The sequence below is a fragment of the Harpia harpyja genome, chromosome 4 (assembly GCF_026419915.1).
Source record: "Harpia harpyja isolate bHarHar1 chromosome 4, bHarHar1 primary haplotype, whole genome shotgun sequence".
NCBI classification, from domain to species: Eukaryota; Metazoa; Chordata; class Aves; order Accipitriformes; family Accipitridae; genus Harpia; species Harpia harpyja.
In genome coordinates this window covers 63,445,145-63,589,323 of record NC_068943.1, presented here as the reverse complement: position 1 = coordinate 63,589,323, position 144,179 = coordinate 63,445,145, and the positions used below count along the sequence as shown (strand labels likewise).

Sequence of the window (144,179 nt, the reverse complement as noted above, 5' to 3'; positions counted from 1 at the left end):
TCTCTCAGATTTGTTCTTCCATAAAGAGTTATAGAAATACAAACTAGAAACAAAGACTCCTAAGGAGAAAAAAGGATTTGTTTTTGAAAGCTCTTAGCTCGTAGGAAAGATAAATGAACTAGTGTATTAAGCAGTGGCTGGCTGCTAGATATGCAGATAATCTGACAGGAAACATTTGCAGTTCAGATCTGCCTAACCATATTCCAGTGAAAAGGACAGTACAAGCCTGGGGACTATGACAGACTGAGTACTGACAACAGAGAGAGCACACTCAGTGTGACTGAGAACACTGAGAACTACGGACTAGGAAAATCTGCACACCTTAATGTTGTGTTTAATGGAGAGCAACCTGCTGTCTGATCACTGATTTGGGGAAAGCCTGCAACTTCTTCAGGAAAAGAAGAGTACTGGTGTAAGGCCAGACACACTGCTTCCACTGATATTAATGGCAAGACATTTCATTATTACAGTAAGAAAAGGATCAGGCCCTTAGGTGAAGGCATGAAAATGTATCCACATATTAATGAACCAGCATCAGCAGGAGACAAAGCATGTTGTGTGAAAACAGCTAATTGTAAATGCAAGTCCAAAAGAGATTCTGCATTTATGTTTGCAAAAAGACAGGCAAGACATGAAAAACAAGCCTTTTAGCCAAGAAAAATGGATATTAATTCAGTTCCCCAGCTAGGACACCTGTGCAAACAATACCATCCCCAGGAAGTTAAAACAGAGAACTCCATAGCTAATAGGGTAATGTTGATTAACACCTGACCACTTCACAGGGAGAGAAGAATAGATTTGGCAGATTTGCAAAATGAAAGTATGTCACCTAAAAAGCCATTTCACACTCAATGATTCTACAAGAACATTCTAGATTTGAATAGCTTTCCTCAGCCAAAAGTGGAATATGTGACTATTTTTGTGAGGTTAGAAAAAAAAGTTTTGATTTGGTAAATCTAAATATTCCATGAATGTAATTTTTAAACAAACTTTGCTTCTAACCATTTAAAAACACCAATTATTTTTGCTGTAAACCAAGCTAATTTTTTAACTAGAAAAATATTTTTATGCAAGTGGGTATTTTAGTAGTTTAAAAACATTCTCCAAATGTTTTTCAAAAGTAGAAATTTAATTGAATCATCTGATGCTCGTGAGTAATTTCAATATCAACTTTTTTTAAATGTTCGGTAAAAGACTTCTTATTAGATCAACTCTGCTCCAAAAAATTCTAGGACAAGAAGTTTTGACAAAGTTCTGAGAAAATCAGTTACAGCGCCTGGAGACCTTGGTGCAGCAGATTACACCACGCCAAGATCTTGCAGGTGGTATTTGGCTCTTCTTTGGAAGACTAAATTTGGAAGTGGCCCTTAGAAACATGTAGGAAAGTGAGACAATCTCCTTTTTTTTCCTCTCTCTTGTTTCTCTCTCTCTCTCTCTTTTTTTTTTTTTTTTAGGGCAGCAAGTTTCCTTGCCCAGGAGCTTTTAGTCTACAGAAAACATGCTTCATTTGTGTTTGCATTCAGCTCTGGCGGTTCCACTTTGGGAGGGAAATGAACACCATGTGTTGATCACTGATACTAAAAAAAAAAAAAAAAATCCAGGATCTAAAAAAATAGCTGAGAGGCCTTTTCTTATCCTATTGCTAGGAAGACTAGAGATTTGTAGGACCAGAATAGTTTCTATTTTATATTAAGGCCTGTAACTAGATTGACAGGAGTTAAAGTAATCAGAATCCTTTAGATGTTTTTAGTATCACGCACATATATCACACACCTAGCCTCAGACTGACCTCAGTTTAAGGTTAACTTGAAGTTTATTACAAGTTAATTTAAAAGAAAAAGAAAACCAACCCCCAAACTATTAGGTAACTGCCAACAGCTGAGCAGGGCAGCAGGCTGTCATGCAGGCTGGGGCTTTTCTGAGCCTCTGACAGCCAGCTCAAGCCATTTCTCAGCTGCTCAAAGCAGCCTATTTACAGTCCAGCAAAACATAAACCATTTTTATTTACAGCTTGACAGTATCATCCAGACCAGCAGCTAATTGAGACTGTACTATTTTCATGCTTGATCTTTGCTGAGCTATAAATGATGAGCCCCCAAAAAGTATTTTCCCCTCATACACTTATACAGTGCACTTTATACTTGCACTCCTCAAATTTCCAAGCAGTCACCGAACAGTGCCAAAAGCTCATTAAAGATTATGGACAACTGAATCATCATGAAATGATTTTGAGTGGCCTAGGAAAGCATTTTATATAAGAGACTTTGTGGATTGAGGGGGAAGAATGTAAGCAAGGCCTTTTAGCGCAGGTTTGGAACTAGGTGTAGGACATTAGGATTAAAGCTTGGAAACTGTTCGTTTCGATTTGTTCCAATCCCAGCTTTGCTGGGTGAGTCAGAGAAATGCTGGCAAACAGCTGTGTGAGAGACTACCCTCACAGGAGATAAGGAAACACCACAAGATACACTGAATACTTCTAGCAACTTGGTTTCATCACTGCTTAAAAAGAAATTGCAGTGCAGGAGCCTACCCCAGCTTTTACATGTGCTGACTTCTTGCAGGACTCTGCTGTTGCAGAGTAGGATAGAAGAGAGAATTTATATAAGGCTGTGGATATGGAGATTGAGAAATTTGAATTTGGGCTGCAGGAGAAAGGAAAGAAAAATAGGAGTGAGGAATTATTGTGCTAGAAAGATTGCGATGTAGAGCCACATAAGGTTGCCAGTGGAAGATAAAAATACAAAACATGATTAAAGTAAAATAGGCACAGAAGGATCCCACTATATAAATTTGCTTCATATAGGGAGAGTTTTGGGGGCAAGAATCGTGCTTCTTTACCATTTCATATCTACATGAGTGCATAAAACTCTTGTTCTATTTACATATTTATTATTCATGTTGTTAAGGATCAACCAGGAACGGGGATCTACTGTCCTAGGCACTGTGTGGATGAAGAGGAGGAGACAGTCCGCACCCTGAATTGCTTACAGTCAAAACAGGCAAGACAGCCAAAAACTAGGGAAAGGAGATAAAACACAGAAATCCACAGTAGCAAACACTATGGTACTTTCACAGCCCTGGTTTCACTGGGAGCAGGGACAGGAATGTGATAAGTGAAATGGAAAGACAAAGCAAAGGAGGGAGAGAGAGAAGGAGGTCAGGGAGGAGGGAGGAGAGTGGAATCATCAGGAGCAAGTCCAGGGGAGACAGGCGATGAAGAGCCTTGGACGAGGCGGGCATCATAGCAAACATCTGCTTGGCACCAGCTAGTCAAAACTGTTGAAAAATATTGTCAGTGTCCATGAGGCTCATCTCACATTTTCTGTGGCTATGGGCACAAATGCCCAATTATGCCCCCAAAGGCCACACATTTGGAAAGACAAGAGGTCTCAGTCCTACAGACAGATATGATTTTTCACTTACATGTTTCTAAATATGGAAAGAATTTGAAACATTTTTGTCTGTGTATCTTATTCTCCAAAAAAAGGGGGTTGGAGCAGGCAAAATTGCATGGAAATCCCTAGTAAATTCATGAAATTGTTTCAGCTAGGGAAAAAAATAAAGGAATGTGCTTATTTAAGTGCAAATATTTTACTTTGACATTTTTAAACAAAAAATTACCTGGATTTATTTTTTAAATTAATTAGATTAAACTGTACCTTCATTTCATCGGGCCTCAAATGAATTTTTTAAATATTGACTAACCCTGAAAAGTCATTATACAGTGTCCTGGATGCAATATGAGCCTAATGCTATTTGCCAGCAAATGGAGGAATGCAATGAAAAGTTTGCGGTTGTGCTAAGCATAGCAGTCAGGATTTATCTTTAGTGTTACCTTTTAACATGTATTTTACATAATACATTGCTCTTCTGTTTTTTTTTTTTTAAAGTGATCTAGACAAATGTACACATGATCAGTTGATCCAGAAAATTCTCCTTGTTCATCACCAGCTATACTTACTTACCCGGCCTTCAAAACACATACTTAACTTACTTTCAGCTTTTCAGACACTGGACCTTTTCCCTCAAACACTGGAGGAAACAGAACTGACTACCTGTTGTTCTGCAGGTTGGCTGGTTCAAGGTGAGAGGAAAGGGAGCTCTGGAGTTGGGCTCTTTCTGTGGAAATTATCTTTCCAGAAATAGTTTTGCATAAAAAATGAAGGGTTCCTATGAAGCATCTCAGCAGTCCTCTGTTTCCATGGTTTCACACAAGCAAAGGGGCAGCCTTTAAGGAGCCATTTCCAGATTTCGTTTAAGTTTAACAGTCAAAGAAATACCCTAATTTGCACCCAAGAATGAAGTTGAAACAGAGCGTAGCACAGACCATATCCTTCAAGAAAGCCCGGTCAGCAAGCCAGCAACAGCATGCCACCCCAGCCGTAAGTAATCCTAAGCCATAGCCAAAATATGCAGGGCCTAAACTGTACTCTGCACTTGGCACAGCAAATAGGCAATCTAATGGGCAAAGAATTTACAATCTAAATTTAGACGTGCTGCTACAATGAGGACAACCAACATGGTCATTATGGACTAAGGGAGTATGAGAACCACAGCCTTCACCTCAAAAGGTAACTGCTTGGGTCTGGTGCAAGTAATGTTTTGTTGATGCTTCTATTAATTTTAAAGATATCATTGAATAAAATTGGGCATCATCACAATAGAAGCAAGCTTTAGTGGGCGTTGGAAAGAGAGGGGGACAATACCTCTGTGAGTAAGACTTCAAGAGCCCTTCCACTACAAACAGGTTAGGGACGGGAGGAAGAAGTCACTCATGCTCGGATCAAGGATGCAGTCATTGTGACATAGCTGTGAACAAGCATAAGAGGCACTTAGAGTTGCAGTCTAGAGAGTTACAGAAAGTCCTTCAAGCCAGTACAAGGAGTCTGAACGTGATATGTAGGTCGTTAGGAAGCCAATGAAAGATTTAAAGGGAAGAGAGGCTTGGATGAAAAACACCCTTTTTTTTGGCAAACCGAGAAGGAACAATGAAGAAGACCATAGGGGAAACCACTGCAGTAATCAGCCAACCACCGGTGCATTCCTGCACTGTATCCAGCATGGGTTCCTTGCACAGTCTAATCAGGAAGGCTCCATGGCAAACATCCCTTTCCAAACATGGACCTGGGGCAGGAACTTGGCTCTTGCTGTGCTTGCCACACAGAGACAGCAAACAGAACAAAAAAAAAAGTCATTTTGCCTTGCTGCGAGAATTTTAACAGATTTTGCTGATTTTCTTTGCATTGGAGGAGTCCAACAAAGTGACAAAAAGAGAATATCTGATGCTACTCAAGCTCCAAACACACTTCCCTCATGACTTTTCATAGTTGCTGCTTGAGGTGTATATATAACTTTCTTACTTATCAGATGTATGCACACACTTCTGCCCACTCACTTTCAAAATACAGAAGTATTTAGATCAGTGTAAAGATGCAGGTGAAGGTGAAAAATGGTTGGAGAAAATGAACAAATTTTGTACAGATTCATTCGTTATGATTCTGTTCATGTTTTGCAGCTTCAGAAGCTCAACTTACATAAAAATGTTAGTTTAGCTATTTCACAGCAGGCTAGTGTTCAAAATGGCAGCTGAGAATAAAATAAATTATTAAAATTAAAATTATGGGAAACATAAGTCCAACATACAAACCAAATACACACTGCCAAATACATACCACCCACTGGCAGAAATAATTTTTTTTAAGATAGGTCTTCTATCATATAACATGCAGAGTTCCATTGAAATGAAAAAAAAAAAAAAGAAGAAAAAAACCTAAACAAACCATGGATTACATCCTCAGGTAGTGCACAGTGATGTAGCTGTACTTATCTTTCTATCATACACAGTGAGGAAAGGAGTGTCTAATTATTCCAAAAAGAAAACTAGTTTTCTGGCAAGAGAACAGTGAATTACACTCACAAAAATATTTGGTGGGGTTTACACATGCTCATAAATGTTTAAGGTTCACCATGAAGAGTAAGCAACTGAGAAGTCTTTTCCAAGTGAACAAGCGTCTTCTGCTTTTTCATTTGCCAGTCCTCAAAAGATATCTACAAATGCTGTCATCTGCATCCAATTCAGTTGTTTTAACTCACCTCGGAGTTAATGGTGAGGAACAGGCAGTTCCAGAACCTCATTCCCCTCATCCATACGTAGAGGCCTGATGCATTGTGACCTCAAGAGCAGTAAAGGAAAGGGCTCCTTGCTTGCTGCTGACTGAAAAGGCGAGGACAGGGAGACTAGCTAAGAGACAAGAGAGAAGATAATAGTTAAGACATAGATATTTAAATCGTAGGGACAAGACAGAGGCACAGTGTCTTAAAAAAACAATTTTCTTCCATGTTTCAGAAGCAGAAATATTTTGTCCCTGACACCATGTTGCTATTCTTTTTTTTTTTTCCTGTTGTAACTCCACAGCATTAAGAATTAGACTTTTTCCTTTTTTTCAGGGACAACAACTTCTAGGATTTCAAAATGGACATGAAAAGGTATCCAAAAGGAAAAAATCTGGTATAAACAGGTGTTCTAATGATATAATTGGGCTCAGCAGAGGAATAACATAATCCGAAGAACATCTAATGACAATCAAATCCATATCTGCAGCATTTATTTTATTCATATATCTGCTAGGCAGAGAAGAAAACACAACTGGTGCAGAATCTGAGCCCCATGAAAAACAAAAGGATTTTTTTCCATAGCCTATTGTGAAAATTGGATGAGATTCTTGGTGCTCATAACAAAAACATCCAGTTTATTAGAATATCAGCTAGCAAAAAAAAGAAACACGATGGGAACATATGTACATTTGGTAAAACTGAAAGACCTTTTCCCTTTGGTTTCAGCCTCAGGGTCTTCCTTTTAAATAATGTTACCTACAAGCAATTATAATTCTCCAGGCAACTACCATGTTGCAAGCATTGGCCACTAAATAAAAGTCTCAAAGGACAGAAGAGGGGGAAAAGCAGATAACCTGAGTAAATGACAAAGCTCTGTTCATTTATCAGGAATCAGAGGAAACATTTCTTTCAGCTTGTACATGTTGGACTTTGTGCATACTTACCAACTATCTTAATGCAGTTATTATATACAAGGTCATGACAGTATTAAATATGAAGGGCTATGGTACCACACCCAGATGATATCTCTGGCATGTAAAAGTCTGAAAATAATCTGCTGCTTATCAGAGCTTTGAGCCAGGCTGGACACTGATCTGAAGGAAGGGGTGGGGAGCTGCAGGACTTGTCCTGTGACCCCGTGAAAGCCCCGTTTGCCACCCCAGGCAGTGCCACTTGCAAGGGACCTACAAATTCTGATGTCTCTAAACCTTCCTGGTAAATCTATGCGTTTTGTCATTCTAGGCAGGATAGAAAATGAAGCTCCAAGCTGCTTTTCTCAAACCTGAGCTTTGTCACCCTGTGACAACCAGAATTTTGGTAAAACTCACAGTTTGCAGCCAAATAGGTTGTGCAGTATCATGGCAATGTGCATTTTTCCAGGTTATCTCAGCAAAGTATAGGATGCACTTCTTTAAAGATTGGAAATGATGGGGATGAACATACAAAATCTTTAAATCTGGAACTGCATCACCGGGATGCACTGAAGTACAGCCTAATAATCTGCAAGCAGGGTTGTTACAGTGTGGTGGGGATGTGAAATATTCTAAACATTAATGAATGTAGTAATATTCCTGTAAAGCTCTCATTTTGTGTGTGAATTTCAAGATTTTGGAAGGGAGTGTTCTACTCTATGGTTGCAGGCCTTTCCAAAAGGACATCTGCTTCCAGTTATTCAAACACAGTCTCTGCTTCCAACCTGAGTATTATAGTTTGATAGAGAGAGAGAACATGTATGGGAAGAGCAGGTGCTTAGATCACCATTCTTAACTGAATCACTTTCAGGATATGGTTCAGAATTTCATTTCAGTTCAGACTGAATCAGGATTAATTTTGTATAGTGTTTTATATGGTTTTGTGGTACTTGTATGGATCATTCATTCTTATTTCTGGTCTGATAAGACAAGTAGTCTTATGAGATCTTGTGTTCAGATTAACCAGCTGAAGTCATGTACCTTTCATGGTTTGAATAATACCTGTCACTAAAGACACAGGGACAAGTTCTTAGTGTCTTGATGACTTATATTGCTGCACACCATTGTCTTGGCACGTTGAAATCTACAGCACACAAAATGCGAAGGTTCTGTCTTTCACATACTGATTATTCCTTTAAAACTCTGCAAGATAACCAAGGAAGTGTGAGAGGTCATAAGGCTACCTTCTCATCACATGGTACGAATTACTTCTTTTGTTTGTTCCTTTGTTTCCCTGAATAGTCTATCCCTGGAGCAATACCTCTGTAAATAAACACTTGATGGAAAAGTGAGAATTGTTTGAGACAGTTCCAGAAATTTTCACATATCCTGCAGATTTTCCCTGCTCAGAAGACACAAATCTGCTGTTCTACATCATGTCAGGTTTGCAGCAGGTTTGAAAGGCCATCTGTAGCAAATGTACTGTCTTTTTTCATGCACTTTCCTTTCCAGTGCTCTAAGAGGAGATATTAAATGCTTTGTGGGAATTTTCCTGAATTCCTAATACTCACACCCTTCATGATTTTTCCAGATTAAATAAATTATTAAATGACTAGTGCTCATTTTTACTATATGACTGGATTTCTCAAGCATTTGCAGAGGTGTATGTGCTCATCTCTCTCAATACACCTCTCTAATCAGGAATCACTGAAGCCATTTGAAGGCACGCCTGTGAAACACCATGTTGTGTTGAGCAAATACTCTGTTTGAAAACACATCTTCTGAGTTCATGCTGTAGCCCAGATCCTCAAGTGCATGGATGTGCCCAACTTCACGAAACTGAGGATTAGAGTCTAGCTGTTTAACCTGGCAGGCATTTCTAACCATAAGCCAGCAGACGGAGGATGAGTTTCTTTTCCACTTTTAGAAATAAGCATTTGAGCTGAGGAGAGAAGCACACTGAAAGTTACCAAGACATTCCTCTGCACACGTTAAGGATTTATCTCTCTCTTATAGAGAGCCTAATGCATTTCACTATGTTCTCAGCAAAGCACAGTCTTTGTTCTGGCCTTGTGCACTTTGGGAGCCCATGGCTTCATTTTTTCAAGCCCAGTGATCTGTCTGTATTTCCACCTGAGGCTTCTGATGTGCTTCTGATAAGCTACAATTACAGGTGAACAGGTAAAACAAGAATTCAAGGGCATTGCTGAAATGCTGGGCTCAGCATCCCTTACTCCTCCCCTTATATCACCACCTTTGTTTTTCTATGTTAAGAACATAATAGCAGCTGAGAAAAAAATTTCATAGACCCATGCCATTCTCTGTCTACTTATCTGGAACTCATCAGAGAATCTGACTACTTTCCATTTGCATGAGGGAAAAAAAAGAGTAATATTAAAGTCCACTGAGAAATGTGAGTTAGACAGTAGTAAGATGTATTCAGATAGTACAGTAATGATAGGGATGGATAGATGCATGGATGTATGGAATTGACTTCTGCATAGAGTTTAGTTTCCAAAATGAAACTTTATTTTTCACTCCCCTCCCATAAATTTACCCTGAAGAGTGGAAATGGATACATTTTCCTGAGATAATGTATTATAGAAAGGCCATAGGTTTCATGGTCATTTAAGCCATAAATGCACCAGAAAGATGCAATCCTGTCCACCCTCACATTCAATTTCTTGTTACCACTTTCTTTCCCTTCTACTGCATCTGCACCTGTGCAGCATGCACTAAACCAGGTCCCATGGATGTTATGGACTAAAACTAACTCACGGAAAAAGAAAGGGTGGCAATCTCTCCCTCCTCACTCCATCCTCCCAATCTTATTATGCATAGATCCATAGTGATTTTGGTAGCACAGAAAGAGAGGTAGTAGTGGGCAATCAAAAGGCAGAGAAGGATAAACAGGGGAGAATGATTCTTCAAGCTGTCTGCCTACATATCTACCTATGGCAGTACCCAGGGAGGGTCCAGGCACAACCCCCACACTGGGGGGACCTCTTTTCCTGCTCTGCCAGACCTCTGCAATTCTGTTTCTTACAAAGCTAAAATACTGCTTAGTTTCTTCATGTAGCTGTGTGTATATGTCTATGTGTGGAAACGCATGTGTGTAGGTGACCCGTTATTTCAATAAAAAGGTAAACATTTGTGACCCCTACCTGGTAAGAAGTTCATTCCAGTATCTCAGCAGGGTTGTTTGAGAGATTAACTAGTCATTGCTGGCATATAAGGGGCATTGCTAACCGCTTTGAAAGTCGTTGCTTTCCTCAGGAAAGCTGGGGTTGTGATACCAGATGGTACAGTGATGCAGATCTATAACACAAACATGAGGGCTCTTGCCCTTTTCTGCCACCAGCCCCTCCCTGCTTTGCACACATATTCCCTGTCATACCATGCAGCAGTCTTGTGACTGCACAGCCTTTCTTCTCCCCCACATCCACACTGAGGTTTCACCCAGCTCTGTAATCTCCATCTCTAACAGTTCTCAAAAGGTGAAAAAAATGCAAGTTCAGCTACAATGGTAGTCCCAAACCAGCTCACTTATAAACTAACATAAAATGGGAGCCCTGCAGAGCTCTAGTCCATTCTGTCTCATGAATCCCAAAGGAAGAGTCATGACGGGCACCATCTAGGTTCATTTCATTGTCACCTTTGGAGCATTTTCATTCAAGCCTGGAGTTTAGCTGATTTCCGATAACTCCAGCCACAGTCGATGGGCAGGCAGTTCCCTCCAGGGGAAGATACCAACATCACTGTGAAGGCCTACCTTACGTGTACTACTCCCCAAAGGCTGAAAGCAAAGTATACCTGCATTCAAACAGCAGGGCTGGAAAAGCTCAGATGATGCTGGCTGATTGCTTTCAGCTAAGTGATCCCAAGCAGGGTGTCCTGACCTTCTAAGTCACCAAAGAAAACCAGAAAGAGCCTATTTTAACAGCCCATGTATCTGCTTGGCATTTGAAGTAATGAGAACTCCGAAATGTATTCCTGCTACAGGTAGGAATTAGCAAGAGATCACGTGTGCCAAAAAATATTCATTCAGTGATATAAAATTCATGCAACATTCTTGTTGCTACCCTGCTGGATAGGCTGATACACTATGTGAATAGGCAGGCACCTTGAAAGAGCAGACATTGTTGTTCATATACATACATGTGTGTATGTACATCTATCTAAACTTTATATTTACTGCAAACAGAGCTCAACAAATCATTTGCACTAAGTGCTTTTCAATGAGTATTATTCTTATCTTCTGTTCACTGCTTACCCATTAATGCTTTTGCCTTATGTTTCCCAGATTCTTCAGTGTTTGGACAAATGATGTCTAGTCAACACTTAAATTGTGCTACTTCCTTGGAGCTGCTTGGACAAGCCACCCGTTCATCCTCTGAACCAAACAAGAAGGAGCCAGGCAAATCACCAGGACTCCAGACAGTAAGGTTGTCTGCAGAAGGAGACATTTCTTCAACAGCGAAAGCAGAGAGCAGTAGTAAACTGATGCTCAGCTGAAGGCGTCTTCCTATTCAACCCCCTACTTACTTGCATTCTCAAATCCAGAATCAGACAGGGAAGATATCCTCTACCTTGAGACATGAGGAATCAGCCAAATAGTGGCTCTCATTTCTTGTTGCCAGGTGGGCTGGGGGAAAACTGTGTAAGTGTAAGAAGCTGACCATTGTAAGAAAGAGGAAATGCTGTCTATTCATTTCAAAAAATCAAACAATGACTACTGAAGAAAAAATTTGTATTGTTTCCTCAGGTCTGTTTTCAAGTGCAGTTTCATTGATGGACTCGGTTACAGCATAAGCCACTCCCTGTACCCTTAAACAGCTTTTAGGTCATTGCCTCATCTGAAGTGCAAGAGCTTCTTGAAGCAGTTTCCACAGCAATCTCATTCTCCGATCACCATGTCAGCTACATTTACAGAACTCAAGTGGCTGTAGAAACTGCCCGCATGTACAGTTGGATCCTGCATGATAATCCATGCTACTGAGATGACCTAAGTCAGCCTGCAATCTGTGCAGAATCTCACCTTGCAAAGAACAGAAAGAAAAATTGACAGTGTTTATGGTAAGACAAATAACCCCTAGATGTTGCTCTACACCTGCCACTGCTAGCCAGGGAGTTTTTCATACAGTCCTCAGTTTACTTCCCCACAGCCAGCTCTGCAGCTTGCCCCATGTGCAGTGCCACAGACTTCCACCAAACTTTAGAGCACCTCTCTCCCAACCCCAGCTGTGGTCCACAGTCTACCTTTGACGAGTCCACCACCTACATCTGATGAGTCCACCGACTTTCCAAACAGCCCTACAATCCACTTTGTCCCAGTCCCATGAACAACCCTACAGCTCAACTCTCCCAACCCTGGAATGCATCCTTAGCATATTTCCCCTTCAATGCAGGCACGACTCTCTACAAAGCTCTCCACCCTATCTCCCCAAGTCCTACCTCCAGCAAGTCCACTTGCCAGTCATACCATTGCCAGAGCAACAGCTAGGTGCCAGGATCTTGGGAGTTGTGTATTGCTGGCACTTTTTTGAAGTCCATGATTCCTAGGTGCTTGGTTTGTGTGTGTTGCCAATTGGATGAGCCTCCAGTGAGTGCTCTGGGGCTGCTTGAACAAAGCATTTAAAGGCTTGCCTAAGTTCAGGAGCAGAAGTGATGGCGTTAAAGGCAACAGAACTATTCACACACTCATAAATAAACATTTGCACCACTGCTTTGCCAGACTGGGGCTGATTTCATTTGAAAATCAGCCTTACAGATGAAGCCCTTAGTGTCTGAACCTTTCTCCTGCTGTTTTTAATAGAAAATGTCCTCATTTAAAAACAGGTCTTTCCCATGCACACCACAGGGAAAAGTAATTATATGTGATAGAAGTCATGACTTCTAAGAGGAGATATAAGGTATCGGATTCCTTGCCTTCTTTATAGACTTATGCTTAGATCATTGCTGGTTTAATTAACTCTTAAATTTTAATTATCCTGTAGACTATAGATCTGAATAAATGATCTGATGAACAAAACCTAGCTTTTAGGTCAGCATAGCAAAATTATTTTTAACGTAAGAGGGAAAAATTGCTCAATTAAACTACATGTTCTCAAATCTCCCTAGTCTGCTTTGACCGTCTGATTTCATTAAAAGCCAGAGCAGCTCCCAGTGAAACAAGTCACATGCTCAGGGTGAAAGGAGATGCATGACTCTCTTGAGCCTTCCTACAGTACCTGTATTGTCACAATCGGTCCCTATATAATCATGCTGCTAACTGTCAGGTCTCACGTGCTGAACATGAGACTGGGAAAGTTGACATTCATTGCTTTGCCTTTTCTCCCCTTTCCCCTCCCTTCCCTTCTCCCAAATGCCCTGTGTCACAAACACCTGCAGAGCAACACCCTGCTGCTGCGATAGCACCCACCGGGTGCAGCTGGTCAGTGGGTCACAGATCAGGTTGACCAGCTGCCTACAGTGTGGGGAGCTGAGATGTATAGGAGAGGCCTTGGCAGCTGGGGATTTGCCATCTGAGAGACCATGTGTCCCTGGGACTTTGCAGGAGGTGGCACCTGCCAGCCACCGCCTGTGCCTAATGTGACATGTCTTCACCATCCTGGGGCGATCCATGGGGCCGGCTGCTTTCCCCTTCAGGGTGCTTGAGGATGGAGCAGTCTTGGGCTTCTTGGGGCAGTGATATTGCCCTGATTCCCCTTTCATATGAGTGTCATCCCACTGGCCAGCAAAGCATAAAACCAATAGAAGCAAGCTGCAGTCAAAGCTATTGTCTTTTCCTGTGCCATATAGATTTATCCTGTCTGTATTCATTCCTATGCAGAATGAACTAAATAGAAACAAATGAACCCCATGTACTAAATGTGCCTAGGAATTTAGCAACCCAGCTTGTGCTTCCAGTGAGATTCAGTGGTACTAAAATTGTAAGCATTTTGACATACCTGCCTTAAGACCCTACAGAAAAAGCTGAAACCGAAACTAAAAAAAACTTTAAAAAGAAGAGGAACTATTTTTAAAAGTGTGTTTTCTTAAATGGGTCTCTAGAGCTATCTGAGAGACAATAGCCTATGTTCAGCTGAGATGTGAGTGGCAGCGGCACTGGCCTGTTGAGGTGGCGGAGGCGAGAGGCATGAGGCTACGTTTAGTGCTGATACACTCACTGGGAAAGATAAACAGGTGCAAGTGGGTTTAAAGTAGAAAACTAGTGTGACTTCCTTCAAATTTGGTATGCAGGGGGTGTACAAACCAGGCAGCTTGTGCATTCAGGGGCAGAGAGGTCAAGGAAAAAGAGTTTGGCAGGACAGAGAAACAGCCTGCTGCACACACTTGAGTCTTCTGTTTGCCTTGCCCAACATCCCTGATCGCAGCTTCACATATTAACCATACACAACGGTATGGTGCTATGTAGTGTAAGGCCTGGCCAAGGGTTGTGGCTGTCATGCCTATCCAGAGCAGCCATGCCTGTGTAGGTGACCTACGCGCAGGACAGCATTTCCTGACATGATGCTGACAGCTGGGCAATTTTATACAAGTCACCTGTTTCCAGTAGTGTTGTTGCCCTTGGTCAAGTCGTGATAAGCTCGCCGGGAACTGGGAGTGCTCAGTACTAATGCAAATCTGTCCACTTTTGTATGAATGTAAATGTCTGCCTCAGAAAAGAAACTCTGCTCAGAGACATCCATAAGATGCAGCTGCTGGTTCCATAAATCATTTTGCTGGGAAGATGCAGTCAACCTAATAGAAGATGCAAATTAGGGCTGGGATCCCTCTTGCAGCTTTGCAAACTGGTGCTGCACACCTCTGCATCTGAGATAGTCCTTCAGACTCGCCTTGTCCATAAGGGAGAGGAATGAGTGTTCCTGGGACGTGACTCCCCTTGGCCCCAAGCAGATGTCTGCAATGGGGCGAGGAGGTGCCAGCAGTCACTCAGCTGTCCCCGTCCCATCCCTGCAGAGACCCTGGCAAAGTGGCAGGGGCATGCGAGCTCAGCCCCTTGACTAACGCTCGCCGTTATCTCGCACTGGATTGCAGCAGCAGCGCTTTTATCCGATTGCAGAGGCCAGGTTGTTAAGATGACGACCGGCTCCGAAGCTGGCTCATCAGGGCAGTAGTCAGCCACCTCCCCTCTCCCCCACCACCATCACCCACCACTGGCAGCCCCCATGCTCCCCCCTGTCCTCACCGTGGGGATGCTGAGGGAAGCAGGTGCCCCTTACCAGGGCAGCTTGCACTCACGCTGCGCCGCGCAGGCCTTGGCAGCCATGGCATGGGCCGTGGCACAAGCTGCAGCCCTGCGGGGTGTAGGTGGTTTGGGCAGGCCGTGGTGGGAGCCGGGCCCTCTGGCAGAGGTGTGGGGCCAGCCTGGGAGGAGGCCTTCCCCGCTGGGGCAGCGAGGAGGGGGGTCATTGCTGAAGGGGGTTGGAAAAACCACATGGAGCGGGCCAGACCTGCTGCTGGCCTTCCCCCCGGCATGCCGGTGTGGAATGTAGCCGTGCGGCCTCACTGAGCGCCTGGCAGTGTCTCCCAGGCCCTCCAAAGCTCTGCAGAGGAGGAGGCAGCCCTGATGGGCCTTGAGCCGCTGCTCACTCCCCTCACCCAAACACTTCTTTTTGATAGCTGATGTAGTTGAATTCTAGCTAAAATCACTGTGACCAGAGGCAGGGATAAACCCACGGGCTAGCTATCAAGTGATTAAGACCAGAAAACAATGCCGGGCCTGTAGCACTTCAGGACAAGTCAACAAGGAGCTCTTTGTACTCTGCCAGGCAGCACCGTCAGCAACCCCGCCGCGCCACGGCCACACCGCCGTGTGCTGCGCTCTCCGAAAAGCAAACCTCTGCCCGGGGATCGCGGCTTTGGGTTTTATTAGAGCATGCTGATATTTCTGTGGGGGCTTCTCTTCCCTCCCCCCTCCCACATCTTCACGTCCATCCCTCCCTGCTGCACCGCACCCAGGCGGCACAGCAGCCCCAGTAGCCCCACCTGTCAGCCCCGGCAGCTACTAATTTACCTCCCAGGCTGCCCGCAGCCTGTCAGCAGCACGGCTCCTCACTTTTGATAAGTTCCAGCTTTTCAGCATTGCAACATGAGTCTACCGGAGAGGCTCGTGATCAGTAAAAGGGGCAGCTTTTATTGCAGTTGTTTGTCCTTTACTCATAAAAAGATGGCCTTCTCATCTTTTTGCTTTGCTGCTTGTCAAGTTGCTGGTCAAGGAGCGAAGGAAATGCCTGCTTAGACGTCAGGGAAGGTGACATGGCTGTCAAACACTCAAGCAATTCAACGTCACAGGGAGCCACAGGCTGGCTGCAAAGACAGAGGGAAGTGCAGATACATTGTGCCAAAAGTAATATTCCAGCCGTTCAGAGCGAGATGTTAAATTGATTTAAATTAAATTTGAGTTAGTCGCTGGGGAACTGCTGTGCTACCGTGTACACTCACCTTTCTTCATGCTGGATCCCAGTCCTCATCTATTGCTGCAGCACTGAGGATGTCTGCTGGGGTCAGGGATTTCCCAGACAGGAATACAGCATCGCGAAGCATCTGTGCAGAGTCTGATCCATCTGCTATGTTTGCGTACTTGCTCTATGTACTTGCTCTACTGTGAGTCAGACTTAAACAGTAAATCCAACATGCCAGCATATGTATGACTACTGTGCATGCAGAGATTATCTGTGCTGCATGTGTGGACTTGCAGTGATATAATCATCTGTATGAAAACATACAGATGTTCTTGACCAATATCCAGATATGTAGATTATAATCACATAGCTCAGGAAGTGTGAAGGGACCCAGAGGAGAGAATATGAGAAAACTGTATTCGGTTTAAGGCTCCTTTTCCCTGCCTTAACAGTGTAGAAGGCCATTAGCGTAAATGCAAATAGGGCCTGCAGAAATTTCCTCAGCAGAAGTCTAATAGCACACTGCAATCAGACACACAGCTACTCCTGAGCAAACGCTTCATGCCTTAGCTGACATGTGGCACCGAGCTAACGTAAGTTATGCAATTACCCACCAAATGGTTATCACTGAACCGATAGCTTTACAGTAGTAGCTTTCATGGCTAATAACTGAAAATAGAATCAGACATCATGAGCTGTGTAACTGTACACTGTTTAAAATTAATTTCTATTACATGGTAGGATGGGTTATATTTATACCACAGAAGCAGATACCAAACATAATTTTTGCAAAAATAAAATTACTATAATTATTTTGATTGTGTTGCCTAGAAAATGAGATTTTTAATTTTTGTAAGATGTCAAGAGTTTTTGAAATACATAAGGGCACAGAAAAAGTGGATAAAAAGAACAAATGTGCCTTTTTTAATGAATGCGCATTGGCCATCATGAATGAATAAGCTCAGTAATAAGATTCTCACCCCAGAATGTTGGACACAAAAGTTAATTATCACTTTGTAACCTCTTAAATATGTCTGTAATATTCAGACAGTCAGGATATAGCGATCTCTATGTATGATAGCACACTGCAGATGTTCCTCTCCCATGCTTCTCCACATGCTGATCAAATGACGCTTGCTGTCCTGGAACTATATTTCATCCACATGTTCCCTCCATCCTCACCCACTCTTCCCAAGAACAACAACAGAGAGCTCTGCATGGATATATTAACAGTGAGAAAGTGATGACTGGTTACATGAGTCTGGACTTGCTCAGGCTCACAGCTGGCCAAACAAACCTCCCTGCATGCTGTAGCCCGCTCTTCTATTGATGAATCACAAGCAGCAACTGAAGCATTTAAAAGCAATAAACTAGTTTCTACTAGCCTGCGTTTCAACCTGCTATTTTAAGGGGGATATGTTGGAGTGGGTAAAGTAGCTTGAGCCCTTCTCCTTTCATTAGCTCTGGCTGGTATCAGGTGGTTTGTTCATGGCTGCAGGGCTGACAAGCTTTCCCATTTTTATCAGGACTGCACCCTGCATACATTTTCCTCTTCAGTAGTCACAGAACTTGTTGGCTGATTTGAACCAAATTTGACAACCCTCAAATATATTGTTCCTGCAAAGTTTCTGCAAGGGTCACAAGAACAGGCAGCTGCTGGAGGGGTTTATAAGTGAGGCTCAGACCTTCAGAAACTATGGATATTATCTGCAAAAAGAAAGAGAAAGTCAGAGAAAAGCAATGAGTACAAAACATGAAGTTGGATTTCTCACAGGGCTGTGTCTCTTGGCTGATTTAACAGACCAATATTAAGATTTTCTGTCCCCCCTCCAGGTTCCCCTGCACTTTTTCACCCTCCAACTTCCCTCCAGAATAATGTTCTGGCAGTAAAAACCTTTGAGGATTCTATTCTTAACTCATATTTGATTCAAATCAACGAATAAGTTCAAAAGCTAAGGGGAAACAGAGCTACAATATACAGACAGTTCACTTAAGTGTGTTTCCATTTAAAAAAAGGCTAAAAATGTGAATGAAAGCAGCATGCCAATGTCTTGTTTTACACCAAAGATTTTTTTTTTTCTTCTGCTCACAGAATAACTTCATTTGTGACAAAAGGTTTTGTAAAAACCTAGGTATTTCTCATGGGCAGTTTACAGAAGTGACCATATACTGAAAATAGTTTTAGGTTTCTTCTTCTGGCGTAGCCCTTGTCTGTTTCTCTCTTACCTGGCTGAAAATTTCAGAAATCTTTAAGCTTCAGGTTCACAGAAGGACTACCATGCACAAGCTCACAGTTATTTGCTCGTCCTGGGATAGTCTCCTCATACAGTGCAGGGGAGCACTGCCTGCCACAGATTGGAAAAAAATGAGAGGGAAGCCAAGCTGATGGGGCACTCTGACAACGGGGCTAAAACTCCTGTATTCCACTTCTCCTTGCAGGGAGGTATCTGAGTACTTTCACTTAGTATTCCCAGGCCTTAATTTACATTAGAAAGGATACGTCAGTGCTCCTCCTTCAAATACACTGAATGGTCATTACACTTTTCTTCAAAACCATGACTGATGTTGGTGTTTACCTGCTTGGAAAATGTCCTTTTAACTGGAGTGCTCAAGGGAGTGCCAGAAGCAAAGATTTCTTCCCCTGGAAATCTAGGGTTTAAATTCCCCCAGGCAGAGAAAGGACAATTAAACCTGTGTCAACTGACCATAACTTGGCTAGGCATTTTCACCCTTTACCAGGTACATAAAGACCTTCTTCTTCTCTGGCTGTGTTTTAGAAGCAACTGTCATTGCATTTTGAATGCAGTGTGCTCAGTTTGGGATGTTCTCAGAACACCTACTAGATTAAGTTATTAAGGGGAGATGAGCAGAAAGAGTTCCAGTTTATTGATCCTGATGGGGAACAGAAATGAGACAGGCTTCAAGCTGCTCATCGCTGCCAGCCTGGGGGACTTGCATGAGGAGTTTGGGCATTGTCAGGATGGGCCAGTGGCTAAGAAAGACTTTCTGGGACTTTGTTTTAAATGTTTAACTTGGGTAGTGATGTCCTTTTATTGGTCTGAGAGAATTATTTGAATTCCTGCATGTCCTAAAGACTACAGTTATACTAAGGGTTTCAGCTCTTCGGAGAAAAAGATCTGTACCAGGTGCAAAGAAGAGACAACCAAGTATCCGCACCCTGAAGGCCCCTGGGACAATGAGGAATTCCAGCCTGCAAACTGCACTCCTTGCTGAAGATAAAGGAAAAAACTCTCAAGATTCCCGCCTGCCTGTCTTTTGGAGTAAAATGCTTTTCCTACTCCAAATCTGGCCATTGTCATGACCCTGAGGATCAGAAGAAGATATGCAAAGCAGCAAACTGAGACTATGTAGTGCCTTCTGTCAGTGGTCTAAGCGCACCACTATCCCCTTTCCAAATGGTGACCAAGGTCTGATACTTCAGAAAGTGGTAGGTGGTTAGGGAAGTAATCAAAATATATCTTGGAGGCAGAGAGAAGGAATTCTTTCATAGCCTGAAGGCAATCATGTGAGGTCCTCACCACTGATTGCAGGCTGTGATTTAGAGTTTCTCCCACCAAAAGACATTTATCAGTGATTGGATCTTGTCACGCCTTTGCCAGTAAAAGTTTAAAAGCTCTCTACTCTCAGATATCCATCCCGTGTGCTAACACTTCTACAAAACACCCAAATCACCTCAGGCTTCTTTTTTTTCAGTAAACTGAATAAATTGTGTTCCCTATGTCTCCCCTCCTACAGTCTGCTTGGCAGCCCACAAGCCAGCTTTGTGGTTCCCCTTTGAAACCTCTGCAGTATTTCCTCAGCCTCCCTTAACCAGCACGGACCAGAAATGCAAGCCAGCTTCTAGCAGTGGCTAACTAATGCCATACGCTCACATCTTTATTTCTGCTTTCTAAATAACTACTAAACACTTTTGACAGAGTGCTTAAAGCACTTATTAAAGGTAGCAGCAATAGTGTTCCTGAAGGTGAACCTCCACTGCACTCAGTTACTCACCTGGGATTCAGGAGGTGCCAGGGTTCAAATGCTGCATTTGGCACAGGCCTCTTGGGCAATCTTAAGAAATGAATTTGACCTTTCTGTGTTGCCATCACTCTTACCTCATCCCCATTTCTGTAGGACATGTACAATACTTGTACTGCTCTGTTTCCACCTGGTTTATCTGCAGGCACATCTGCACAGACAGTAGCTCTGCCCGCACTCTGAGTCAGCCAAGTGAAAGCCTTCTCCAGGCTGGAAGCTGTTTAGACATGCTACTGAAGGCTGTGCCCATGCTAATTTTTCCTGCTTCCTCACGGAATAAAAAGGCATGTCGAGGAGTTGAATTTACTGTTGTGGATCTCCTCAAGTGTAAAAATCACTAGTGCTTTCCAGTACATTGGGAGTCGCAGAGCCCTGGTACTGAAGCAGTCTGGTCTAACATTTCTCTTGTCCAGCATCTGATTCCCCCCTGCTTGGGCTCAGCCTGCTTTCCTCCCTCAGCCTCCTGGGTGGCCACATGAAGGTTGCGTTACTGCAGACATATCGGGATCTCAAAACCAAACAGGCTAGCAGAGGCAGTCCCTCCCCTGTCACTAAACCTACGCTGGGAGACAAAGCATTTCATTTCCCCAGGAGATGGGAACATGCTGTCCCCGTGTCACCGCAACGGAATGCTGTCGTGACACAGCAGCATCGTCCTTTCTGATGACTGGAAGATTCCTCGAACGATGCAGCTGCTGGGTCCGGTATTCCCTGTGCCCTGAGAGCTCTCCTGAAAGTCACAGCTAATGCAAAACACCAAACCTTTCATACACTGTCCCTCACCCTGCAGTTGCAAGCTTTTACCTTGCAGTGAGTTTAGGATGAAGTACTGTATATAGTCAGCCTATAAAATTACAATTAATTACATGATCCACTAGCAGTGTTGTGGATTTATTATAGCTGGGTAATAAAATTATTATCTGTAGGTGGAAAGTGCTAAAAGCAATCAGCCTTGTTCCTAAAGCCTTGTCCTTACAAATAATAAATAATAACAGTGTGAACTACAAGCCTCCTTCTCCCCCCATCACCACTAGTGGTGGAACAATGCTAAATTTACGTCTTTAACTTTACTAGTGTTAAAATGATAACTAAGCTTCCTGACTCACCTGATTTAAAATAGCCATAGGAGATTCATGATACTCTTTCAAAGTGTGGGTATATCCAGGCGCTTTTATTGCACAGAAGCAGAAGTCATGTAATGCTTCCTATGACTTGCTGTGACTTCCCTGCACTCTCCCTGTGTGGCCTTCTGAGCCTGTGATAGCATTACAGCAGGGTTATGTCCCTACAGCAGAGGGGATGATAATTAAAATGGTAAACTGGCGAAGGAACATGTAAACTAGTAAAATTCTAGGGAGAAGATTTTGGTATTGTTCCTCAAGCATGGCCTAAACTCATTTATTCCTTCATTTATCAATTTAGTAATTTATTTGTAAGGTTTAAGCCTGGGATTTTCTTGTTTAATTCATCTGAGCAATCAGCCACCAAACAGTCTCTATGATGCTTGTTGTTGTAAATGTACATCTAGACATAATTTAGATTAATTCACCATAACGATGCTGTCAGTTTGAATATATTACAATGCAAGTGCATAATGTGCAGTTGAAATGCAAACTCCCAAACAAGCTTTGCTCTGACCTTCCTGGTGTGTCTTAATATACTGTAATTATTCTCGTAGGAAAAGAAACAGGGAGCATGTTCTTCCCTCAGTTAGAAGGGCAAGCATTTACAGAGTTATGTGGAGTTTAATGAACTCAGACCATACATATTCAGGGGCTGATCCTACAGTGTTGCATGGCTTCCCCTTTGATAACCACCGATTGTCTTTGATTCTTATTTTCAAAAGGGTTACTGAGAAAAAGCAGTGAACCTCTTTTTGCTACTCATCTCCAATAGGTGCTCAAGACAAGTCATCTTGTTGTGCAGGTGTGACATCTGAGACAGCTGGGCTTCCTATCCCAATCTTCAGTAGTTTTTTCACCACTTAAAACTCATCCCTGGGTGCTTGGCTTGAAAACAGCATGCAGGGAGTGATTGCTTTAGAAAGCATCCTATCACGGTATGTTTAAACGTAACTGAACATTTCTGAGGTCCTTTTCCATGACACTTACAGAAAAGTCTCCATGTAGGGTCTAACACTCATTACTGAGATGGTCTGAATGTGTGTCTCTGAACTTCTTACTCCTGCTATTATTTAACAAAAATAAGATCACATAAGGGCAGCGAGTTATTTTACATCAACTTGAATGACAGCCAGGCCAGGCCAGGCCCTGTGTCTGAGAAAATTATAATGTATAAAGTATTTTAGGGTACATTTTAATGATTCTTTGACACTTTTGTCAAGCTTGTTGTTACAGAATGTGAGAAAGTATTATAGCTTATTATGTATGGGCAGTTCCCATATAAAGACAATTTCATTGCCATACAGCTAGAGACTGTATTCAACCCGCCACATGTGCAAGACACATTTATGACTGAGCAGAAGAGACAATTAAAGCCCTTTGTAGTAAGGGAGAATGGGAGTTTCTAGAAGTTGCTGCCCCGGGCAATTGGCCACATGGCAAACCATGGCCACAGCCAAGGCACATGTTCTGGGAGGTCTCCCTGCACCTCTTGAAAGCTGTAGCACCAAAGACTGCAAAAGAAGAAAACAGATGGTAAGAAAAGCGTAGTCACCTTCATCTGGGGTGGAAAGTCAGAGCTTCTTATGGCAAGAACTCTGGAAAAGCAATCCCAGAAATGGAGGGCAGGGGGAGGGCTGGCTGTTCTTTGCTCCTACTGTACTTAAGGGGATAAGCTCCATATACGTTCTCTAACAATGACTGGGATTGCAAAGAAGGGAAATGTCTGTTTTATATAGTCATTTTATACCCATAGCTAAAACAAGTCTGCCTGAATGTTAGCTAGTTTATAGAATCATAGAATTATTTAGTTGTATCAGGCTAATTGGCTGATATGCGTGCGTAGATGTGCATATATGTATTTGTGTATGTATCTACACTGACTCTGCTCTATAGTATGTTTTGATTCTCTGGGGTCTCCCAGGAGATGTTCAGTTCCCTCTGCTGCCACCTTGGTTAGCAGAAGATGTGGCTGCTTGGCATGTCCCAGAACCATGTTCATCCCAACTTACACCTTAGGAACTGATAATTTGAAAATGTGATACAAGCAGTGATGAACTGAAGCTCCCAGCCCCCTCTTGTCCATACTGCATGTCCTGTCCTAGAGTAAAAATAAGTTTTAATATCAGCTACCCACTCAGGAGATGGACAAATTTTACAATTCAAGAGCAAACGAATCTGAGGCACATAAAAAGTTAGATGGCAAGCTCCAGACCACGCAGGATCTCTGTGCTAGATATAGACAAAGAATCTAGGGCATAGGAATCTGGTCTTATGCTTTGGCCAACATCCTTCAATGCCCTTTTAACATCCTCCTCGAAAGCATATGGTTCAAAAGGTGTGAAGGTAAAGACAGAACAAGTCTAACCTGCCCCAGGAGGCCTTCTCTTGGAAAGAGCAAAGAAAGAACTCTGTTCCAAATTCATTCTGATGGCATGAATTCACTACTGGCTTTGCAGGTATGAATCTAAATAAGCAGTGCATGCCAACCCTGCAGTACTGCAAACAGACTTCTCACATGCCTGCCTACATAAAACCCTGCAGGTAAAAGAGTTACTTTACCCAGAACATTTTGTAAACCATTAATCTAACTTATCCTTGCATGAAAGGTTAGTCTTACAAATGCTCTTCCCCTTACCTTTCCAACAATGAACAAATCACCCTATTAACTAGCTGCTTTTGGGTACTTGAAAAACGTAGTCTCCTTCTAATTTTGGTTGAACTTCTCAAAAATGCTGCCTAGTTTTTGTACAGTTGTCTTCAACTTTTTAGTCCAAGTATTCTAGTAATTGTGGAACAACACTATAACATGAGTGCATTAGAAATTCTACAGGAAATCAAAGAGCTATATTATTATGCATTATATTAAACATAAGGTGCAAGCTTGATCTAATCAGATTACCACAAAGCCATTTGGTTATAAATTCTTTGCTCTGGTTTTTTGAGACATAGAGCACTATCACAGTCTAAATCCTTTGGCTGTCAGTGCCTAAATCCTGTGGAATACTTCTGAGCAGTCTAAATCCCATAGATAATTTCTGAGTGATTATTTCAGGTAAATACTTTTTAGCACAAAATGTCATAAAATCCTTCTTTGGTTCAAAATGACAAATAGGGAACTTATTGGGGATGCTTACTAACAGGAGGAGGTGCAGGGGTCCATGAGGTCCAGGGAGTAAGCTGTAATCAGCTAATGTATTTTGTAAATGTGCAACCCTCTCTTATCAAATTCGTGTTTGTAGAGAAAGAAAAGAGATGGGAAAAAATGCATTAAAATTAAAACTGTTTTGGGGGTTTTTTTAGTCATCTCTTCTTTTTAAGTTCTCAAACACCTGCCAAGCAGTACCAAAAGTAAAATTTTCACACAATTTCTTTTCTAGACATTTCCTTCGCTAGGCAAATTTTACAATCAAATGAAATAAGGCTTGCTTACAAACTCTGGTCCTTCTTATAGCTATGCAATTACCGAACATTAAGCTCAAAGATATTTGCAAGAACAACAGTCCTTGCCCAGTTTTCCACGGCTCTTTCTACCGCTCTCTCCTCTCACAAGACACTTGACAGAATAATTACCAACCATGACAATATATCAGATTGATACTCAGTCATCATTTTACGTCTCTCGGCATGCTGGCTCAATAGAAAATGCACTGGCAAGCAGCAGTGGCAACACTCTGCGTGCCGGGGAGCTCCCATAGACAGAGTTTGTCCCAGGACATTCAAAGGGTTAAAAACCACACGGTAAGCTCTCCATACTATCACAGGCAGTTAATCTTATTTAAAGGAACACATTTTGCCTGTAGACATCATAGCCTCGGGGTGTGACTGACTGGGAGAGGGCTGTGCAGAACAGAACAGGAGTGGCTGGAGGGGCTTTGCTAGTGCAGGGCACAAGGGAAATGCCTGGGAGAGAGCTGCCTGCTGCCTCCCCAGGCAGGGACACAGCCCACAGGTGACCTCCTTATCCAGGTAAGGAAAGGAGCACCTGACTCTGTCCCCACACACCTCACTGCTCCCCCCTACCCCTGCACAATGTAAATGAAGCCATTCCCCTAAGTGGATTGCCGGGAGAGCAGCTGTCAAAATGCCCACGGGCTTCAGTGATAACAGGATTTCACTAGTATTTCTCGAAGAAGAGAGATGTAGTCTGTCACAGGGAACTGACTGTTGATGCCTCCTGGGAATGTTTTAGAGCCCCCACACACCCTGCAACCTTCCTTCTGCTGGTACAAGAACCATGTACACTACAGTGCCTGCAAAATCAACCCGAGTGTTACAGAGAGATTTCATTCTCTAGAAGGTGATTATGAAGTACTCGCTAATTATAGGAATTGCATTAAAGTGTTCCCAAAGAATGTATCAGCACAAGGGCAGAGCAAGCTATTCCCAAGAAGAAACATACTAGGCTACCGGGCTTTTCTTTTTTCTGCTTGCTGACCATCCTCCAGCAATATGGATTTACTTTAAAATTATTTATCTGAATGCATTTGAATTGATTATTGTCAGTATACTTCTATCACAGGGAATTATGGTGCATAATTGTAACTCAAGCTGTGCTGCCTGGTTGGAAGCGGTCAGACAAGATGCAGATTTTATTCCCTGAGTGAAGAATGCAAGTATTTCCATAGCAAAGCATTCATGTTTAAAGTAAAGTCTCTGTGACTGTGGGTGTTTATAATTCCAAATTCCTTTAGAACAAATATTTGTGTCTATAAAATTCATTTGCAAAAGATTTGACAGGATGTGTGTGGAAAATAAAGGTCAAAACCATAAAAGTGTTCTGAAAAGAATAAAAGTAAAGTCCTTGAATTATGGTCTGGGAGTGTTGGTGTGCGTGTATTATAGGTATGGGCCATTTTGAAAAAATAACTGTACCTGTGTGGATGTCAATGTGCAGTTCAGAAAATACATGCATTTTAGGTTGCTACTTCCATAGCCCATAGAGAGAGAGAGTGTGTGTGCGCACATGCACGCGTGCTTACAGGAGAGGGAGAGGGAAAATGAGGGGGACAGTGGGAGGAAGATAGGTACAGAGCCAGAATCCTTTTTTTCTCCCATCAAGGTGATTATAGTGTCCTTAGAAATGAGAGGGCTCTACTAAAGATTTTCACTTCAAAGAAAAGTTCTCAGTGAAAGCTCATCCTCTCCTTCTCTCATTAGCACGCAGAGAAGTCTTTAATATAATTGATAATCTAGCATAGAAAAGCAGAGGAGTGTATTTCCCTCCCAAGTCAGGCAAAACATTTCACAGGCATGTGACTGACTGAAGTTAAAGAAGAAAAAGAAGCAGCAAGGCTTTTAGAGGACTATGAACACAGACGTGCAAATTTTAATGCAACTCAGAGATACTGCTGACTATTTGGGGGTAACCTTTAGTGTAAGAATCCTGTGGTAGTTTCATTTCTGGCGTCAGTGTTCTGTTTTCTCTACCCAATGTTTTTTGGTTGGCTTTTTTTCTTAAATCTGCATTTTAATTCCCCAAATAGACTCACTCTGTGTGTGAGAGAGAAAAATCTCTTTTACCTGCCTGTGTCTAGATGTTGACAATGGCTCCATGCGCTCCATCATGCCCCACATACTCCCAGGCATCTGCTGAACATGCCTGCAGCATTGGCACGCTGTCCACAGTTGCAGGTGTGCACCAAGGCAGATCTCACTGCTGCCCGCTGCTTATGCATGTGATCTGGGTTGAATCCATCCTGCACCCTCAGTATGTAGTGAGGAAGATGCACATCTGAGCAACTGAAGAGAAACACGAAAAACACTGAGCTCCCCAACCCAGCTTATAAAATCACATCCAGCAGCTTTCACTTCTACAGACCTTATGAATGATTGAGACTTATTCCAAATTAAATGAATCCATGTTGAATAAATATTATCATGATTTTAATTATCCTACTCATTTAGGGCCAAGTCATAACCTAAGAGGTTCACTTTGTTCAATACATCAGAGCCTAGGCAATTTCCATAGCCTTTTGAATCATAGAATAATAGAATAATTTGGGCTGGAAGGGACTTTTAAAGGTCATCTAGTCCAACCCCCCTGCAATGAGCAGGGACATCTTCAACTAGATCAGGTTGCTCAAAGCCCCGTCCAACCTGACCTTCGATGTTTCCAGAGATGGGGCATCTACCACCTCTCTGGGCAACCTGTTCCAGTGTTCCACCACCCTCATTGTAAAAAATTTCTCCCTTATATTTAGTCTATATCTACCCTCTTTTAGTTTAAAACCATTACCCCTTGTCCTATCGCAACAGGCCCTATTAAAAACATCTGTACCCATCTTTCTTATAAGCCCCTTTTCAGTACTGAAAAGCCACAATAAGGTGTCCCTGGAGCCTTCTCTACTCCAGGCTGAATAACCCCAACTCTCTCAGCCTTTCCTCATAGGAGAGGATAACCATCCCTCCGACCGTTTTTGTGGCCCTCCTCTGGACCTGCTCCAACAGGTCCACATCTTTCCTGTGCTGAGGGCCCCAGAGCTGAATGCGGTACTGCAGGTGGGGTCTCACCAGAGTGGAGTAGAGGGGCAGAATCACCTCCCTTGACCTGCTGGCCATGCTGCTTTTGATTCAGCCCAGTATATGGTTGGCTTTCTGGGCTGCAAGCGCACATAGTTGTCTCATGTCCAGCTTTTCATCCACCAGTACCCCTAAGTCCTTCTCAGCAGGGCTGCTCTCAACCCCTTCATCCCCCAACCTGTATTGATAGCAGGGGTTGCCCCAACCCAGGTGCAGGACCCTGCACTTGGCCTTGTTGAACCTCATGAAGTTCACACGGGCCCACTTCTTGACCACTTCTCAAGAATCTTACCTAAGAGATTCCACTGTCAAGTTTTATTAATTTCCCCAGTTGCACTTGCTTTTTTCCTTTTAATATGCTGTGTAAATGGATTTTGTGGCAGCTTCCTTTCCAGCACTGAATATTTTACAATCCTTGGATTTAATTAGATGCATTTCCATGTTATTAGAAGCTACTATTTGTGACAACAAAAATAAAGACTAAAGGAAAAAAAAACCCCACAATATTCTATTTTCTTCTCCCCCTTCAAGGAAGACTCAGCTAGCACAAAGGGAAGTTGCAGGTCCTTTAATGCCACAGCCAAAAGCACAAATCAGACACTGATGCTGACATAATGAGTAATTCTATAGGCTTGGGAAACTATCATTCAGCTAGTTTGCATTACAAAAGAGTCAAAGTTATTTAATGGACAGATATGGGTTGAGAGGTGCTAGGTCTAAGGCACTACTAATCTGTGTCAAATATGAAATCAGCTGCCTGATATTAGATGCCAAGTCTCCTGGCATAAAGCTGTGTCAATATGGAAAGATACTTTTCCCTGTTTTTCAATATCATCCCTGTGATTGCCAAAATATATATGAACTTTAGAAACATTATGTGCGGGAACAAAATGAGGAAGGATGGTCTGATTTACTGCCTGTAGTAAGCTAGCAGATGTATGGAATGAATTTTTATGAAATGTAACAAGAAAATATATGACATAATTTTTACAAAGCCATGTGTCTTGTATACATGCTGTCACTCTTAATCTACACTGCCCCACCTTTTGCAGCACTTTTGTCAATCGCTTATATCTGGTTTAGTCCAAACGCAAAGCTATAAAGACTAGCCAAAGCAAAAAAAACCCCTGTGAATTGGGCACACTAACTGTTACTTAAGAAGACCTTTACTGCATTTGTTTTTCAGTTTGTATGACTGTACAACTTCATGTTGTAAATCCATAAACAACATTTTCTTTCAGTTCACTGTGGTACATGAGAACTCCTCAGTGTGAGTCATGCCAGGAGTCAGCTTGTCCATAGGCATACTGTTGAGGATTCTACCACTTAAATCTATGACTCACTATTAGCAGTTATCTCAGCATGTTTACAGTATATTAATTTAGAAATTCTGATTTAGACTGGAAGAGGGAAATGATACCTCCATCCATTCACCAGTCCTTTATTGTGATAAATTATAGACAGTTACCAAAATATTCCTTAAAGACTGATGAAATAAATGAAATAAAATTAAAATAACAAAATGTAAATCATCTGAATTCTTCTGAAGTCATACAGAACTCACAGGAAACTATACACCTATTTCATTTCCAGCCTGCAAAATTGAATAGCGGGGCTGGCAGAATAAAAAAGGATTATTTTGAAAAACATACCATGTCAAAGGTAGTTTCATTTGGAATGAGTGAATTTCTGCAAGACTGTAATGTCTTCTTTCACTTGTTACCTTTTGGTAGCTTTTCCAAAAACAGGAGAGAATTTTAAAGGTATGCTGTAGAAAGGCAAAAAGAAAATGCAATAAAAGAAGTGAAATACAAACAAGCTTTTTTTTTCCTGTATTTTTTTACTTCACCCAGTGGTAAAGAAAGATAACATAAAATGGAGGAGGAGAAGTATTAAGTCCTTTCCTGCCAAAATAATTCGATACAGCATAAGCACTAAAATGAGAATTTTTTTCATTTGCAACCAAAGACCCGCACCGAAAACGTAACCCTACCCCAAAACTTTCAAAAGCCCAAGGAGATCAAAGACAGAGAGGCCACTGCGAGAGTGTAGGACTTTCTGCTGGCTGGAGTGGCACCTGGGTTGCAGGGTGATCCCACTCCCTGCTCCTTCCTATGTCTGCATCCTGCTTCACTTGCAGAAGCGCTATCACCTCGATCAGTGCTTGCTGGACAATGGTATGGGGAGGGGATCCTGGAGTTCAGGTGATGGTTGGCATCAGGTTGGCAAGCACCATGGAGGCAGCAAGCAGCTGAGCACATCTGCACTTCATTTTGTCTCTGCCGCTCACAGAGTAGTCACTCTGACTAAGCTCACTTATTCGCTCTTATAAATGTGACCTTCTCAGGGTTCGGCTCATAATTGCTTGCATTGAATTTCCATAAAGCTGGGCAATGATCAAGACTTCATTTTTCATGTAGCTCCAGGGGGAGTGTCTAAAATTGACATTGAAGCTAAGTACACTAGATTAAAAGAAACAGCTGTATGTAATAAGTCCCGAGTCACATTGTTGTAACATCAGAAGAACATTCTGAAAACAAGAAATATTTCCTGAACTCTGTAGAGGTTTGTGGCTCAATATTTATCATCACTAGGTGGAATTTTCATGCGTAATGACAGGAAGCAGCCAAACTTCAGCATATTTCACCCAATCACATATAGAATTTGGATTCTATTAAACATAACACAGCATAACTTAATGTCTGTTCTGGATGAAGCCTGAGCAGTTGCTGATATTTTCTGCTATTGCTTTTGTGATCCTTATGGCTCCTGCTTGCCCTGATGTCTGGATCTGTATCAGGCAGCAAACTCCTTTTTCATTACGAGGTTGATCTGGCCTTCTGCGATACAAATTCTGGATACATGGTCCTGAGGTTGGTGTGATAAGGTTTAACCTTTAAACACTGAGCACCATCTAATGCTAGATGGTTATCTAGCATTAACCTGATATATACCAAACCTTCTTAACCCTTGACCTTGTATCTCAGAGGAGACAGTACTGAGCAAAGGCCAGATCAATCCATAACAAAATTCAGGGCTAGGAGGTGGATAGCAACTTTCAGTCAGAACCCTCTTTGCCTGGATATCTTTCAGATGGACACTCTTGGGTACTGATGTGTTGATGTGCACACTAAGCCTCTAACAGCTCCTGTTCAGCTACAGGCTTGAAATCATTTTCTTATGTTTAACATAACCTCAAAGCCACAGCAAAACTTGTGTAAAAGAGGTATCTGTGTTGATTGCAGCTTGCGTGTAAGGGTACAAAATCACACCTCCTGTAATAGCAAGCTGGCTGGCTGGATGTGAGCCTCTGTACTACTTACAGTAATGCCACAAAGCTGAAGACATCTGCCTTTGGATTTAGTTGTTAATGTGTTGCTGCTGTCTGAGCTGCTAAATTATTGTCATCTTTAACTCTGTCATGAAGATGCCACTGTAGCTGCACATTCTCCTTACTTGCAGTTTCATCCCATTAAGATAAATGTCAATGTATTTTGATTTTATTTTTTGCCTGATTTCCTAGCTGGTGGGACAGGGAATATTAAAAACAGCAGTTGTGGAGATGTGGAAACTGGATGCTTGTAATCTGAAGGTGGCTGTTGTGGTGCCTCTTTCTAGGAAAGAGTATACTGAAAGTGTGTCTTTTTAGATAAAGCCATTCCTTTTCTGAGAAATTGAGTTGAGAATACATTGCGTTAGGAATTCATGTGGTATTCAGGACAGTTCAGGGTCCCTTTACAGGCCATCAGAAAAATGTCCAAGATGATGAACTGCATAGTTGGTCTTCTAATGACAGATTAGGAAACTATTTCATTTCCTTCTTGCATATACTACACAATCTATTGATTGTAGTTGAGTTATTTCTTATGTATGTCTCAGGTGAAGCAAGATTGGGACTTACTGGGTTTCAGTTTATCCTGAATGCTGGCAGCCAGAGTCTGAGCACTTGCATTAACTCAGACATGAACATCCCCCACAACTACGCATCATCCTGTGTCCTCCCTGCCCTGTACTTGTCCATCTGGACTCAGAAGAGATGGAGGTCACCGGTTACTGATTTTGCTAATAATTCTCATCAGCTGTTACAGTGCCAGAAGAGCGTTTCTCTCCCTCAGGAGTGACTTGCAGGAAGATTTGGAACGTTATTTAGTGGGTGGGAGTATTTTAGCCTAAATTCTGTGTAGCCCCAATTCAAGCCTGCCCAGATCCTGCAGAAAAGTCAATCAGATTTGAATATTTTCAGATTAAGTCAGAGGTTTCCAATATGGGTGATAGAAACAGAGACCTTGGTCAAAGTCAGAGTTAGGTTAATTCAGCTAAGCGTAGCCATCGGTAGGATGTGTCAGCAAGTGACAAGGTGACCCTTATTGGTTCTCAGGGGGGTGAAAGACTGATGATCAGAAGCCTTTGTTCCATTCCTTGTTAGACATCTCAGAGGGCCAGAGTTTGCCCTAAAAGCACTATCATGCAGCATTGTGTCCTCTCAACAGTCCTGTTGAACATGCATATGAGTCTTGCTCCATTAATAAGTGATAGATATGTATCAGGTATGTCAACGATTCCTGGCTCCGCATGTTCATCTTCTCTGACCAATGCCACAGCCAAAATGAATGACATGGTGCCTGCAGAGATTTAGCGTCTGCCCTGCGAGCAGTAGCTGGCTGAGTCCCCCTCTAGATAAAGCATGAGTAACATTACAGGGTTGGTGGGACAACTGTCAGTAGTTCCAGGGTGTTGCTGGTCCAGAGACACCAGCCATTTGCATTTAGTGTCTGGTTCTCTTATACTTATGAGGACCTTTGCAGCTGCTGCTGGTGAAGGGGGTGCAAGCCCTCCTTGCAGTCACTTTGGATGGGTCTACATGGCATACAGGGAGATTGCTTTGTCTGCGCTTTGAAAAAAACAAACATGGAGCAGCCATGGACTCATGGAGCCAAGATGTTGCACCAGATAACAGTGCCAGTCCAGACCCTCCAGGCATCTGCCAGCCAGTAACCCTGAACGTGGTTGTGTCTTGCCTCAACACACAGCATAGGTGTTGCCTAACTCACCAAAAGTCTTAGTCACTTTGGGAACAGGCTGCTCTCATACTCATGACAAAAACCTGTCGTCTAATTCTCTGCGAAATTGAAGCTGATACAGCAGATAGCTGCCTCTGACTCAAGTCTTAGTACATTGAACTAATGCTTTGATGCTTAGGTTTGGTTGATGATAAGACACTGTGTGAAGGTTAAAGTTTTGCTTTTATTGTGTAGTCCCCGCACTCATTTCAGAGCTGTTACTGGAGAGGCAGTTTCTCTTTGGCCATGATGACACCGTAGTCTTAACTAAAGACATCCAAGTAAGCCGTGAGTAGTTGAGAAGCTACCTGCATGGATATTATTTTGAAAACTGTTTGAATGTGCCCAAGCCGAGATTTGCTGTCCTGCTAAACATGATACGAATTTTAACATTCCTCTTAGCACATGGGAGAGCAGAGGTCAAAAAGTAGTATATTAAATGCTTTTATGTAGGAAACTCTGTCAATTATTTGTGGTTCCAAATTAATTTATTTAACATCAAAGGAACTGCGTATAAAAAAGTCATGGAACCAGCAATGGAACTGTATAACAGAAAATAAAAGGATTTGCACATGAAATACACACTGATGGATCAACTGTCTATCACTGGATGATAGAGAAAGCCTAACATCACGCAATAGCTATTTATATAATGTAATAAGGTCTAGGGGAAAAGAGTGCAAAATGTTAAACATTTAAAACTTATATCTGTCTGAAAAGACACGCTGAAAAAAATATGCCCCCAAATAAAGAATTCAGAAGTTTGGATAGGTTTCACAATGCTGACATTGTCTCATGACTCCTAACTAAAACCAATGGTACAGTATGCTGAGACAATCAAATGCTGGCATGTGTGGAAGAACTGAATGCAAAGCAGGTTTCTGATCTGTAGGAATTTTTGAGATTTCAAAGCTCACTCAGAACAAAGAGAAAAAAAAAGAAATTCTGTAGGGTGTCATAATAATAGAAAAGATTCTTTTAATCAAAACATTATTTTTTTTTCTGATAACTGATTTTTATTTTATAAACATTTTTTATGATATATTAATGAAAACTGCTGAAGAAAAAAGGAGTTTTATGGCAGAAAAGAAGACTTTTGCTTTAAAGAACTAAAAACAGGTTTTTTGACAATTTGGAATGTAAATTCTCCTGAGACTTACTAAAACCAACCATATTCTGTGAATAGCTTCAGTTTTGACATATGGAACTTCGTAATGAAAAGTGCTTTTTACTGGAAATGCTTTAATTAGTTTTACTTTTCTTTCCTTTCATGGCAGTCTCTGGCTTATGACATTCTAACATAATAAGAATTCTCTTTAGATTCCTAAAGCATTACCTGAATCATTTTCCATATGTTAACTTGGTTTATGATAGATTACAATCAAATTTGCTAATTATATTTTTCCAGCATCATCAGTCTCTGTATGTTTGATCAAGAATGCAATTTGACATAATCAATTATGGGCTGTACCTCAGCACTAATGTTAGTTGTCAATGGATATTTTTGACATTATCTGAACTAAGACATTTATTATAACTGATCAAAGGAGTTTTTTAGCCTACCTGGAACTCCATGACATACTGAGAAATGCAGATGTATTTACCATAAATTCAACCTCTATTAATGCAAAATTATTGAAATTTCAAGGAGATAAATATAAGATTGCTGAAAAACTTTCAGAGAAAAACACAAATCACAAGAAAAAATTTGAAGACAGATTTTTTGATGGTGCCAGAATCCCATCATTGAGATTTTCAGAGTATTGCAAGTAAGTCCTATGTAGGGATTAACAGACTTTTAGAAGTACCAGTTTCTCCAGTTGAGAACACTGAGATCCTCTAAAATAGTGACACATCTTGTTCAGTGTTGAGCTCAAATAGATAGAAGAAGTGAATGCCTTTGTCACATGGACAAGTTATAACATGAGCAGTGAAACATGTCATTAGTATTTATATAATGTAAGCATAGGAAAACTTCTAAATAATCCAGGTTAAAATTGTTCCACTTTTCAATGTTAATACGGTAGTTTTTCCATCCAGAGTTGTATGACACATAAAAATTAATTAGTAATGTCAGCTAAATGCTAAAGCATATTACTGCTGATGCCTACAACTGTTAGTCAGAAAAATGCAAATCTTATTGTGGAAGAGTTCTTAATATGAAAAGGCTGAAGTCATCTGGCAAAACAGCTTCATTTGTGGTGTTAATTTTCTCACATCTTGGAAATCTGTTTCATTTTCACAAAAGGATGCCCAGAAAATGGCCCAACACATTTTCCTCACACTTTCAGACTACAGAGAGTTGATCTTGAGGAAATTGAGTGCTTCTTACTCCAGTGATGTGAATATTCCCTTCTCGGTTCAATCCTGGTATCAGTGACAAGGAAACAACACCCTTGGTCTCAGCTGCAACTCTCCCTGCTTTGGGCCACAATTACACGGTGTTGTCAGTCACTTCATGCCTGTACCTATTGACATTAGTTACAAATACTTCTTCCTTCACTGTACTGTGTGTAACTACCCTAGGGTTTCTATGGAACTTAGAGGTGTAGAGTTGCTCCCGTCCTACGCCACCCGCTAGCTACAGTATTCCTTTGTAATAGGAGAGGACATTGGAAAAGTTGTCAAGGATGCACAGCTGATGAACTTCAGGTTATTATTATTATGTGTTATTCTATAAAGCTCTCAGGCTTGTAGACATTGGACATACATAAAAATCCAAGAAAATGAGATCCCTGCTACAAACAGTTCGGAGTCCTAAACTGCTGTCTCACCAGTGCAAACATGTAGGAGAAATACCAACAACTGTAACATTTAAAGTTATACCAATAACCACCTTGGTGGTGATCTTCATGGATGAGCGTGAAGCAAAACATGTTACAGGAGGGAGAAGGTCATGAGGAATGTGATTTATGCATTTAATTACCTTAGGAACAAGTTCATGAAGGTCTTTCCAATGATGGTTTTTTATTCCTGATGTCCAGTGCAGACATGTTCATACTTTGTAGGCAATTACTAGATAGATAAACTCTGGTAGGATGTGGCAGAAGCACCTTCTGCAAGGGAACAGTGGCTTTCTGTAAGAGGAAAAGCATTAGAGGACATGTCAAGTGCAGGAGTCTGCTGAGCAAAGTAAAAAGCATGCGTTGGTATTTATTTCCCCTGAGATTCTGCACAGAACAGTCAGGACTTACCAGGCTATCCAAAACATTGCACTTCTGTTTGCTTTTCCACCTAAAGCAGAGAGTTTCCATTGCGTTTGTCTGGATTTTGAGAATCAGGCAATATGAATCACAATTCTGGGAAAGGCTAAAGAAATGTCATTGCACGATGCTAGTCAAGGAATATAAAGACTACTGCAGACACGGACACAGTCTGAAAACACAGCAGAAGCCTCTGAAAATGGAGTCATTTTTCTGCCAGAACAATTATGGTGTAATCAAAGTTTCATTATAAATGAAACTGCAATTCCCACATTGCACATATGAAACAATTAGTGACTTTAATTTGCTTTGCTATAAATGGAGGTTTGCTATAGCTGAGTTTACTGTGAAAATAGAGTCAGGTAATTCAGTCATAACATTTCCTGAATGTTTTCAAATTGTCTGTACACAAGTATTTTCTGATACAAGCCTCTTTTGTCTTTAAATCACCAAAAGCATAGAATTCTGGAGAGGCAATTTATCCCCCTTTCTCGCTGAGACTATATGTCAAATGTTCATGTGGACCCCATTGCTGCCCAGCCCGGGTCTTCAAAGCAGACAAAGACTGGTTGGCAGACCTGGAGATATAATGCAAAAATCAGCAAGCATTGCCACTAAGTTTGCCCTTTTGCAGGGCTAGATGATGATTTGAATTATCAGAGTGTGCGTGTCAGTGTTACACTGTGCCTTGGAGAAATACCACTTGCAAACACTCCTACACAGACAGCTGATACCTTGGGTCTGACTGCAATGGGAATCAGCGAAGCTACAAGTTTGGGAGAGAAGTGATGGAGGCTGGGTGGATCTTGGCTCTGTCTCCCCTACACGGCAGCCACTGTAACTGAACCTCATGTGGGTTGTTGCAATTTTTAGATGTTATGAGCCCATATTAACCTATTTCTCCATGTCCCCTTCCCCAACCAACTGAAGGAGCGAATGAGTAATTGTGACTCATCTGATACTTCTGAGGGATCAGGTTTCTTGGGAATATTTCTAACTTGGTGTTGGTCCCATCAGAGTCTTTTTCTCACCTTTGTGCCAAAGAGCCATAAGCAAGTCCATTTTAGACAGACTACATGCTATCGGCTACATGCCATTGACTTTGTACCTTTGGGGTATTATTTGTCTTGTTTCTACATGGCAAGGCAGACTGAAACAAAGGAATTTCAGGTCCCAAATTAAATGCAGTTATTTACTTGACTGGAGTAGCTGGAAAACTTCCATTCTAGTTAATTGCTTTTTTAAATAAACTGGAGAAAGTTTGCTACAGTACAGGGAGCATGGAGGCACTGACCTAGAATACACCATGAAGAAGAATCAAGAGGGAGATGTCAAGAGGTACTGCCCCAAGGGCCGGCTGACTAGGGAGAAGGGGCAGCAGGAGCTGAGTGTGGCAGTCACTGCGTTTCATTAGGGCAATCCAGTACGGTTCGTGCCTCATGGCTCTTTGGTATGAGTGATAAAGGCAATGGAGCCGAAACAACACCCTGGGAAGTGAGCAGATGATAATACTAGCTGATCTGCAGACAAAAAAATCCCCCCAAAAGTGAAGGACAATGGGAGCTCACACCTAACTGCTGTGACAATCAGTAGAATTTTTTTGGCCTAGAGGGATGGTTGCTATAATTCGTTTCTCCACCTGCTAGTCAGAGTGAGCAGATTTCCACAGCATGAGAACTCAAGCATGCATGCTGAGCCTGCTGAGGAAAATGAACAGCATCTCCACATAGGACCTGTGTATACCTGTCCATAAAGCTGCCCTTGACAGCACTGGCAAATGTCCTAGAGAATTGTATGTCCTAGCTGTGATTTTTTTTTTTTTAACAAAATGCACACATTTAAATAAATGTGCAGTAAAAAGCTTAGACTACCAAACCCATGCAAAATGACAGTGTCCTCCACAGAGCATGCTTATTGTCAATGTCATCTAAAACCAGTAATGATTCCGTGCTCGAGGTACCAGTGGTGGAAATGGGGACCAAGTCTTCTGCTGCAACTAGGTATTATTAATGATTTCAGTCCTGTCCTCTCAAATAAACAGGACAGCTGCGAACCCTCCCCCACTCCCAGAACACCATGGATCTGTTTAAATCTGTCCCAGCTTGGACCTTTATCAATGTCTGTCTGCTCAGGAGCTGTATGGTTCCTAAACCCCCATCCCTGCAAATGTTATGACATGGCCCTATCCTGGTGGATAGCAGGGGAAGTAGGTGTGAGTGAAATATAGTCATGATAAGACCTTTATTTCAATATTAATTCTTTTTTATTTATCATTTGCAAAGGTATTTTGTAGGGGTTTCACTTCCCTGCAGGTGTCCTTCTACCTGACAAGCTCTGTCTGTTGGCTGGGGTCGCGCACCCAGCAGCGCTTTGCTAGCAGCTGGGAAAATCCCACTGATGCTGAGCCATGCCACACAAGCGCTGTGCAGAGCCAGGCGCCTGCGCCGGCCCGTGCGCTGCGGGGGAACGGGGGAGAGCTGCAGAGAGAGCGGGCACAGAGAGCTCATTCAGCCCCGGCGCTGACTCTGAAGGCGCTGCTGGGGCTGGAGGGAGGTTTCGCTTTGTGAATGGATTCAAGGAATGAAAAAAGAAGCCAGGGAAAATTTTTGACTCGATAAGGTTTCCATAAAATTCAATTTTTTTCCCCTAATGTTTTTTTGGCTCCCTATCTCTAAAAACCTTACAGATCTATCAAGATACAGTTAGGAAATCTAATTAAGTGCCTGCGGTAATAATGATGACCTTCGTCTAGCCTGTTTTTTTCTAGATTGGACTTTTCTGCATAAAACAGGCTTCTGGCACAAACAAAGCATCTCTGTCTATTCCAGTGAAATTTTGCTTGCTTTAGAACCAGATCTCCTCTTTCTCTCTCCTTTGTGAACGTCAGTTTTATTTTATTTCATCGTTTCATGTATCATTTTATTTTCATCCCTCCTGTAAGTAATACTCGAGGAAATAAGATACCTAAAATAATCAAAAAGCAAAAGTCAAGCATGCAAAAATTAAAACCAGCTACCCACTTAGGCTCTTCAACTAAAATGACTGATCTTGATCATGGAAATTTTCACAGTTTGAATTCTGCTCAGGTCAGCAGCAAGCAAAGCTCATTATTTTCTGGTGATTGTTTTGTGGCCTATAGGATATAGATGGATGTTTTCTTCCTGTGGAATAGGTTTTATATCTCCAGCTCTCTGTAGGTTAGGAATGGGAACTACATGCAGCTGCACAGAAGGAGATTTCAGCTCACCTATGAAATATGGAACAATTGCTTCCAGGCCTGGAAGGATTTCAGACTATCAGACCTTTAAATTGCTTCTGATATTGTGTATGAATAAAAACTGTGTATGAATAAAAGCCATTTTAAGAAGTTTGAACTGCTGGAGAGCAGCTAGGTCTCCTTTTCTAGTCAGCAAGCACAGGTTGCAAAAGGCTGGCATAGTCAATTGGGCCAGGCGAAGGAAGGGCTGGCATGCTCTGGTGGAGGCCAGCCCAGTGCCCCTGGCTGTGCCATATTTTTGGGCAGCACTCTTCAGAAGGATCTTCTTTCTTCACCTCTCACAGCTGAGGAATTCCCCCTACCCTCTTCTTTCCGCCTTCCTACAATAATGTGGGTGTTATGTTACTGCAGGAAAGTACCATAACTTTCCTAGGGTCCCATCATGTTTTAGTTTTGCCCTAAATAAAAAAAGTTTGACAATCACAAGTCTTTGTCAGCACTGTGAAGAACCCCTCAAAATAATTCTCAAAGGAGAGGGCTGAAATACCAAGAGTAGACGCAGTACTAGTTTTGAGCAAGCTTCCAAAGTGCTAATCATGCTTTTCTTTCTTCACAACAGCTTTATTTATGTTAGTCTTTTATTGCTAGGCATTATATCACCAGCTTTAATTCCTGGTATGTGAACATGGTGATTGTATGTTGGAGCTGTTACTGTGTCACTCCCCCATTCCTCACAGGGACTGGGAGGGCAACGAGCAAGCACAGATGAAGAACTGCAGGAAAACCTGGCCAACAAGCAGCACCATGCAGTCCGTATTGTCGTGAGTTGCATATGGGCAGGAGCAGGGGTGGCAATGGAGCACAGTGGCAAACAAATAGGAGCTGGGGGACAAGTGCTGCTTGTAGTGATACAAGATGCAGAAGACATGAGAGCTGGCATAAGAGGGGTGTCCACACAATGGGGTTACAAGGTAGGTGCTTGCAAGGCTGGTAGCTAGAGGATCAACCAAGGAAGTGTCAAGAACTGCCCTAAGGCAGGGCAGAGATGAAAGCTCTATGAAGATTCAACTAGTCTCATTTCTGGAGATAGAATAAGGACTGGAAGGCTCAAATGCTCATTCTTCTCTCTTCAGTTTTCATTCTTACTCTCAGAGCTGTTCTTGTGGTACTCTGTGAAATGAGTTGTGTCCTTCATTGTTGGATACCAGGGTAAAATATCAGAGCCATAGTTGCTGGAAGCTATCCACCTTTCCCTGCCCACAAAGGAAGGGAGGGGACGAGCACTCACTGACTGAGCAGCCACATAAGAACCCGTAACTGGCAAGATACTAGAAGTGATCTGCAACATGTGGTTTTGGCCCATGCCGGAGATGTAGGCAACTTTGAAAGCACAGCAAAGGGAACCGCACAAAGGCCTATGATACTAAACCCTGAGATTTCACATTGAACATTCTTCTTAGGCAGGGGGAGAAGAAGAAGATTTAGGCTGTTAAGGCTACAGCTCATCAAACTCATCAGTATAATTTACTTGTTCCCTGATATACTCTAGACTGATTTACTACCAGTTGCGTGTTACATTGCACTCGTAAGTGGTTAAAGGCAAGGCCAATTATTGGGATGCTGTGTTTGTAAAAGGCACGACAGAATGAGAGTTCTGGTCCATGCTTAGTCCCCTCTACATACTATGTTAATCTAAGTTTATACTACTCCTTCAAGAAGATCTGCAATGAAAATACCTCCATGGTCTCCTATGGGGCTGCCTCACAGGGATTCAAATACTACTGTGTGTTTTGTAGCTCTCTGAAATTTTGCAGCTAGAATATCTGTGCATTTCTTTCCTGACTGCTGTAATAAAAAACTTATTTTATCATTGGGTGAGTATATGACAGTTTAATGGAAACAGCTAAAGGCTGTTAAAGCATGAAGTACCTGTAGGACTTGTTTAAAGTGCTTGGTACATCTGGCAGGCCACCAAGTTGATGAAAGCCCTTGGTGTTTCATGACAGTCACAATAAAGCACCACTGAGAGGGTTGGCTTGGCTCAAGTTCTTATTTTCCTACTCAATTTTTATGCCTTTTGATTGCAGTTAAATGCAATGAACATGGAGTTTTATGCTTATTTCAGGTTTAATTATGAAGCCATGCTTTTGGCACCATAATAAAGTGGAACACTTTTTCTTAGGAAAATCTCTCTGGCTTTAAATCTTTGTCTACTGGTGTAAAAACAGTTATGTGGTGTTCCCCTTTTTGCTCCTCTTTAAGACTTTTGATCTCCTGTGCTAGATATAAACTCTGCAGCCGTTGAGTCACACTTCTGATATCTGTGGTAAAAAAGTTTGCAAATAAAATCCTTTGAGGCAACAGAGCCAACAGGATTTCAGCTGAGAGGGATTCTTGTCAAAATATGGATATCCTGGAGAGGCCAGGAGGGCTCTACATGATGCAAGGATAGTGTCCTAGCTCATTGCTTTCGCAGTAACACACCTGCCTCAAAAAACAACTCCTACAGTACTTTAAAACTGTCAGGCTACTTTAAAAACAGTTGAAGTTTTTTCTCTCTGATAGAAATATGCTTAACTTAAGTGCATAGTTTGTCCAGCTGAAAAGAGGCCAACGCCCAAATAAAATAAATGGCAAAAACCGTCCGGAGGCCAAGGCCCAGGCACCAGGACCCATGAGATATATTCACAGGGGCAGCCACCACCACCAGCAGCACGCAGGGTGCCAGGTTTAGAAAGCTGGAAGGAGAATGGTGTTTCAGCCAGCAGTCTGGAAATCTTATGGAGGAGGTAGAGGCAACACAAATGCTTTTGTGAAAGAGAAGATAGTGCTGAACCCTCAGGAAAAAATCTGAGACTGAGAGACAGTTCAAAGCTGTGGCTGAATAGATCAAAGATCTCAAAAATAAACGTACGTGCACAGCAAGCTGCCTAGTTTGCCTGAGTGAAAGCCATTTTTCAACAATAGTTTCCTTGCGTATCATATTAGCTGACAAATCACATGGTGCTCAGAATCGAGTACTGGGAGATGCCACCAGTAAAAACTGGACATTGACTATTATCTACTTCTCTATCTGTAAGCACCAGAATATAGGTCTGACAGCTCTAAAGTGCAGGAGAGGATTAATGAGAGATTTTTCACAAATGGCTAGAGACTGAGGGATGGGCTCAGGATGGAGGAGGGTTGTTCATTTCAGGGAGGCCTGGCTGAGGCATTTTGAGAATTCCAGTTTTTCTGAAAATCCCTTCAATGTGCCTCTAGCTGGGCACCCTGAATCACTGGTCAGTTTTCAGTGGCTGGGCTGAATTGCTCTTTGGTGAAATCCATTAGCCTCAGACAGAGGAGCAGAGCAGAAATTTCCCTCTCCTTGCTCCAGTGACAATTAATTATAGAAAGTGGAACGATTCTGATGAGATACTAGCTCTTCAGCCCACTGCTTCAGACAGTCCTGTAAGAACACCCAAACTCAAAATTATGTCTTTTGTGCTGCTTGGACCTTGAATTTGTAGCTTCCTGAGGGAGTATTCTGATTTCTGCCCTGGGATGGGGCTGTATCTTCCCCCTGCAGTATTGACCAGAATTTTCATCCTGGGCCCAAGAAATACTTCTCTATCAAAATGTTATTGTAATCACTGCAACTGCTACAATTAAAGACAAAGGAGAAAGACAGGAAAAGGATGGGACAGGACAGGACAGGACAGGAAAGGAAAGGGCAAAGGAGGTTTTGAATGAATGACATGACACTTACTAAGAGAATTGTTTCCTTAAGAAATTCCAAGTCTAATATGAGTGCAGCCAAATTAAATTGCTTACAAACAGTTAATAAGGGCTAGAGGTACAAAGTGGGGAAATACATGTTACTGACTGGAAAAAAGGTGATAGCTTACAAGCGCCTTGACATGGGGTCTCAGTGAGGTGCATGGGTCAAAAGACCAGTGGGATTCTTTGGGTAACAGCCATAGTGGTAGGTGTAAGTTCATAGTTTCACCTCTACATGCAATAAGAAGAAACCTGTGCTGGGGTAGGGTATACAGGGTAGGTGCTCTTATTTTTCAAGGATCTTCATAAAAGGGGATGAAAGGAACAGGGAAGAGTGACAGAATTTCTTCAAGGACTAGTAAAAATGGCTTCCACTGAAAAATGTGAAATGCTCAGTCTATTTACCTAACCATAGAGATGCTTGAGAAGTAACTGATGTACAGTAGACCAGTATCCTCAAATGTACTTTGTACTACAGGGCTGACCACTCTCATAGAGAAAGGCTGGACAGGAAGCTATGGCTAGAACCAGAAGCCAGATCAATATTAGAAATAAGGTCCTTTCTTGAAACTGAGGTTTATTAACCTGGGACATAGGATGAGTGAAGTGATGAAGTCTCTATTTTATTTTCCAGACCTTGCTGGAAAATATAGCTTAATTAAAAGATATTTTACAGTTTAGTTAAAAACATGTTATTGGATTCACTGGACTTGGTGAAATTTAACTCAATTAAATTTAATAAAAATGAGGTTAAACAATGTGTCCTTTCAAGATCACTTTCAGCCCTGTTTTTCTGTAATGAAATAGCCCTTCTGGTTTTAAAAGCTATATATCTATGTTTCTACAGAAATATCTGAACAAATTTGTCTGTGGCTGCTTGCTTTACATTTATCTGCATCACATGTGGTAAATGTACTTTATTAGGAACTGCTGGTTTCCTTTAAGCTCATTGAACTTCACGACGAAGCTCCAGTGCTTCTGTCTACATGTCCTGTCACATAACCCAGTGTTGCATTGATCATCAGATGGCTTTTTTCCAAAGTACCACTGTCTAAATCACTGCAAGGAGAGCAACATAAGAAAAACATTTTTTTAATTGACCTGTGCCTCTTTTCTTTTTACTCAAAGGTTGTCCATGTATAAAACGAGAGCTATCCCTGTCACTCTCCCAAGGGAAACATATTGCCTTTCAGCACTTCTTTCCTTGAGTCTTCCTCCTATCCTTTGTATGGTTATTTGTGTTTGGCTGCTCTGCCTGTGCATCTCTCTCTCTCTCTCTGTGTGTGCTGTTGCCGAACTGCAGCTCCCACTGGAATTTGCACAATCAAAACCAGCTCTCATCTCAAACAGCAGTGACTCACACCACCTGAAGAAGAAGAATAGCAAATTGAGCACAGTAGCCTCACTGCTTATATAGCGTGAGGTACCAGTAGCACCCACAGGATGGAAGGACCTGGGTTTATGTGAGACCCACTTAGCCTGAGAACTGCTGCCTGTGATCTGAAAGCTGTCACAGGGTTTTACAGGAGTGTGTGTATTTAGGGGATGTTTTTAAGAAGCTAATAGTGTGCTGCCTCTGAAAGCTGGGAAAGGCTGCTGCTTGCTGCTGCTGCTGCAGTAGCTGGTGCAGCAGGATGAATGTGTAAAGGACAGCTGCCTGAGCCATGCCAGTGAGTCTCCCGTCCTGCTCTGTCTTCATTTACTGAAGGGATACAGAAGAAAACAGATGCACTAAGCAAGTGCCACACTGGATCTATCACTGTGTACCCTTCACTGTGGAAAATGGTCAACAAAGACATGAATGGATTTCCAGTCAAGAAGTGCTCAGCTTTTCAGTTTTTTAAAAAGAGGGTAAGATTTTCCTTTAATTCTTTCTTTTCACTTTCTTTTTTTGTTGTTGCTGTATTTGTTAATGTGCTAGAGCAGACAGAAAGTCACGGAAGAAGGAAGGTGTTTTAATACCAGTCTCCTACTGTAACAAGCCCGTGGCACGGGCAGTTCTATCGAACACCAAGGGTAATAGCACCGTAGGTGAAGGGGAGCTGGGGAGGGGGGACGACGATGGGGGGACTGGAAGGCATTACATCAGCAGTCTTTGCTGTGGAATGTATATCTCAATCACAGCTGACCACAGGGCTTGACGCAATACAACCAGCAATTCAGACTGGGATAATACACTCCAAAGCAGAGTGCAGGGTTGTTGCAGCTTGTCTCTGACTCCCTCCTCCACATCCACCTAGGGGTATGACTCCCTCCACACCTTTCATTCACTTGCCTGAAGTGCGGCATTAGCCACCTCCATTCATCATCTCAATAGGGGAAAAAAAGAGAACAAAGAGGCGTTTGTGAGCTCAGCAAAATATTTCACAGCTTGTAATTTGCCTGTAATCACAATTAATGCAGGAGAAAAGAATAAGACTGAGGTACACCTGGGTTTGGTTTTCTTTTACATTCTTTAACTTAGGCAGATATGTCAGGTTTCAGAAAAGATCTGCTATGTATTATATTTGACTGCTGATTTCCTTAAGTAAGTAAGTGTAACACTCTACCTCATCACTTTAGTTAAGTCCTTTCTGTTTCTTTGACTCTTTTATAGTGACAGTGTGGCACACTCTGGGTTTGACTTGAGCAACAAAGTCACTTCCATGTGGCTAAAAGGACAGGTATTCTGAGTATGTCTGAGTAGACCCAGATGGGAGAAGCAAAGCATCAGAAAGAGATTGGTAGCAGGGACTCCCCTATGGAAAGGATTTCCTGAATGATTAAAACGACAACCCTCTCTTTAAACAGACTGGAGTAAGAGCAGATAAGCTGCTCCATTCACTCGTTAGTTCATTCATTCATTCATCCCCATTCATTCTCTCTCTTCATTATGCCAAGAATATGGTCAGTCCATTTAACCTTTCAGGCAAAGACAATGAAGTCTACACCAGCTACTAATTTGAAAGCCAAGGTCAAACTCTTTTGGGCACTGAGATGCCAGATCTAAGGGCAGACCTGGAAAATACTAACAGCGTCACTTGGAGGAAAAAAGTGCAGTGTTTGCTGACATTTGTTGTTTCTAAGGTGGTTTGTGGAAGCCGCAGATAGATAGCCCAAACACCATGTAAACTCAGCCCATAAAAATGGTTCTCATCCCAAGCTGCTTCTCATTTAAGTATATTGCTATTGGCACATATATGTTTGATATTCAGCTCACCAGAAAGGTTTATCTGTTTTTCAAAAGTGCTTGAAGGTTTTAATATAAATGTATTCTTAAAGAGGAAACAAAATAGCTTGCAGTTCCTGTATGAGGTTAATTATTGGCAATTGTCTTCTATCTCTGTTTAGAGCTAAGGCAAGTTATCACTGGAAGCCTCTACATCATTCTGTTCTAGAAGCAGGGAAAATTGAGTTTTTTTCAGAGCTATACTGATGATCAATGAATTTGTCATTGGAAAAGATTATCAATTGTAGTCATATTTGAAGAAACTGGCATAGTGATACAGTCCTGGACAGTGGATCAGGACAAATAGCCATTTTTCGTTTCTGAGGGTTTTCATTTTATCAGATTTTGCCTTTTTGCTATTGTGATGAAGATAGATGAAATCAGTAAAACCAATTTAGAGACACAAAGGAAGGAAATTCCCTCCTTATACATTTCTGCCAATAGATATATACGTTCATTGACGTTTCTTTTATCCCCATTATCTTCCTCTGAGAAAATCTTCTGCATTCAAACATTAACCACACTGTTCCTATGTCAGTGCTTGAAACATGTACAAACAAGAAAAGCTACATGTTCATAATGTGTTGCTGGCTCCCAGCAATATATCTTGCCTTTGTTGGACTGGTGACGTGCTGCATTTAACTGCTGGGATGATGGGGAAAGATGGTTAAAGACAGTCAATTTGGTTCCCTACCAATGCTCCGGACACTCTGGCTGAACAACCACCAAAATCCTGTGTGTACAGAAGCATAGCTGCTATATTTCTTGATTTGAGTCTAGCGTATGATGTTGTTTGGCAGTTTGCATCACCACAGCACCAGCACACCATAACGAGCACCAGCAACCTACTGGATGCATCCTACATTCATAGTGAGAGGCAGGTCTTCTCTGCAGAGCCTAGCAGACCTGGCTACAGGGTGAGGTATTGCTATCCCCACTTTACTGACAGGTGACTGACACCCAGAGAAGGAGCTTTGTTGTCTGGGTACCGCTCCCAGATTCCCAACAGGGTCTATGATGAAAAAAGGGATGGGACTCCGATCTCTCCAGTTTAAAATCAATGTGTCTGTCTCCTCCAAAAGCTCACATTTCTAGCACAGGTGCTTTTCAAGTCTAATTCTAAAAAATCCATATCAGTCTAGATTAGAACACCCCAAATTTCAGGAAACACTACTATTTTTTCAACTCAGTTGTTAGATTTTTTTGGAAGAAAGTACCAGATGTACCTTCATTGTTTTCATTTTCCATTGAGCCTTATGTTTTCATTAAATTGCAATCCTCTTTGTTGCTCTGGCCAAGAGTGCAGAAAGGACTGGTAGAGCTCTGTGGATTTAAGCTGGGCTGAAAGTGCATTCAAACATTGACTTGAATTTGAGGACCAGGTTTTTTTTAAGCCTGGCTTATTCTCTGATGACAAAGCACTGACCCTCTGGGAAGCTGCCTGCTGTGTCAGATGATTCAGGGTATGGGCTAATCATGTCCGGAGGTCAGAGAACAGGAAGGAAAGGCTGAAACTAAAAGGCAGCACACTTAATTGAAATAAAAGGGAAAATAGAAACTATTGGTTTTGCAGAATACCCTGTAGCACTCACTGCTGGCAGGGTTGGAACAAACAGATAGGGACTCCATCCGCTTAAAACCTGCGCGGTTTGGAAGAAAACCAAATTATTTACAATGCCTGTCTTTTTTCATTGCAAGAGGTGTAACAGGATCAGGATGATATTTTAATAATTAAATATTGTTTTTTAATTAATGATGACACAAATCTAAAAAGAGAAGGGGACAGAAGAAGATGGGACATATATGGGCACAAGGAGGGAATCTGAAGTTACTCCAATGAAGATAAATTATAAAAACCATTGTTCACATAATCTTAGGTCATGGTGTAAAAGGATCACCTTCTGACAAAGCTGGGAGATTAAAAGACATTATCATCTCATAGCACATAATTACTTTAATTTTTGTTACCATCCCTTTCCCTGTCCACTGATGTTGTATATTGGATACCTATATAAATAGCCCATTGACTTGTTTTGGCTACAAATGGCTGGGAAATCTCTCTTTTTCGTATACTAGCAGCATTTTGACTTTCCCAAAGTTCAGTTAAAAGGTTTTGTTAATTAGCAGAAGTCACATCCCTCTGTTGTGGGGGGCTCACAGGTCTCATCCTTCAGAGCTGTGCAGGATTACCCACAGAACTGGACCATACCGATTTAAAAGATCACTGAATGTGGTAAACCAGCAAATATGCTATTGCTGTTCAGCCAACAGGATAACTCAGGGCAGAGGGGCCTTTCATTGCCGCCTACTGCCATCCCTGCCAGTTGGTTTTGGGAAGTGGGCGTTTGTGGTATTTGCACTGCCGCCTTCTGCTGCATTTGCCTCCCTTATAAAGACTTTTGGATAACATTTTGCAATATATGACCTCACTCATCTTGAAATAACATACCATGTCATATAACACAACCAACATGGTTAAAGCAGGATGAATGATGAACTGCCTGTGCCACTTAAACACTGGCTGATGATATAGTAACCTCAGTGAACATGGAAATTCATTATCCTCTTAGGTCTGGACCAAGACCAAACACAAAATTATTCAGAATGTGAAGAAGATAAATGACTGATAAATGGGAAAAGAAATAGCTGTCTCCCATAAAAGAAAAAAAAAGAAACAGGGCATGTCTTAGAGAGGAAGTTTATTGCAGGGATTAAGGATTTGCTAGTCTGAAACCTGATAAGGGAAAGAATATCCATAATCCTTTTTCACTGAGAAAATTTACATTAATTAGCAATTTAGGTCAAGCTAAAGTGAATGCGTAAGAAGGAAGAGAACATCCCTATCTTTATTTATATGCAGTTTTTCCAAATATGCAGTTTGTGGAAACCATGACCTTCCCCTTTCTAGGTTGATATTTTATGGCACTACACACCAGCAGCTTTCTCCATATACAAACTGAAGAGGCTAACTCATAAACATCATCATGCATGAAGATGACAGCTGAGCCAGCATTAGAGCTCAAGGCAATGAGTGGGTGAGGGAAGTGCAGAATTACCTGAATACCATTTTTAGGATTACAGTAATTTAGTGGTACAGAAAGCCCTTGAAATCAGTATTTCCAGCTGACTTCCTACAGATTATGTTCCCTCTGGTAGATTGTGCTGCTGGGGGGCTGCTCTCTGCTCTGCCACTTTTACAGATCTAGAAGTCCATTTCAGGACTGGAGTTACCTTTTTTTAGGGTAATCAGGAGCTTACCTAGAAGAAAATAATTGAGAGCCGAAGCTGACTGTACCTTAGGAAAATGCCAGCTTTATATGGGATGACTGCTGCTTTTCTTAGCTGCTTGGACCAATGTCACAAAAGTACATAAATTTTAAAGTTGATTTCCAGAGACAGGGATCCTGGCTGACTACAAGCGAGACAGAGTTCTGCCACAGTAGAGACTTCTTTCCCATCCCACTTCTTCTGTGTGGAGAGGTGCTAATCATCCGTGGCTCTTCTTGGCATCAGCCAAAGCTGTAAGCACTCAACCTTGCCCAGCACAATCCCAAATGCCTTTATCAGACTTTAACTTGAGTTTTGCAGACCACAACTGCCACAGGGCTTTAATGTAACTAAGATGAAGGTGGCCCTATATCTCAGTCAGGCTTCAAACATGCTACAGACATTCATTGAACTGACCAATAATTTTCTCACCTTCTGTCTATCAATCTCTTTCTGAAAAAGCCTATTAATTAAACACAAGGGACAAAATATGAGAGGTGATGAGAAAGCATCTAAGGCCCACGTACTGGTTTTGCATAAAGAATTTTGTTTTCCTCTGTCTTCCCATTCAGCCAAGATATGCTTTGGGTTGGGATCACTGCTAGTATTTTGCTCCTCAGCTACCACATAGAAAAAAATTCATGGGCTAAAACTGGTAATGCCTAGACAAGAAAACAACGCCGAGTCCCTTGTTCAAACCTAAAACATGAGAGTGTTGTTAAAACTTAAGTATAAAAGCTTGGAATAAAAGGAATAAAAAAAGAAAAGAAATAAGAAAGGATGGAGGAATGACAGCAGAATGAGAGAATAGGAAAGAAAGAAAAAAGAACAAGAGAGAGGAAAGTCGTCTTATTCCTTTCTCCATTCTCTAACCTCTTTCTTCCTCTTTCATTAACATGTAAGACTAGAAGGCACATCCAGACTCTTTAAGCTTGATCTCTTTTCCTAAATATGCCTCATAATTCCTACCACAAATTTGTGAAGCTGCTGCTTGAAATTGCACAGGTCTCTTTCGCTTTTGGGAAAACCACGCTGCTTGAAAATTTAGAAATCCTCCTCTTGTTTTCAGTGCAATTTTACACCTGACCAATTTATTCCCATTTGCTCTTGTACCAACATAAAGCAACAACTTAAATAGCTCTTGCCCTCCCCTCATATGTATAACCACTGGCGTATTTATTGAGAGCAGTCATTTCTTCTCTCAGCTATATTTGGCTAGGCTAAATAAGACAACTTCTTTTAGACTCTTCTTTTAGGACAGACTTTCCTTTCCCCAATAACACTAGCAGACAAAGGCAGCTGTCACATTTGCTAGCCTGGAGATCTCTTTGGGGTTGCCAAAGCATCCATATATTCCTCTTTCTCTGTTCTTTCTCATGGAGTCCACTTCACAATTCTAACCTCCATCCCACTCCTCCCACTCTGGTCCTCTTTTGCTGAGCAGGTCTCCTGTGCGTCACTGGCAAATATTATGAGCACAAGCTTAGGTTCTGTATCAAACCCAACTCTAGTACTAACTTTCCTCTTGTCAATACACTTTTAGCTAGTTCCTTTCTCTCATAATTATTTTTGTAAGAGTACTCTTATTTTCCATTTTAACTAATTAATTCCCATGTGTTATCGCCATCTTACTGGGTTACTGAAGACCATATGAATTAGATTATCCACATTTGCCTCATCAAAGGAAGACACCAGGCAAGTTTGGCATACTGGTAAATGCATGTTGCATGTTATCTATCTCATTTTCTATTGAACCCTTTAAAATTTACTCTCTCTTCAGATGTGGTAAGTTTTGTTTCTGTACACATAGTCCCATAAGGCTTTTTCTCCCATGCTGTACATCACTCTCCTCCTGGAAAACGCAGACCACAGAATTCATCTTAAGATTTACCTTTTATCTCAGCTCAATCCTTCTGAGAAACAGACTTCTTTTTTCCTCTTTTTTTTAATTTCAGAATCTGACTGGATCTTTCGAGACCCACTTACAGCTGTTCTACCACTTTCAGGTCCTTGTTATCCACCATCACTAATGAAATAGCAAAGGGGGGGAGGTTCTTTTGAGAGCCTGCTCTGGCTCATTCCTTTCAAGATCAGATTAGATATTGCTTGAGCCTGAATAGTGCTTCCATCTTTCTTCATTACATGCCTTCAGAGTTGAGCATGGCTTCTGTTTGGGGAAGGGCCATCCATGAGATCTCTGAGTCTTCTGCCAAGTGAATATCAACACTGTTTTAAAGGCCACAGAGTCTGGAGTTAAATTCCTAGAGCAATCCTACCCCAAACACAATGTTGTCACTGCTATCATAACTCAGCTCAGCAGCCTCAGTATCATTTACCCTCAGTCTGAACATCCAAATTGTCTGAAAAACATCGTGATGCAAGAAACTGCCAAGAAGAAGAGCAGCACAAAGGATTTTGGACACCCTTGGCTATGTGGCGAGAGGTGATGCAAACTGAGATACTGAGAAAGCAGACAGCTGTGTCTGCTGAAAAATCAATGTGATTCCTCCGCCAAATGGCGAGAATGATAAATATGATCTGCAGGGGCTGGGAAGGACTAAGAATTTGGAGCAACTCAGTGTATATGTCACCCTATCTACTAATTAAAGACATGGTTTTGATGAGGGTTACAAGCTCAGGGGAGGTCAAGGGTTGTGTCCATGGAGAAAGGAATCAGAGAATTGAAAGCAAGGGGAAAGCTTATATCCTTCTAGCAAATTGGCTGATGTAGAGAAGGAGAAAATGGAAGGACAGCAACCATCTCTGCAGAAAAACATGTAAATGGAGATGCTAAAGCAATGGAAAAACAAGCAAGATCTAAAACCACAAAAGAAGCTTGCAGAATCAAATCAATAACACAGAAGTTTTTTTCTAAATAGCACGTTATCACAAAATATTTCTTAGTGGTTGTTATTTACAACAGTTGCTTTTACAGCAAGACAAATAAATATTGAGAGTAAGAAAACAATGAACAGCTCAGAGCAATAAATTTTAATGTTTATTGAAGAATCTGCGGTGACAAATTTCCAAATCAGCTTACAAGCAATTAACCAAGTCTCAAAATATCCTGATGAGGTAGAAAAATCATTCCCATTTCACAGATAAGTGGACAAAGAGAAAATAGGTAGCTAAGTCAGTTAGACAAGTTATTATACAAGACAGAAGTTACTCTTTTTTCCTGACCCTTACTGTAACTTTCCCTCACTAAAAAAAAAAAGAAGATATTTGCTTTTCTTGAAACAGCAGCAGCAAACATCTGCTAGGGTTTGCTGTGGCTGTAAGTTATGCAGGAGTTTTAAGCAGCTTAATGACACAGGCACCAAAATAATTTTTTTTTTTTTTCAAATGGTCAGAAGAAGTGCCTGATCCAGTTTCGTTCACGTGGCAGTGGCACCAGAAGATTCTAGATACAATGTTAAGCTTGAAAAGCTATTATTTCCAGTCTACTCAGCTCGTTAAGAAATTGCTGAAGAAAAAAGCATGACGAATAGAGATCCTGCCTGCCCTACAAAGTCAAGAGTGCCAAGGGGCATGTTTGTATTATAAGTGTCTTCCAGCATGGGCAAAGCCTGTTCCCATACTGCAACGCATCAGGAAATGGATGAAGAGGTGACAGCCTGAGCCGAGCCCGCTGTGGGGCTTATTTCACTGCTCTTGTGCCTCCCACCAGCAACCCCCTGAATATGCAAACTTCTGCAGAACATCAGAAGCAGAGATGGTGAGCTGTGCACGGGGCAGGGGCTGCCTCTTTTTACTGTAGATATGGGCAGACATTCATTTGACGTGCACCACCAGCGGTAACCTATATTACTTCCCAGCTCCAGTGGAGGAGGAGCCATGCACGCGGTCAGATGCTGCAGCTCAGTTGCCAAGGGGCCACTTGTTCAGATGCCAACAACCTACTTCCTTGTACTTTTCAGGGCCATATATATTTGTACACTGTACAAAGCATGCAGTGGGGGTTCAGTTGTCTTCTGAAAAGATCTGGAGGACTACTCATGGTGAAAGTACCTGCCAGTTAGGTAGTACACATCGGGGCTTTCCTCACAACATTCAAAGTCTACCCTAAAAGGAGGAGGGGGACCCCTGCATCCGCTGCCCCACTGCCAGCTGCCTACAGATGTGGTATGGGGCTGGAACATGACCCTGAGTTCTGCTCTCACCCACCCACAGCAGCACTCTTACAGCATCCTAGTGGGCTGGGACCTTTTCAGGCAGCATTTTTCAGGGGCCACATTTCACCAATACTGGGTGCTAAAGGAGTACTCAGGAGAACAGACTTCTCATTGCAACTCTGACTCTGGTGTAGTGTTTGACCCTGGGAAGCCACCTCAGCTATCCTCACAGGAATCCTTTGGCCAACTGTCTAGACTGCAAGCTCTTCGGGGTAGAGAAAAAGAGACTGAGTTTCTACACTGCCTAAACAAGTCAGGTTCAAATCTCAGTTGAGGCTTCATGAACACAAATAATATAGTGAAAAACACTGGCTATTGTTGCGATCAAAATTATTTTTTGTATGGCTGATTGGGAGAGAGTTGGGGTTTTTTGCAGCTACAGGTGGGAAAGGTATCTCTTATTTTATTTCCTGCTCTGTTTTTATTAGAGATTTCTAGACCATCTTGCTTCAGTCAGTTCCTATGTATGCTTTTTACTGAGGCATTTAAAAGTCTTCAAGTGTATAGCAGAAATAAGTAAAAAAGGTTATTAAGCCAAATGCTTGAACTGCAGGTCAGCAACAAAATTTGTAGATGTATTGCAAAAAAATTTCACCCAAGAATAGGTCATAAAATGGCTTGAAATTCTTTCCGTTTTAAATAATTACAGATTAGTGAAAAAATATATAGTTCTTTCAGTATCCTTGGTTTTCCTAAAAGATCCCTGCATTTATCTAATGAAAGGCTGTTAAACTTTAACAGCTTAACTGTAAGTAGGTTGGAATTTGATTAATAATAACTTATTTCTTGCTTTAAAATTAATGACATTTTGAAGCATTTTGTCATTGTTTGACATGCTCTGGTTCATGCAAAACTTTGGACTCCTCATTCCTAAAAGGTCAACTTAAAGGAGTCCTCATTACAAGAACAGCCATTGTAACATCAACTTTTCTGGTTGGAGTGTTAGTCTCAACCTCTATGCTATGGGAACAAAATCACTGTGGGAATCCTTTATGTAAAAGCTTTCTGACTAACTGCTAGACTGTGACGCAAAGAAGAGCTAAAAGAAAAGGCATGTGAAGAGAAGATAATGGAAAGTAATGTTGGAGGAGGACAGTCTGTGATATAAAAACCTATAATAAAGTTAACGGCTATGCTGCTGCTGAAGCTATGTAGCTGGGAGAATGCCCAGTATTAGGAACTTTCAACCTGCAGCTAATGATTACAAACTGTGATTCATTTCTTGTTTGAACTCTTGTAAAATTGCCTTCTATTGTTCCTCTGTAAGAATCCTTGAAATTAAAGGTTATGGAGACTATTTTAATAATAAATACAATTATGGTGATAATAATTCAGAGCACAGTGCTCAAACTGTCATCTCTACCCCTCAAATAAAATGATATCTCCATGATCTGGAAAGTTATATGTTCACTCAAACAAGGCCTGATCTCTTATGGAAAAAAGGTCTGTGAAATCAAAAAAAAATGTATCAAGATTCTCAGGATTTTTACCTTCTGATCAGATGCTTAGGATTATCACCCACATACTGCGATCAAGAAGAAACGCTGAAACGTTTTCCCAACTGTTTTTTTAAACTCACAATCCTTCATTCTGTTACGTTACATCAAACTTGCTGCCTGTCCACGTAACCAGGATCTCACCCCATTGCACGGCAACTGGGAAAGGAGCAAGACATGTCTATTTATGTGCCGAAGATACCCAGGTACAATTATCTTGGTCTGAACTGGCTTTGGTGAGCAAGCTCATCTGTGACACAGAACTAATTATTCCGAAGTACCAACTAGTTCAGAGCACACATAGAGCAGAGGAAAACAATAGGCTTTACCTAATTCATCTGCCAGAAGTACCTTCAGAGATCTGTTCAGGTATTTGAGCTCATACTCAACCCCAGGGCCCAAAACCAAAACAATCTTTAGCTCAGCAGCATGGCCTTTTCTTCTTATGCCAACAGACTGGAGGTGTGATGAAAAGCACGTCCGCTGTGCCCCCAAGCTGTGAGTTCAGTTTGCATCCTGCCTCCACGTTGTCACCTCTCTTGCTCCATGGACACCCTGTCCCTTTCTACAGTGATATCACTGACTGCAGCCTGATTTCTTGTTTGTCTGGGAAACCAGTAGACAAAGCTAATTAATAAGCAAGCCTTTTATTTAGGACTACTTGCAGGGCTAATCTTGAACTCTCAAAAAATAGATGAACATAAATGCTGCTCAACACTCAGCAGGCCTGTGGATGTGCATCCTAAAGATGCAGCCTTCAACCAGAAGTGTTCATTGGTCACCAGGCTCACAAGGTCTGACACGGAGTAACTGTACTCCCTTCCACATTGAGTAAAGCATGGTGAGCATGTGGTTGGACCAGCATTGTCTGTACTGCTTTAAAAGCCTGGCATTTTCAGAGAACCAAACAATGCCAGTATTCCCATTGCATCTCTAAAAGCAGGGCTTTTGATTCATCCATATCTCACATTTCCCCAGTCACTTCTCTGTCAAGTTCATTATTCCTGTTCTGGTTCATTCTTCCTGGGTCTGCTTCAGATGAAACAACCAGGTTCCTCAAACAAATGGATTTTGCAGAACACATCTCTGTGTGGTAGAGCAGAAAAGGCCCTCCTGCTGTCCTGACACCAGGGCAATACCTGGTTGTCTCCTCTGCTTGTTATCACTGCAACCAAATCCTTGGCTGCCTTGAGGTGATGTTAGGTGCAGCATCTCTGGCCATCACTTGCCTAAGCGTGTACAGAGAATGTGAGGTACCTGCTCCTCCATCCATCCTTGGCCAAGAGTTTTCTCCACTTTAGAACAATCATGCAGTGAAAGTGGAATCTGTGCACGTGTCATTTTTAAAAAAAGAACAGACCCCCATTATAAATCCTCATGCACTGACTTACAGTTCAGTCAAACTATATGAGAAGACTGGGAACAGGTCTGCCAGATTTAGCGTAGACCCATCTTTTGGGTCCCATCAAGGCAACCGAGTAGCATCCTCAGTGTTGTTCTACTGAAGTTCCCCAGTTAGTCTTGAAGATTTTTTTCTGCACTTCCCAAAATATTTCCAGACAAAAAACCAGCTCACTGAATTTTCCCAAAGGCTGCAAGATATATACGTAATGGTATATGTACATGGATGTTAACATACACCATACATACATTTATATGTGCGTGTGTGTGTATATATATAGGTATATGTTGTTTTATCATCATTCATCTTCCTGCCCCATGAAACAGGGTGAGTTTTGATGCCACACCATAAGCATTTCTATACCAGGTCTCTATTTTTATTTGAACAAGCCCATATTCCCACACAAGATGGTGTGGACAGACAAGTTCTGTGCTACGTCACTGCCTGACTAAAAGAAAAAAGGATGCATAAGCCTCTCTTAAAATTATTTTTTTTATGGTTGTTTTAGGTATAATATTTCATGCAGCATGTCAGACAGAATCATGTCTTAGCTCAAGGCCTCTGACACCACCAAGCCCCTTGGAGAGATGGACAGGCAAGAAGCAACGCAGTCCTCAGGAGGGGACTTAGAGTCTTCATTCATTATCCTGGTCCTGACACTTCTCTTTTAGTTCCTGCATTGCAGTTTGACAGTGTCTCCCCAGTGCATAATATCAGGAGTTACGATGCACTTGGAGGAGACGGGAGATCTGTTTTTGATAAGGAGATTGTGAGATTTGATTCTCGTTGTCAGAAGTGTCCATTAGTGCCCATCCTTCCTAAGCCTGCAGTTTCCATGCATACATCCTCCAACAGCCCCCTGTGAGAGGAACAGGTCTCATTTCAGATTCAAAAGTCTCTTTATTTTTTATGGCTCTTCTTTTGTGCTGCACTTCTGTGTACAGTGCTGAGGGAGCAAAGGTGACTGCTCTGGGATATCTTGCCTGGACTAAATAAATTCTTTCCTTCTCCGTTGAAGATTAATTAAGAAATGCTGAAGGGAAAAAAGGACTGAGCTACTCTGAGATTGTTCATTCCATCCCCCAATTATTCAGTATTTACTAAGCCTGAAAGAGCTGTAATTAGATATGAGAAAAGCCTGATGAGGTTCTCTTTCTGTATAGTTCCAAGCATGCTGGCAGTCCTCCAGAAGTTAAATATATAAATAAATCTTCTTCTTTTCACCAAGTTTCTTCTGTTCATCGTACTTCTCCCTTTTTTCTCTCCAAGCCTTAATCTACCTGGACCTTCCCCATTTAGTAGCCTGTGCACTGAATAGGCCCATACAGAGATTAAGGGAGAGATTTCTTCTTCTCCACCGCAAGCTGCTAGACAGTCCAGCCTAGCATTGCGCTTTATGAAGCTCTTGGAGGAACTTATGTAAGCTTTGGAAAACCCCAGCAGCTTCTGCACCCAAATATCTTTGCAGATCTGTGCTTTAATATGGGATCCAGACACCCATGTTGGGTTTCTCCGGTCGAGGTATACCACCTAAAAATCAGTCCCCTTGCCCTAGCAGGTTAATTGAAGACAGGTGTGCCACGCGCCCCGGCTCTCCACACTGCCAGTGAGTGGAGCGAGTTGCAGGGACTGCAAGGAGCCAAGAGTTTGGTGCATTTGCTGCTTTTGAAATTGTTGCCTTTAGCAAAGGAGTCACTGGCCAAGTCCACAACATTAGGCTGTAGCCTGATTACCCTTATTTCATGGTCCCATTACTAGAAAAACTATTCAGTCCATTAAAAAACCTGGCTAAGTTCTCTGTCTCAGGCATTTCCTCCTTCTACTTCCCTTCTTGAATTTCTTTTTGCTTTAAATGAAGGTAATTCTTTAAGCAAAGCGGTACCTCTTCCTCTGTTTCACTTATTCATTGACACAGTAATTTACATTGGTGAGTAGGAGCCCTGCAAAAGGATTTACACACCAAACTGAAACCAGGTAGATCCTCCTACCTGCAGGGTATTTTCAACAGTAGATACTTTTCTCTGACGTCATAGTCATTGTTTAACCGGATCAGCCTCGAACCCTCAAAAAATGTTGGCTCGCTCAGAGGAAAAATGCATTAGCTTCCAAGGGCTTTTACCCAAAATGACTTCAGAATATATTTTTTTTGCAAGAATTAGGCAAAAGAAAACCCACACACAACCAAGCATGTGGAATAAGATACTCAAAACAAGCTGTTTCAGTCACAGACTTCCCAAAACCAACAACTTTCACATGTGGGACCCTCCAGCCCTCAAGCTGGTAAGTCGGTATTGGTGACTTACACTTCAGCTTGTGTTTCTAAAACAAAGATCTTTATTGCCGTCGTCTTGTAATAAAGTGAAGACCACGAGGAATAAAAGTGCTGGGCAGTATGTTTCTTGTGTGTGAGCGTGCCCCTGGAAAAATACTAAGCTAAGAAGGGAAATAATGTAAACGGCAGAAAGAAAGCCTCCCTTGTTTCATACTTCTTGAGTGTGTCTGGTTTGCATCTGTTACTACATTTTTCACTGAAGAACTTTTATTTCTTTTATACATATGAATGACTGTTTATGGCTGGCAGTTTGAAAATGTGGCTTTACTCTGATTAACTCTACTTTTTGTCTGTACTTAGCCCTTTTAAAGACCATATTTCTCAAGCTATGTTAAAACATGAGCAAACCAACACATGGAACAATTTATTGAAATGCCAGGCAGGTTTGACAGGTGCAGGAGAAATTTCTTGGTTTCACAAATTGAAACAGCTGCAGTTTTATAGGTGATGAAATTGCAACGGGATGGGGTTTCACATTTGTTAGTTCATCTTGTATTTGCTGTTTTGTTTTTGAAGCATTGAGTCATTTCCCACTCTCCAAGGAGGACTCTAAGACCTATTCCTCAAGTGGATGAGGCATCTAGTCTCCACAGAGCAAGGGGAAGCTTGGTAAAAATTCAAACAAATTTAAAAGTAGACTGAAATGTAACTAGAAAATAAGAGTTTTCTCCTCATGGGACTAGAAATAAATGTTGCTTGAAGCTTTGGGAGCAGGAAATGTTATAAACGTTAGGTCCACCTTTCAGATAGACTGAGCTAGATTGCATTACATATCTTAAAAGAATGTCATGCACAGAAAGTTTTGAATCATTAACCAACAAATGTTAACCTCATAAGACTCTCTTGTATTAAGGAGTTTTACTTTCACTCTGTGCAATTGCTACAGGAAGATGTATGTTTTCTTTTCAAATTATTCAGGACCATATGTTTTCCTATAGTGACAGGGTATGTATCAAGTGGTGCGGCTCCCCATAAGTTCATTTTATCATCCTTGCTGGGAAAAAATAAGATGAAAAATCAATGAAAGATCTTAAAAGACTTGGTCACATTTGGCACTGGATTAATTTGTCAAAACACTCAAATTAGAAAACCTTCTCCTAGCTTAAGTCCCCACTGAAGATGGTGGTTTAAGACGTAAGTTCTTGTGTGGATCAGAATAAAATAATCTTTTAAATCCTGATTGAAATGTATCGGTGCCTCACACACTGCCATGTGCAGCATCTCAGCTGGGATGCCATTTAAAAATGGCTAATTTGAGTGATCGGGACTTGCTGTTTCTCCTCAGACAGTATTCTTAGCAACTCAACAGCAAAGGCAAATTGGCCGCTAGAAGAAGCTAGGAAGAGAAATGGTGGGTATTTTCCTGGAAGACATGCCTTTGAGCAAACATGTCTCCTTTGACTCAGGAACGGCAGAACAAAGGCATTTCCCTTGTCTGTGTTACCCAGAGGTCTGCTGGATGAGAGGACCACCCCAGAGCTCCTGAGTGCTCAAGTGGGGCTCCTGGCCAGGGCTGTGCCAGCCTCCCCCACAGCACTGCCATGCCACACTGCAGGTGAGGTGAGCCTGCATGGGCTGCCAGGTCCCTGCTGCCAGGTCTCAGCCCAGCCTTGCCTTGCAAAGGAGCTGACCTGTGAAAAACCACTGCCATCTCTCACCTGGAGCCACTCTGGGAAGATTGCAGATTTCTGAGGTATATAGTCTGTCTCGCAGCTCTGTGAATGTTTTGGCATGTCTGTCTCGCAGGGCCAGAAGGACTGGGCACCCTAAATCAGCTCATCTAATGGTCCTGGCCGCCTTAAAGATCAATAAAAAATTAGGATAGTATGCAATACTATATAACAAATTACAAGGGTCACCTTCTGCCAAATCGAAAGGAGATTAGTGAAGTGCAGTATCAGGCTCAAGTTAGGAATAAGGAAAGTTATTAATTTCAGGCCGCACAAAGTGTGCTTCACTGCTCTGAACAGTATGAAGCTTTTGACTGAATAGCTAAGGATGACTACTGAATGGGACTTGGTGCTGTATCCAGTCATCCATTGTGTTCTGCCGCTGCAGCCATTATTCTGGTACTGCAGATAAGCTTTATAATGCTGTGATGTTTTAGCCCACACTACTGAAGGATGCAAAATACCAAAATAATTATTGTGTCAGAAAACTGGAAGGGAGAAAAAGTACAGTGAGATAGCTTTGTTTTGCTTGGGCTTTTTTTCATTCAGCTACCTTTGCAGCCCATCCACATCTGAACATGAATTCCCTGGCTCCTGTGTCTGGCTCATATGCTCACAGTACCCTGCAGACTGCTTTGAGGCTTTGACGAATAGATGTGGGATGTGGTGTTTATCAGAGCAGGAGTTAAAATAAACGTTTCCTAGGTTTACTGGCAATTAGCTTTGCTCACATAAAATAAGAGAATAGAGAAGAGAAGGCAGGAGCGAGCAGCCTCGGACTATTTGGATAGGATTTGGGGTTGTATTGTTCATGTTGTTTTTATTTGATCTAGATGAAAAGCACTTTTAACTTGGTAGCCTGAAAAGATTAGACTTGCATATACACAATAAACCCCATTTTGTTTTGTTTTCCTCTTTGACATACTAGACAAAGAGAGGGTGTTTATACACCAGTGTGGACAATGAATCTATTGTCTCATCTCCTGTAGAAACAAGTGCCATCAGTGCTTAAAATTGATCCAAGAGCTCTTACCTGATTCCATCACATCAGTTATTTATTTATTCACAGAGAAAAGAATCCCATGAGACTAACAACTGTTATCAAGGACAACATGGGAGGAAGGAAGAGAGGAAAACCCTAAGTGGTGCCTGTCCAGTTGTTTAGATTTTTTTTGTGCCACATTTCAAACAAATCAGCACAGCAAAAGCTAATTTAGCTATCAGTGTGAGATGTGGGATTTACAGACTTTCTCCTGCACCACTGTAGTTGGCAAGAGCTTTCCCATCAACTGGAACAGGAAAATCAGCCAGGCAGTTGTCTGTGTGCTCATTAACACTCGTTATTGGCATTACTGGTGTGCCTAAGTTTTCTGCTGCTCTTCATGCCTTGACTTACATGGATGCGACTTGTTCAGCAGCAATATTTAAACCTGTACTTAGAGGATCCCAAATTCCTCAAGTCATTTTGATACCCATCATCTTTTGGGATTGGTGCCTGACTGCAGTCACATGCTGACGTATTTTTTTAAGAATCTCGCCTTTGCTGACTTGCTGCTGTGGCCTGGAGACGTGTCACTCACACTTAAGATCATAAAAATCTGCCTCATTTACTTCAAGTGTTAACACTGCAACTGATGACAACAACAAATATAGAAACATTTACTATGCTTCCTCTTAGATACATTTGATTTCTGCCAGATGCTGTTACAGCAAGTGAAATACTTTGGTGTGGGAAAGTGTGTGCGTGTGTGTGTAAATAGCAATAAAGTACTGATTAAAAACCATGACAAAAGCCCTGAGATGCTCACCACAACACAATGGACCTGACCAGAGATGTGGCACAGAAATTGTCAAATTCTCAGCATGAACCAGGAGTGTACCTGGCTCTGGGGGACCCACAAACACTTCCCAGCCCTCAGACTCAGGTACGTGCCCCAGTCCCTGTCATGCTGGGACAACTGTGTCCTCCTCCCTGTGCACTGGTTTCTATGGGAGGAAACCTGGAGACATAAGAAGAAGGGGAGCTATGCATTGAGTTTGGTGGAGCGATGGACCAGACCAGTTTGCCCAATGGCTCTACAGCATAAATCCATCTAGCTGGAGGCAGATGGAGATGGTGGATTATTACACATTCCAAGTAATAAACCCCCCCCTATAACTAGGATAGATCAATCCTCTAATCCAACCCTTATGGTTCCAGCAATTGCTGGGATGCCAGGAAGATTGTGAAAGGCATGAAGTTAAAACCATTACATAAATGTTCATGTGCTCTTCTTTGTGCTATTTATTAGAGTCACACTTACAGGCAGACACAAAGGTGGAGGCTCTCCACAAAGATTAAAGAATTTCTGATGAAACAGCAAAGGAAGAGAAGGATGGGAGGAGAAACTGAACCCCAGACAACTGGCACATATTTCCCTAGGGCTTGCAGGAGTCCTGTCACAGCCAGCATTGCATTCCCCTATCTTGCAATACCCAGTGCCCGTGACCGAAGTGTGCTGGGGCTCCTGTAAAGAACATCGTCATTCCCTGCACCCCTCCACCCTGAGCTGTGGCCAATTCATCCTTCCCTGGATCTCCCTCACATGCAGGCAACCTTTCTCCTGGCACACTTGGAAGGCTAAACTCCATGAATCCAGGCAATGTTCATCCAGGCCTGGGTAGAAACAATGTGCTCTGTTATTTGGCCTCAGCCTGCTTTTTAGCGAGCAGCTTCTCGGCTTGCAGAGAAAGTGGCAAATGATGACTATGCAGTTAGTTGCCCTTCACTTTCTTTTTTAAAATAAAATGTGATTATTAATCAACAAAAAGTGATGTGTCTCAGGGCTCTGGAGGGGAAAAAAATAGCTTGAGGTGATTTGACAAACTGATTCTTTTGCTGTGCTGCATTTCCCATGGGACACGACAAATTAAATGTCGAAGCCAGCTAGAGAGTAGTGATATATCTCAGTCCGGGCATTAATCAGCCTGCCTCTCATTTACCACTTTCCATTTAAGTAGATGACTGTATACAGTTTGAACAATAGAGCTTTTCATTCCATAATCTCCCTAATTGTAATTTAAATAGGTTTCCTGACAGTTGCCCTCAAGGCTGTGGGGGAGATGATTCCAAGAGCTCCCTGTCCACCTAGGGTTTACATAATGGATGAAAATTCAAATCCTGGTCGAGATGCAATTAGATAATGCCAGGAAAAGGAAAGAACAGATCGGATGAACTGCAATAGGAGAAGGAGAAAAGTACATTTGGTATCACTGGGAGGCAGAAGTAACACACACACACACACACACACACACACACACACGCACTGACCTAGATCACATCGAGGTATTTGATACTGTCTAGTAGGGAAATGAATATCCAGAGACTTTGCAATGCAACATGTAGAGTAAATAGGAGCTGACTGAGAGCCATAAAACCCCGCTGGTGTTTCTCTCATGGAAAGTATCGCTTATGATTACAGTGATGGGGACTGGCTTATGAATACCTGACTAAAGTATAAAATGTGCTGAGTCTACTGATGCCATTGACAAGTGAGCCATATGAAATTAAAAGCCGTATCTGTTTGCTATTACATAAGAGGAAAAGCCAGGAGTGGAAAAAAAACCCTGGAACTTGGCAAATCTCATTTAATCACATCTGGCAATTTCCTAGTCTGAGTGATTATCACTGTTGGATATCATGTTTTTAGAAAGTAAAGCAAACAAAGGAACTAGAGCAAACGAGTCAGAAAATAAAAGGCCTTTAAAAAAAATAATACTTGTGCACCTTTCAGCAATGTTATAGGCCATGCTTCGGAAAAGGGTATTTAAAGCTATTCTCTAAGAACAGTCACGTTTCAATTTAGTTTAGGATTAGTGACAGATGGCTATGTACTAGAAGGGCGTGCAACACTCCTTTGAACTCCCTTATCTTAAAGAATGGGGAAAACATTCGTCAATTTCTTCTGTGGTCATTGCAAGAAATATGAGAAATACCAAACAACTTTGACTAGCTGAAAAGGTCAGAAGTACAAAAAAATCCTAAAATGTGACAGGGTGGAGAGGTATACTTCAGTTTATTCCCAGCCATGCAGGTCGGTGAGTGTGAAGTTGACTGCATTTGTCCCAAACAAATTGTTCTATCTCAAGGCTAAAAAAATAAAACATCATTTGACTTGAAAATTTGAATTTTTTTCTACCCAAACAAGGCAAGGCAAGGGTTCCCTGAAACATTTTGAATCAACTTCTAGCTAATAGCAGTAAGGCAATATTTGACAAATCTCAAGCCTGTCTGCATGGATGAGTAGAGATGATCCCTTGCTCAGCCTTAGAGAGCAGCAAGAGACACTAGCCCTGAGCATGACGGGATGCTGATGTGCAGCTACTGCACTACGGCTGACTGGCAGCTGCTCGGCTCACACCCCCAGCAAAGCAGACTTGTGTCCATCTGCACAGGCCTATGAGGCTGTACCTTCAAAGAATTAGTGAATCTCACAAATGCAGTTATAGCTTAGCCAGAAACTGTTGGGCACTCCACAACAGGCATGTAGTAGGAGCAATTGCTAGAAGATATGAGTTGCTGATGAGAAAAAGACATAAAGAAACTATAGTCATGATGGGGCAAGAGAAACGGGGAGCTCTTTTTGTTCTGCTCAGTCCTATGCGGATTATTTCAGACACACTTAAAGAGTCAGCTGCTTATACTCTGTAATGGTGGATGAAGTTGTCTGGGGAGTTTAAAGAACCTTGCTTTGGAAATGAAAGTACGGAAATCTTCAGAAGCAATTCAGAACAGAATTGCTTCCTGCAGCTAGGAGTAGGCTGTAGTTTATTTACTGGTAGATGGATATCACTGTAAGAATAAAAAAATAATGTAGCTGAATAATCAAATACGCCTTACATCACCATGAAGAATGATGCTCCTAGCACTGTGGTATTTGAGAATGATACAATGCCCTAAATAACAAACTATCATCTCCTCCTTGTTAATCTGTCTTTGTCAGTCAGGGAAGAAACTGTGAGAAATTTCTTCAAAATTTTTTTTATTTTTTTTGTGCAATTCACTGTGGGAGTTTTTTTAGTGGAAGTGAATTCAAAAGAATGAAGCTTTGCACTTTGAAATCTTTAGTGACATTTAAGATAGCCCAAGTCAAACAGAGCTATAGATCTAAGGCACTTGCCTAGTGTAAATGTAAATATTAAATACGCAAAAATCTTTGAAGTCGGTTAAAGCTAGGCAAAAACCTATAGTGTAGACTTACAATTCAATGACTAATATATACATATAACATTTCAATAAACTTAACTGAGTCACTCTGAAAAGTAATATATAATCTACAAACATCAATAGAAACCCAAGACCTGCATAGCTAAGCCCAGGGAAGTTGTTTTTCTTCAGAAGTCTGCTCTTGGCCTTGCTGCTACGAAGGGACTGCCAATTCATACTTCCAGTTTCAAATCAATATTTCCAATGCTTTTGGATAGGAATACATGTTGAAAGTCAGTGGTGAATCATTTAATTTTCCACTCAGAGTATTCTTACCAATTACCACACTCTTCTGTGCATGTTACTCTGCGTTATTTATGAATTTCAAAAGGCAAACATAGGGTTTGGCTACAGAGGGATGCTGAAGGACATTAGTCTGAATTAGCCGAAGATATGAAATTAGAGGAGATTAGTTAAATGTCATTAAAGTCCTCATGGACTTTTCAATTCAGAATAAAACCTGAAATTTTAACTTGGATAAATGAAGCAAATGGCTACAGAATGAATTAAGCCCATCTTAATTCTGAACCAAGCCATCCACACAAGGGTTGAGTGTGTATTTGCCTAATGCGTGCTTGGGCCAGCGGACATTAACACATCCATGTAGGCGAGTTCTAAACATAACAAACACGCCGGCTCTTGAGGTAGTGAGTTGGCACCCACTGAAGCGGCAGCCCCTGCTTTGCTCCCCTCAAGCGGCTGCCGGGCAGGTCTGGGCGCGCGGGCAGGCGGCACAGAGCCCCGGCTTGGCGCCTCGGTCGGAGGCAAAGACTTCAGAAAGAAGAAAAACAACTTCCCTAGGCTTAGCTATGCAGGTCTCGGGTTTCTATTGACGTTTGTAGATTATATATTACTTTTCAGAGTGACTCAGTTAAGTTTATTGAAATGTTATGTGTATTTCGCTGAGTCAGCACAGCATCTTGGTCTGAGGCAGACGTGGCTGGAGGTATATGAACCTGAACTTTGCCTGATCCAATGAAGGAAAGCTAGAATTGTTTCAAACCTTTTTGCTGCCAGTGCATTTGAACTGTGGGTGTGCTAACCTATTTGAACTGGTTCCAACCTTTTTAAAAAAAATATCCTGCTAGTCCATTCAATCTCAAAGCTGGATGCTCCAGAAATTTTCCCAGCTTAGTTTCCCCAAAACCCTGCTGCATTAAACAGAACAACAATATGACCAGACCAGTGTTCGTAATCATACTACTTCTTCATCTCTCAGTACAGGCTGCAACGTATAAATAATATGGACCTATCATGTGAAAACATCAGTTTAATCCAACATTTTTAAGCAACAAAATGTCAGTCAGAGAAAATGTACCTGTGTGTACCTGAGTTAAAACCAGGACTCAGCCTGGAATAAACAATAGTAAGAAAAATTATTTAGGATTCACCCTGAACTCAGGAACCACTTGCTGATGCTAGAGCCAGATGATGCCACCTACACTTGGGTGTGTGCAACTTCATAAAATGCACGCCCTGTTACTTACTTTCACACAAGGTAAAGCACTAGTGGATAATTTTTAATTTATGATCATTATTCTGCTGAATGTATATTTCATTGCCATTGAAAGGTACAGCCACAAGATCATCTGATACAGACAGATTTTGCTGTATCATCAGGAGTACTCAGGTCACATTTTGAATGCTTCTTAATACACAGGCAGGCTAGAGATCTGTAAATGGAAACACAAGACAGTGAAACAACAGGTGAAGCTACAATAGAAATTATTGATTAACTGTGTCACTGCAAATGCCCTGAATTTGAAATCATAAAACCACACATCATTGGGTCTTAATGAAACCTCAAACCCAGATTTGCATTTGAATTCCTGCTTGAGTTGATTCTGTATGCAATTGAGCAGTCTCGAGCAAAAGACTGGGCCAAGTCCCTTGAATTTTTAAGAAAAACTGAACCTGCAGGTCATTGCAGCCCAGGCCCCTCTATGCTGTCAGTTTGGTTCTTCTTTCATGCACGGTTCTGCACTGTGTGCACCCATAATGATATGACTGAAGATGCAGGACATCAAGGAAGAAAGGCAGAACCAGGTCAGAAGAGACTTAACTGATAACCAGGCCTAACTTAAAAAGGACAAAATGAACAGTCATTTACTCCTCTCAGAGTCGCATTAAATATGTAGTATGCTTCCCATAATAAAGCTACACTGGAAAATCAAGCATGGTTTTTTGACCAGAAATATAATTATTCTTTTCAACATACCAAGTTCTGGAATTAGATCAAGACACACAACCATGAATTTACTTGGGGAGAGTAATATATTTAATGATGTGCTTAATAATCATAGAATCCATTATGCTTGGCAAAAATAAATGTGTTTAAAATCTGCCAAAGTCAAAAGATCAGTTTCAAAATATGTTTATTGAAATGAAATCTGAAAAAAATAACCCCTCCCCCTACAACTTCAACCCACCAACCTGAAGCTAAAAAAGTCTGGATAAGGAAAATGGTGAGCCAACAATCTCTCTGCACTAGTAGGGAATTTAGGAATTATAAAAGCAGAGAAGTTCAATAAAAAACATATATGGTTTTAACATCCTGGAAAAATGATTCCACAGAACTTTAAGCACTTGAGTTTCAATTCTGCAAAATTTGTTACAAAAGCACGCAGACATGGCACCTGCCAGCTACAGCATCCAAGAACTATAGTGAGCAAAAGGGGGGCTGACATTTCAGGGATGCTCCAGAGCATGGAAGTAGGGGCTAATGTCATCCACATGAACTGATGTTGCGAAAAAATTCAAATGGGGAATGCAGTGGGAAGTGGGTCATTTGCCCACAGAAGGACATCTATTTGCTTGGTTTCCATAGAGAGGGAAGAGAAATTTTCCTAACCTTGAGATTTCCGGCATGTCAGCACAGCAGGGCAATTGCGGGTGTATCGTTCACGGAGGAGTCACCAGCAGAAGGCTGGTTAGATATGTTTCATTCTGTTTGTTTATCATTCGTGATCCTGGTAACCAGTTGCTGCGAAATAGACTTCCACTGTTAATCAAACACTTGGCATCATGCTTATGACTAATGTAACGTAAAATGTTTATTTTCCTGATGTAAAGCATCCTCTAATGGCAAATATCATCTCCTAATGAAGCATGGCAATGCCGAGGCCAAGTGCTTTTTCTGGCTTACCCCTGCAGAAGTGGAGGGAGATGAGGGCTGCGCACCCCAGAGTGAGTCCCTGCAGCCCTGCCCCAATCCCCTGCCCGGACGGGAGATTCAGCTCGCAGAGCAAAGGTGGTTGGGCTGTCAGCTCTGGCTGTCTCAGCCTTCCCTCTCTGGGCTGGTAAAACATATCCTGATATGTCCCTATCTATCCTTCGCATTCAAGTGAAACAGTTTTGATCAGATTGAGTGCAAATATAGCACAGCTCATATAGTGGGCTCTTTGCTTTCATAGTACAAAATGACTTGGAAAAAGAGCTCAGGAAGGTCTCTGACTCCTCACTTACCGTGTTAGAAAATCCAATACTTTTGATTCACATGGCAGAAAACAGACAGTCAGAGAAGTGAAGGGAAGAGCAAACAAAGTACACAAGGCTGACATCATGCCCTGCCAGCACAGCATATCATGCTCGTAAATAGTGTCCTTCCTTCTGTAGTGTACCAGCTCCTAGCCGGGGAGCTGCAGAGACAAGGAGGAGGCAGGGGAAGGCAGATTAGAGGAGTCAGGGTCAAAATTCGGGGCGGGTCAACATGAGAAAGTGACTCTTGAATCTAGTGACAGGAGGCACAGAAACTGCTGAGACAGTATATGAAGTCAGAGATGAAACAAGAGTTATTGCTGTTGAAAAAGGACTGCAGAAAGCTGATAGTGTTACAATTGTATACCTGCAAAAACAGCCTGCTTTCTCTCCACAGGAGGAATTGAGCTGTCTAGGCTGGGAGTACTTGCTTTGGGTAGTTGTCTTTCTCTTCTTAGCAGTACTGTATATTTTAATATCTTTATAAAGCCTGAAAACTTTCTATTGTGGATAAACGTATAGCAGACTTGCACAAAGCAGCAAATGATTCTCAGCATAAACAGCCTGGCTATGGTGTGTGTTCACACATATACCCTCACATGGCCTAGTACCTTCTCCTATAGAAAACTGATCCTGACCCTATATGGTATCTGATTATTTTCCCTAATCTGTGCCTTTATCTGCATCAGAAGCCCTGCTGCACCATCCCAGCCGCTGTCATAAAGCAAAGAGAGTCCATAACCTCTTTCTGTGTTGGCAGGTACGAAGGTGGATTAAGAGCCCAGTGGTCAGCGTTGAAAAGCACCCACATGCCAGCCTCAAATACCCGACGTCCACTGTGATGCATTTACCTCCAGGGGATTCGGAGCTCGAGCCTCCACTGTGCCAGACCTGCCTGAGCGACCACCCTTTCCAGCGAGGGATTGCTCCTCAGGAGGCTGAGTCCTGCTCCTGGGAGAGCCAGAGAAGCAGCAAAGTAAGTCACTCTTTCCTCCCCCATACTTTGTTTACATCTTTCACACTGATAACTGGTCTGTACTTACGAGATTGTGCTTCCCTTAGAGAGAGGGCATTCTCCAAAATCCGAAACTCTGCTGACCAAGGCTATTGTGCACATCTGGGCTCTGCTTTCTACCTTGAACTTTGATACCCACGGACAGCATGAGGAATGAAGGGTTCTTCACAAAAGTGCTGTGATGTAGTCTCTCAGTATTTGAACAGATCAGTAGTAACACTAAGGAGTATTTCCCTGTTTTACAGAAACTCAGGTGCAGAGAGGTGATGTTATCCTTCCAAGATAATGAGAAGGACCAGGAACTGTTAATTTTTTCCCTTCTGCCCCACAATTACAAGACCACCCTTCTTCCCCCCCCAAAGCACATCTAGCTTTCTCTTTAGAAATAAGAATTTGGCTCAGGGAGTTTCCTGAGCTGGAGGTGAACAATTCAGTGGGTCTTTTAAGCAGAAGGGAAACCCTGGTTTGCCTCGAGTCATGCCAGTGGGTTATAAATGACAACATCATTCTGCGTATAGTGCTGGGCAGTTGCACACAGATGTGAAGGTGGCAAAGCTGTAAGGGTCTGAGGTGAAATGGTCAGGAAGGGGCTTTTCTGAGGCAGACTTCAGACCTTTCATTCATCATTCAGCTCCACCTAATCCCTGTGGAGAAAAGCCAAATGCAGAACAGCAGGTTTTGCTCAGAGCCCACCTTCCCTGACAGAACCATCCCTGCCTGGAAACAGTGCACAAAAGAAAGGAGAGAGTTGTAGAAACATAAAAGCAAACAAATAAGAATCTTTCCAAGTACAAAGCAGAGCAAATGTGACAAGGCATTTATCAGAGCCTTAGCACACAGCTCACAGCAGAAACATTTTTTCATGCTACATCTGCTGCATTTTTAAACAGGGAAAGTCAAACAGCAGGTAAAAATGGAAGTCCTGTGCAATTCAGAGATCCAGCAAAGACATTTTGGTGAAACATATGCACAAGCGGAGGAGCTAATTACTCCTCCATTTTACTTCATTAAGAAGATTATCTTTGCTCAGGCTGAAGCATTAAAAAATGAAAGCGCCAAAGAACGGAGGATTCTGCAAATCCGCTGCCTTGCCGTAAATCACATGTACTCCTATACAGCTGTAGGGCCTCACGACTGATTTCCATTCGGTTTTACATGCATATGGGATAGATTTGGCTGAACACAGATTCCCCCAGACCTCTCCCTCAGTCTCCTTACTGCAGGCAGTGGAGAGGCTGCTTACTCAGCAGCTGGAGTCTGCAGCAAGAGGGGTATTTTGCATGCTGCTTTAAAAATAACATCATCTGGCAAAAGACGCCTTGGATAAAGTTATCCTGCATAAGGAGTCTTTTAAGTAAGTTAAAGCACAGAGTCTTTGATGTGATTAAATGTAAGGTCACTGCCTCTTTCTCTACAGTAAAACCAGGCAGGAAGCTTTTAATAATAAAGGCTGAAGGAGCTCCATGTCTGATCTTTTCCAGGCTTAGAGTTGCTGGGTGAGATTCTGTTCAGGGGTTACAAATGGCACGAGCTGCATAAATGTGAGATAACTCCCTTCACTTTAAAGCAATGAACTTGAACAGACATAGTCCGTATTTCAAGGAGAAGGGAACGTGGTCTCTGTTAAGCCAGCAGGGAGCTTGGGGTGTGCCAGTTGTCTCTCCTGGCTAATTCTTGTCCCTTTCTCCCCATTAGTTTTCCTTCTCTGTTGATTTCAATACTGCAGCTGGGTGCTGGTTCAGTGATTATAGTTCCTTTGTGCTATGCCCCACACCAACACGTACAAGGGTCCTACTGACCCTGTCCTTTTGCTCAAGGGCAAATTAATTCACAAAGAAATCAGCTGTGAAATATCATTAAAGGCTTGTTCTAGGCAATAAGCTTTCTCTGACATGTTTCAGGCTATTCTGATCAGTTTGAAAAAGGCCTTATAAAAAACAATCTGATTAAACCACATCACCCAAGGGAACACTTGTCTGTACTTCTATTCTTATTTCCAACACAAAACCAGGGAAAAAAATCACTACTGCTTGTTTACTGTGATGGTAATTATGTAGTGGAGTCTTTAAAAATTGACTTAACGTAAATAAGATTATATTGAAAATGAAAGTATTTTAAATAATGAGATTTTTTCTTATGATATGCTTCCATTTCCACCTCCCAGGCTTTTCTATTCAGGCATGTGTCAGCTGGAGTTTATAAATGATTACTGATGTAACCTCTACTAAGTCTCCTCTATTATTTGTATGGTAGTGTATTATCTCTACATTTTTATGACATTTTTTCCGCATTGTATACAGTGGACTAGATAATTTTCAAGCATTGCCAGAAAACCATGCTAATTTTCACAAGACTAACTTACATAGGTATATTATTGGGTTTTGTAACCGACATGGATTAGTTCTATGGAAGCTTATATCTGCTCTACCAGTGTAACAGCTGAAGCCCTAAGGGCTTTGGACCACTGCCAGGGTAATGATTTACAATAACCATTCCTCGCTTTTCCATGTCTATCTACATACTTCAGGTTGCATAAAACTCACTGGCTTGATGAGAAGGGTAAATTCCCTTTCAAAATAAATTGCTGCGCTGTACAATGAGTACCACATGTAAATAAGCTGGTTTTGAAAGGGTGAGCAAACCACCATTTAGACCTGCTTAGCAGTCTACTAAATGGGGAGAGGGGAACATGGTGAAAATCGGGGGTGATTTAAATCTCTCAGGTGAGGGTTTACCAAGCTGGGTTATTAGAGGTAAATCGTACTCACGTACACACACACAAAAATCCTTCATACTCTCCGTGATCTGTATATGCCACTTACACTGTATTGTTATGCCCTTGTTTCAGACCTTTCTGTAAATAAGCAAAAGATAACAGACCTTGCTAGTGAGCTCAAAATATCTTCTTTTTTTCTCAAACAGACCCAACAGCTATGTTCAAGGCTTGTTCTGTTCTTTCTTCTTTGTGTAAAAAGCTCCTATTGCCCTATCTATCAGCTGGCATTTGTCCTGAAGTGCCACGGACACATCTCTATCTAGTAGACCAAAGCCCTGAATGTTTAGAGCTATCTTTTCTTTCCAAAGCTAAACAAAAACCCCACGCTGCCTGTAGCTAAGGGAAAAGAGGAGGGAAAGAGCAAACTAATGTGTTTACTCCATGCAGTAACGTGATTTTAAATTGCCGGGAGCATCTCTCTGTTGGGCACGGCCACCGCTGCGTGACTGGGGGCTCATGGATGCTGAGCGGGGCACTGAGCCCCACCAGCCCCAGAAGGGATCTGTCCCCACATCAGGTGCGATATGGTGGGTCTGGCAAAGGGTTTTGGTCTCTTCACCCTCTCTTGTCACTGCTGTGGGGCTGGTGGTGGAAAAGAGATGGAGGCTGCTGCGGGAATTGCCCCATCTTCCTCCACCCGCCGCAGTACATCCATGCCTGGTGTCTTTTGTGAAGGAGCATCGGGAAAGTCTTGCTTAGGGCTGCAGGGAATTCAGTGCTGCCACCTTTTTGGATAAGTCCTTTGCAGCTTATTGGAAGTTAGTTATTCTCAAAGACACTTTTGGATCATGTGATTAGTTCAATAGCAGGAATTTATTTTACTATTAAAAACCATTCAAAGCTCCTGTGTATAGGAAAGCTCTTGATTTCAGTCAGATTTCAGCACTTTACTATATTTCAAGTCTTGCTTCAGAGATGAGGAATGCTGAAAAAAATGTACCCAAGCCAAAGTTTGGGCAATTATTTGAGATAGTTCTACTTATTAATCTCTCCTATAAAAACATACAGCTTCTAGAAACCTGCATTTGAAATGGGGTAAGAGTATGTTTCAGGTGAAATACATTGTGTAAAGGGGCATCATAAAAATAAATGCCTTTTAATGGACTAGGAAAATGTGGAGATAAGAAAAAGAAATATCTGACTAGCTCTCTGTAAAGAAAGAGTTTGGTGACAGATCTGATTGGGCTTTTTAGGGAAGGGTGGTTTTCTCACCCATTTTGGATAAAAAGCTCCCCTACATTTAATGATCTGCATTGGCAATGAGGCACCTGTGATTTACACCCTGATAAGTGCTAGTTAATACACAAACATATGCACCTACACAATAGAGGAAATGGAAATCCTGAACGCCCAGTATGGGACAATTAATTCTGCAACCAATATATGTGAAAAGTGCTACAATAAAACATAATTTGGAAAATAATAGTAGGTGAAAAAAAAGAAGTTCAGTTAATAGAATTGTTCAGAGAAATCAAATCTGGAGAGGACTGTGAGAGCCTTTAATGAACCTAGGCAAATTAACAACCTGATGGCAGATTACACTTGATAAAGAGAGAAACACAGTAATGCACTTTGATGGAACAATTAGAAATACTCAGTATACCCTGCAGGGTCTTAAATTAACTGTGATTATTCCAGAAGGCAGCCCTGGGTGCCACAGAGAGTAGCTTACTGAAGACCTCAGCTCAGGGTAGCTCAGCAGGTCAATCCAATGCTCAGCAAAGAAGACCCTCTACCCATTTGTTGAGGAGTACAGCCCTCCATTCACTGAATTTACTTCTGCCCTTATGGAGACATACAGGGAGGGAAGGGAAATAAATATGCCTAGTGCGATTGAGGACAGACCAGCGGTACCAGGGCAACAAATGCCTGGGAAAGGCCTTGCAGGCCAAGCTGTATCATTCTTTCCCTTCATCTATATAATGAGATCCACTTTGAAATGGCTGGTAGAGGCTCTGGTAACTAGGACCCTTTAGGAAGAGATCGCCAAGGAGGAAAGGACAGACAAAAAGGCCAGTGGTCAAATGAGCCTACAGCTCAGGCTGACTTTTGGTGTAAGAAACCTTGTCTCTCTTGTGCATGCTGGAATCTCCCCACACAGGGATCTGGGAAACACTTAAGAAGATCATCTCAATGAGTTTTTGTTTCCCTTTTGTCCCTTCTTGCAACCAGGAAAAGCTGCTAGCAAGAAAATAACCATATTCTTAAACTCATTCCAGAAAAAATATAGCCCTTTATTTGCCTGCTCCACTGCAACAATGAAATAGCAGGGATAGGTCTAGAAAGCAAAAATGGGAAACAATTTAAAAGTTTCCATTTAAGCTAACATATAGCATAGATACAATGAGAAAATCTTGTATATGGTATAAAAGACTGAACATTACAAGCAGACTTTAAACATAAGAGTTACAGAGATCTGGCACTGTCTGTCAAAACAGAAGAGTCAAACTCATTTACAGCTGGAGTTTAATGTATTCACGTGTAGGATGTTCTTGCCTTTACACTTGGTTACTCCTGATTTCAGAGTATATTTTGCTACATCCTGTAACACTGGAGGATGGGGGCTTATCCCACTGAGTCTGGGAACTGCGCCTTGTATTCGTAAGAGTGACATACAGAGAGATAATCTGTATTATAGCACTGTGAAAATGAAAGAGAGTTTTAGAGAAGCAAGTGGTTCAATATGAGCAATTAGAATAGTAGAGAAGGTATTTTGTACTTCACTCCATTCAGCAACCTCTGGCTGCAGAAAGTCTATATTTTCTGGATCATCACAAGTCAAAGTTGTACCTTAATCCTGCAAGTTGACAGTCTCAAATGGAAAACTCATTTTTACCAGCATAGCTTACAGCTATTTTCTAAATAGTTGTTTCTAGCTGACTGCACTAAAGCTCTTTTAGCTATTGATATAAATGTGTCACTAATGGGTTTTTGATGGAATTTTGAATTGAGAACATTTGAATACATATCTCCGCCCATAAGCACAGGCTTATGTATCTGCCAATAGGTGTCTGTACTTTAGGAATCTGATCATGTGTATATCCAAAGACTAGTGACTCAAATGTGATTTTATTGCAGATCCTATAGCTTTAGCAAGATGAAAAGCAATCTTAGATTTATCTGTTGCTCAGCTTTCTCAGCAGCTGTGAGATCAGCTGTGAAAGCAACATGCGAGTGAGGTGGGAACAGGCTTTGTTTCAGGGATTAAATCTAAATGCAGTATGTACTTTCATGGTTTTGTAATGGATTGATATAGGGTTATTATGGATAATATTTATTTAGACGAGTCAAAAATGTTTAACACAAAAGCGTTTTCAAATGGAAATGGCAAAGCACAGTTTGCAAATGCACAGGCTAAAATTGTGTGTAATTTCAGTGAATGGCAAAGACTGAATAGCAGACAATTGCCTGTGGGGGTTTTTACGGTCCCAACTGACAAAGCGAATGTCTATATAGCACGGAGCATATAAATCAGTTCCATGGCTCAAAGAAATGATGCGATACATCAATCATCTGCTTTACAAATATGCAGTGAGGCATTTGTACATACATCACAGGTCTGTTCTAGTGCCATACATTTAGTAAATTAATTGGACAAGTCAATTTCAAAAACCAAAAACATGCTTTCCTCTTTTTTGAATGCTGGTGCAGCACTACTGAAAATAATTAAAATATCTCCTATTTTAAAGAAAATAATTGTCAAGGGTTTTCCCTGAGGATATCTGCAGCTGGAAGATGATTTATTGTACTTTCCACGGAGTTTGCATAATACCTGGACTGGAAATGACATCTCTTTCTATCTCTCTCAATTTTTTTTTTTAATTATTTTTATTTTTAATATGGCATTTATCTAGCACCTTTTCCACTCAGAGATCCCAATGACTTTGCTGACAGTCACAGGGATCAGAGAAAAGTATATTAGTATGTATTAGTATGTAGAAAAGTTAATTTCTACATTGGTGGTAGTAACCAGCAAATACCCAGCACAGTGAGTGTGAGGAATTTGGGCCAGACACCGCAGACCAAATTTCTGCTTAGTTTTGTCCTGTCATGCTGGACAGACAAGGCTCATTTCCGATTAGCAAGTGGCCAGATACATAAGGTCAATAAATTTGCTTACTAGAATGGAACAATGATGTTCTCTGTTTCTCCAGAATCCTGCTTCTGGCAACATTTAGTACCTGATGTCAAAGAAGAAGGTGAACAAAACCAGCCAAAGAGCACTTTGTTTGAAAAGAACATATTTTTTGCAGCCTAACACTGTGTTAGATTGATTTGGTCTTCAAAGGTTATATTTAGCAGGGACAACTAGAGTTGCTCTCCTCTGTTGGAGTCTGATTTTAATCTGTTTATTGTCCATCTTGTAATCATTGCTTCAGCTCATTTTGAAGGTAATTCAGTGTTTCATAATAGATAAATAAAGAAGTCTGTTGCATTGTGTGACAAGGTCATAAAAACAATCTGACAGGCAATTAATACTGCTCTCTTAAAAAGTAACAGCACTGAAGATAAAACAACTCTCTCACAAACGTGTGCGTGAGACCACATGCAGACCGCTAAAGACTAGGTCCGTAAAATACTTGAGTATCACTTAAAACCAAACTCAAGCCCATCCACCAGGGGAACAATAAGCCATGTTCTAACATAGTCAGGGGGTCCAGGGCTGCACAAAGACAAGTGGGATGCAGAGGGCAGGAGCAGCTGCAGGGCCACTTCTGCCACCTGGCTGGGGCCAGGGCCATGTCACCAGCAGGACTGCTTGGAGCAGAGGGGTGAGCTGAAACCTCCTTGACTTGACCCTCCTAACAAGTTCCTCCCCTGGCCCATTTGATTCCCCTTCTTTCCATCAAAGGTTATTTCATGGCCTGTCTAGACTGTGCTTTCGAGGATCGGCAGGACTAAGTCTTGTATGCTATTTCTTTCTAAAGAAATGTATTTCTGACCCAAAAACATGTTCCATAAGGAGAAGGTTTTTTATTCCTCCAGCTCGCCTATATATGCTGGTCTGTCTATCCCAAGAAGCCACTGATATCACAAGACATCCCAAGTGTCTTGGTCAGTATGAGTAACACAGTGAGTAATTTTGTTCTCATCTTAGTGCGTTACAGCTATTGCATTCCTTTGCAGTTTATAAATAAGTATCAGCATTTTTCCGTCTAGAACTTCCAGATAACCTTTTATGTAGAATTTTCCTCTTTGCACAAAGAGGTTACAATTGCCTAAGACCTCCATAGTAAAGTCATGCATTCAGAAAATCCTATTATAATGTTAGTTAATACAGTGCATGCTGCTCATTTAAGATAATTTAATGCAATTCCCAGATCCCAGGACTCCTCAGTGTCTCCTATCTTAATACAGTGTACTTGCTCTGTATCCAATTATACCCTTTCCATTTTGTGAAGTCTTTTTCACCCTCTGAAGAGTCAGCACAGGATGTTCTAAAAGAGTTTCTGTAATGCACTCTATGGATTTGAAAGATGCATGATAAGTCTACTTTTTTGACCATTTACATTAATGGAAAGATAATTATTTCCAAAGCAGCAGTGCAGCTGCACAAAGAATTTGCATGGCCTATATTGTGTCACATCACATTGACATTACCATTAAAACAAAAAAAACTCTACTCAGACTCATAACAGTTACACTATTTCAAAACCATTTTGGAGCCTTACTGGCAAAGGCGGCACTGGTTTTAACATCCCTTGCTGGTTTTGCGTAGAGTTGGGGAATTAATTTTGGAGGAAAAGAAGTATCACATTTTCCTGATAGAGAGCTCTGGGGGGAGAGTAATCCCATCTGACATCTATAAAGTCTTGAAAAAGAGGGAGTCAGGACCATGGGACTTCTATAAATTAGGAATGACCAGTTTTACGGAACTGAAAATGAAGCCAAACCCTCCTAATTAAGAAATCCTTAGCAGTGAGCTGTCATGTGAAACCATGTGGGGTTTGCTTTCCTATGCAACAAAGAATTTTTTTGTCTTTGCAGATAAATGGATTTACAGACAGATTAAACAAAACAAAACAAAACAAATAAGAAACCCAAAAAGCCAACAAAAAATTATAAACAACAAACAAACTACAAATGTGATAAAACAAATAAACATTTTAAGAGGAGTGTGATAGCACCTGATGACAACACCTGTCTTCTGGAGCGGAATCCATTGCCTACAGTTAAATACTTGTCTTCTGTATTGTAGAGACAGAATTAGGTGCTACAGAATAGTGCTGAGCAAGCAAGTAGAAAACACAAAAAGGGGCTAGATGTGTTTCTCTAAACCATGAAGGAGGATTAGCGTGCAAGAATGGTCTTCAAGAGAATGCCATAGGATCCACTCTTGCCCTTGAAAGATAAGAGGAAGAGCTGCTAAGAGTGGGTATCTCTCATGTATTATTGCTGAAAGTGCGAGGTGGAAGTCTGAGGAAAGCAGAGACTGCAATTTAGGTACATTTTAAAATCTGGTAGGTGGGGAAAACAAACACGTCCCTGCTCCCAAAGCATCTTCTAACTACTACTCAGTAATAAGCTTGGTTAGGTGAAAATGGAGGATACTGTGAACGCCTCCTTTTGCAGCTGTATCTCTCTGTAAGAGCACGCACAAAAGCCGGTAGCCTGCTGAAACCTTGGCAAGGCTGCCTGAACACCCTTCCAGGTTAGATGATTCCTGGGCTTCATTCACTGCTGCAAGGTTTATCTCTGTGTTAAGGAATTGTGGGATGAAGCACTGTTGTAGCTGAGAAGGAAACCTACACTCCTGTCTGCTTCCCAAAGTCTGATTCTTGAGAGTGGCCAAGGCATCAGGCATGCAACTCTATTTCAGGCAACCTCATGTAAAGCAGGAGAAACAGATTTGATTTCTCTAGGTTGAAAAGACATTAATACAAGACCTGTCACAACTGGAGCATTTGTTGTCAGGCCTCAGCTACTAGATAAAAAGAGGGATTGATGTCCTTGACATGCTTTTCAAAAAACACTCTTAAAAGGAAGGAGTTAGCTAATGCTAATGATTTCCCCCTCTGTTGTCAGTATAGTGGCTGTTGTTACTCTTATTATGAAGCATCTAGCACTTCTAAAGAGGTACCTGCAGAGGTACCTATACACCTAGAGTTACAGGTTGTACCCTAGAAAACAGATGTCTAAAAGCTAGCATTATTAAGACGACGATGTTTAGTTTCTTAAGGGTTTCTTTATTTTGATCTAGCCCACAGGAACTGAGACTTTTTGAGAGATAAAGATATTTTGGCTTAAAAAGCGGCCCTTTCATCAAAACAATTCCCCAAGCCCCAAGTTACATCTACTGAAAAAAAAATATAGCTGCACGCAAAGCCAAATGCATCTAGAAATACAACACAATCCTTTTTTCTACATAATAAATGACAGCTACTGAGGGAATGGCTACAGATGAAAAGAACAAACTTGCTTTCTTTTCAAAGCACCAAAGGGAACTGCATGAAACAATGAAACTGTTGAGTAAGGCTCTGTCAAGATAAATATCATATATCTGAAAAGTATCTTTAAAATCCGATTACTATAACTGGAAGAATTTCAGAAATCTGTGTACCTTACTTCAATCACCAGTTGTTTTTGTCAGAATTGAAAGTCTGGAGGTTTTTTGTTTAGCTTTGCTTTCATATTGCCATACATCACTGAAATGCTACAAGGTTTTCAGTTTCAGCTGTCTCTGAAGGTGGCTTTCTTTTTTAAATTCAGTGTGTCAGTAAACTATGCTCATTATATTCCTAATGTGTCACAGTAACATTTTATAAAAATATTAGGTTTGATTATGTACATTGATACTAAGTTGTCAGAAGTGACCAGCAATTTTAGGCACTTTGGCTTTTGGACACACGCGCACCAAGCTATTCTTTAAAAACATTGCAGAAGGTGAGTGAGAAACACTCCTCGTGCCAAGGAACTACATAAGACCTCAAGCCAGGATCTCAGAAACTGGGGCACTCGGAGCTGGTAGTGCCTCTAGGAACTTTTGCTCATTATGTCTCATAATACCCACTTCTTAAAAGGTGGAATTGAAGCTATTTGGCAGTGACCTTCAGGGATGACAAATTTTAAAAGGAAATACTCTCTGTATCATCCCTTCTCTAGGAGCACACAAGGCAATACTATAAAAAGGGAGTATCTGTTCTACAGTGAAGTTTTTTAGTTATAACTAGTTTTCACCATCTTCTTTTGGTTCATATTCCCTTCAGATAATATAGCAACTGCATTGCAGGGAGGGGAATTTCAAATTCTTCAGCTTTGATCAATGCAATTTTGTCCTGAAGAGGAAATAGAAAAATTTCTGCCAATACTGTGTCAGTGTGATCTGCAGAGCAGAAGCCACATGCATGCTCCACATGCAAGACCAGAGTTTTGTTACCACATCAACATCTGAAAGCCACGTGAAATGGGGCTGACATAACTGTGCAGCAAGCAAAGTTTTTATCACAGGTTATATGGCTGTTGACACATCACACATTCAGGATATCACTTCACATATGAATTGCAGATTAACTTTCCGCCCTAATAAGCGCTACTTAATACTTTCCACACTCTACAGTTTTGGGAGGAATCTTTGAAAATAAGTAACTGGGCGTTAATCCCTGCAAGACATGGATACACCATAAAAGATTGTTATGCTCAGGTAGTTCCTCCTTTACAGTGTGCCTCTTGTAGGATCCTGTTTACAGGCACAACTGAACATGAAATCCAACTGCAAACCAGCCATTTCCTGAGCTAGTTATGCCCACTCCCATGGTTTCAGTCCAGGGCTTTGCCTCTGCATTTGGAGGGGCATTTCACACTCAATTCAGAAGATACTCTACCAGCAGATCTGGCTCCTCCTTGTCCTCCCAGGCTTGCCTGTGGTGGCAATGTTTGCAGTCTTTGTCCCCTTTGTCCTCTTATAGCTACGGGATTGCTACTGTAGGCTGTGAATCTATGTTTTTACCACATTAGCACACAATGAAGACCATGCTGAGCCTACCATTCACCCCAGACTATAACTGGAGGAGCACAGGAAAAAGGCAATTTGGACACTCTCCAAGTCTCTTGCTGCAAAACTCAGCTCGTATCAGTGCCATGTATCCCATTAGCAGCCCGATTCTTCCTCACATTTCATTCCAGAAATACTGAGAGGAGTGGAAATTAGGCCTATAGGAATATTTGTAGATAGATAAGTCTATACCAGTTTCCTTAACCAGCTGTCAGCAGATCTTTAGAAGATGTCCCTTTCTAAGTTTCACAAAGAACTTTAGGGAAAAAAAAAAAGTGCCAGTGCCTTCCTAGAGCATTTGTCAATAGTTTTTTTCTTTCAGTGAAACTGCTGTGTATACTTAGTTTTGAATCTTCGGTGTCTTGGCAGCAGCCTTGTGGTGAGGCTGATAGTAACAGACTTGTTCAATTCTGTCACAACCTCAAAATCTGTTTGACACCAGCTTGATTGTTGCCAAATTTGGGTGGGTTAGGATCGTATCGATCATTTCACTAAGAATGCTGTTTCATGGGGGAGAAACATAGGCTTTTCTTGGACCAAAGCCACAATTCATAAATCAATGAATCCTGCTGATGGCCTCAGTGGTAACGATGGAAGACTGGTTATGCTACATCTGCTTTAAAGTTTTGTGAACAGCTGGAAAGTAGACCACCTGCATGCTGTACGTATCTTTTGAAGGAATGAAAAAACTGAATTTCTGACTCTCTAAGCACAACTGGCAACTTTCATCAGGGACATACATAGCTATGAAAGTACATGCAACCAGCATTCCCATATCTGATTGGGTAACTCTGAATGCAAGCGTATACTTGTACTGTGAAAAAAAGGAGCAACTGCCTTCCAGAGCTGCAATAACTGTTTACACTTAGCAGTGTGTTAAACATTTTCCAATTTAACAAGTCCCCTTTTTCTTGGTGCTATGACTAGAGATAAAGTGAGTTGGAAGAGAAATTATAAATACATCCAAAAGACCTGTTTTGGTGCTTTTATGATTTTCAATAAACAGTGAAATGTCCCTTGTTCTTCCCTTACTCCTCAAGACTCATGGTTAGAGACAGTCCACAGCAGCAGAGGCTAAGGACCAACATATATGCTCAGTAGACATGCAAGTAGTTGCATGTTAAACAGTACTGAACCTTTATGTTGAGCCTTTGGACACCATGTGCCAGCCATTTTGTGCAAGATCAACTCTTGTTAATAATCACACCATCAAATATCAAACTGTGAAATGTTCAGAAATAAGACCCTTTGCAAATGCAAAGCCAGACTGCAAGGACCACACAGGCCCCATTCATTCCTCCCTTAAAGCCTGTCTTGTGGGTAGAAACTGGAGCAAAGAAACTGGATTTAAATCTGTTTTAAACAAGGTTCCAGCCAAACTGGGTATTGCTGCATGGCTGACCAGTGTAAACAACATCAATCCAGCTAAGAACTGTGTTTGTATAGAACTTTATAGCTTAAGTCCCTCAATTTATTTCTTGGGTAGAATGAAGTTTTAGAGTTTATCTACACCAACAAAAACCCCAAGTCATGTCTTAATGCCAACGTGTATGTTTATACTAACATACATCTGTGTTGTGTCGGAAGCAGGGTGGCTGACAGCAAGAGCAGGGAGGGATAGGATGCTGGACACCTACACTGCCTAGCCAGCCAAACTCAGGAAAGTGTTGGAAAATGATCCCAGTATTCCTAACACTCGGTGACCCCATACTGAAGTCACTCAAAGGATGTCATAAGTGCTTTTGTGACCACATACATCATGAGAGATTTTCTGGCACAGTGCTTTGAGCACACCACTCCATTACACTCCCCAGTGCTGGGACTGAGCCGTTGTTATGCAGGTGGGGGATATCTCCTTGACTGGTTCTGATGCAGTGGACATACGTTGCATACAGAGTTTATCTAACCTACATGAGTGACCCTCCTGATTTTGGCTCCTGTCATGAGATCCAGAAGAAACCCACTGATAAGAGCTAATCACGCCCCGATGTAGCCATAGCCTATTTGTTCAAGTTATTTCAGTTTCTGTTCCTGTTTCTAAGCGGCAAACAACGATCACTGCCCTCATTATCAGGCCAGTATCACTCCACCTCCACCACCTCTTGCAAAATGTGGGTGTAGAATAACATTGACCTGTAAGAGCTGCACGCAATTCCATTTCAAGTTTTGCACACACACCAGACAGCAATGGCATTATGTGGACATCCATTTATATTGCCTATACAGCTCAACTGTAATGACAGAAATAAAGCTTTGCTTCATTTCTTCCTCTGAACATGCATGCAACTAACATTGCAACCTTAAATGAACCTAAGTAAAAAAGGACACATTTTGCTAATTTACTTTCTTTCCCTGCAGATGTTTGTAACAAAGATCAGGCAGCTAAAATGTCACGTTCTCTGTGAATGAAACTATCGCTTGTGCCAGCTAGAATGTGTCCTTTCATTTTTTTTTTCCCCAAGAGGTGAACCCTGAAGACAGAGTGAGATTTTCCATTGTCTTAAACAGAGAACAGGATCAGTTCCTCACTATGTCATTGAGCTGTCAGAAATTAATGGAAATATGATTTAAAGTATAGCACAGGTAGACAGTCACTCTCCAAAACCTCTTTGCTTCTAACCAGCCTCATTTCCTTTTTATTTTCAGGTCAAATGATTCCTTAGCAGAGAAAATGAAAGGGAGAACAATCAGGTACTAAGAAAAAAAGGATCAAACCTAAGTACAGCATATTAATTCATGCACAATAGATAATATTTTCTTACAAACATATGTACTTGATCTTGCTGTCATGACACTGAACTGCAGTATTATGAAAATATCAACACTTCAAAGTTAGTAGGACGTCGAAGCTGTCCATATAGCAAAGGTTGTTTGGCTTCCTTGGGATATGTACATCTCAGGCAATGTAAATGGAAGTCTTGATGCAGTAGGACAGCTGATGAGCACATCGTGCACTTGCTACTGGTGGGTCAAGGTACTTGTCTGCTGCTCCATCGTCCTCATTTTCTGTTCTTATAGAAGCATAGAATCATGGAATCATTTCGGTTGGAAAAGACCTTCAAGATCATCGAGTCCAACCATTAACCATGCCCCCTAAACCATGTCCTGGAGTACCCTGTCCACTCGCTTTTTGAATATCTCCCGGGATGGTGACTCGGTCAAGCATATCTGCTCCTCTTCCTGTATAAATACGTTTGTGTTTCAGAGAAGAGGAAAGGATGTGCCAGCCAGCGTCCTTGTACACAGGGATCAAGATGTCTGTAAAGAGCTCCCCACCACTGCTAGCATAGACACTGCACAGGGCTAGGGGCTGTAAAAGGGGTTAGGCTACAGTGGCATTTGGGGCCAGAACTGGAAACCTGGCCACTACCAGTCCAAGGAAGGCCTATAGGACTCACAGCACCCCTCAGATAACTTGCTCCTGTTTCTCTCAACAGCTGTAAATCACAGCTGGCTCAGTATGGGCCCCGCACACAATTGGAGCTGTTATCCTTCACATCCTCTCACCAAGCTGCAAAGACCTGGAGCTGTGATACAACAGAAGCACTCATTCAGAAACAAATTTAGCCCTGTTCCTGAGTAATTCACCCCTGTTTCTAAGCAAGCCCCATATACATGAAGTTTTGACATCTTCTTAGTCCTGCTAGTGGGATTTGAGATCCGCTGCCTCTCTTAGCTGAGTTCAGTCCCTTTGTATCTGAATACATGGCAGAACCACAAGCCTTGAAAACAGGATCCCCAAGTGCTTGATGCGCATCAAGAAAATATGCAGAAAAAAGGGCTTCTCCATTTGTATAAAACCCACTGTATGTGTAAACTGATTGTCATACTTATGTAAGAATGTATTAGGGGATATCACTTCATCATGAAAATCGGGAGGATTGGGAACTAGAGTCTATTCCAGTTTCTTTGAACTGAGATTTAAGTTTGAACGAGTCTTCAAACTCTTTGTTACTTAGATTTTCCATCTGTAAAATGGAGATAATGATTACCCAGTTAACCCTTAGGCTCGGTACTTCAAGATGCCACATATTATCAATTGTCTCTGGCTTGTGGAAGGCATCCATCACTGCATGAGTGGTCACTTTTATTTCTTCCCATGTACAGAAAAACAGAGAACAATACAATATTGCTACTAGTTTTCTAAACTAGTGCCTAGGACAGAGTGAGGATATAGTCTAGAGGGTCAGTAAACTGCCTACACAGTAAGTGCACTTAGTATCTGAAGCAAAATCAGTAGCATTTTTTCCCTGGCAATATGTGCTATGTGACTGAACAGCCAGAGAACAACTGTCACCGTAAGTTCTACTCTGCTCTCGGGAGACCCCACCTGGAGTACTGCGTCCAGCTCTGGGGCCCCCAACATAAGAAGGATGTGGACCTGTTAAAGCAAGTCCAGAGGAGGGCCACGAAGATGATCAGAGGGCTGGAGCACATCTTCTATGAAGACAGGCTGAGACAGCTGGGTTTGTTCAGCCTGGAGAAGAGAAGGCTCCGGGGAGACCTTACAGCAGCCTTCCAGTACCTAAAGGGGGCCTACAAGAAAGCTGGAGAGGGACTTTTTACAAGGGCATGTAGTGATAGGACAAGGGGTAATGGCTTTAAACTGAAAGAAGCTAGATTTAGATTAGATGTAAGGAAGAATTTCTTCACTGTGAGGGTGGTGAGGCACTGGAACAGGTTGCCCAGAGAAGCTGTGGATGTCCCATCAGTGGAAATGTTCAAGGCCAGGTTGGCTGGGGCTTTGAGCAACCTGGTCTAGTGGAAGGTGTCCCTGCCCATGGCAGGGGGTGTGGAACTAGATGATCTTTAATGTCCCTTCTAACCCAAACCATTCTGTGATTCTATGATTTTAGGCAGGTGTTTGTTGCTGAGACATCATCTCACTTGCTCATCCATGGAAAAATGCTTCTTGCTTAGGTCAGAAGCAGTTCAGAGCAAGCTGAGCATGCAAGGGTCACCAATTATTTCTAAGGCTTTAACACCCAGGGCAGAGAACTAGTCCAGGCAAAGTGAGAACTGACCCCAACCTTTGCCCAAATCTTAAACCAAACCTGAAGTAAATTCAGTTAACAGTCATTTCCCTGCACTTGTTTGTGGATGAGAGTGGGATAATGTACAACTGAATGACTCTGCTGTGGTTAGAGCCAGCAAGGACCAGAAAATCCAGTCTTATGATACTTTCAGGCTGATTCCTGGAAAAAAGGGAAGTATACTATGAGCCTTGGAAGACATCCACAGCTGCAAGGGACCCTGTGAATGTGTGGAAGCTCTGTCCTCTCTAATCAACATACCTTGTTTATTGCGAGTGTTGTGTCAGCTCTGCATACAGCTTTTTTACTCCACTGTGCTACTTAATAGAGTTAAACCCCACACAAAATTATTTCAGGCACAGTTTATCACTTTTATTATAGGATATGATGCATTAGTTTATTTGTGATAGTTAAATTGTAGTCGTTGCATTGATCTGCTAAAATCTACATTAAAAGAGAAAAATGGCAATAAATTTTATTTTTTGATAGTCTAGACATGAGCTCCATTTCTGTAACACTTTGCCTTGTTTTGGAAAACACAGCTAATGTTAATTAAAGGAATTTTTTTTTCTGAACTTGATTTAGGATGTAGGTACATGTTATTGTGAGGCAACTGCAAGGGCTTAAATTTACAGGTCTGTTTGATACATTTTAGGAACTGTGTGTGTTTTTTCCCTGTGCTAAATGCAAGATTGTTTAACCCTCAGTGAGAGGGCTATGATGACTTCATCAAAAATGAGTTTGAGAGGCAACTTGACCGTGGCCTACAAATATCTCCCTGGTAGACCAGCTACTCCTAACACAAAGCTCTTCAAAGAAGACATAAAAGTATCCTGTGACTGGAAGATCAAGCAAAAGCAATCAATACGAAAAAAGTGAAAAAAATATTGAACAAATAACTCATATAAGAAAGGGTGGATTTTCCATCACTGGAAATCCTGAACTGAAAAGCAGTTATGAAATGATGCCAGAATTGAGAGGGGTGAGGTAGCAATAAACCTGGTAAGATTCTCTAGCTACATAACGCAGAATATCAGACAAGATTATTGTACTGGCTACTTCTGGCTCTACAGTCATTGTGATTGTAACTCTGAATTCACACATGCACCTGAATTTCCTCTCCATTCAGCATGGATTAGCCTCCAGATTCTTATTTGGCCCCGTGGAGCAAAACACATATATGAATCTGAATCTTAATTCAAAATCTTTCAAAATCTGAGGTAAGAAGCCTTGGATCTAATATTCTGGCTTTAATGAATTTTTAAACTAAGAGTTTACCAGAGAAAAAAGTGGCTTTTATTTTTTTTATTTGCTATTCAATGTTCTCTTATTTCCACCACTTGATCATAACAAAAGCTGTTGGCTGCTTTATAACGAGCAATCCAAAAGGCCTTTACCGCTCAAATAACATCCTTATGCGTTGTTTGGACTGGTACAGTTCTATTGTAGATAAAGCACAGGTGAAATTTCATGTAAGTGTAGGGAAGAAAAGTGCTGATTTTCACTGCTGCTCCCCCGTGACTTTGTTTATTCAAGAGGAAAGACCCTTTCAGTAACTGAACGGTTTGCAGTTTCATTGTCCCTGGCTGCCTGTCCTGCAAGCCACAACACAGTCCTTCAGCATGTTACATCAGCCAGTCCCATTCAAGCAGATCTGTTTCCCAACATCATTAAATACGGCTCTGGTTTGCACTGTTGAAGGCAATGAATCACAAAAGCTGTGATTCACAGAGTGTTGTTCAGTTATGTACCTGAGCTTGGCTTCAGCTGGGATACAGTCAGATTGGTTCAAAAACATGTGGAAAACACAGTTAATCCAGTCTCTCCTTCTGCAGACAGATGCATTTTCTGTCTGTTGGCAATGGTCAAGGAAGCTCTGGAAGCAGGTCATGTTTTTGCAGGTTAGATGGGAGCTACTTACAAATAGCTTGGATGTGTATTGATCAGCTGCAAGTTTTACAAAATCTTATGCAGTTAGTAATTCTCCTCTTAGATCCAAAGCCAGCCTTTTGTGCTCTGTTTTAACTAAGTTTTTAGGACAGCAATAATATCTGGTTCTCCCTTCCCTGAAAATCTTAGTGGAACAAAACTTTGTCACAAATAATAAGGTCTCCCACAATTTGACAATTACCAAGGCAAAGCCATGATGTTTATTGAAAATTAAAGTTGCAGCCTGAATAAAAGATTCCTTTTATGAATGGAAGACATTTTTTCCAATAACAAGCACCTACACCAAATGCTTTTTTGTTATATAGCAAAGATGTGATAGGATATGATTTGAATAAATGCAGTTGAAGAACATTATTCTTGTCATTCTTGGTGCTTCTCCTCGGAAAAGCATCCTTCAGATCCCACTGGGGTATTTATATTGTGGCTGTTCTGGAGAAAAAAAAGTGTTTTGCAAACTAGGTGTGATGGGTTAACCCTGGCTGGACGCCAGGTGCCCACCAGAGCCGTTCTATCACTCCCCCTCCTTCTCAGCTGGACAGGGGAGAGAAAATATAACAAAGAGCTTGTGGGTCGAGATAAGGATAGGAGAGATCACTCACCAATTACCGTCACGGGCAAAACAGACTCAGTTTGGGGAAAATTAACTTGATTTATTACAAATCAACCAGAGTAGGGTAATGAGAAATAAAACCAAATCTCAGAACACCTCCCCTCCACCCCTCCCTTCTTCCCGGGCACAACTTCACTCCCGGATTCTCTACCAACCCCCCAGCGGCAGAGGGGGACGGGGATGGGGTTTACGGTCAGTTCATCACACGTTATTTTCTGCTGCTTCATCCTCCTCAGGGGGAGGACTCATCACACTCTTCCCCTGCTCCAGCGTGGGGTCCCACCCATGGGAGACAGTCCTCCACGAACTTCTCCAATGTGGGTCTTTCCCACGGGCTGCAGTTCTTCACGAACTGCTCCAGCATGGGTCCTTTCCACGGTGTGCAGTCCTTCAGGCACAGACTGCTCCAGCGTGGGCCCCCCACGGGGTCACAAGTCCTGCCAGAAAACCTGCTCCGTGGGCTCCTCTCTCCACAGATCCGCAGGTCCTGCCAGGAGCCTGCTCCAGCGCGGGGTTCCCACGGGGTCACAGCCTCCTCCGGGAACCCACCTGCTCCGGCGTGGGGTCCTCCACGCGCTGCAGGTGGATATCTGCTCCACCGTGGACCTCCATGGACTGCAGGGGGACAGCCTGCCTCACCATGGTCTTCACCACGGGCTGCAGGGGAATCTCTGCTCCGGCGCCTGGAGCATCTCCTCCCCCTCCTTCTTCACTGACCTTGGTGTCCGCAGGGTTGTTTCTCTTACATGTTCTCACTCCTCTCTCCGGCTGCCGAATACCGCCGTCCCAACTTTTTTCCTTCTTAAAAATGTTATCACAGAGGCGTTACCACTATCGCTGATTGGCTCGGCCTTGGCCGGCAGCGGGTCCGTCTTAGAGCCGGCTGGTATGGGCTCTCTCGAACACAGGGGAAGCTTCCAGCAGCTTCTTACAGAAGCCACCCCTGTAACCCTCCCCGCTACCAAAACCTTGCCACACAAAACCAATACACTAGGCAACCCTCTTCTCCGGAGACATAAATAAAGCCACCTCCTGCCTATGCTGCTCTAGTCCAGATTTCTTCCCATCTTACTAAGGGAGCCCTTTTTCATACAGGTGCATGCAGTCTTATCTCCGGGTCTTGAAAAATTGCACCTCCCATAAAAGGAAGATCAGCTCATCTGCAAAGCAGCGCAGCAGGAGAAAAGTTGAAGGGTGAGGGGAGAGAATGAGATTAAAATTACTGACCAAAAGAAGTGGAATACATAAATGCATGCTCTTTTCATGCATGGAACTCTGCAGGGGCCAGTGAGGCTTATGGTTTGAGTCATCCTGGCTGCAAATCTCTTCAGAAATTATGATGACCTCCACTAGGACACCAGGAGATGCTGATCTACCAAGCATATAGTTTCAGACCCTCATAACACAAACATGGGACTTTGTGTAGGCTGAATCCTTCTAAGGCCAAGAAAAGAACAAAAATACAAACAGGCATCTTGAATAGCATATGCATTGTGTGTTTATGGTAGTAATAGCCCGGAGAGCTGTGCTTGCAGCTATGGGATCCTGCAGTCCATTGTGCCTAGGACTGGGGCCCCTTGCAGAGATGCCGTGGAAGGATGCAGAGTGCTGTGTGGAGAAACGCAGAGGCTAGAGAAGCAGTATTGCAGCACACAAAATGCAGACATCTCTCAACTTTGCAGCTCACTTAATTGTGGCCCTTCAAGTTGACTTGATCTCAGCATAACCAAGCCTACTGTAAGTCATGGTTGGTTTATGGAAATCTGCATCAGTGCTTCTTCTACCCATAGGCAGAGCTTGGAGTCCTTGCATTTTTTAGAGCTCCACCTATGTAAATTTCTGAATATTCTTTCACAGCCAGCCTGGGAGAAACTGCCAGTAAGAAGCTACAATAGCCATGTCCTGTTCTAGGCAACTTCAGATTTCAGACTCACCTGGGGTTCCTGCTTTGAACACCAGCACAGGGCAGTCCAGCCTACTCTCATTTCAGAAGCTGCAGATGACTGTCATCACCAGAAGTGGTAGCAGCCCTTCCTGGGCACTAGGCATGGCAGTAGTCTTTTGGCACTTGCTTAGGACCTTGGCTTGGATAACATCACTGAGAATTCAGCAGTGCTGAAGCAGTCGTGCCAAGAGAAATGTGGATGGATCCCATTAGTTTCATTGGATAACTAGCTTTAAAGAGCCCGATTATAGACATTTTAGTGCCACCGACTTTACGAGTCTTTTCACTGTAGGCTGTGGGTGAGCATTTCACAAACACAATACACAGAGCTAATGTATGCTCAGCCCTGTCACATCCTGGTATTGTCTTCACTGGAAGAGATTGTCTACAGGAATGAAGCTGTAAATTTAAATATGTTAAGTGGCATAAAGAATTCAGTGACTTATTTGGATAATTGAGAACCTCAAGTGAAAACAGGATATTCATTGTCATCCCAGTAGCAAAAATATGCTGGATCCCAAGGCTGTGTCTTGCTGAATAAGGTAGATCTTCTATAGGGCTCCACAAAACAGCAGTGAAGGCAGATAACTTTAACAGCGTATCATTTGGTATCTGTGAGCAACATCTTTTCTTTTTAATACAAAGTGGCTGTGGTATTTTGTCTAGACAATGTATTCTGCTTCCACTGTTGGTATTGATGCCCTTTCAAGTGAACAGAATATGCAGCCATTAATGAGCTTTTTCTGTTAAGATGTTCAGCAATGAAATAATTAACAATGTTGATGTGTAAATTAGGCTTCAGAGTTTAAATTGCCTTTGCAATGAATGAGGCAGATCACATTTCTCTGGCTCGTGGTTCAGCAGAGCAGGTGAGGACTGGCTAAATGCTAAACATAGCAGTAGTCCCATTAAAAGCACATGCATTAGAGTCTTAGGTCATTTCTAGACCAGAAATGTTACCTGCCTTACTAACACTGTTATTCAGAGAATAACAGGTCATCTTTGTGCTGTGTCCACTCTCCCTTTTTGGTGGTGGGTCCCCCCCATGGCACCTTGCTGCGTGCAGCGGAGGAACATGGACCCCACATTACAGCAATGGAGGAAGAAATTCCCCCAGGTCCCAGCTCCTCTGGGTCTCCCACAATGGACTTGTATGAATGTCTGGATGCCCTCAACCATCCCCATGCTGGATGCCACGAGGAAGATGAGCTTTTTCAGATATCTCATCAAACACTTGAATCTCAACAGCCTTTCCCATTCCCTGGCCTACACCAGCCTTTACAAGAACAGGCAGCCAGTCTGCCTACTTTGTCTCCTTTCCAGTCCTTCTTTTATGGGCAGCCTCCAGGCTGAGGACACAGAGAAGGAAGTGATGTAGCTGCTACTTTATTACGTGTTTATAAAGACTGCTGTCTTTTTACTGTTTCTAAAACAAGACAAAGCAGGATCATGCAATTAATGTCATGTTTGTAAAAAATATATAAAGCATTGAATTTTAGCAAAAAATCAGTATTTCTAGTCAAGTGTTGCTTGCACTGACATATGAACTTCTGACTTCTACTTCCCTTTATCTTCTCCCAATGGCACTGAGATTGGAGTAATCCCAAAACACAGTTTAGAGCCTTTAAACTCTGCTTCAGAGATAGATTCTCTAACATGGTTTACCTCTTGCAAATCGGAGGCTGTAGTTTTCCACAGCTGACTCCTAGGGCAAGGCTTAGTGGCAGCAGTCCCACTCACCAGGCGGCTGGCCTTTCAGGGTCACATTATCAGAGTACAAGAGATGTGGGAAGGGAGTTGTGCTTCGTGGGATGAAAGAATGTGCTGTTTTCTACAACAAGTCACTATTCTATGGATATTGTTTTAAAATATTTGACCTGCTGAGGTCTTATCTGCTGTGGCTTAAGTGTACTTAGGTAGCACAAAGACTTGGCCACTAATATGAAACTATTTGTCTCCTTTGCCCTCATTGAACTTTAGGCTTGAGCAATGTCAGCTAGGAAACAGACTTAATCCAGCATTTTACAAGCACCATGATAAGCATATTCACTGTCACAAATTAAAAACAAAACTTCTTCAGTGCAACTATTATAAAGGGGAAAAATAACTTTAAAAAAAAAAAAGCACCTGCAAAACACTTTTTATTCTGTGGATATGGTGGCCTTGTACTTTTCCTCACATGTTAAGACATGAGAATCAACAACACCTATACTTCATGTGACATTCCCATATTCAGAGAACGGATTACTCAGTTGAATTGGTAGTATGTGAAAATAATCCAGGAAAACATACAAAAGAAACATCCTGCATACAATAACAAGTGGGCTCTCCTTAAGGATGCCTCACTTTTTGAGAACCTCAGTTGAAATGGCAGCATAGACATAGAAATGGAAGGCGTGATTAAAGTGCCACTGTAAACACAGATAATTGTGAAGCAATTAAAGGAGAAAAAAGGCAGAGGAGCAAAATTATCAGAATAGATGTATTTGTTAGCAATATCATATACAATTAAAGTGGGCATACTTAGTGCTATAGGAGCTCCCCAAGCTATTTCAAACTAGATTTCCTACCTGTTTGTGTGACTTCTGTCCCTGGGGTTCTCTGCGTTTCACAAGATTTAATGCTTTTACCTTCCCACCACTGCTGTGAGATGCAGAAGTGTTACCAGCTGTGGTCCTGCAGACTGGCACACTCTGGAGTGCAGCAAGGTTGTGGTCAGCTCTGCGACTTGCTGGCACTAACCTGGGATGACACACACAAGGGTGATGCTGCTGCAGTGTCAGCGCACTCCCAGGCTTCTGCTGTGAACCCTCCTTCCGTTGGCAGGTACAAATGTGAGCCTTCACTCTGACCCAGCGCTGCTCTTGGTTGATGGATAAGCTGGTGTTTCAGGCCCCTTGATAAATCCTCCATTGCCCTTACTTGCACGTGCAGGACACTGTGTGTGCATGAGGTGAGGGAGGGACGTGCGTGTGATCCTCCTGGGAGTCATTGCTTTTAGTAACAGTGGCCTCCCTTCTTCTCTGTTCCTCTCTAGTACCCGTTTAGCATAAATTTGCTTCCTTGGGACCTGTTGCATGTGGCCGGTCTGTACAACTTCCCAGACCTTTACCTTTGCAGAACTTTGACTGTGATGCCTCTTGTTTCATGGCAGGGTGGCCGAGAGTTTCCCTTTTTAGTGGTCTCTGTTAAGGAACAGAGTTCAGGGTCTGCAGCTTTTAGCATTCAGCCTTTTATTGCTCATGGACATTACACTACTGTCCTTGACACGGTGGCTCTGCCATGTATTGTTCTGCACATACATAAAGATGTGCTTTTCTGTAGGGACAGATCCATGTCTAGTGTGTGCTTTTTCTTAAATGCTTTTCCCTGTGTTTTCTGAGTTTGTATTCTTCTGGGCGTAATCACAGTTCTGCCTGGAATACATCAAACTAAGCACTTTCTCTCCTTCCCTCCCTTCATCCCACACTTACTTTCTATTCCCATGCTGCTTCTCTCCTACAGTTCCTCTGGCTCTTTAATCACAGGGCTTTACAGTAGCTAGAACAGTGGCTGTCCTGAATGCCTATTTCTTTCTTGTTATTCATCATGCGCTTAATCTCCTGAATAAAGATAGCCAGAAATATGCCATCAGAAAAGTGAGTCACCTCTTCAATGCTTTGCAACCTTGTGCACCCTCCAGCCAGCTTCACACCTGTTTGGAGTGTGTGTAACGGTGGGTGAAGTTGCCATTTGAGTTGGGAATCTTTTGAATGAAAGCATTTCATAAACTGAAAACACAAAGAACATCAGAGTTGAAAAATCTGCTTGAGTGACTCATCAGAGCCCCAGACTCATACTGACAAACTCATTAATCCTTCAGGACTGCAGACTTTGAGAACAATGCATTTGTATGAAGAAGCACTTAAGTTTTGATGTCAGCAAGAAAATTTCTCCTGTCTTTGGACACCAGAACTTTTTACCAAAAGCCTGTGCAGTGATTCTAGTGGGAATTCTTTACCTTGTTCTTCCGCAGCACTTTATTTGCCATTTGACTGCTGCTTCCCATCCTGATGCTGGATGCAGGGTTTCAGCGAGATGGAGAGCCTGGGAAGTACTTTGGGATAGACAGGGTTAGCAAATGTGTAATCCTGCTGATTGACTTCACCCCCATGCTTAGTTTATCACCCAGAAGCAGCACCACTGAGGCCAGCAGCTAGTACCCTTATGAAAGTGGTACCAGAGGACAGTCACACTCCCAGATCTCCCAAATTCTTGTGCAGCTCTGATCCAAGCCTCTTGTGTGAGTAAGAGGGGTCCAGAGGGCAAGCAGTTAGATGCACCATAATAGCAGGGATGAGGATGAAGTGTTAATCAGGGAGGGGAACAGGGGTCTGTACCTCGCTGTTGGCGATACCCAAAGATATGTGAAGGGATTACGCCTGTGCATACCCAAACCCCATCCCCATTAAGGCTGTCCCTGCCCTGGGTGAAAGAGTGGGCAAAGTGGGTCTCCGCAAACAGCCCCATGTCAGAAGACAGCCCTGCTGGGACCCTGCCTGCCATTTCCTTTCCCTTCCCTACCTCAGCAGGGCCAAGGCAGGAGAACGGGGCTAACTATCTGGTCCACGGGTGTAAAATCGACACATGCACTTTGAATAGAAAAATGCAATTCAAAGTACAGTGAAGCACAGAGCCCTTTTCTTTTCTGGAAGATCGCAGTACCCGGCACCTCATAAGTTTGCCCCTGATCATAGAAACAGCTGGAGAGGGGCCTTGCACTGCCACCTGACACATTTTCTTTGGAGGGAAAATAATGTTGTTCTTAAGCATTGTAAAGCAATAACCCAGCACAACAGGAAGCTCTCGTGACCTGATGTGTTCCCTCTGTTTTTCAGACGAAGGAGCCCCACAGCAAAGGAGACTCGCTGCCCAAGCCCGACCCCAGGCCCCTCTGGGGCAGCGAGGAGGCAGGTACGGGCACCGCGTGGCGCGGGGGCAGTGGGACTGGGGCGGGGGGGGAGGCGAGCGGGCAGTGCTTTCTGCTTCTGATGTGCCTTTATTCAGGGCTGAAGTGCTTTGTCCCCAAGCCAAGCTTAATTGAAGGATGTTTTTCATGTCAAAACAAGACATAGGGTCTCACCCACTGAGTGTTTGCTGGACGACAACAACAACAACAGCAACAGCAACTCACTTGCATGCAGGATGGCCGCAGTCCACAATGTGCTGCACAAAGGCTCCTGAGGAATTATGCCGTGGCATAATGAGGAGAAACAAAAGCATTATAGCAGATCTGTTTAATAAGCTGTCAGTCCCGTTTCAGCATTGACCTGTTATGTGAGTAGAGCTCTCGTTAGCTACCAGCAAGAGTCCTGCGAATATGTTCGAGGGCAAAAAAGTGGCCATTTGGTGAGCCCTTGTCTGTACACAGGAGGACCGAGGACATGAGTGCTGTGCACACGAGGAGCCTCATTAGTTTTAGCATAGACAACATAGACAGAATAAACTGAACATGTCGAGCTCACACACCTTCTTCTTAGTCTGTCTCCTTTCTGTCTTAGGGTTTTGCTTTTGGGGGGCACGTGGGGGGGAGGTTGTGCTTTGTCTTTACTTCTCTTTGCCTTATCATAAGCTTAGATCTTATTTACAAATGAAAAGTGTACCAGATTAACTTAGACTGTTGGTGCTGTGATTGGATGACACGTCAGAACTGCATTTAAGCCAAGAAAAGAAAATGCCCCAAAAATGCTGTGGCTAAGCAGTGCAAATGTCCCACTAAACATAAACTGCTCCTCGCATGACAAGTGGCTGTCAGATCCTGAGGCAGGTTTCACTTGAATGATTTGGGGATTTTCTTCCTGCTCTCTTTGCTGTTTTTTGCAACTGTCCCCCTGGGAAACATCCCAGAAGCCTCTGTCCCCATTAGGAGGAAATCTTTCACTTCCTCGCTTTCATTTTGAATGTTTAATGCTCCTGGTTAATTCCCCTGACCTATAACCAGTCTTGGCTTCTACGCATAGAGATTAAATGCTGATCTAGATGATAAGCTTTTATGAAACAAGTTTAGAAATACATTTAATTAACTGAACACTCTCACTCCTTTATGAGATCTCACTGTGGCATGTGAACATTGCAGGTTCACTGATTCCTAAGCAACGTTAGCGATAGCCGTAATAATACACTTTCTTCTAAAATATGGGAGTCCACACTCAGCCATTTTGTGCTGTGTTTACATGACAAAATTGGGTGTCCTTGGGGGTGATTGCAACAGGCAAAATAATTCCTTGGTCAGAGGATGAGGAGCAAGAAAAGGCAGGATATCACCACGAGAAAGCAATTTTTAGATAATTTCTCCAAATGATCTTTAAAAGCTTTATCAAACATCTGTCTGTCTTAATGAAGAAGCATCTTCCTAAGCCTCCTGTGACCTTTGAAAGAAGTGTGTGAATTGTCTACAGACTCAACCGTGGCTAACATTTAGAGAATTCTCCTGTTATTTCTCTTATATAAATACATACAATATATCTCTTGGACTTGAAAAGTAAATGGACACAGAAGCAAAGGCCTGCCATCTATGGTTTCTACCACTGGATAATCTGGAATTACTGTGCATAACATTAAACAGTGGCACAGCAAAAAGTACATTGCTATCCATTCTTCACAGGCAGCTTTGCCTTCTTCAGAGCTCCACCAGCTCTTAAACCATGGAGGGGAAATGCCCTCCCTGCATCAGTGTCAATGCAACAGGCAAATCACAGAACATGGGAAAGCATCCCTACAATGCTTTGCATTTCCACGCATTCATTGAGCTCAAAGATATGTCGTTAGCAAGAAGCAGCTCTTATTTTTCTATATCATTTATCTCAAATTGTTCTTAACAATTTGGATCTGAAGTGCCTATTAAATAAAGCTCAAAAATGTGTGATACTTAATGCCTCTAGTTTGCAGTGCCAGGCCTATAGCAGTCTTGCCAATTCTTGCAACTTGATGATGAGTCTCATGATATTTCAAGTTTCCTTTACATATCCCTACCTGCTTGCCCTAGGAGACTGTTTAGATACTTAATATTTGTGGCTGAAGAGAAAATGTGAGACTGTGAAGCACCTGGAATTTCTGAAGCCAGAGAACAAGAAGAACAAATTTACCATTGATTATTTTTATTTAAAAATGGTGTGTAAACAAATTTTATAACTTGAGGACAGCGTCTGGACTTGTGATTTTGGAATGCTTTAGGTTTGCAACACCATTCACGTTAGCAGCTATTTCATTTTCAATCCTGTGTTCCTGTCTACTGAATTCAATTCACTACAGCATTTCACAACTAAGCTGGCAGTGCCAAGTCTGAGCAGTGAGCACTTACATGTGCCACACTGCTCATACCAGCAGGAAAGCAGCTGTCCCTGACCCAAAATATTGCAGCTCTAGAGCTCAGCTCTGTGTGATTTTTGACCTTCATACTGAGTAGGTCTATATTAATGACTTTCATCACTGATAATGAGACCTACAGTATTTACTCAACCAGTTTTACCAAAGTTATTTGGGATCTTTCCCAGTCATTTTGTCTGCAGGCTACAAAACAGAGTATTTTTCTAAACCTAGTCTGCTTCCCAAATACTATTTCTCATTGTTACATCTATAGCACTCATTCAAACCAGCATTTCAACATTAGACATAGTATTACTATCATCTCAGACATGCAACATTCATGAGGTAACCTGCCCTCTCCCTTCTCTGTCTTCCTCTCCACACTTGAACTTTAAAATGGTGGACTTTTTATTTTAATTTGAGGCTTTAGAGTTTGCTTGGATCATGAGGGCTAGAAACTCACTACTAAGAGAGGAAAAGAAAGAAAGAAAGAAAAGAAAGAGAGAGAAAGGGAAGGGAAGGGAAGGGAAGGGAAGGGAAGGGAAGGGAAGGGAAGGGAAGGGAAGGGAAGGGAAGGGAAGGGAAGGGAAGGGAAGGGAAGGGAAGGGAAGGGAAGGGAAGGGAAGGGAAGGGAAGGGAAGGGAAGGGAAGGGAAGGGAAGGGAAGGGAAGGGAAGGGAAGGGAAGGGAAGGGAAGGGAAGGGAAGGGAAGGGAAGGGAAGGGAAGGGAAGGGAAGGGAAGGGAAGGGCGGAAAGAAAAGGGAGATTTTTATGAGACTGAGATCCCACAATCTTTTTCATGTATTTTCACCTGCTGGGCCTGATTTTCTGCTGCTTAGCCCAAAGCTCGGCAGAATGCTTCTGCTTAGATTGGATACCATTTTGCACCTACTGTGGTATTCACTCTGGCAGATATAAGTGGTTACCCAAGAAGCAAACCAACAGATAATCAGTCTATTGTATTTCCAGGCTTAATGTACTTGATAACATTGGTAGTTTAATGCTCTCAATTACACTTTGAAGTTAAAAGCCCCTTGAACAGAGTGGGGAGAGAGGTGTAGGAGGCTGAGGTATAGTTTGAGAGTTTATCTACAGAGCATAAGCATGGGGAGATCTGCTTTTGCAGTGGGAATCAATGGACTGTCCCTTTCTACATGAGAACGTATGGTGCCTCAAGGGAACAGCAGCCAGAGAGACAGAAATGTAACAACTGGCATTTGCTGGAAATTTTCCCTAGGTGTTGCACCTCATCTTGCAGCTCCATTTTATACATTTCTGCAGATTGCACTGCGAACCATGAAATTGAAACAGTGAAACTGAAAACAGCGAAACTGAAAACAGCCTATACAGCCAAAGAGCAGACTGTAAAAAAAACACAACAAAACAAACAAACAAAAAACAAAACCAAAAAACCAAACCAAACAAAAAAACCCAAACAAACCAAAAACCCCATTGTAAACATAAAGCATTTTGTGTATGTACAAAATTCTGAAGGGACAGTAAAAGCAATTCTTTCTCCTTTCTCCTCCTTGAGAAGTAAAAAAAAAGCCTCTATGAAACCTGTTTCTTACTCGTCTGGCACAACGCTATTTCACAGTTCAGTGTAAATTTTGAGCCCAAGAACGGTCCTCTGAAGTTCCATATGGGTATTCTTGTTTGGGAGTGTCAGAAAGCTTTACTTTGCACTTGCGGAGTTCTCCCTGAAGAAAACTGGACAGGTGCCCCCCATTTGGGAGCACATAGCCTCTTTGCTGTCCATGAGGACTGGAAGCAGAAACACAATTCCTAAACATACCTGTGTTTGAAATGCAGAAGCACGGCGTTTCTCCTGTACAAAGCTGCCTGACCTGAGCTCACCAGAGTGCAAGAGAGAGGATCGCCCCACTGACCCAGCCCTTCTCCCCAGCCCTGCTGTCCCCCCTCTCATCACTCTGTGCTCCAGCTGTGCTTCAGGTATGGAGCAATCAAGTCAGTCAGTGCCTCTCTGCAAGGAAACTGTCAGTCTGATTCAGCTGGCTGTGGAAAATAAGACTTTGGTTTTCAGACTGATTATCAGGATGGGCATTTTTGTCTCACTTTCCCCCATCAGCTGACCATCATACTTGGCTAATTTTGTCCTTTCAACACAACATTTTTTTAAATTGATCTCCAAACCAGCCTTGGAATTTTTTTTGCCAATGTTTGTCTCTTTGAGAAAACTAAGGCTTTACTTCCCAAAACCTAACAATTTGGTAATTTGATTTCCTAATACACAAGTTTTAAAGATTACAGTTTCAAGCCCATGGCATTTCTCAGTTTAATGAAACGTCAGCTTTTGTTCTACTTTTCCCTCATCTTTTCCAATAAAGCTCTTTTTCCTGACAAAAAAGCTAGCTCAATTAAAAATGTGATGAAACTGCTCTAAAGGCATAGCTTGAAATTCAGCTTTGCAACTTACAGAAGATAATTATTTCACGTTTTATTTTTCTTTTAATGTATTCATTTATACACTACAACATGGTAGAAGATCAAAGGTGTAATAGAGCTTAATTGCAGTTAGTATAAATGTCTCTCCATGTGTCATACTGAACTTGCACTGAAAAAGAAATGTAACAGTCTGGGTTGAAGGCATGTGAAGTCATTCCAGATTTACTTGCAGGACAGCCTCACACCCATCTGCAGCCATCAGGCAGCAAGCAGGGCTCTATGGCGGCTCGGATGCTGCAATTTGGAAGATCTGTGGTAACCACCCCTTCTAGATTTTTGGTGAAAATTTGTGTTCCCAGTACTTCTAGCACCGAAGAATTTTTCTCAAATACAAACCAAAACGAGAATCTCACTTGACTTCAGACCTCTGCGAAGTGGGGGGTGGTGTCACAGGTTGTCACTCTGGTTTTTGTGACAATGAATGGAGAGGAACCATTTTCTGACCTATAGGAGAATTCTTGTCTGAAGAGGAGAAGAGTCAGTCCCTATGTGTGTCCTTTTCTCTCCCCTGACTATGAAGGAAGGCTAGATGAGCTGGGTTTAACTTCTTAAAAACTTTCAGTGGTGGGGATTCCTCAATACCCCTCTACTCCTTTCTGTCCTTGTTCCAAGCATTATGCTATTGTCCTTAGAGTCCTATTTTCTTGGAGACCCCGTGCAGATATAACACAGAGCTAAGTATTTGTATTTTTTAATCCTTTTTTTTTTTTTTAAATTTGCTTCTTGTTCTGTTGAGTTATAAATCTGGCTCCTGACATACCACAGAATGTGGTGAAGGAGGCCAGCACCAAAAGAGCCAGGGCTCTGGAGGGCTTTCTTCCAGAGTGTGGCACTAGATGAGATTTCTGGAGGAACAGTTACATTGGTGCAGTGGTGGGGGATGAAGGTAAGGGAGGGCAAGAGGATAGAAAAGAGGCCACCAGAGAAAATAGCAGAGTGATGAGGAGGCACCACATCCATTGCCCTCCCAGGTGCCAGAAGGATATCCAGATCTGACCTTTTCTCTTGCCCTGACATTTCCTTCACTACCACGTACTTTCCAGCCAGTATCCAAACTGCAGCTCTATCCTGTCTGAGCTCCTATTTCCCCAGCAGTGATCCACATCTTGGTGGGCAAGACCTAATGGAAAGCCCTTTTGCCTGGAGTCTTGCCAGTGAAAAGAACTCCAGGCCTTACAGGAGAATGTTATCTTTTTGAAGAGCAGTACAAGGGGCATCATCCACAATCCTTTTGTGCAGTTATGCAGCTAAGCAATAAATCACACAGAACCATGGGTTGTTGCAAGATTAATAGAGAAAAGCTCTAGAAAAATGTGGCACAGAAGAGAAGCTGAGTATCAGGAGTCTTCTGGTTGTTCATTTGGACTGCTTGGCTCCTGCCCAAGAAGAACTATTGCTATGTATTTTATAGGCATTGAAATAAACTTCAAGTAGCTATAAAAAAAAAAACCTAATTAAAATGGCCATATTGAATGATGCCCCCACAGAAAAAGGAAAACACTCAGTTGCTATAATTTTCTGTATTTTTTGCTGTTGTTTCTAAAACTGACCTTGAAATTGGGAATGTGCCCATGTTGCTTCCTTACAAAGAAAAAAGACAAAACTGACATTATTTTTCTTTTTTTAATGGTAGCACAAGGTTTCTCTGTATATATTTTTCTGCAATATATTTTGCAAGAGAAATCTGTGTGACTGCACTTCTCAAAGGGTGAGGTTTGTCCAGGAAGAGGGAACCCTAACCAAGGTAGGGTACCACGTAGCGACATGTCTGGGTTCATCAGCCCTTACCCATCACACAGCAGAAATGGATTCTGTAACAGAACAGCCTGACCGAGGAGACATTTAATTCTTTTGACACCGATGCAAATGCTCTGAGGTAAATGTGTTTTAGAAGAGAGAAGGGCTAACTAAGGCTTGCTATGCATTATCCCCTAATTACCTTTCAGGGTCCTAGGCAAAGAGGTGACTGTCCCCACACTGATTGCTTTAGGAAAGAGAGGAAAACTTCCTCAAAGAAACCTACTGCTTTCCCAGTTCCTACACAGGAGAATGAAGGCTTCTGTTCGTGTGGAGAAGAAACTATGTTTTAAACTTTTTCAGGTCAAATGAAGCAATGACTGATGTCTATGACTGTATTAAAGCCTCAAAAACCTTCCTGCTTCTCAGGAACCAGGGGAGTAAGGGGTTTGATTCCAGTCGCTGGTACCAAAAAGGATTCATTTTAACTGATGTCAACAATCATATCGTTCCTTGATACCCTCTGTATCTCAAGGAGATACTTATATCCGCTTTGTCACTGTACATCTCAGAAGGCAATTTGTGAATATCAGTTCAGTGGTTAGGGAAATGAATTCAAAACCTTTTATTATAATCAGACTTTAATATGTTGGAATGAAATTGCTTAGTTTACCTGAGATACGCTATCATTTTCATTTAGCCTATCACATCATTCAAACAGCATTGTCTGGAGATAATTACTGGAGAAGACAAGCTCTTGTCTGCCTAAAACACAGCAGCATAAACTCATTTACTGCAGATTAAAACAGATGGAAAATTGCTGTTACTTTTAAAATAGCTGCACAAAAAATTAAGTTTGCAAGTATGTTAAAAGTAATTGTAGCAAACGCAAGATTGTGGCTTACAACCTATGTCCTAAACAAAGTATTTCAGGCATCCCAGTAAAAATAAGTAAATGTATTCATAAGAAGGAATTGGAAACTGTAAGAGAAACACCTCTCCACAAAAAGCATCAGATGCCTGTGGACAGCCCCAGGGAAAAAAAAAAAAAAAATTGAACAAAGATTTAATTAGAATAACAACTCAGAGAAAAGTCATAAATATTGAAACAACAAAAAAAGAAGTTTTATTCTATAAACACATGTATGCATCATCACATGGATGTGAATCATCCCACTAGAACTAAGGAGGCTACTTGCCTACCTAAAAATAAATACACTGGTTTGTAGAACTGAGAGTATACATTCCAATACAGTGTGACCTACCATACCCTGGGGTCTATAAATATCCTTTAAGGTAAAATATAACATCATCTGCAGGACTACTTTAGAAGTATCTTCTCTGTCCACACAAACTTTTTCCCCTTACATCTGTTGTTTCAGGACAGATGTATCAGAATTGCAACACAGTTTTAAACACAGAAACTACAGGTTCTACTCTGCCGGGCACATTTGCTAGGCTCTCAGCATTGCGGTCTGCCTCCACATCTTCCAGCACCCACAAGAGCGTAGAGTTTTGAAAGGCAGTGAAAACATGAAATACATTCAGTTTAAAGCAAGGGTTAGAGGTATTTACAAGTATTTCACTTATGCCAGAATTACCATAACTGTTCAGACTGGTTTGTATTATCCTTCCCTTAAAAAAAAATAAATAAATTCCTCCTCTTCCAGGTCAGGAGGGACTGGCTAACTGAGGGACAGCCTAGCAATCTCTGTACTAAGTGTTTTGAGAGGACAAGTACATGATTTTGCAGTGTTATAGTGCTCTTTAGAGGGAACCTGTAGGTCACCCATCCCACCCCGAGGCCAGACCATGGCCAGCACTGGAGCAGGTCAGCGTGGCTTTGTCTGGTTGAGGCTTGGAAACCTCCAGGGACAGAGTTTCCCTCAACTCTCCAGGAAGCCTGTTCTCAGACTGCACTACCCTCCTGGTGGGCATTTTGTTTCCTAATGTCCGAGCTGAACACTCATCTTGCTGCCATTGCCCCCTCTTGCACCTTCTGTTACCACTGAGAACAGTTTAGCTCTGGTGTCATTGTAGCTCCTCATCATGAAGTCATAGGCTGCTGTTCAACTCCCTTTGGCCTCCTCTTCATCAGATTATACAAGCCCAGCTCTTCAGTCTCTCCTCAGTGGTCCTGTGCGCTAGACCCCTGACCATCCTGGTAGCTCCCCACTCTGGCTCCCTCCAGTTTCTTGACATCCTTCTTGAAGTGGGTGGCCAAAACTGTGCACAGTTTTCCATATTCTATTTGACTCCACCCTGTGAAATAAAAACGTGAGAAAGTTATCTCTTTCACTTGAAATAATTTTGAAGATGACTTTGAACTCATGATGTTCCTCTGAAGGTGACTGTGGCTGATGATGTTGCTTTCAGAGTGCTGGCTTCAACTCGAAGCAGCCAGGAAGAAAGGCAGGCCTGAGGGAGAAAAGAAAGTGAGATGTAGGAGCAGATTAAGGAAAAAAGATCCCTCCAAGCAGTAGTGGAAAAGACAGAAAGAAGACAGAGGAAAAGCAAGGCTGAAAAAAAAAGAGCAAGGGAGCAGTGCAGAAAATTATGCCCTGTCACTATTGTTACACTGTGATCCAGGACAAATGTAGACTAATACGACCTACTTAGCAAGTGGGGATGGGTCATGTTTGAAATCATTTAAGCTAAGAAGTTTCATTCTCTGGAGATGGGAAAGGCAATGGCAAAAAGAGTCCTCCAAACAATTGCCTCGCTCTACGTCTCACTGACTATGTTGCTCAGGAGCTTTACCATGACAGCCCTTGAAATATATCTTTCATTTATTTCAGTCCCTTTATAACACTGTAGGAGCACTACATTTCTGTCTTAGAGGGGGACGTCCAAAATAATACCCTCTGTCAGGGATTTTGTCTCAGCTTTCTGTGCTGCCCACTTGCACCAGCATATGCAAGCTTGCCTCTGCCTCCCAGCTGACTGAGGAATGACTGAATAAGGAGAACCAAATCTGGAATTTGAATTGGTCCTCCTGGAAATGCTGTTTGAAGTCTTCCAAATCAATTAATAAGTTGTCCATACAAGGACTTCCTCCAAAAATGATGTCACTGCATTGAGGGCAGGACACTACCCTCCCCACAACTCTGCAAAGATGTGACTAACAACAACTTGCTCAAGAGCTAATGCATAAGCAGAACTTCACTTTACACAAGAAAAACTCATATTTTTGGACTTAGCTTCTGGAAAAAAAAAAAAAAATAAAAATCATGTGACAAAACCAAAAGAGCAAACAGACCCGACATCATGAGGATTGGCAGCGTACTCCAGACCAGCCAATGTTTATGGAAAGATGAGGGCTAAAATTCTCTCGTGTCAAATCTGTGCGTGGTAAAGAAGTGCCTCGCCAGGCAGGACCAGAAAGGGCTTTCATCCTGTTCGCACCTTGCTGCCTTGCACACTTCCTTGGAGTTTTTGTAGCGCAGATGGGACTGTATCCCAGACTTTCTGGAGGCAAAAGAGAACCAATTCCTGTCAGAAAAGACAGCCTGGAAAATAGCTTTCTCTTTTTATAGAAGCCAGAGAGTTGTTTGTGATTCTTGCAGCCCACAATGGCTCTACAACCCTCTGCAGTTTCAGTGGGATGTTGTGTTGTGCGCGACCTGCCTTCAGCTGTTGTGCTGTGTTGCTATGCGCTCGTGCTGACAGCTGCTGTGTTTTGCTCCAAATTAGTGCCTGCCTTTTGCTCCGGAGTGAAGTAATACCTACACGCAGGGCCAGATTCCAGTTCGCTATGGAAATGCCCCCAAAACAAGTGAAAATACTACCAAAACAGATGCTTTGTACCCATTTCCTGATCAGTCACACGATACTTCCTCTTTCTATATGGAGTTCCCCATGCACTCCCACACCAGTTCCCTTTTTTTTCTTTCCTAGCAGTCTAAACATTTCGTGTTGTGAAAAGAATTCAGCATCTCAGCAGTTCCACATTTCTTGTAAGCTGGCCCCGCAGAAGTGTCAGGATGCTGAGCCATGCTCGTGAATGATGGCATACAGCCTGGAAGCCTGTCTTTCTTCCTGCAGAGCCAATTTAAAGTAAAATGTGATTTTGAAATGTATTTAAAGATCTTCCAGGAAAAATGATAGTGAGTGATGAAAGAGCACCTTTTACAAGTCAGTAGCTGTAATATGTTGATAAGATGATAGTTTTTAATCAGTTTAGCATTCTTAAATTGCTTTAAGAGCATCTGAATTGCCACTTTGGTGCAACCAAAGTCCACTTGGCCCAGGATCTCATCTCCAGTAATGGTCAGTGTCAGATACCACACAGAGGTGTTTCTCAACATGCGGCAGTCCTGGTAGTCCATTAAACATCAGATGGTGACCTGAAAAACACTCACAATTTTTTTTCTAACTGATCAGTCAAGCAAAAGAAACACAGAAATAAAAATAATAATATTCCCAAAACATTCTTGAAAAAGGCAAGTGAGTGAACACTCAAAGCTTAGCTTCATTATAGTTGTTTCTGAATTTAAACCTTATAGCTGTGTTGTATAAGGTAGTCCATGGATAGTTTTCCAAAATCCTAAGTAATCCCTGAATTAACAGGATTTGAGAGACACTGTTAAAGGGGAAGGCACAAGATACTCAGAAACACTCAGAGAAGTTTATTTCCTATCCTGGCAGCCACAGAGAGGCTTATACAACAGAGTGGGACCTGATGTCTCAGGCTTATAATATTGTTCAATATTTAAAACACCACATCTAAGAATAAAGATGTGTATAAAGAAAAAACACTCATTATATTAATGAATTAATGTTGGTTCTCACAGTCTCTAACATCATAACAGCCTTCCCCCCCCCAAAAAAATCACATTTTCCTATTGAGCTGTCTTTAACAAATGTGCTCACTAGTTCGTTAGTCATTACTGTACATATAAGTATGTTCCAGTGAGCACAAATGCAGGAATAGAAGTCCTTTTGTATTATTCTATGACTCAGCTCACACAGCCAAAGTGACTTGGAAGTTTACTAGTTGTGGTTGCAGCACCTAAAGACAAATATACTTGAAATAACCAGGGTGAATGCTCTGGGGCTTGAGTGATTACAGATCTTTCATCAGTGTGACGTGAGACTAGATGAAAGAGTTAGAAGTTCTGCGTATGGTGTTCAAATTAGAAAAGTTAAACAAAATAGAATAAATACATTTTAAATTAAAAACATGATCACAGCGATAAATATATATGTATATATAATACTAAAGATGAGAAAAATGTGGTCTGTAACAAATACTTCAGAATGCTATCTCGAGACAAAGCTGAGCATACTTTACTACCATGTACTACTTATTTTGAAGCAGGTATAGTGAAATCAAAAAAGGATTATGCAGATACAGGGTTACTACTCAGCTGAATCTGGCATATGCAGCTCCTTGTGTATTTTATACTTTCATGCCTCAAACACTGGCACAAACAGATTTTCCTCATTTCTGAGAAATTCCCTTCCTTCCTCTGCTCCTTGCCTGCCTATACATCATTTCTGCAAAAAGCACTAAGAATCTCAAAATTGCGGAACAGGTCAAAACTAGAGTATTATTTGCAAACCTCATGGAACTTAGGAGAAGACCACATCTCATTTTGATTCAGAGTCCAATAGCTGTGATTTAAACCACTGTTTTGAGTCAGTCAGTCTGGGTCAGTCACTAAATGAGCAAAACTGTTGTCAAGTTTTGCCTTGTAGAAGGTGGGCTGTATGTCCAACGAGTTGAGCATGGGATTGAAAGTCACAAGCTCTACAAAATGTTTATTCTATTTCAGGCTCATCATATGACAATGACCCAAGTCATCCAACTTCCCCATCTCTTCATTCTTTAAAATGTCACTGTTAATGTTTGCTTGTGTGAGGGTTTAAAAAGCTGTGGATAAAAAGATGCGTAAGTGAAAACCGTTGTTAAGTGAAAATCACGAATAACAGCACTAGTAACACAATTCTCTGTAACTGCAGAGAAGTCCTCAGTGCTATGCTCTGCAAGTGACTAAAGCTATCATTGGCAGCTACATTGTGCATAGCCTTTCTGTATTTAAACTGTATATTTGCCCTCAGTTGTTCATCTGTCTACACTAATGGTACAACACCAAAGGCCAAAAGTCTTGTTTTCAATCCTCTGTCTCACTGGACAGTACTTTGCTTCACTCTTTATGCTTCACTTCCTTCACCTGGAACTTTATGTGTATTTCTAAAGAACTCCACTATCAACAAAATACAAACTGCTTAGTAATGTTTCCTATATTGCGGCAGGCCAAGACGTGTTTGCAACATGCCAGAGTTCCAGGAGTTAATTTTTCTGTTGCCCTATTAAAAATACATGGAGACGGTTGATTCTCTTTCTCCTGTTCTTCCCCCCCCCCCGAAAAAAAAATATTCTGCAGCATTATTAAGCCTGTCTTGTATGAAAGACCAATGCATGATATTCAGCTAGGCAGAGAGGTGTTGCGTTCATCTCACTGCAGGTATAGAGATTAGTGTCACGCTGACAATTATGTACCAGTCACACTGCATTTGCCAGTAATTCAATATGCTAGACCTGCTCTTCCCCATTCCTGTATGCAATATTTTCTGAAAAAAAGCACAGTGTTATAAGGTTCTGATGGGAAGCTTTACAAAGTATCAGCAGCTACGTGGAGCGTGGCACACTTCCAAATCTGCATCCTTTTTTTTATGAGGTTAAAATGACAATGCAGCCAAGGTGTGTAAGATCAGTGGTACTACGCTCACTGTTTGCCTCGCACACTGACTAAGCAGGCCGGGATAGACATCAGCCTCCAGCTTCGGCTGTGCCAGCTGAAGAGGCTGTGCCCAGGTGCTCATCACCTGGCTGACTAATGCAAGTTAGTGGGAGCTCCCACATGGAGATCTGCCAGCTGACCCAAGGGTTGGTAACACCCACCATGTGGGTGCTGATGAGCAGCCGCAGACGCAGTGGGACGAGGAAGCCCTTGCTGAAGGCTGGAAAGGTCATACACACACAGCCTGTGGTCTATCGCATGATTATGCATGGGTGGGTGTCTGTGCTTGTCAAAACCTCCTGATTCTTATCCTTGAATTGGATGAAAATTTTGAGATAGTCAAGCTTCAGTTAAGAGGAAGAGACAAGAAACCTCAGAGGCAAAGTTGTTGGATCTGATATACGTAGCAGCAAAGGCAAGTCTGTGTTACACAGACAGCCAGGCTAGATGTTCTAGCAGCTCCTTTCGGTCCTGAAGTCTAGTAAACCTACGGTCAAAATGTTTGAGCTTGGCTGCCTGAAGTTAAGCTCTTCTTTGTGGAATCACGTAAAGCATTTACAAAGAAAGTAAAGGCACCTTCTATCAAAGTAAATGAAACCTGTATCAAAGGTTGCCAATTCACTTTAGGGCTTAAGGTATTAAAAAAATTTGGACTAATTGGAGTACTAGAGATTCACAGTGCAGTGAATGACTGAACAGGTTTGAAAATAGCATCTGGAAGTGAAAAAAAGAAATTAATGCTGCAGATGTTTGTGGCTTTTTCTTTCTGTATCTGCCTGTGAAACAGCTGTGGGACTTCTTTGTCCTACAGTAATATTCTTTGTGGTGATCATGTGCTGTGGGAATAGCACTTTCCTGGAATTTCCAACATGTTGGATGGTGGCAGGTGACAATACCAGTTGCCAGTTCAATGTGGATACAGTTATACTTCCTTCCCTTCCCCACAGTCTGGATTCAAGTCCTTTCTTGAATCACAACATTTTAGGTGTCAGTGTTGCCAAGTCCCACATCTTTCACTGTGATTGGTAGCTCCTGGTGGGAAGGGAACCAGGGCTATAGTAATACCAGATATCTAGGTAGGATTCCACCAACGTTACGAGTCTTCTTCCAGGTCCATAGCTAGACTGAACTGAGTCAGGTCAGGAATCTCTACCTATCACGTATGATATTTAAACTTGCCCTAAGATTTTATCTTTTTATATAAATTTATATAGATCAGGAAAAAAATGACCAGCTCTCTCAGCACATATTGACAATATGATCCTCTAAAGTAATTCCATGTCTTTTACATGTGAAGCTTCAGAAATAAGAAAAAAAAACCCCACCTGTAATTCAAAAAAGCCTCTACCTATCTGTGGGTTTCAGGCCCAAATTCCTTCAGCTAAACATTAGACACTGCTTGATTCAGGCCACAGATGCACTGAGCTGCCTCCAGGGTGCTTGTTTGTCTCTTCTGACCAAGGAGGGTACCTTTGGTGACTATATGCCTAACTCAAATGCCAAAACTTAAGAATGGTAAATACACTATGAATGAATATATAAATACTTTGACTCCATTTTGGACCAGTTACCTAGGGCAAAATTAACACTTCTTCCCTCACCCTCTAGCTTAGACTAATTAGTCTACCCTCAGAAATACTGTAATAACCCCACTGAAAGCAATGGACCCAGATAGCTGTGGCAAATATGTCCTAAAATTATAGATCACTAGAGAGAAATCCCTATAGATAAAGCCCTGTTTAGCATGCATGTTTTGCATCCTTCTGCCCACGAAGCCTCTTACACCTCCTGAAAGAAAATATCCTAGAAATAGAAAGGGATATTAAAGCAGCCAACATAATGGCAAGAGACATGGTGGTATCACAAGGAAGAAAAGCATTAAGACCTGACAATGTGAGCCTCCCTTTAGCAGGCCTCTGTTTTCATACCCAATTCATCTCCGAGAATCCAAGTTGCTGTTTTGCGTTAGCAGCCAGCTGAACCCCTCTCTAGCAAAAATTCCTCTCTTCGACTAATTTGCTCACTATTTACAGCATTCGGTGCCTTAACTCCAAGGTTGCTGGAGGGCTTACAGGCTTAAAGAGATCTTTCATTTAAGATAATGAACTACAATGGTGATGATGGGGGTTTTGTATACACATGAAAGGCATTGAGATATCATGGTAGCAAACACCTCGTGGAACACTAGATGAAGATAAGGGAAAGAGAGATGACCTGATAGCTAGGTTAGATCAGCTATCATTTGTATTTTAGCACATATGTTCAAGTGAGAGGTACAGAGAAACTTGTTCAGATTGTGTCCTTGATAGAAAATGCCTAAATCCACCTCTGCATGCTTACACTATTCATTCTGGAGCACGTACCAGCTCCTCACGTTAGGCTACCTTGTGACCAAAAGAGACCAGCAGACCAAAGTCACAGCCTTACTAAGAATCTTCATGTTTCTCATGAGCCTTTTTTTATCACTTTTCCATCTTACTTTTTCAACTCTTTTACCATACTAGCATTATTCAGTTCTGATAAGACCAAATGCTGTGTAGTCACAGCACATTATTTTAAGTTTATAACAACAACAATGAATTCAAGTATCTGTCATCCAACCTGGCTTTATGAGGATTCTGAGCTAGAGAGGCTACACAATATTGCAAGGATTTATAATAATCTGGGGCGGGGGCACACTCAGAGGAAGGCATACAAATGTGCTCCCTCTGCAGTCACCCCTCTCTTGACTGCTACGGGCTGAAATACCTGCAACATTTGCTCATAAAGTCACAGTGACAACAACTCCGTTAGACTCAAATCAGTGTGCTGGAATTAAAACGGAAGTTAGGGCATCGTTTATCAGCTATTTTAACTAGAGGTGAGTGCATCTAAAGGATGCTGTAATTTTCCACTGCTTTCTACAAGGACGGGAATTACTTTTTTCTCAGTACAGCCCTGCATCACTGTGATCCTGTGAGTAATCCCTTGGCACTAAAGCCTCTTATTGACAATGCAGTAAACCTGCTCCGTAAGCATCAGAAAAGGGAAATAAAAGATGTTCCAAACTTGCGTTTGGCAAAATATGACACTGAAATCAATTAGATGTTTCCAGATCAATAGGGGCTTCAGTCAATAAACCTCCTGTCAGAACAACGTCTAGCAGACCTGTTGACAGCATTCAAAAGCTCCTGATTTAAAATCTCTGTTGGGGTTGTTATTAAAGCTGTTAGTCAGTTCCTTATCTATTTGCTGCTACTTGTAGACATCATTTGTGGGGGCAGCCTGAAGGTCTTGACTGAAAGTTTTGGCTGTTGCACATGAAACTTAATTACAAGGTCAGAGACAAGAACTTGTTTGTTGGGGATTTACAGGAGGAAAATAAAAGCTTTTGAGATTTTGCTTCAGCAGACAGATGCTGTTAGGAGTGCCATCGCCTTTTGCATTCAGGGGCTATATCATTCCTACAGTCCAAGGCTTGAATTCCATCTTTGTTTAATAAACCCAAAGCCAAATGCTGCTGAAAACAGTTGCAGAATTTGGGTAAGCTTCCTTCCAGAGTCAGCCAAGTAATTCTAGGAACAGTTCAACCTGCTACATCCTAAGGTCTTGATTCAGCAAGATAAGTAAGCAGGAATTCATTCATTCAGCACTGAATTCATTGCCAAACCGAAGTTCAGAAGCTATCAGAGAATCTAATTCCTGAAGGATGGAGGCACTGAATTGCATTCATAAATCTTCCTCCACAGCAGACAGTGAGAACCAGGACAGAATCAGAGGAAGAGAGCTTACAAATTCCAGTTACCATGTGGTCTGCTGAAGCCTCTGACCTTCCTGAAGGGCAAGAGAGGAAAGTTTCTCTGTGCCTCATGAACACTGTCAGGCAGGACTAACATCTATCTGTCCACCGCAGAAGAAACCCTCCAAACAGCAAGACTTCTCTAGAGGGACAAATTTCCACAGTCCAGCTACTGCTGAAGGTGCTTTGAACTGCATTGGCCAACACAGGCCCACATTAGTGATGTGTGTGTGTGTGTGTGTTCATTTTTTAAGATAAATTGAATCACATCCCTCCTAGCTTTACGTTGGGCATGTCCCAATCTCTGCGTCAGCAGGACCGTGGGGTTACGCATACCAGTAAGCCAGCATGTCATGCATGCTCTGCCCTTATGGCCTAGGTCGCCCACAGTTCCAGCACAGTCTGTGTGTTTCTGCACCTCTCACAGCCCGGCAGCGGGGCCCTGATTTGGATGCTGGCATGGTGAAGAGCTTGACGTGCATTTGTTTACCTAGTGCTACTTTTACATGGAATACAGCTATTTGGCAGAGTCAAATGCTTTACATTATGTTACAAATCAAATCAGTTCTCTTTCTTCTTGCCAGTAAGCAGCAGTTCCTGGGGTTTTCTGAATGGTTAAACTCTGTGAATAAAAAACCAGTATCATGCCACTCAGAAGTGCAATATAACACTATCAGAATGAAGGTGTGGGCCCAAGGTCCATGTAGGTCAGTCTGGGTTACCAGCACCAGCTAACAGTGCACTGCTAAGGGAAAGAGCAAGAATGGGCAACCCTTCAGTGATTTGCCCCCAAAAGACCCCTGGTTCCCAGGAATCTGTGGTCCAGGAACATTCCGGCTCAGACACACCATCTTTGTAGTCAAATCTTTTTTTTTTTTTTTCCTATTGATTTGTCCGGCCATTCTTGAACCCATCCACACTTTTGGTGTGCACACATCCCAAGGCAAGGAGTTCAGTAACTTTTAACATCCCTTGTGTGGAGTCTCCCTTTCCTTTTTGTTTTCGTTGTCCACCTTCTACTTTATTTTTATTAATTTTGCTTTGAAAAATTATTAATTTGAAGTTCAGGACAATTTGTCAAAATTTTAGTCTGAGAGAGAAAAGTAACATGAGTGTGAAACATCACTGTAATTTTTTTTATTCTTCTCTTGTATTTAATTTTTAGCTGTACACCCCTAGCCCACTGACTACACAAATTCTTGATGCAAGCCCTTGCAATTTATCGAGATTTTCACAATGTCTGATGCTTTTCTAGAAGACTTGGGTTTTGAAAGAGGGGATCTTTGGGTACCTTTTCCTTGCTTGTGTGCTCTCACCCGTTTCAACTGTCAAGGTGTTTGCTGCTGTCGTTGCAGGGAAAAGTTTTAAAACGCAACTTTAGGACGCTCAGGTTTTTGAGCCAAACCCCGGGCTTCTGAGAACTCCAATTCATGACTTTAAAACGCCGCGTGAATTATAAGCAATAGTAATTCGTCCCTTGGGAGGAATTCTTCCCTTCCACATTAAAAACGCCCGTGCTGTGAGAGGACGAGCGGCACCTCCAGCACGGGGAGGGGGCGAGGGCCCGGCCGGCTGCGGGAGCCGGCAGGTGGGTGCCGGAGGGCGGGAGGGTCGAACGGACGGACGGACGGACGGACACCGGCTTCCCGCAGCGGGGCGCGGCCGGGGGTGCGCGGCGCCGGGCCGGGCCGGGCGGCGGGCGGCGGGGGAGCGGAGCCGCGCGGGCGGGGGGCGCCGCCGGGGCGCTGCCGGCGGAAGGCGCTGGGTGCCAGGTCGGAGCGGGGCGCCGGTCCCGCCCCGGCGCTATCCGGCCGGCGGGGAAGCCCGGCCGGCAGCCGCAGCCCTCTGCCTCCCGCGGGCAGCGGCAGCCCCCCGCCCCGCCTCTGCCCCTCCTGGCGCGGAGCCTTTTTTTTCTTTTTTTTTTTTTTTGGGGGGGGGGGGGTGCGCGCGGCAGCTCGCACCCAGCCGTGGCGGGGGGGAGCGTGGGCAGCGCCTCCTTCCGTGGGGCAGGGTTAGCCGCTGCCGGCAGGTCAATTAGGGCCGGAGCGGCCCCCCCCCCCCCCGTCCCCTCCCCTCCCCCGCCGTTGCCCGTGCGTGTGCGCGCTGATGACAGTAATTTTGAGGGCGATGTTGCAACGGGGCAGAGTGTGCGGGGCGGCCCGTGCTGAACTTTATAACGCTCCTGCATGTCAGCCGCCCTCGAGATTGCGTCCATAAACGGGTCAGCGGTAGCGGCGGCCGGCCTCGCCGCCCTCGCCGCCTCCCTCCTGCCTCCGGGCCGCCCGGCCAGGAAGGGGAGTTCTCTGGGAATACAGCGGCGGCCGGGAGCCCAGTCGCAGCCTCAGCGCTGCCGCGCCGCGCCCGGGCTCTCGGCGGGAAGCGAGATGAGGGGCAAAGAGGAGAAGTCGTCGCTGAAAGGTGGGTTCACCGCTCTGCCGGCGGGACACCCTGCCTCGGCAGGAAAACTGCTCCCCGGGGGGGGAATAACCCCTCCAGCAGCGGGGCACCGGAGGATACGGGGCGGGGGGTGTGCGTGCGGGGTACGGCCGCGGCAGCGTTTGGCACGGAAAGGGGCCAGGTGACTTGGCAAGAGCAGCGGGGCCCTGGCTAAAAGGCCGATGCAAAGCGGGGCCGAGGGTGGTGGCGTAACCGGCCGGAGCGGGGGCAGCGGGGCGCAGCGGCGGGCGGCGGGGGGGGGGCCGCGCTCGGGCTGCGCCGCGGGCACTCGCGGGCAGCGTGGGGGGCCGCGGCGGAGCGGGGGAGGAGGCGAGTGGGTTGCAGCCCGCGGCAGGTTGTGCAGAAGAGGGGGGGAGGCTGCGCCGGAGCCTGCCCGGCGGCTGGGAGCCGCTTGCCCCTGCGCACAGCTGGCGGGAGTGTGGCGGGGAGGCAGCGCCGGCCCGGCTGCGGGCCGCCACGTCGTTGAGCCCGGAGGGAGATGCCAGGGGAGCCAGCGAGAGGGGATCGGGAGCTCCGGGTACCCTCAAAACTGCGGGTCTCGAGCAATTTTTAACAGCAGCACTCTGAAAGCAGTCCGGAGGGGGCTGAGGAGACTGGCTGCGCCTATTCCAGTATATCAAGTTTGGGGGTCATTTAGTTTTTTGTGGGTTTTTTTTTCCTTCCATTAATGAGAGTGACAGTTTTTGCAACAGTGAGGAAAGCAACAAGTGGGAGAAGCTAGAGCCCTGCCAGCTGCAGCCACCTTTTCCTTGCTTCTTCCGTCGCCCCTTCCTTCCCTGGCGCCGGCTCCCTTGCGCTCCCCCGCACCGCGCCGGCGGGGCCGGGCAGACCCCCCCCGCCGCTCCGGGAAGGACACCGGCGGCTCGGTGCAGAGACGAGAGGAGCCGGCAAGCATCCCTCCTTACTCTCTCGCTGTAAAGCCTTTGCAGCGCTTTTTAAGAGCTGTGCCCACCTCGCGGGGGTTATCTCTGTACTCCAGGTCATCCGTCTTGCTGCTCAGGGTGAGCTGCAGCCTTTGACGGCTGCTGTGCTGGGGTGCTTGCCATCACCCCCCCCCCCCCGCCCCGAGGCAGATGATATAGGCAGCTGCCAAGGGATGCCGCCCAGCGGCGGCCTGTGGTTGCGGGGAGAGGCAGCAGCAGCGGGTGCAGAGTCAAAAAAAAGAGAAAAAAAAAAAGGTCTCCGGGCGGGGGGCGGAGGGGGGCACGTTGCAGCTGGAGGCGCTGGCCGCAGCCCAGCGCCCTTCGCTCACACAGCAAGGCGAAATACGCGCATGAAGAACGCCCCGTCGGGTGGAAAGTTCCACCCGCCTGTAGCGCGCAGGAGCCCGGCACCCCCCGGCCGCGCCTGCCCCCTGCGAGGGCTTCTGCGCTGGGTCTGCCTGCGCCCGGGGGGACGGCGGTCCCCGGGCAGCATCGTTTCACCTTGTGCTTCGTGCATGTACGCGGTGAGCCCGCAAGGAAGCGACTTGAGCAATTAAGTCCCGGTACACGGTGTTCTAAATGACCGTGTACAGTGGAAGCAAAAACTGCGGAGTGGGGCTGTTTTCCTTTTTTTTTTTTTTTCCCCTCCCTTAGTGCACTTGTCCAGTCCTCGGTCATCTCCCCACCTTTTCTAGAAGCTGATCTCTGCGCTTTCCTCCAAGTTCAGGGGACTGGGATTTTTTTTTTTTCCCCTTGTTTCCCTTTTTGGCATTAAAAAAAGACGCTGGTTTGTTGGTTTTTTTTTTTTTTTCCTTTTCCCTTTCAGTAATGTCCCAGCCGGGATCAGGGCAGTGCACAGAAGGGACATTTGTTTGTTTTACTGAAAACCGGGCAGGAAATCTTGTTCTCCTGAGTCACTGCGGCTCCTTCAAGGAAACGTCAGCGTCCCTTATCGCCGCTCCCCCGGGGCGGCGGGCCGGCGGCGGGGCCCGGCAGCGGACGCGGGCTGCGGGTTGAGGGGGGGGACACACACACCGCACACTTTAAGAATTGATGCTCGTCGAGGGCAGAACCAGATTTCAAGTTTATATAACCGGAAAAAAAAAAGGAGGGGGGGTTGATGCGTTTGCTCGTGGATGCTCTGCACGGTGGGGATGCTGGGGGGGGCGTCCCCCGGGGGTTGCGGCCAAGGTAGGGCGGTGGCAAGGGCGGCGACGGTCGGTCCCCCCCCCGACGTCCTCGGAGGCGGCCACCGGCTGCCTCCGAGGACGTCGGGGGGGGGGGGGGGCCGACCGTCGCCGCCCCGCCCCGGTCCCGCCCATCACCGCTGCCACTTAAGCGCCGTCGGATGCCTCGCCGAGGCAGTGCGGTGCTGGGAGCCGGTGATATCGTACGCTCGTTATTTATCTCCACCACCACCAACCACCACCCCCCACCCCGCTCCAAAATGACCGTGAAGGCAGCCGAGGCGTCTGGTCCTACCTTGACTTACTCGAAGATGAGGGGGATGGTGGCCATCCTCATCGGTGAGCGGCAGGGGGGGCTTCTTCGAGGATGCTTGGGGGAGCTGTGATTTTTCTCGCAGGCTGGTTTAACGATTTGATTTTTCCTTTCCCTGTCCTTTTTATAGCTTTCATGAAGCAGAGAAGAATGGGGCTAAACGACTTCATTCAGAAGATAGCTACCAACTCCTATGCATGCAAGCAGTAAGTATCAGAAATTTTGGCAGGATTTCGGTCACAAATACCACTCCGTATTGCGAGATCCAGTTAAAAAAAAAAAGTTTGTTTACTGTAATACCTCTGGCATGACTGTTACGGAAGAGTTAATTGATCTTCTTGAGGTATTACTCACTTGGCAACAATCTTCGTGAGCTGGGTTTGGGAGAAATAAATTGGGTGGGATTTGTAGTGACTCACCCGCATTTTGAACTGTACTTACAGTATAAATACACTTCTTTGTATGACGGAATTTACTTTCTCTAGATTAATTTTACTCCTTAAGTCGAATAGATTGTTTCAGTTGCCTTCTGTAATAGCCCAACCCAAAACTCGTTGTCCGCGATACATGCTTGCCCTCTGGCGGAAAGCTCTGCCTGATGCTTCTGGGAACTCTTCTAATCATGCATGCCCTTATCCTTGCAGCCCTGAGGTTCAGTCTATCTTGAAAATCTCCCAGCCTCAAGAGCCTGAACTTATGAATGCTAATCCGTCTCCTCCGGTAAGTAGATTTTACTCAGTGAAGCATTTTTAGAAAATTGAATCAGACAGTAATAGAAGTGTAGCAGAATTAGCATCATGAGTGTTACTTTTGTTCAGCTTATAGCACACTGATGTAACTGGGAAAAAGTCTAATCGAGTTAGACTGAAACTTTTTCTTCTCCTGACATGGAGAAGAAATTTTAAAAAGCTTTATTAGCTCTTCCTTCATTATGGAATGTGGCTAAGACCTCAACAAGAACTTTTAAGTAAGCTATGGCTGTTATACTCTTCTTAGGCAGTGCCTAACAGTTTAAGGTACCTGGTAGAGGTCAATATTAAATTTTAGTGGTAAGAAGAGTGCTAATCTTCATTTTCAAGGTCACTGTATTTATATTTTTTAAAAAGGGACATTGTCGAGACTCTCACTACCAAACTGTTTTAATAAATGTGGTTTCTGTCTGTTGATTTTTCTAGCCCAGTCCTTCACAGCAGATCAATCTTGGTCCATCATCCAACCCACATGCCAAACCATCAGACTTTCATTTCTTAAAAGTGATTGGAAAAGGCAGTTTTGGGAAGGTAAACTTAACTTCTTTTTCGTTGTAATTTATTTACACTTCAGCTCTTGTATGTAATGCCCGAGGGTCAGGTTTGTACTGGCTTTGGTAAATGGTGGTCATTTAAACCAGACCCGAGCATGTCCTGCTGCCCAGTGCCTGGCTCCCTGTGTAGCTGCAGGGAGAGGGAGTGGTGTGCTGTGTTTGAAAGAGTCATAAAAGAGCCAGGGAGTGTGGTGCACTGGTGCTGGGAAGAATATATACTTTGCTTTTGAAAGGGAAAGAAACTAGACGTAAAGAACGGTGGGCTAGATTAGTCTGCCAGAGTGGTAATAGCATTAGGCATGTCCAGCAAAGGGCTTGCACATTGAACCAGAGGGATGTGGCAGTGCTCAGCAGTTAACATAAAGGCTTCTTTCCAGTTGTGTTTACAAGTTGTTCTGTATTTCAGTATTGCTCAGTTCTGGGATTTTATCCTCTTTTAGGTTCTCCTTGCACGGCATAAGGCAGAAGAACAGTTCTATGCTGTTAAAGTCCTGCAGAAAAAAGCAATCCTGAAGAAGAAGGAGGTAAGCTGCTGCTTCGTGATGCCATTGCAATGTCCATCAAATATATTTTTACTGCTATTACTAAGCCAGTGTACTAAACATTGATGATTTCTTATGTTTTCAGGAGAAGCACATCATGTCAGAGCGCAATGTCCTGCTGAAAAATGTGAAACACCCCTTCCTGGTCGGGCTTCACTTTTCCTTCCAAACTGCAGACAAACTGTATTTTGTCCTAGACTACATCAATGGTGGAGAGGTAAGCAGTAAGAAAATGAAGTAGTATTTCCTATCGTGTGCACGGTGGACTTTTTCACCCTTCCTTTTAAATAAAAAAGACTTGCAAGGGGAAAAGTCATGGGGGAAAAGTTACTAGATTGAATGTTTTCAGCCTGCCAAGTTTTGAACTACCAAAGGATCGTTAGGCCATTTCCTGCTATTGTTCTCCCTCGCTATATATGTTGAGTCTAATTAAGTGCATTGTTAACAGGCTTTGGCGCCGTTCACACAACTTTGTTCTCTCTGTCTCCTGTAGTTGTTCTACCATCTCCAGAGGGAGCGTTGCTTCCTGGAGCCAAGAGCCCGATTTTATGCTGCTGAAATTGCCAGTGCACTGGGCTACCTGCACTCCCTGAACATTGTTTATCGGTAAGCAACCTCGTCCAGTTTGTCAGACTGAAAAAACCACGTGCTTTCTTGAATAAGCATTGAAAAGTTGATCTCAATATGAGCTCAGAATTGCTTTTAATATTTTTTTGTGACTTAGTGAAGTTCTGTAAACAATTGCACCTAAAATATTCTTACTGTATCTCCTCTAACGAACACTTGTCTTCCTTCATCTCTTCCTACAGTGACTTGAAGCCAGAGAATATCCTGCTCGATTCGCAGGGACACATCGTCTTGACTGACTTTGGACTCTGCAAAGAAAACATAGAGCACAATGGCACGACCTCCACCTTCTGCGGCACACCAGAGGTACGGCCAACCCTTAGCCTGCCACTCACAGAGTGGCAGCAAGTGCTGTCCTCGTCGGTGCAAGCTGACGTCTCCCATGTATATTTACAGCTGGTTAGACAAGCAGGGGGTATTACAGGTCTTCTAATATCAGGCTGCCAGTGAGGACATGTAGGACACACAGAGCTTGTTGAGCAGGAGAGAACAGCTCTCAAGCCATCTCCCTGTTTATAAAGAGCTTGTAGCTTTCTGGTAGCTTAGATGTTGCTGGGATTCAGTAAGCTGCTTTCATTCAAGAATGGAGAGGCTTTCCTAATTATAAAGGTCCCTTTGGCTAACATGGCTCTCTTCCTTCTCTTACACAGTATCTCGCTCCTGAAGTGCTTCATAAGCAGCCCTATGACCGGACTGTGGACTGGTGGTGCCTTGGAGCAGTCCTGTATGAGATGCTTTATGGCCTGGTAAGCAACGAATCCTTTGTGACAAATCAAACGAGCTTACTTGTCCCTTCCCCACAAGAAACCCCATGCCCGCCTGTGAGGCTCATTAACCTGGGTCTCTCCTTTCCCACAGCCGCCCTTCTACAGCAGGAACACAGCAGAAATGTACGACAACATCTTGAACAAACCTTTGCAGCTGAAGCCAAATATTACCAACTCGGCTAGACACCTCCTGGAAGGCCTCTTGCAGAAGGATAGGACGAAGAGGCTTGGTGCCAAGGAGGACTTTGTAAGTGCAAATGGGCCAGTGCCTGTAGGCAGCACGGCAGGGAGTGACTAGGCCATGCTGCTTGCATTAGCTTGGGTCTGAATTAATCTGTTTTTCTCTCTGTAACAGATGGAGGTTAAGAATCACATCTTCTTCTCCCCAATTAACTGGGATGATCTCATTAATAAGAAGATTACACCTCCTTTTAACCCAAATGTGGTACGTATCACTTCTAATTATAGAATGTATGGAGAGTGTGTTTTCGCCCCTTGTCTTTGTGGGGTGCCCAGGAGCGGGGAGGAACTGGCCAGGTGGCTGTGTTTGGGGAACACAGCTTTTCGTTCCCCTCTGGCTATCCAGGCAAGGTTAAAAATAAGCTGTAGGTGACTTTTTGGTGATAGACAATCTAAATTTAGCTTGGTTTTTTGGCCTCGCATGCGTCATTTGCATGGCTATTTTAAAATAATCCCCAGCATCCCCGTTTTACCAAAGGGGAAGGTAAGATGTAGAAAGCAAATAGCTTCCCAAGGGCAGAGTTACATTTGGCTCGTCAAATAGTAACATCTAAGGAGAGGGATATGGTTGTGGACGTTGTTGTCTTTCACTTTCTGAGCATTTTATAAACTAAATTTAATAACTAGCCCTGAGATCAAAGTCCTGCCCTGCAAACTGCTGCATGGCAGAGTGGTGTGTTTGCATTTGGCTTCTGTTGCATGCGCTTAGTTGGAGGGTAGTGCATTAAATTGAACCACCTTATTTTTATTGAGACAATCTGCAGCAGGGTACAAAAAAAGGTCAAACTAAAACTGACAAAGGCTGTTAAACAGTGGGCCTGAGGTGATAACACTGAGTTTTCACACAAGGGTGCTCGTCGGCATTTTGAATTGAACTGTGCACTCACAAAGCATTTGGGTCTAAATGTTGTGTCTTGCCCTTTCTGCAGAGTGGCCCCAGTGACCTGCGACACTTCGATCCGGAGTTTACAGATGAGCCAGTCCCCAACTCCATCGGCCAGTCCCCAGACAGCATCCTCATCACCGCCAGCGTCAAAGAAGCCGCTGAGGCTTTTTTGGGCTTCTCATATGCCCCACCCGTGGACTCTTTCTTGTGAACATTTTTCTTTCTTTCTTTTTTAATAATAATAACTATTATTTTTATTTTTTGTTTGGCCTTCTGGTGGAACTGCCAGTCGACCAGTCATCTTGAAAGAGAATTTGCACATTTCCACCATGGCAGCTTTGCAGCCTTAATTTCAACTACACTGTTTGCTGGAAGTTTTTTTGAAGAGCACATCACTCTCTAAATGAGCTTTACAGGCTTTTCATTTCCATTCGTTCTTCCCCCAAAGTGGTGCTGTCTCCTTGGGAAAGAAAAACAAGAGTGACTGCTGCCATAGACTCCTGCAGCAGATCGTAGGAGTAAGAACAAGCTGTTTTGAAATCGTGCTCCGAAAAGCCTTGCCTGAAGATCTATCTGAACGTGATAAGGATTTTGTGAAATGTGCCTTTTTCTGATGAGATCTTGTGAGCTCCAAAGCTTTCGCTGTTGCAGAGTGTGTTTCTCAGTTCATTTATGTGGGTTTACTATGTGAACAAATGGTATGCGTGTGGTCTGCGTACTACAGATGGACTTAGTTTAAAGCATCAGTGTGACACTTGCAGGATACCACAATGTGGGGCATTGTTTGTTTCTTCCATATTTGGAAGATAAATTAAGTGTAATTTTGAAATTTCTTTTGTAAATCTATACAGTCAACTAAAATTATTGAAATGGGCTCACAATTACTTGTATCCAAATGCTTGAAGAAAGCATTGCTGCTATGAAAAAATATTTCTATTTTTAGAAAGGGTTTTTATGGACCAAAATGCCCCAGCTGCAGTCGGTCAAAGCTGTTGGTTTCTTTTTTTTTTTCTTTTTTCTTTTTTAGTTTAAAAAATGTCATCTGTAAAATGGGCATTATTTATGGGTTTGGGGTTTGGGGGTTTTTAATTCCTGCTTGTATGTATTGTAAAAAAGATCTGTACATTCAGTTGTAACTCTAGATGTATATTTAAACTTACAGACTTACTTGTAATGTATACCATCATTGTAATGTAATATAATTAACATGGTTATATGTATCATATTTTTTTGTGACCAAACCCATTGGTTTGCAGTAAAATCCTGAAAAATACTTCCATAAGCTCTTGTCATTTTTTATTTTAAAACTAAGGTTTTCTCTCTGAAAAGTGTTAGCCAGCTTTTTAAAAAAAAGATAAAGAACAAATCTGAGCTGCCAATCAGCTGAGATACCTGTGTAATTTTGCTTAGGTGTGTGATGGTTACTCCATCAAACTGCACCCATACAAGTCTTATCATGGACACACCTTGGCAAAATACTTGGTCTTCTAACTGGGGGTGTTCAAGTGGGTGTGTATAAATGTGGGTGCTCTTATGTGGTACAAATGTTGACAGTTCCTCAAAAGGAGTTTCTCTACCTCTAGCAAAGTGAAGGTACTGCTCTCTGGTGTGGACAAAGCGTAACTACACTTGAAGAATTAAGTCCTTAGGTCAGCTGTATATAAAGACTTGAGCTGTTTTAGCACTATGCTGCAGGCATATGCTAAAAGCAGGTGGTTTTAAGACTGATGGAAACTCCCTACCCCAGAGTCCATCCTGGAGCATCGAACGTTGCTGCTATGACCTGGGGCAGTGTAATGCACCCTGTGTTTACTGGTGTGACAAAATCTGTATCGGGAATGCAGATTTCATCAACTGGTTATATGCTTAGCTAGATGGGGTCTGCATACATGTAAAACTGAGCTGTTAATACAGGGTTTTATTACCGAGTACTACTGGGTGGCCTGCAAGAGGGACTTTCAGCCAAGAATTAAGATAACCACTTCTGGGGTGATCCCATTCAATTTCTTCTGCATGGTGATGGATGGCTTCCTTCTATGAAGGATGGGGCGTCTGCACCTTATTTACGGCTCCCATTATCCACTGATTACTGCAGTTGGTGGTCTTTTAGCAATTTGGAGAATCAAAATGAGCAGTTGCTGAGAAAAACTGGGCAAAGTTAACTGTTGCTTGGGCCACTGTGATAACAGCAGTGTAAGCAAAGCTTTCATAGGGGTGATACGTCTGTTCATTATATGTCCAAGATAAAAGCATGCAGTTAACTTTCCATCTTTTATTCTCTGTTGGATGTAGGAGCAAAAAAAACCCTGTATGGCTTCAGCTATAAATTGTGTCTGGGAGACCACACTCAGAGCTGAAAATGCTAATTTATAGAAACATCTCTCCTTTCAAATCGCGTTAGTATATGAAAGAGATGCAGCCGCCTCCCCCTCAAACTCCAACAATCCCAAATTCATGAGTTCACTAACTCTTTGAATAGTGTACTGACAGGCCTTGCAAGTCTTCCAGTGCTATAATGTGCCTGAAACATCCTTTGTGTTGATGACTTGTAGGCTAGAGATGTTAAAATCTATAGTGCTAATTTGCTCCTATAGAAAATGAAACTGCACTTGCTAAGCAATGAAGTTTTGTGATAGGCGTTATCTTTGCCTCACATTTCCCAGGCGTTAGCTAGGTGCTATGTGCAGATACACGAGCAGAGAACTGCAGCCCTAGGGTAACAAAACATTAAATGCTATCTGTCATTTTCTAGAAAAAAAAACACTGGGGTCATTAATAATAATGAAGAAGTATGGAACTTCAGCAACTCAGAGTTGTACCTTGGGTGTCTTTCATCTTTGCCAAGATGTAGGGTATTATTTTAATGGGTTACTTTTAAAAAACAATGTCTGATTGTAATTTTAACTGTTTTACCATGCGTAGGCTCATTATGTGGCTGCTGCTTTGTGCAAAAGTCTGCAACTGCTAGCAATGAATATTCAACACACACCGCCTCAATTTTTTAGTGTAGAAAAGGTGAAAAATTTGTCCATGTTTTTAATCTCCCTGAATCTGATGTATTACAGTCATGTCTGAAGGGAGGGAGTCTATGGCAGTCAGCTGTTTGGGGGGTTTGTTGTTTTACAGAATTCCCTGTCTGTAAGGTCTGTACTTCCTTATGAGAAAAATCTCTGGACTGAGAAGCAAAGGGCTAGAACTCCCGAAATCCCATCTGACATAGGTGTTATATGTTAATTTGACTAAGAGCTGAACCTGTGGTTTAATTTCACCCATTCGTAAATGGAAGTAATCATCCAAATTTTCTGCTGGTGGCAGTGTTGTAACCGCCACCAGCTTGGGTAGCATACTTAGCAGAACAGTCGACCCAATGAACCTTAAAACAAACATTATATTGTATTTTGTATGGTGAGTGTGCCTGGGCTCTCATACACCCCTTGGATGGAGTGTATTGATGATACACATGTAAAAATTTAAATACATAAATTCAGACATTTCACATGGTTTAGTCTGTATTACTTATCTCTGTGTACCATAAGCCATGGACTGTTCCATGACTCTTACGAAGATAAGTGAAACTTCTTAGTGACAGCATTTTTCTTGTGCTCTGTCTGTGCTCAGCAGGCCGTTACTTCTGGAGGGCAGTCTGGATCTTAAGCAAGTTAAGCAGGAGATGCCTGTTTCGCCCCTGAAAGTTTTTCAAAAAGTAGTCTTTGCCCATCTTCTGTACACTTCTCATAAAGACCCTGTAGAAATTAGTGAAGAAAACCAAGGCTCTTGTTCAGCCTTGCACTGCCAGTGAAACATTTCTACAGATAGCTGAAAAAAATGAGGGACACTGCTCAGAAAAGAGCTTTGGGTGGTGGTCCTAATTGGTCATCTTACCTGGGGTACCTAAAGTTAGGTTAGATGAATCTTGGCCCAGCTGTATTCTTCTAAGAAGTGAAATTAAATATTCCACAACATTACTTTCCTGTTTAACTGCAGTACCCGCTCTACAGATGCTTATGTGACACTATGTGGCTATAGTTACCCCGGTAGAGCTAGTAAGACAGCTTGTGGTAAGGATGGTTTCTGACACTCCCCACATTGACAGTTTCTGCTATCAAGACCAACATATAAAGATTGGGATAAAATTTTCCATGCTGGCTGGAACTGTCTATGGAAAGTTTCTGCAAAAAATGCTTCCAAAAGTACTTTCCAAAAGATGAGGGCTAAAAGAAAAAAAAAAAAGGCTTGCTATTTGGAAAAGAAAACTTTAAACAGTTAATACAGAAATGTACTGCATTTATGTTTTGAATCAGAGACAATTTGGCCAGCAGATTGCTTTAGTGTCAGGTAAGGCTCTAAATGAAAGTCCTCTTCTTTGAGAGGCTGAAATTCAGTAGTTCATGGCTTTTCTGTATGGGTACAGGCACTACAGTAACAGTGTATGACCACTACACATTTCTGTTTGGTCACCTGCAGTTGTGTGCGTGAGTTTTCCAGCTGTGGATGCTTGCAAGCCCTGGGGGGAGCAGGGGTCTGTTGTTTACTCAGCAGTTTCCTCCTGTTCCATCTGTTGGAGTGAAAGAAAAGGGGAAAAAAAATAACCAAAACAGCGGAGTCCTGTGTGCCTGGCGACGGGGCAGGTGAAGCATGAAGAGCCAGGCGCTGAGCGTGCCTTCTGCTGCGCTGCCCAAGGGCCTTTGCCCCGATGTCAAAGGGCTGGAGAAGGGTGTCAGCATCCCCGCCAGGCCTCTGCCCTTCGTACCCGGTACCCCCGACCCAGCGCAGCGGTGGCAGCGCTGTCCTGGCTGAGGGACCGCCTGGACCCAGGCAGGAACCCCCTTGAGCTCTTTCACCGGCGGTGCCCCTCTTTGACGGGGGGGAGATCCCCGGAGGACAGCTGCCTGCAGCTGGAGGACTGCATCCCCCCCCCCCCCCCCCCCCTCCGGGCTGCCCCGCACCCGGGGCTGCGGCCCATGGGTGTCAGCCTGGACCACGGGTGACACCCTGTGGTCACCGCCGGGCAGCGCTCAGCTTCTGCCGGCGAGAGGAACACATCGGAGTGGCCGTAAAAACTCCAAAATAGGAGGGCGTGGGAGCTCCTGCATCCGGAAAATGATGTCCTTCTACCCCGGGGTTAGCAATCGGTTTAAGGTCCTCTTAAGTGAGGGGCAGGAACGGTCTCATAGCTCCTATTCCTCTGCCACACAGGCCTCACCTCCAGGTGACAGAGGGTTTTCTTTCCTGATGCTGTGCAGCCCAGACAAACCCTTCCTTTTGGCAGGTGCAGTCTCCTCCGTAACGTCCCTCTCTGGATCCACCTGCCTTTGAGAGGTACCCAGCTGACACAAGAGTTTCCTCCACACTGGTTTTTTGGTGCATAGATTGTTGACTGCTACAAAAAGCAATGTTTATCTGCTGTCTCCCTCCCTGTCCTCTAGCAGGTAGGGATAAGCAGCACATTGCGCCATGTTCATGGGCTCCTTCAGTAGTTCCTGATTTGGGAAGATTGAGCTGTTTAAGAAATGGTCCACAGCCTTCGCCTGCTTATTCGGTAAGGGTCTGTTCACTGAATCAGCTCGGCCTACCATGTGGGAGGATGTGAGGAACTTGGTATTCTGTGAATGGTCTCTCACGTGCTGATGAAGAGAAGATATCCCACAGTTCAGGCCATCTCTTATGAATGTAATATATGAAGCACACAAATAAGTGGTTTATAGGATAAGGCCTAAGCCGCCTTAGACTTTATCCTTCTTTCTCGGTACTCGTAAACATCCTTCCTTCTGCACTTTAGAATCTACACTTATGAGTGTTCTCTGGGGATTTGGTACCAAGATTTTCTGTACTGGTATAGCAAATATCTGTATCTTTACTTTTGTAAAGATGTAATCTTCATTATAGTATACTGGAGAGTGGAGTACAGCTCTAGTACAGTCCTGTATGGCTTCAAAAACATATTGTAAGTCAGTTAGTTACCATTTTTGCTCTTCCTGGGTAAATCAACTCATTAGTTCAGGTAAACGCACACACTACTCTGAAGACAGCTGTGCAGCTAATGTCTCCCCAAGTACAAAGTATATGCCATACAGAGAAGATTCCTGCTGAGAACTGCGCTGTATCAATTCAGTCATATATGCTAAAAATAGCCTTTGTGTGGATTTGAACAGAAGTAATATATGCCATACAACTGCAGTTAATGACTGACTGTGCTGAGGCACACTGAAATAAGAAATAGAGGTGATATGTAGGTATACAGCTTTTCCAAAGGGACAAAATAACCCATTTGCTTGTTTTAAGTGATAACCATGCAACGAGCTATGGGGCATGCTTTATCGACTCATGGTAAAGAGGGTCTCAGATATGACCTGTTTCCAGATTTGGGCCTGAAGTTTCTCTGTGCTCCAGGATCATGGAGCTTCAGGATTGGGATCACATGCATAGCCCTGGCTAGAAACAGAGGTTGATGGTGTGGGTACAAGTAATTCCAGCCATCAGGTTGGTTGTAAGTTATAATTACTGATGTGTTTTGAATGACGAATTTGCAGACATGGACTAAACTTCATAAGAACCATTTCTGCTTAATCAGTGGTTATCCAAGTACTATTTTATTCAATCCTGAATGTGGAATATCATCTCACTGAGATATGTTGAGCCACACTTCAGTAAACAGTCTATGGCTGAGATAATTAAATCACATCACTTTATAAATACAGGTCAGACCTGAGCCAGCCACCTAGTCCCCCTTTACAGTGACTTTACAGTTTACAGAGAGAAACAGGTACCCAGGGAGAGCAATTGATCTCGCTTGTCTTAGAGATGGTGGGCTCTCTGGAGGGGATGGTTTCATTCCATTGCCTATAAAGGGACTTTTCACTGACTAGTAAATGCAGTCAGTCAAAACAGATTCATCCCCCGCCCAAGTGATCATTCAGCATGTGCATATTTTGCTCAATGTAGATGTGTATTTAGCAGATCACATTATAGGCACATGGGATTGATATCAAAGGGATATAGAACTAACTGGAAATCACGCAGCTTACTAGGGAGTTGAAGTATTTTACCTTTGCAGATGCTGATAAACCCTGCAAGCAATTAAAAACATTTAGCAAAGAAAAACTGTATTTGTTTAAAAAAAACACTGCAAGCCCGTAGAAGGCTTATCAGATGTGATGATTAACATACTTCCAAAGCCTGGACTTTTAAATTATGGTTTACAGATGACTAGTGATATACTGCTCCTTATTTTGTGGTGACAAAAAAAATTTCAGCAACTGAGAACAAGGAGAGAAGAAGAACAAGCAGCCTATAAAATGAAAAGTGCTAGAGAACAAGAAATTTGAAAAGAAAAAAAAATTGTTTTATTATTTCTAAAGCACCTATCACTTTGGCTATCTGCCCTGACGTATACATGATACATTAACATTTATTAACATGACATTGCATCTCTTGGCATGTTGCCATCATGCAAAATATTGTGACAGGTAATGGCAAAGAGCTGCAAATAGATAAGATGTTGGGACACTCCATTAGAAAACCATTTCCAGAAGAGTAGTACCTGTGTGAAACAGTGCCAAAATCTACAGAGTTATACTAAATCACATAAACCTGTAAACCATTTTTTCGTGCAACATGAGAGCATCATTAGTGGAGCCATTCAGCTAGCATGAATCAAACCAAACATTTGATGAAGGCCTGTTACCATCTGGGTCAAAAATAATTCACCAACTGTTCATGCTAAAATACTGTGGTTAGTCTCTCTGAGCCAGATTATAGAGCCTTCCAACACACAACACGCACAACATATTCACTCCAGTTCTCCCTTTGGCTTCAGTGGGACTATTTACATGAATAAAAGTTGACTCTGATGAGTACTGCTCTACCACTGCATGTACTATAGGTCTTGCTAGTGCATTCAGATGAGCATTTTTTAACGTGATTTACTGTTTTCCTTCACTCCAACTATGCAACTTCTCTTGCAACAGAAAGGCCAGACGTACAATGACCATCGGTTTCCATGTCACCTTGATTGGAGCAGCCTGGTAAGAAAGACTGGTAAGAGAGCATGCGAGTTCCCATTGCCATTGCCCATCAGCTGAGGTGCCTTTTGTCCCTGCCGGAGGCTGCACAGTAAAGCTTACAGGGCTAAGCTACCCAAGACCTGTTTTACTGCACAGCTGGGTTAGGCCACCAGTGCTGATGTGTTTTCACAGACCACTGAGCCAAAATAGTAGTTCATTTAACCAAAACAGGAGGGTCCCTTAACCCCCCTCCTTTCTGTCCTGCCCTGGGGCTGGCACTCAGTAAGGGTCCAGCACAGATGTGGAGACGGGAAGCTGTGAGGGGGAGCAGAACCCCGCCATTTTGGCAAAAGTGAGACTTTAATTTGGCTCAGCAGTCTCATGCACATACCAGAGCCACTGATGGTCACTCAGCGGGGCTATGGAAAATCGATCCCTTTGAGTCATGTGATTGCAGCTGGAGGTTATAAGTGGTGACTCCAGGCTGCAGGTGGGTTGTTAGCTGTGGGCAACAGGACTTTGTTGTTGTTTTGCCTGTGTATAACCCCACGTATCAGGGCCCAGGGCTATGGACCACAACAGCGATGTTCCAGCATGCACTCGCGATGTTCATGAACTGTGCAACATTTTTAAAAGGTTCCTATGTTTCAACTATGGTGTTCACATGAAGGCTCTAAGAGAAGCAGTGTCATCTTCCAGATGAGCATAAACTGAACCCAGATAATCTTCTCTTAAGTATGTTCACGCATCTGGGTTTTTCTTCTTCCCATTACATAGTCAGGTCTGCAGTCACTTTGGAAATCCAGGAATGCTCAACTTAAGTGTCTGAACACAGTTGGTGCACTTTAACCTGATAAATTTGATAAACATAATTTGCTAAAATTATTTTGGAAAGGTCACTGATTGTGAAGTAAGAAAAAACAGAGTGAGCTTGATTCTCACCTCTCTTTCTGTCAGTTTGATTCTGGCACAGCAAGGTTAACTCTACTGAAATTAGACTGAGCTTCTGCTGTGCAATTAAAAAAAAATAGTCCCACAACTGTTTTAAAATTACAAGCAGGTTCTTGTAGTGAGTAAAATTTTTGACAATATATCCTTGCCTTTTTCTGCCGGGGACAGTTTTATATGACAGTTCTAAATGAGACAAATCCCAAATATCTACAAAGTGTGAGGAATTGCAAACAGGTTATTTGCATCTATCCTCTGGCATTTTATGGATGTGCATGAACCAAGCAGTGGATATTTTTCCCACATGTAGCCAAATATATGGTCTCTATTCAGTGCTTCCATTTCAGCTAAGCTCTTTCATCTGTTGCAGCAAATACACGTTTATATTATCATCTCAACTTGTAAGTCCTCTTCAAGTAAAAAAATAAAAATGCTGCATGGGTCCCAGAATTGCCTTTTTGAAGAGACCAATTAAAAATAGAGATCAATACCCTTCCCTGGATGAGAATTCAAGAACTCAATTTTCAGTGCTCTTGTATTCCTGGCACAGTGCTCATCGCTGATGGATGACACTTAGGTACACGGTATTAGTCATACAGGCACATGCAGTACCCAAACCCATTACACGTGGAGGTAGAATAAACATTGCTTGTAGTTTAAAATCCAGCAGCTATCTATGTAACCACATATTAAAAATAGGATCTATTATACCTCTCTATTTATCCATCACTGAGTAGCAAATTGTAATTGCAATTTGGTTTCACAAAGATGACAGCTGAAAACCCATCACCCCAGTTGCCCGTGACCCTCTCTATTTGTCTGCCCTTTGTCACACCCTTGTCTCTGTGTCAGACAAGAATAGTTTCTCTGTGACCAGGAAATCTCACATCCTCTCTTTTCCCACCATAGATGGTACCTTAGTTTCCTATATAAGGCATTGAAGTGCACCTTTGACGGCTTGCTTTCTGAGTCTTTTGATTCAGGTTCTGCCCTGATCATAGCACAGCAAACCCCAATAGTCTGACCCAATTTTTTTTAAATTGTAGACATTTCTAACAATATGCTATCAGGTCTAAAAAGTAAGGACTCATACTTCTCAGCTTTTCCTGCATCTATCATCCACTTTTTATTTCCAGGAAAGCTTTTATCTTACCTGAGATTTTTAATTCATAGACTTAACAAGATACTTGTTGCAGAAGAATTAGGTTCCACATTAGTCCTGGAGGCTCTAAATCCAAAAAGGAATTTCCTCCTATTTGAAAGACTGCAAACTTTGTTTCAGTCCTTTTTAAAATGGCCAGTTTTCAAAAAGGGTAAAATTTAAAATAATAATAAAAAAAAATTGGGGAAAAATCTTCTGTTATTCATGTCAACATAAATTACAGTAAGGCTAAAGAGTCATGTGCATTTTCATAGTTAAAACTGGCAAAGCAAAATCTGGCCAATCATGGTTATTACTACTAAATAGGCGAGTCCTGCTAAAGAACTGAAGAGCCTGACAGCAATCTGTTCCCATGATGCTATCCGTTTTCCTTTCTAGCTCTAAATACAATGCTTTCCATTACCCTTCCTAAATTTAGACTCTCTGTCTTTACAGGTTTAGATTCTCCTCTTATGTTTGCCATAAATCGGGAGTCTTTTGCAACAGCCCTAAATAAGGTGAGGTGCTAATGCCAAATTACTTGCTGGCTAAGGACGAAAATACACTGATTACACCATCAGGATATAAAAAGGATGTTAAGAAGCTTGTGAGTTCAAATGTGGTATTTCCAGGAAGCTTAGTTCTCTATAAATGGGCCTTTATTTATTTATTTATTATTGAAATCTGCACTCTGAAAAGGCGGCTGGAAAAGCGCTGTCACTAAAATGAAGAGTCAATTCAGAAGCTAGCTGATTACATCAAATGCAAAACCTACTCCCCTTCCCTCCTTTGAATATAGTGTCAGCTTGCCAGTATATTCCAGAGCTAGGATTATAGATATTTCATTCTATAACTTCTTCATCAGAAAAGCATTTTAATTCCATTTGGTTTAAATATTCTGTCCTGATTTTCCCAAAATAAGCTCATTAATGACATCTCCTTAATGATTTGAATGACAAGTTAATTTACACTCCGAATATAACAAAAGAGAATTTGTAGACACACAAACCCAAACACTGATAGCAGGCACATCTTGAAATCAGCAGAAGCATACCTGATATTTTCTTACTCTAAGTATGCTACTTCTATCTTCAGCCTTTTTACCTCAACAGCATTGAGTGCACAATTGGATAGGTTTTCTGCCCTCCAGGTAAGTGATACAAGAAGCTTTTCCCATCTGGATTAATCCAAAACCACATGACAAAAGTACCAGTTTGCCATGTTTACCAATTTAAGAGGAGGCGTGGTATTGCAGCTCAGAAGTAAGAAATCCTGTTTCCTGAACGGTAGCTCGAACCTGGCCCTGGGAGGATGTACACCCTACAACCGGAGTGTGCCTGCATGAATGCACAGGCATCCTTGAACTAGATTTAAGGTACCTGTAGACTGCTCTCCCAAAGGAGCCCATGTGAACATCCCCAGCCCTTTGTGGGGGGCTGCTAGCAGGGAGCTTGACCAGTCCTATTGTGCTTCTTAGCTGGTTTTGACAATCTGCACTCAATTCTGCTGCAGGAACATCGTTAGTTTGATCGATGCTCATCCCAGTTAACTCTGACAGCAACAGCAAGCAAGACACGACAGCCAGGCTTTCAGTCTAGGCTCAGCAGACCCACAGGGGACATAGAGTGCTCACTTCAGCAGTGAGCCTGTGCAGAAACCGCATGTGCAATGTTCTTCACTACCACTTGTATTCAAGCTCACCAGATTAAGTTTCAACCAAGTGCATTTCCCTGTCCTGTCTTCACACCTTCTGGTGGCAACAGACTTCCCACCTTTCCTGACAGGCAAGAGAAAAGTGTCAGGTCGTGTGCCACAGGTCATGTCTTGCCTGTCAGTTCCTGCGGTGGGAGGACAGCAGTGGCACTTGACTACGGCCACAGACTATCTCTTCTCCCAGACCTCTCTTCTTCCTCTCTTCTCCTTGGTGACCTAGAATTATTGTATTAAGAGGATGGTGAACGATCAGTCCCTGTTCACCCCCTCCATGCCACCTGTGATTTATAAGATGGTGAGCTAGAGGAGGGCAAAAGCAAATACCAAGGGGGTGAGCATCCACAATTTAGTGAAAGGCCGATTTTATTCTATCCCAGAGCCTTACTTAAGCTATGCACATTGGGTTTTGACCCTGAACAAGAAAAGGCAAAAGCGATATTGGCAAGGACCAAGAGGAGAACTGGAGGAGCATCATGCTCTTCCTAAACTACACAGACTTCATTGCAGTGATAATGCTGCTGAGAGGCACTAGCTGCCATGGATTAAAGGCAACTGGTGCTTGTCAAGTGCCGTGAGGAGTAAAATTGCTCACATATACAGTGGTTTAGCTGTTCCTTCTAAATTCGTGGTGCATGGTGGGGCACTGGAAAGAGTCTGCTTCAGTTCCTGCTCCGGCCATCCCAAATGTGAGTGGCCCAGCTAAGCAGGTGGGGGTTTTGCAGTCTCTGATACCTCTAAACCACCACTTGCTGCCAAAAACTTTTGGAAGTTTTGCAGCCACCTTCTCTAGCTCTCTGCCGTGCTCCCCTCACAGCTGGAGGGAGTTGCAAGGAGTGACATTTGTTGCATTTTGGCACTCAGATTGCCCAGTGACAATATAGCCAACACATTTGGTGTGCTATCATGAATCGCTCACTGCCTGACATCTCCTGCTCTCTCACAGGCTGAAGTTGAACTGCTCCATAGCTGACAGGGCCTGCAGTGGCTCCAAGTTTCATGCAGGTGAATAGCCCCTTGTCTCCTGACCTCCTTTGGTGGAGCACAGCCAAGGTGATGCCCATAGAGAGGGTGAGGTTAGGAAGGTGGTTAGACCCTAAAGTGGGCAGAAGAACAAGGAGATAACTGGGTTAAGGCTTTGCAAAAAGTTGGGAGCAGAACATGGGAGAGGAAAATATCTGCAAATGTGCACATGAACTCATTAAATAGTTTACGTAAGCCAGCGCTCATGGAGCTGCACAATGTTTGGCATCTGCATTTGCCATTGCTATCAGGTGATTCATGAGCAATGCAGGACTTTCTGGGAAGAGACTCTTTTTGTTTCCCGTTGCCTGGCCCCTGACCCAGTCTGTCAGCAAAGGTGAAGTTCCTGGTGGTGTGCTAGGGGCTGTGCACCATGGCTCCGGGCTATTGTGTGCCCTTATCTCCTGGAGCAGCAGGATGTGTGATGGCCCTACTCCCCTCTGGAAAAGCACACCAAGGCCTGCAATTGCACTATTCATGGAAAAATACAACCTTCCCGCAACTGAACCAATACACATAGCCCATGGCTCTGCTATACAACCTGATCCTTTTATAGGATGAGGTGTCAAGGGGACACCATGTTAACACCTTGGGATAACGGGTTAAGTAAGGCTTCAACCTGACACAGAGAGAGATAACAGCATGGTGCAGCTCTGGGGGAAGAAAAGTGGGTTGCAACATTGCCAGGGGGAAACAAGAGGGGAGCTGTGGGAGGCCTCAGATTGCTGCAGGGGAAAAGCAGTTTCGGTGCTCTGTTTGGGATGCTCCTGTCGCTGGATGTGTGACACATATGGGGCCGATTTAACAACTGCTGCTGCCACCCCTGGCTCTGATTATTTATATGTTGCATAGCATATCATAACAAATTTGCTATTAGCCAGCTGCAATAACACTCGCAATCGAGATGTGACAACCACTTGCTGAGCACAGGCTCTAAGCCCCACGGAAGAGGCAGCATAACCGACGGCATGGCACAGCAGCAACATGCCTGACTGAGCGTGTCCCTAACGAGTTAAGTTGTTGCTGCGATCACAGACCAGATCCCCACATGGCTGCAGGGAGGAGGCAGCAGAAGTGCCACAGGCAGAGGTATCTGCCAGCATACTGCAAAGCCTTACGGACTTGGGAGTAGCCACAGGGCTAGTCCCAAATCTAGGTTAATGTTATCTTGCCTCAAAACATCCTCTCAGGTCTTCATTTACTGATCTGGCCACAGGAAAGAAGGAGCACAAAATCTAATTTCAAATCCTTATTTTAATTTCCTCTCCTATTAGTGAATATTCCACTTTTTATTTGTGGCCTAACCACTTCAAAATAACTGCTCAGTGTACTTATTTTGGTATGATCTAACTTTTCTAAGGTATCCTTTACGGTGTGAACACTCTAGTCCAGAATTAAAATGATTTTTTTTATTATTATTATTTTTTTTCCCAGAAGAATGCTTAGCTCCCAAAGCAGAAATCTGTGTAAGAAGTTTCTCCAAAGCAGTTTGGTACAAACAGTTATTCCAGAATTATTATCTGTCCAGATTCATCACATAGTTAAGTCCCAAGCGAACTTCTTGAACTGAAATTATCTTGCTCTTTCCTGTAGTGTTCTCTGTAAAAATATTGTGCTGGTGACCTCTAGTGGAATAAAGATAGACATATTTTATTCTTTTAAGATCTCTCAAAAAAATCCCCATTAAAAGCAGTGGATTTTTTTTCCCCCAAACTGTATTATGCAAACCCCATAAAACAGGAGCCTATTTTGCTTGTCTACGCTCAAGAAACCCAGATCAACAATATGAAACCTGATTCTGTGAGCTCATAGTTCCCATGGATTTATGTTACGGCGAAGATTATGATATCATTATTAACATAAAGGTGGTGAGTGACATCAGTGCAGTGCATTTAACTGTGGAGTCCGAGCGAAGGGGAAGAGCCCATAATGGGTAAATTCCCTCCACACCTCTGCTGAATCCCACCGTGGGTCTCCTGTTCATCCCTGTCACCAGAGGGTGGAGAACCTGAGGGCAGTTCGTCTCAAGGGTAGACCCTCAATGGACACCCAGTAAGCAGCACCAGGTATTCATAAAGTTGCCCCCTGCTTTGTGCTAGGGACCGTGTTTTGGGGTGCCTGTTGTCTTACTCACTTTAACAGCTTTGGTTGAAATTAAGGGAAAAAAAGTAAAAGAAAGGCTGTCCTGAGGTGAATGTCAATAGCTGCTGCAAGTTCCCACGCTATAGCTGGCCACAGGCAGGGCTGCTGACGACTAAATACATACCAACCCAGTTAATATACTATACTGAAGAGTTAGGGACTGCTTTTTTCCTTCCATTCATAAATGTATGAGGCAATATCAGTAGTTGCCCATGGCTATAAAAAATGCTACATGTCTGTAACTGTACAAATGTGCCTTGCTTTTTTGAGGCACTTTGAGCACTGACCAATTCCTGCCATCTTTCCTTCTAGCTAAGCATCCTGTCCTGGGCTCTCTGGTTGCCTGCCCAGGTCCTTTTCATGTTTCTTGAACAGAACGGCAGCCTGGTACAACATCCGACTTTTCCAGTCCCTGACCTCACTTTGCCCTGGCTTTGAAAACCTCACTCCATCCACAGCCATTGTGATAAGCAGGTCCGCTGCATTTAAGATCTGCTTGCAGCAAAACTCAGTGCAAACAATGCTAGGAGAAAAATCTGCTTTTGACAGTGCTCAAAAATATATTTACTTTCAATAACATTACTGTCATAATTACTCCCCCATTTTGCCTCATACCAATCACTTGAAATTTAACAAGGGTAACCTTTTGCCAAGAATGTATTCTTTCCTCTTCCTGCAAAAACCTGTCTAGGTTTGGTTAAATCAGGAGTTAGGACATGTACAGGCCTGCTAGAGCTTAAACGCTGAAGTATCTAAATGTGCTATCCTCAGTGACCATGACCTTCCTTCCCAGCTCCTGGTGCCCAAGAGGCTGCACCTTGCTCTTCTTTCTCCTTAGGAGAGAGCAGCCCCTGGCCAGCCACCCCAGGCAGCTCTGGACTGAACGGGGGCCCAAGAAGTGCCCCATCCTGGAGGCAGATGAAAGTTGAGCTCCAACCCCAGCCTGTGACACAGAGTTGCTACCTGATGCTGGGGAAGTCACTTACACCAGACTTTCCACAGTAGTTTGTTCATTTGCAGATGCCTTGTTTCTTAAATGCTTGGAAAATAATTATGGTGGGAACTCTACTTAAATAATTATTTACAAATCACTGTTAAAATGGAAGAAAATCCACTGTTGTTTCCAAAGTGGTCTGCCCTGTGTCTGCTTCTCTTTTGTGCTTTCTGCTCCATCACTGTCATGGTTTAACCCCAGCTGGCAACTAAGCACCACACAGCTGCTCACTCACTCTCCCCCCTGAACTGGGATGGGGGAGAGAATCAGGAAAAAAAAAGTAAAACCCGTGGGTTGAGGTAAAGACAGAATAGGACAGAAAAGGAAGGGAAAATAGTAATAGTAATAGTAACAGTAATAATAACAACAACAACAACAACAATAATAATAATAATAATAATGACAGAATAGAATAAATAAGTGATGCACAATACAATTGCTCACCACCTGCTGACTGATGCCCAGCTAATCCCTGAGCCACAGTGCCCAATGGCCAGCTCCCCCCAGTTTATATACTGGGCATGAGATGATACGGCATGGAATACGCCTCTGGCTCGTTTGGATCAGCTATCCTGCCTGTGTCCCCTCCCAGCTTCTTGTACACTCCCAGCCTCCACTAGCAGGGCAGTAGGAGAAGCTGAAAAGTCCTTGACTTAGTATAAACGCTGCTTAGCAACAACTACAACATCAGTGTGTTATCAACATTATTCTCATCCTAAATCCAAAACATAGCACTATACCAGATACTAAGAAGAAAATTATGCCAACTGAAACCAGGACAATCACTCATCTCATTAGTGGACATGAGTATTAAATATTTGTGGGAGACCACAAACAATGCCCATCTGGAAGGGGAGCTACAGGCACACAGAAGGGCAGAAGGCTAACAAATTAGTGTAGTGAGTTGAAAAAATGTGGGAAATAGTAAGGAAGACCACAAAGGTCTACATTTAAATAAGAGTAATTGATTACAAAATTACAAAATTGGACCTGGCAGGATGGATGGTAGTTCTGCAGAAAAGGAACTGGAGTTGCAGCATACCCCAAGTTATTCATGAGCAATAACATTGACACTGTTGTGAAGAAATGCGAGGATTACGTCGGGGACATAGAAGCAGAAAAGTAACACATAAGGGGCACAGAGAAATTTTTCTGCCTTACTCAGCACCCCTGAGGCCTCCGCTGGTGTTCCGTGTCCCATTCTGGGCAGCGTTCCCCAAAGAGAGGTGTGAGCCAGTGAGGACTCCAGGGGCCAGCAGCAGACACTCAACATTTTCAAAGACCAGAGGAATATACAGTTCTTCGTGTCCCCTGTGGACACAGCAAGGAAAGATGGACTAGTTGTAGTACAGAGGGTTTAGTCTAAACACTGATCTAACAATGAGCATAATTAGGCACTGGAAGAGAGCTGCCTCAGAAGACAGTGAAATCTCTGGTTTTAGGGTTTTTTTAAGAACAGGTTTGTCAGGAACAAGCCAGCAATAGGGATACCCAGGGAACACTGATACAGCTGCCCTTTTCTTAGGGCAGGAAGATGGACTAGGCAGCCTACAGAGGATGCTTTCAGACTTATCTTTTCTCTTTGTATGATCTGAGATCCTGAAGCTTTATTTTCAGCTGTGTTCAAGACTCCCAAGTGCGAACAAAGTCAATGGTAACTGCCTTTATATGTATTAAGACTTGTTTCATACTAAGTGACAAGGACAGATCCTAGGTTTCGCAGGCTGGGCATCTGAATTTAAAGGATATTTTTGGAGTTAAAATGATACATCCCAGTTCCTCAATCCTAATGCAGAGATAATGCTATCCCCTTGTCTTATTGGCATGTCGTGAAGGTAGATTAACTCAGGCTTATGAAATTTTTATATATTACAGTACAATCTAGCATTTTATAGGGAAACTGTTAACCATATCTCCATGATGGATTATCTCCATTTCCAAGTTTTGGACCATAGGCTGGAACAAACCGAAAAAATCAAAATACTGACTAGCACTGTAGGTTAGTAGCAATGTAGCAATGGCTGTGGTTTTGCAGTCTGAGCTCTGATGTAACACAGACTTCCAAATGATTATTAACTAAACATTATCTGCTCTGTGTACTGAACAAGGTGAGGGCGTGCAAGAGAAACTGTATGCAATAAAGATATTAAACAATGTATTGTGCATATGCACAAAAGAGCTGAGTTACAGAGGCATGACTACTCTCTGTTTCTGGGATTTCCCAACTGCCACATAACTGCCTTTTGTAATAGTGTTTCTAGGTGCCCTTGTGCATGAAATAAACCTATGCGGTACTCAGACATGAAGAACACATATATGTAAGAGTCATCGAGACAAACCTGTCTTGTCATCGGTAGACTCAGCTTAAACAGGAGAAGCTGTTTCCTTCCTTTCCCTGTTCAGTTAAGGGGGCCGAAGCAGGGAGGTACAACACAAGCTGTTGCTGAGACAGTTGTGAGTTGCTCCCCACCTTCCTCTTTCCCAGAGCAGTGCAGCCCAGGCAGCAACGATGTCCACGGGGACTCAGGGTGGCCCCTGGCCTGGTGGGCTGCCCTGAGGTCTCTCCTCTCTGAACTCACAGCAACCTACAGCAATCAAACCTCAATTTGCTCCACCAGTCACTTGGAAACGAAGCTGGAGGGATGGAATGACGCAGGAGGTCTCTGAAAGCAGCCATGCCAAATCTGAGCGTAAACCACCGCTGTATTGCTGTGATTGCAGCCTGTGTGGCTCCCGCAGGCCGCAGAGCCCATGCGTTGGGTGCAAGCCCATGCATTGCACCCGGCCAGCTGCAGTTGTGTTGGCCAGCTACACGCAGTGCAGTGTAGCTCCTCTACTTTTTCTCCAAGAAGCTCCCTCCAAATCCCACTTACTCCATGCCACCCGTTATCTGGGAGGAAGCAGGATCTGACAAAGAAGAGGTTGAGACTTTGATGAGGAAGGTGGCTCTGCTCTTGCCCTGAGCTCCCAATGCCTCCAAACAGACACAGGCAGGAGATCAGCTTAGGGAAATACCGTTGCAGCTGTGTCCCCCAGCTCTCACTGCTCTGCCACTGGCACCGGTGTCACTTGGCAGAGAGGATTTCAGGTGAATGAAGTGGTTTCAGGCTGTACTCAGGCCCTCCCTTCTCACTGGCAAATTGAAAGCCTGACTTTCAGGGATGTGTTGCAAAGGCACTGCACATCTGAGCACTGTCCCTGGGGTATGTGCCCACCCCTGCCCCATCCGTGTCAGTGGTGCAAGGGCTGGACTGTTCCAACTATCCTGCAGTCATAATCCTGAAAGATTACATCTCTTCTATCCAGAAAATTGCTTCTCCCCCTCAATTTTAATGTTTTGTATGTTCAAGCTGAAGGTGAAACGTGAAACACTTCATATGCCTTTCAGAAAATCAAAATCAAAAGAGTGGCTTAGAAAACATGGCTTTTAAAAATAAAAAATGCTGAGTTATTTACATTCATATTCTCATTCTTGAGTTTCTATGAAGCTCAACTAACTCAGGCTTTCAAGTTTTTACAGCTAAGAGGGTGGATTGTGTAGATGTGATAATCATAATACTCCAGGAATTAGGCACTTTAACGTGTTGCCTCTGATGTCAGTGGCACATGTCCAAGAGTTTGAGAGCTGGCCCAAGTGTATTTGCTTTTAGAACTGGCAAGGGAGCCAAACCCTACAATGATAAATACAGATATGTATGTCTAAACATGTTGTTAGTCACAAAAAACTCTAAATCACAGGCAGAGCCATTTCAAAGTCAGATGTCTTGCAGCAAACTAGGACTTTTTTCAGAAAGGAACAGAAGGTCTGAGTTTCCCTCATTGCTGCTGTAACTGCTCTGTCCCCTTAGGTGGGCTGAGGGAGAGGAGAAGACCCGGTCAGAGAGCCAGGAGTGAGAAAGCATGAGTGTGCCTGTGGTGGGGGGTGTGAAGGCACGTTCACTGAGTACAACTGAAATTTCAGAGCTGTCCATCAGGAGAGTACAGACACCAGCTTCAGAAAGCCAAGGTGCAATTCAGGGGAGTCACAGACAGGGAAGAAGAGACTTTTCCTTGGGTGGTGGAGTGCGTATTGGTCACTACATAGGAAAGGGTAAGTTTGGAGAAAAAGGTGGAGCATGAGGGAAACGTTTGCAGTTCCCTGTCTGGAGGGGCAGACGTTGAAGATAGTGCCAAAACTCCTCACCAGCTTCCCTGAAAGTCAGTGAGATTGGTGTGATCTCTCTGTGATGAGGTTGGAGAAGAAAATGGGTCCTTCACTTTCCCAAAGAAGCCAGGAAGAAACTAGCAAGTTCCCTTGCTCTCATAAAAGTAGCTGCAACAGAGCAGCTGCCCTAGTGCGGCTCTGGAGTTTCTGATTACTTTTTGTGGTATGAAAATAGCCTTCAGCCGAGTCAGTAACTCCTGCCTATTGATCCCACATGCGCAAAAAGCTTTCTTGTACACTATGTCCACGGTAGAAAAGTCCTTACCAAGATCTAAACTTTCTGACAGCTAACTACAAAACTGTGCTTTGTCCCTGCTGCTTTGTCAACACTTGCTGAAGTTAGAAGCTGTATTGGAAGGCTACAACATTGTGTGCACCCTGTTTGCTGTGAACCCAATCTGAGACATCCCTTCCTCAGGGACATTCCTGCTCAGAGACAGTGTGGCTCTTCAGGACACCATGCATTTCCCACACAGCATATGCTGTACCACTGACAGCCCCTTGGCCTTTGCCAATGCCTATTTCATCAGTGTGAATTTAAACAACTAATGCTTCAGTGATTAGTCTGAAACAGAGAGATTTAAGTCAAACTGAGCAGCACAGAGTCTGAATCTGAATGAGAAGGGAGGGAGGAGGGTGTCTGCTGGATGGAGTTGCTCATAGGCTGGCAGCCCACGCCATGGAGAAGCCGAATGAGTGCACCAGGACTTCTGTAATCTTCGGAGAGGTCCAAGTCCTGATGCTAAGGTCT

The 144,179-nt window shown here is 42.8% G+C and overlaps 1 protein-coding gene across 3 annotated transcripts; it reads left to right on the top strand.

The window, feature by feature from the left end:
• The first annotated feature begins 45,035 nt into the window (after nt 1-45,035).
• SGK1 (serum/glucocorticoid regulated kinase 1) lies at nt 45,036-124,537 on the top strand. 3 transcript variants are annotated; one of them, XM_052784419.1, is made up of 14 exons: nt 45,036-45,206; nt 70,388-70,603; nt 96,826-96,901; nt 119,029-119,104; nt 119,543-119,618; nt 120,074-120,178; nt 120,642-120,725; nt 120,829-120,960; nt 121,237-121,349; nt 121,553-121,676; nt 122,021-122,116; nt 122,229-122,384; nt 122,493-122,582; nt 123,307-124,537. In XM_052784419.1, exons 1-14 carry the CDS (start codon nt 45,138-45,140, stop codon nt 123,472-123,474), a joined length of 1,581 nt encoding a protein of 526 aa, XP_052640379.1. In that variant the 5' UTR covers nt 45,036-45,137; the 3' UTR covers nt 123,475-124,537. The 3 variants fall into 3 exon arrangements, with proteins under 3 accessions (XP_052640379.1, XP_052640380.1, XP_052640381.1); XM_052784420.1 differs by lacking the exons at nt 45,036-45,206; nt 70,388-70,603; nt 96,826-96,901 and adding an exon at nt 116,125-116,436; XM_052784421.1 differs by lacking the exons at nt 45,036-45,206; nt 70,388-70,603; nt 96,826-96,901 and adding an exon at nt 118,707-118,924.
• The last annotated feature ends 19,642 nt before the right edge of the window (nt 124,538-144,179 follow it).

Bases quoted from the DNA above. Each gene is read 5' to 3' on its own strand.
- SGK1 (XM_052784419.1), top strand. From the start codon at position 45,138: ATGGTCAACAAAGACATGAATGGATTTCCAGTCAAGAAGTGCTCAGCT. The intron at 121,677-122,020 runs GTACGGCCAACC...TCTCTTACACAG, and splicing joins CCTTCTGCGGCACACCAGAG to TATCTCGCTCCTGAAGTGCT. The intron at 122,385-122,492 runs GTAAGTGCAAAT...TCTCTGTAACAG, and splicing joins TTGGTGCCAAGGAGGACTTT to ATGGAGGTTAAGAATCACAT.